Below are 118519 nucleotides of genomic sequence, written 5' to 3'. Positions count from 1 at the left end.
ATCCTTTGGCATTTTTTATCCCAGAATGTTTTCTTGCCTATTAGTCCCATGGCTGGTGACGCCTCCAGAGCTGTGGTCTCCGCCTTTTGGGTTTAAACGGGGCTTCTCCCATATGGGGCACTGGTCATGTTGTGGAGGTATGTGGGGAGCGTGGCCAGGAGTACAACAAAGTCTGGGAAACTCAGCACAGACCATCTTTCAGAGATTCACAGCACACATCATTTAAACCCCTAAAAGTCTTGAAGGGTCAGAATCGGGAGTAGAAACGAGCTCCTTCACAGCACACCTGCCCACAGCTGGCCCCTCTTTCTTGCAGACCCACTCTGTGCTAGAAGGTGGGGTGCGTTCCCGAGGCAGTGAGGGCTGAACTGACTACACCCGACTGGAGGCAACTCAGGGGGACGCATGCCACCCTGGGCCACCAGAGTGATGTCACTGTCCATCCCAGGAACTCTGCACTAAAGTCAGACTCGGGCACCCCACTCCCCCAGGCCCCCACTTCCTCCTGGAGCCACCGCATCTGCTCAGAAACACTACAGTTTCCACCCATCTGTTCCTTGTTCACCAAGACATTAGCTGATGGCAAGCCCATCAGGGCCCGTCCATATGACAGGCTGGCATGTAAATATCACAGCATTGCATCTTCTACAACATCAGGATACATTAGCGGAAAAAAGGAAGGACAACTTGCACATACACACCACTGAACCGGACGCTGTGGTACACGACAGAGTTCCACCGCTACGGACGTCTGGGAACCTCGGCACAGACTACCTCTGAGGGATTCAGAGCACAACGTCACCCTTCTGAGAGGCTCTGCAGGACTAGTGGTTAACTCTGTCTGATCCAGCGTCTCCTAGAAGGTTTCCATGGTGAAACCCTTTCTTCAAAGGGGCACTGAACAACACTTGCAGACTGTTTGGGACACACCCCAAAAATCTGAACCAGGGAACCAAGCAACACGCCCCGAGAGCAGGGCGGGAGGCGGGGAGACCAAGCCCTCAGTTGTAACTGTTGTGGGGAGCGGGACTGTGAGTTCTCCCCATGCTTGTTGTCAGTCTATTCTCTCCAAACGCTCCAAATATTAAGCCATATTTGATGAAGTTAAAACACAATGAGCAAAAGCCTCCAGCCCTCGCCCAGACCATTCTTTGAATTAACAGGGAGCGCAGGACCCAGCTGCGCCCCCCAGGTCTCTGACATCACGGTGAACCACCGAGGCCCATCGCGCATTAAGCGTCCTTCTTTCGGCAGCGGCAGTCATCTGTGCATTCAACAAGCATTTACGAAAGCCCTACTTCCGGCCACATGTTGTTGGGCTCACAGTTGTGGAAGGACCTGACCCTGTCACACTTAGAGCAGCTGATGATCACGCCCCTGAATATACAATGATGCAAACACGCCACAGAGCAGGTAGTGGCTGAAACTGGCTGTGGGACATAGACGCTAACTCAACAAAGGCGCGAGCATCATCCTACGTTTGGGGAATGGCAGGGGTTACGCTTGCACAGGCCCGGAGTCAAGGGGAACACGGCTTCCCTGGGCATCTGAAGGGCTAGCGCTGCTGGAGTGAAAGGGGACAGCAAGGGTGAAGGGGGCAGGGCAGGGGACAGACACACAGTCCGTGTCCAGGAGCTTCTGCAGGTTTATATTGAATACTGAGGGCAGCAGGAAGTTTTTGACATGCCTTCAAGCAGGCAGCACCTTTACAGACTCCCCTGGTGGCAGTGCAGAGGGGTGGAGGGGCCCACCATGGCGGCCGGGAGCCCAAGTACCGGGCTCTAGTCCAGGGGACAAGCCTGAGGGCAGGTGAGCCGTGAAGAGGCACAGGGAGATCAAAGTCAAAAGGGCCTGGTGGCAGCACAGACTTGGAGTCAGGACGAGGACAGGCGCCCAGAACGCTCCCTAGCTCTAATCTGCACCCCTCGCAGGGATGCTGTTCACCAACGGGGTAGGAGGGGGCCGGGGGGCCCAGCTCTGTGTGAGATCATGGATTTGGTCCTGGACAAAGCGTCTGAGGTGCTACTGGAGGACCCCAGGGAGGTGGGTGTTGAGAAGAGAGCTCTGGGCTGGAGATTTGAACCCAGCCTGTTTTCCTGATTTCTCCAGGAAAACAGAGGGTGGTCTGTGTGCCGAGAGGAGGAAGGGAGATGGCTTTCTGTGACCCTGAGGCCAGCACTCAAGGCTCCGGGGAGGGGTGTCAGCCAGCAGAGGAGACAGAGGAGGTGTCCCCGCACCAGCCCCTGCCACTCCCGAGACGAAGGCGAGACTAGAACCAAAGATGCCGCGTGTCTCACCACGGGACGTGTGAACAGTGTTGAAAGCTGCTGAGAGATCAAGCACAAGGCGAGCTACTGAACAGGCCCCTGAGCAGGAACTGCTCTCGGAGGAGTCCCACCGCGCCCTCTGTGTCCCCAGCTCGACTCTCAGGGGCAGGAGCTGCAGACAGCTGGCAACTCACACACCCTTGGATCAGCCAGTGGTTGTGCCGTGACCCCCGCCCCCTTCCAACCAGCATCGCGCTTTCAGATGCATCTTGACCGCAGTGGTCCTGGGCGGGACATCGCGCATAGAGAAGCTGGCCGGAGGCACCCTCTGCCCCGGGAGCCCGGCGTCCATCCTGGGGAGACAAAACCTGAAACCGTGGCGCTGGCTGAGTGGCAGGTGGCGGCAGCTCTGTGCAAGGTGACATCACAGGCTGAAGGATCTCTGTGAATTCCAGGAACCAGCTCCCCTCCCTTGGAGGGCCCCCCCAACCCAGGGCCGTCATCCAGCTGCAGAAACCTGGGGACGCCTTCCCGTGGGAACTCCCCCCTCTGTGGAGGGCAGGCCCCCACCGATCGTGGCCACTGACATGAACCTCTGGTGCTGCCCACAAATTAGATGAACCGGTTTTACCTCGTTTTGTATGTAGTGAAGCTTTAAAGGGGGTATTCTTTGGAGCTGATCTGGGTTTAAGGAAAGGAGAAACAGCACCAGCCAAGCACATTCTTGCAGAACCCCTGCTTCCGGGAGAACAGAATCCACCTTCCTGGCTTCCGGGTGATGTTACCCATCGCGTGATGGGGGCTGGGCCCTTGGGAGTCTTTCTGCCCACAAGTCAACCCCGCCCAGCCCCACGCTTCATAGGGTCCATCTCCTCTAACTCAATGAAAGCACAAAATTTTGTTCAAAGCTGCTAGAAATTATAAATACCTTGGGAATCTTCTACCAGCGCCTACGTTGCAATGAGTACCTTTATCTTAAGTTGTCTGTCAGCATCCTCAAATTCGCATCTTCCCAGAGGCTGCAGCCCACCACGGTCACACCAGGGATGGGCCACCTCGCCACCTGGGGATCTCTGTGTCCGGCCAACAGGGAAACGGCCAGTCTTCCCAGAAAAAGTGAGAACGCGAGTGTTTCGAAGGATTTATTTGCTTTCTCCACATTGATCACAGCTATGGTTTTACATCAGTAGAGTCTGTTACTTACAAACAGAACACACAGGGAAACAAAACCACTCCTGTCTCCCCAAAGTTACACGGTGGGTGCTGGGCTTCCCACTAGCCAGGGGGCCCCTGAGGTCTCAACAGCCTGCACTCAAGTCCTGGTTCTAATTGTGGGAGACAACTCAAAGGTGAGTTACAGTTCCCCAGAGGAGACGGTGCTGCCTGAGTGTGCCCTGTGACTGCAAGGGGGGTCACACGGAGATCAGGCCCCCCGCCCCCATTCCAGCCCCACGCCGACTCACTCGCAAACTGCTTCCTGGATCATCATTGCCGTGTTTAAGATACTTACGGAAGGATTCGTTTTTCAGGCAGGGAGGGCGGTGTTGTTTTATAGTGGACGGTAAGGTGCATGCTTACCTGTGGCGACACGGCTTCGTGCGGTGCCGAGTCAGATCTAGGGTCACGTGTGCTACCTGCTGTCACTTCAGCTCATCTTAAAACCGAGAGGCTCCTGGGGCATGCGGTGGGGGATGGAAAAATCGCTCTACACAGGACGACTGAGGACGTTTTTAAGTAAGAGCCGCACGTCTTATTAGGATGAACTTTATTTTTACATTGTTATACAATCCATTCATAAACTTAAAAAAAAAATACAAATACATGACTTCATTGTTGTCCCAGAAAAGATGTTGGGTGATGGTACCAGCTTGCTTCCTCTAAGGGTCTCCTGCTGAGATAACCTGTGAGCAAAACGCCCCACATGCATCCTGACAGTGAGAATGGAGGACATGCGGCCTGGTGACGCCCCGCCTCTGCCTCCTGTGCGGGCAGGCGGACCTTGGGGTGGGCTGGGGTCCTGAGAGAGCAGTCCCAGGCAAGCTGCCTGGGACCACCAGCCCATCAGGAACGTCTGCTTCCCCACGAGGTCGGGGCGGCCCGGCTCCAGCCTCCTCCACGGAACAGTGTGCCTTCTGGGGACACTCATCCCGTGATACGTTTGTCCCCGAAACGCTGATGAAACCTCACTGACTGGAAAACACCAGCAGAAAGCTGGAAGCGCCCAGCCCTGTGGACCCAAGAGGTCGGAGGTGGGGGTTCCGAATGGCGCACAGAGAGAGGGTGCCCTGTGCCCCAGCTCCACCCCACTGGGCTCTGCCCCATCAGTGATGGCCCTTCGGAAAGGGCAGCCTGCTGCCAGCCAGCGCGCCTGCATCTTTTCTGGAACAACCTGGAGTTTACAGTTAGAGCCTACGATTGGTACAGACGGTGAAGAAAAGCCGACATATTTAATATGTTACCACTTTACTTCAACTATTTGTCAACAGGAACACTGAGAGTTTTGCAAGTACACGATACACAGTGTGGCCTCACGCGCCTGACGCCGGAGGACATGCAGTACATGTCGACTGAACCCAGTCACCCCGCCGCCCTTGGAACCGCAAGACAGGACGCCTTGGGGGCCAGGCTCTGCGGGCTGACCGGGAGTTCCGGGGTCCGCGGAACTGGGGAGCCTCTCCCACCCCCCAGCCCAGCCCGGACCGGAACAGACACGCGGTGCTTCCCATCTCTCTGAGCGATGCCCGAGGGAGGAGGACCACACGGATGGGAAGATAAAGGCGGGCAGGTTAAAGTCACACTTCTTTCAAAAAAGAAAAAAAAAAGGCTCAACTCTAGATTGCTGTATTTGCTCTCTGTGGAGATTAACAAAGTGCTCGGTTTGCAGAATTGCTGGTTTGGAGACCTGGATGATGCGAGAAAGGGGTGGGGTGGGGTGGGGTGGGCAGAGCCCCGGCCGCAGCCAGGGTGGGCTCCCCGGGGCTGTCCCGCCGCAGTCTAGGGCCCCGCGCCGGTGCAGTCCCGCGCCAGCTTCGCCCTTCCTGCGGGGGCTCCCGCCCGGTAGGGCCCGGGGGCGGTCCTCCGGTCCGCGGCCTAGGAGCACAGCACGGGCGGCTGCAGTGGCTCGAAGGGCTGAAACTACAAAGGACGGCCGTGGGTGACTCCGGCCCCGAGGGGGCGGACGGGGCCCCCACACACGGAAGCGACAGAGCACAGCGGGAGAGCCGGGCGCGCCCCGGCGGGAGGCGGGGGCGGGCGCTCCTCGCCGGGCTCGGGCTGGCCGCGGAGACGTAACACGGGGGGCGCGAGCACACGGCCACACGGACTCACGATGGTCACGGCCACCACTCAAAACAAAACGGGAAACACACACACCGCCCTGCGTCGCTAAACGCCAAGAGCAGCAGCCTTCGGTTCTCCGGGCGTCTGCCTGCTGCGGCTGGAGACAGGATGAGGGGCTATGGTGCTGGGGAGACGAGCATGAGTTGGTCGCTTTCATGTGGGAGATGAACACCTCCCTGCCGGGGGTGGGGCGCCCGCGGAGGGCTCTGAATGAGTGTGCAGTAAACCGGATGCGTACGAAAGAAATATGGATCATGGAAATTCACAGTTATTGCAGCCGTTTAAAGTGTCTAAGAGTCTGGGTAACCAACAGTCCGGGACGACCAGTTCTGAACTAGTGCTCCCGAGTTGCTACGGTAGAGTTTACTGCATTTTTAAAATCTATTTGCTTACCTGAAATAACAGAGCAGTTATAATACTGATTACTTATGATAGTCATCTGTTAATAAAATAAGGATTTATACAAAGCAATTATCGGACTTTGAAAACACTTAGATGCTATGTTACTTGGCACGGTTAGTAGTGATCGCATAAAGATTTCAGCCAGTCCTGGGGGTGGGGCGTCTCTTCTTACGAAAATATGGAAGTATCTGAGTTTGTCCCTAGTGTTTAAATTTTTGGTCTAATCTCTCACACGTTTGTCTAAGGTTCTGTCTTCCTATCAGGTAAGTGGGGCTCCTTGTAAAGTCTCTATTGCTAATTCTGTGGACTGAAATGCTTGCCTTTCACACACAAACACTACCTATACAGTATATATATATATATATATGTATGTATGTATTTATATATTTATATATTTATATTATATAAAGTTTACTTACGTATTTTCATCAACCATATCAGGTCTACTTAGCTTTTGCCCATTGTCAATAAAAGAGCAATAATGCAGCAAGTTTTGGGTTGTGTGTTTGGTTCTGCCTCTGGTCTTTTGTGTCATCTCTTCTTTTCCTAGGCTGGGTCATCACCCCCAGGTACAATGAGGGAGCAGAGAGCTGGGAGCTGGGTGGGGATCGGGGCCGGGACTCGGTTCAACGTCTACCCGGCCGGCGGCACCGTTTCCGGGCTGGTGGTGGCCAAGGCCCACCTCTTGGGCCGAGGGGCGCCCCTGCCAACTCAAACCGGGGGCTGTGTTCCCTGTGACTCGAGCCCCGGGGCTCGGGGGCTCCGTCCAGGCCGGGGGGCAGAGGGGAGGTACAAACAGAAGGTGCCCTGGGTCTGGTCTGGGGCTGCGGCCCCTGGGCGCGCCTGTGTGGTGTGCACGTGTTCCGGGGGGGTCCGGGACCTCCACCCAGGCTGTCTACACAATTGTGCTGATGCCGCTGGGCTTGGCTTTGCTGCTGGTGGGGGGCGGCGGGGCGGGCGGCTGCCCGTGGTGGTGCGCCGCGTGGCCCATGTGGCCTGCGGGTAGTGGCGGGTGGCCGTGCGCATGGGCCCCGTATGCGGGGTGCCCCCCGTGGGGGCCGTGGTGGTACTGGTGTGCGTGCTGAATGTGCTGTGGGGGGTGGTGGTGGTGGTGGTGGTGGTAGGGGGGCGGGTTCTGCTGCAGGTGGCAGTACTGGCCGTGGTGCCCATGCATTGGGCCCGCAAGGGGGCCCTCCACAGGCCCCTGGGGGTGGCCGGTCACAGGGTGCGGCGGGGGCGGGGCTGGGGGCAGGTGGGCCTGGGGAGGGGGCTTCCCTCTCTTACTCCCAAACAGGGAGCCCAGGAGGGAGGAGGAGTTGGGCATGGCCTGGTGTGGGCGAGATGGGCAGTCTCGTGTTGATGTAGCTCTCCGGCGCATGTGAGGACTGCTAATGATGGACCCCTAAAAAGGAAATTCATAGAAACCAAAATTAAAAGAGCTTAGCGCACTTACGGCAGAATGATTTAAAAAAAAAAAAAAATGTTAAAAAGTCTCCCCCAGTGACTGCTAAGCCTTAGTTCAACGTGCTGGCCGCAGAGGTCAGGCCGCGCGAGGCTGGACTCGGGGGCCACCTCCCGACACTGCCGTGCAGGTCAGCTGGGGAGGTGGCGGCCCAGGAGTGGGCCTTGGGGGAGAGACACGTGGGGGTAACGCAGCCCTGCTGAGCACCCTGCCTGGGGGGTGGCCCGCGCCTACAGATCAGAACCGTGTGTCTGCGGGTGTCTGTGAGCGGCGTGTGCGGGGCGGGGCGGGGCGGAGAGGGGCTCGCTTCCGCCCACACCCTGCTCTGAGCTCTCCTGGGTCCTCAGTGTCCGAGGGCGTGTGCTCTGCCTGGGGCGGGGGAGGGGTGCTGAGGGCCGCAGGAGGGGCTGGGGGAGCTTCCCCCTTCGGGTGGGCACCGCCTAGGCGTCTCACTGCGGCTACCTAACTACCTCACGCCAACCAAACACGGGAAGAGAGGAGACAGAGAGGCCTGCAAGCTGAGCGGAGATGAGAACAGGAATGTCGAGATGGCTGGAGGATGAATGGAACCTCATGAAATCCACACTGAACTCCTCTCTCTCCCGGCTCTCCGCCCCCGAGCTGGCTGAGCAATTCCGAGGCGCCCTGACTGCAGACACACAGCAATCGAACCTCCAGGAAGGAGAAGCGATGGGGATGGCCGAGCGTGGAAGTCCGAGAGGGCGGGGCCGACAGCGAGGGGGCGGGGCCGCGCCTCCCGCCCGGGGGCGGGGCCGCGGGGAGTGCGGGGAGCCGGGGTGTTAACCATGCTCAGGGCCGCGGGGCGCCGGTTAAGCGGAGACTAAACCGTGACATACAGACCCGGACCCGCCCCCACCGTTCCAGCCCCCACAAGCGGTGAGGGGCGCGGGCGCGTCTAGGCGGGCAGCATGCACGTGCCAGGCAGGCGGGGTGGATCTGGCCTCTGTGGAGGAGGGAAGGAGGAGCAAAAAAAAAAAAAAAAAAAAAGAAAAAAAAAAGACAAGAGGCAAAAACTGAGGACGGGAGGCGACACACGACAGCCAGCCGGACGGGCTCCTACTTACTTCCACATTGCTCTCTAGCGATCCCGCACTGCTGCGACGCCCTCGCTTCCCTGCCCAGAACATGCAATACCAGAGGTTAGACGCGACACGGCCTGCGCTGCCACCCACGGCCCGGAGGAGCCGGGGGCAGGGCGCTGACGACTTAAAAAGACAACGGGGTTCTTAAAAAGCAAAAAAAAAAAAGAAAAAAAAAAGGAAAGAAAAAAAAAATCTTTTCCAACCAGCCCAACTTTATCCCCATCTCGTGGACCAGAAGCCTGTGGGGTGGGTGCCGGGGAGGGTGGGGCGGGAACCCTCAGCTCCTCCAGTAGCTGAAACGAGCCAAGCGTGGTCCTGCACTGCCCTTCGGTGGATTTCACGGACGTATGTCACACATACGCACACACGCGCACGCACGCTGCTGCCTGCAGGGCGAGGGGACTCTCAGGAGATGAGCTCCAGGTCCCCTCTCCCTGGGGCCGTGTTTGCTTTGTGCAGTGTCTGGCCGGGGGCATGGACGGCCCACAGACCAGCTCTCCCCGCTGTGGGCACCAGCCCCCTGGGAGGCCACACGCCTTCCGGGCCACGAGCCCTCACTGACAATGCCTCTGAGTGCCCCGCACATTGCGCGGGGCAGGCATGCGATCTGCGTTGGCTGTGCCCGAGGAGGCTGAGTCTTCCTCTTGGTTCTGGAGGCCCAGAGCCCGACCCCCCTCCACGGCGCCCTCCAGACGACTTCTCCGGGGGTTCCGGCAGGACACCGAGGCTGTTGGGGACGATGGTGCCACAGCTTGAGGGCTCGGCCGGGTCCAGCCTCCAGCCAGCTCTTGGGAGCAGAGAAGGGACTCCAGACGTTCCGGCTTCCACAAGTCCCGCAGCACGGGACAGGTGCCCTCTGTCCACACCAGGAGGAGATGGAAGCTCTGGCCGATGGACTGAGCGACTTCGTTCCCACGGCGAGCGGTTTACACCACGTCCACCTGTCCATGTGAGGTGGGAGACCTTGGCCGTGCTGCCTCCGAGCTGGACCAGCCCAGGTGCCCGGGAGACGGAAGGGGCGGCCTTGTGCCATGGTGTGGCCCACGCCCCAACCTGCGTTGGGTGGACAGGGTGCGTCTGGACCCTTTGGGTTGAAACGGTGGCAGATGCACGTGCCCGCAACAGCAGGCTGAGGGGGGTATCCAGGGCCTGGGTCTTCACCTGCTGACCCCCAAACTTGAGTCCAGCTGGGAGCCTGGAGTCCCCTGAAGGTGGTGCCGTGTCCTGGCACCAGAGCCCACGGGACCAGGCCACACAGTGGATGCGGTGCTGAGGACCACGGACAACTGCGCAGACGCAGCCCTCGTCCCCAGCTGAAGGTGACCTGTCCCTCCTCATCTTTCAGCAGGTGTGAGACGAGGGGCGACCTCCCCTTCCTGCTTTGTCTCAACACAGCAGCACAGGGGCATGGGGCGGAAACAGAGTCCCCAGCCGCCAGAGGGGGGCCCTGCAGAGAGAGGGGTGGCCCCCCCTGGCACCCTGCTGACTCTCCACCTCGGTGTCCTGCTCTGCCCTCTGCCAGCCTGCTTCTCCCACCAGGACTGGGCCAGGCCCAGGCTTGGTGTGGGGGCGTCAAAGGCTGCCCCCTGGAGCTAAACAGAACCCCTCCTGCCCAGCGTGGGCCAAGACTCAGGAGGGCTCTTACTCAGACGTCCAGGAGGGAATCTGAGTTTCTTACAACTCATCCCTTGGACTTTGCAGGTCAACAGGAGCTGCGGGATGTCCCTGCGCGTGTCTGCACTCCAGTCCTGGGCACGCCCATGGGCACCTGCCCTCTGGGGGCCACATGCAGGTGTGTGCACATGCACACCCCGTCTACTGATGGAGGGAGACGGGCTGGGACAGCGCAGCCGTGGGGCCCCCATCTTGGAACCCTGCCCGAGCCTCAGGGAGTGCCCCATCCTAGCCGGCGCCTCTTGAAAGCCAGAGCAGGCCTGGTCAGCCTGGCCACGGCCAACTCCGAAGCCGCATCTGGATGGACAGCTGGCGTGGCTCTTCACAGCCTGCTGGCTTCTCAGGGTGGGCCAGCAGGCCAGCAGGGCCCCGCCCCAGGTTTCAAGCTGTGGTCCTCTCAATGGTGAGGGTGGCAACAGTTGGCATGCTGGGCCAGGCCCCCCACCAACACTTTGCGGGCAGTGACGCTCACAGACCCTGGGGGCAGCGCTCGTCCCCACTGCAGCTGGGGAACAGAGGCCCAGAGGGGTGACTCGGCCTAGAGTTGGAGCCAAAGTCCCCAAATCGGCCTGGTGCGTGGGCCCAGCGAGGCTCTGCCTGGAGGCCCTTGGGATCCTTGATTGTGGGCTGGCACAGCTCTGGCGCTCCTGGAATGAGCAGGGGCCCCGGCGGAGGCGGTAGGGAGACCACATGGATGGAAACTGGACGCGGCCTCGCAGCTCCGCAGGAGCTGGGTTGGGGCCGCGCCCTCCTCTGGCTCTTGGCAAGCCGGCTGCCTGGGTCCTTCTGGGCAGTCAAACCACGCCTGCCTCCCGGGCCCCCGAGGTCCACTGCAGTCTGAGGCCCCGTCCCTGGGGTCCTGGCTCTTGGACGGCTGGGTGGTCACAGGTCTGGGGCAGCCGCTCTGGGAGCAAGGACGAGCCCGTCGCTGGGCGTCACTGGCCCTCCACCTGGGCCATCCCCTGCAAGTCCCTCTTGGCCGGGCACGCAGGCGGGGACATCACTGCCTCGAAGCGATTCTCCCTGACCCCGTCCAGCAAAGGGTGCACGCCTGTGGCCTCTTCCAGGAGGTGGCTGACGCTGGCCTGTCTTTCTGTGGAGGTCGTGGGGGGGCCTGTCCCAGGCGGCGACTGAAACACCCGCCGAACCTCACCTCCCACCATCAAGAGCAGGCGTCATCTTCCTGGGGACCCTCTTCAGCGTAGGGTCCAAGGACTCTGGCCCCCTGCAGTCCTTCTTGGCTGAGAATCCCCGACAGAAACCAGCTAGAGCTCAGAGCTTGGCCCCTCACACAGTCACGTGCCGGGCACACGGCTCCGTCTACAGAGAGCGGATGCCTGACTGTCAGCAGCCGGAGTAACTGGCCAGTTGCGCTGAGGCCGCTCCTACCCAGGGGGGCTGGACGGGGCCCCTAGAGGCCCGAGGCGGCCCCACTGCACAAACCCAAACACGGGCCCCGGGCCCCAGCCTGCAGGGCCCCAGAGCAATTTGGTTACGTCTAGCTGGGTGTCACGAGCCACGGGAAAACAGTGGTTCTCAACCATGGCCACGCTGCCAGCCAGACTCTGCCCTCTCCCTGCCGAGGGCACCTGGCAATCTGGAGGGAGGTTCCCGATTGTTGTGACTGGGATGCTATTGGCATCTAGTGGGCAGAGGCGTCCTGCACAGAGCAACCCCACGGCAGGGATGGTCCGGCCCAAGAAGTCAGCAGAGCCGGGTTGAGAAGCCCTGCTTGACTCTCACGCTGGCCATGCACTTCGCATTTTCATGATGGAAAGAAAATAAAAAAATGATGAGACAGAAGCAAAGGAAAAAAATCCAACTCAAAAATAAAGAAAAAAGGGGAAAACTTCTGAGAAACGAACATGCTGAAGGGACGAAGCGCTGCTGGGTGTGGGCGGGTAGGGATGGGATGCGGCCTCGAGCAGCCCTCTCTGGGGGTCCAGAGTTGGCCACGCAGTGATGCTTGAGGCCGCTGGGCTGGGCTGGGCGAGCGCCTGGTGGGAGAGGGGCCGCTGGGCCCTGGGGAACGGGGAGGAGGCTGATCTCACCCCAGGAGGGTCTCCCCACAGCAAACCTGGGTCATATCGGGCTCCCGGGACCAGGGTGCAAGTCGAGGGTCCCAGGAGCCTACAGCATTGGGATGGCCACATGTCCACGTGCCTGGCTGCCTCCGCTCCACGCTGAGCCAGCCTCTTCCGGGGAGGAGCTGCCTGGCCAGACGCGCCTCGTGCCTATGGCCTCCCTGACAGCACTGGCAGGCAAAGCAGGCTGGGGCAGCAGGCTCCCCGCCCCCGCCACCGCCTGGCGCCCCCTGATGCTCCAGGCACAGCCCCCACCCCAGGAGACCCGGGTGGCTTGCAGGTTACGAGGCTGGCGGCAAACCACACACGCACAGAAACGAGGACACAACACTGAAAGACGCTCCTGCCAAGGCTTTCTCCCCTGTCGCCTCTGGGCTGGACGGAGGCCCGGAGTTCCTAGGAAAGGGACCTCTGCCGGGAGAGCAGGCCCCGGGACCGTGGGCAACGACGGGGCCCCGGACACGGCGCAGCGGGCATGGCCCCCCTGCCCTCGTCAGTGTGAGGCACGGGCACAGGCAGCGCAGAGCGACGGGGCCTGGCTCTCCCTGTGCGAGAGCCAGGCTCAGGAAACAGAAGGGCAAATAAAAAGCAGGGGAGACAGGGTACCCGCCCAGCTGTCCTGCCTGTGACCGTTCCCTGGGGCCTCCGGGGGACACCCTCCCTGCCTGCTCAGATGCTGTGGTGGCTTGGGGGCGGCCACCCAGACCAGCTCAGTCCGAGCCCCTCTGCCACGGTGCCCCCCACCCCCCTGGCCGATGTGCTGCGCACGGCGGAGCCCCCCATGTGTGCTGGGCAGGGGGTGGTGCGGCCCGGCTCTTACCCGCTTCCGAGAGGTCGCGCAGGGAGCTGCTGAGGGCGCTGCGCTTGAGCCCCTCGCCTCCGGCGTAGCTGTCGTCCAGGCAGGCCCGGCTCAGCGTCCCGCCGCCCGGCTCCTTCTTGAGGCTGGGGCACTGGGACATGCTGGGCCGCACGACGCCCTTCTGCTTCTCCAGCTCCGCTGCGACAGAGCACCGGCAGTGAGCAGCAGGGCCCTGGCCCAGGGCAGGTGGGGGGTGGCGGCGGGGCCGGGCAACCCCCAGGAGGGCGACGCTGAGCAACGGGGGTCTGGGGGGAGGGGTGTGCTCTGGGCGGCACAGGCCGAGCCGCCACCTCCAGGCTTGCGGGGAGATGGAGGGGCGAGGTCATCTGCGGAGGAACTGGAGTGATGTCCCCCCACCCCTCGCGACCGAGGGAGACCCCGCAGGGAGGCTGCAGAGGCCAGAGCACCGAGGCCTGCAGGGAGCTCAGCGACTTGGGGGGAGACTGAATTCCCAGGTCTAGAGTGGAGCCAGGGTAGCCCGGCCTGGCCGTGGATGGAGGCTGGGGAGCGGGGGCCGTTCCTGCGTCCCCTGGAACGTGAACACTGCAGGAACGAGGCTCAGAGCCGAGCGGTGGCGGGGGTGGGCATCGCCAGCTTTCAGGGGAGCCGGGGATGGCCTCAGCCCTGAGTCCACCCAGTGCTCGGGCCCAGAGGACACCAATGCCGGCCACGCTCCGGTGCAGAGAGCTCAGCTCCAGGGCTCCGGACATGGAGGGGCGGGGGGACCAGAAACGCCGCGGCCTCCTCGGGGCCCATGATGTGGTTCCCCGGGCAGGACAGGTTCTCACCTGGAGACCCCTGCCCACCCCCGCAACCCCCCCACTCCCATGCTCCTCCTGTGGTCTGGGTGGCGGGGGGAGGAGTGGTCGGTGGGCGCTGTCTGGGCACGTGGCTGTGGGAAGCCAGAGGGGCTGAGGCTCCCGAGTCACGGTGGCACCCTGGCGTCTGCCCACAGTCTCGGCCGCAGATGGGAGGCAGTGCCCGCGCCACCCACCGCCCGCCCCACCCGGCAGCCACGACCTTGACCTACTCTCTATCCTGTGCTTCTCCATCTCCTGCACCGCCGCAGACGGGAGGCAGTGCCCACCCCCACGGTGGCCACGACCTTGACCTACCCTCTATCCTGTGCTTCTCCATCTCCTGCACCTCCGCGATGGACTCCCGCAGGTCGTCGGTGAACTTCTTGCGGTCTTGAGGGTTTGGAGCATTGAAATTGATCAGCACTTTGATGTCGGCCCCTGGGACGGCGGACGTGAGCCGGATGCCGTTGGGGTAGTCTGCAGGGGAAGCGAGAGCACGGGCCTGTGTGCAGGCTCCCTGCCTCCCCTCGGGCCTGGCGTTTCATGGGGCTCCCCAGACGCGCCCCCCCCACGGGGAGGACAGGCCCCACGGTGCAGGCTGCGGGGACCACCAGATAGCCCCCGGGCTCCCAACCGGGATCCACACTGCTCCGTGTTCAAGCCGGGCTCAGATCTGGCTGAGTGGAGGCAGGGCCCAGCCCTGGTCCTCCCCACTGGACGGGCCTGCAGCCTGGACCCTGAACGTCAGGGTCCTCGGTCACTCTGCTTGGGGCATGAGGCTGGCCGGGTGCTGAGTCTGGGAGGAGACGGAGGCCATGTTCCCACTCACCAGTCTGGTCACCTCGAGGGACCCTGCTCTCTCCTGCCTGGCCTCTGTGCCTACCCCGCCCAGCTCCCTCAGGGGACACTGTGGGTGCCCCACGGCCAACAGCATCGCCCACTCCTTCCTGCCCGGGGCCGCCTCCAAGCTCTCGGGGCTGTGGGGTCCTGGCGCCCCCTCTCTCGTCAGTGGGAATCAAGCACCCATCGCCCGGCATGCGACAGTTCTCGGCCCAGAGGACAATCCCATCACAGCTCAGACCTGCTTCAGGGCCGCGAGCTCGAACGCTTAGAGGCCTGAGCAGGTTTCCTAAAATCGGGAAGTGGGCCAGGGGAGACTGAGCAGCTTGGAGAGCCTGTCCACCGCGTGAGGACACGGGCCTTATGCACCCAAACATAGCTTTCAGGAGAAGCCAAGGACAGCTGAGCCCTGCGTGACGATCTCAGAACCAGTTCAATAAAACAGAAAACAAAGTTCAAGCTGAGTCTAACATGAGTTGAGTGGGCTGGGACTGACCAGGAGCTGCCTGTGTGAGACCCGGGTGCCTGAGGTGACCCTCCACCTGAGGACCTCGTCTAGTCGGGCTGTTCCCAGGGGGTCCCTGCCATCCCCACCCCTTCCCTGGGGGGCCTGCTGGACACAACAGAGCACGGGGCACCAGGCTCTCTGGGGGAAAGCAAGGCGGGGGCAGCCTTCCAGCCTGGGGGCGTGCGATGGCCCAAGATGTCAAACAGCCGGGCCACACGGCCGCCAAGGCCAGAGCGTGTGGACCCGGGGCCCTGATGGGAACCTCGGCAGCCCCTCAGGCACGACCCTCGCCTGACTGGTAAAACCCACACATCACCAGGGCCATTTTATTGGATGTCTTTCAACCCACTCCAGTACTCTTGCCTAGAGAATCCCATGGACGGAGAAGCCTGGTGGGCTACAGTCCATGGGGTCGCAAAGAGTCGGACACGACTGAGCGACTTCACTTTCACTTTCTTTCACTTTCACTCTGCCCTAGATGTAAACATCTTATCCCCTGCAAGAAGTTAACGGCAAAAGTCAACGTGAGCAGCCCCACGTCTGATGATATGAAATGCTCCCTGGTTACTCTGAGCCTGCAACCGGCCCTCTGTTGATAAAAGAGGGAACCCAAACGCCGGGCGCTGGGACCCACTTACACTGGTTTTCGAAGAGCAGGACCTGCATGCCGTACAGGGAGAAGGACTGCCGGAAGCTGTACGTCACTGAGTTCTTCTTCTTCTGGAAGATCTTGGTGACCTGGGGGCAGGCAGACACAGAGGCTGAGCCCCAGGCCCACACTGTGGGGACACCCCGGGGAATCGGTTCTCGCAGCCCCCGGGGCTGTGTTCTCCTGTGTGAGGACCCCTACCCCTACCCCTCCGCCCCGCAGCTCTGAGGCCAGCAGGCTCCCAGGGCAGCGAAGGGCCAGTAGGAGGGACACTCATGCCCGCAGGCCCCACGCAAGCCCAGCAAAACCCGCTGACGGATGAGTCGAACAGCGGAGGACACCAGGCCCAGAGGTCTGCAGCAACTTGCTCAAGGTCAGGGGCTCTTAAAGGACTGGAAGCTGCATGTCTGGACTCCAGGCTCGGGGGCCTGAGCAGAGCGGCTGTTCCTTCATCGGGCGGGGACAGGGGCTGGGGGTCCCGGGGAAGAAGGCGGCTGCAGGACCATCTTCACCCCCAGGCTGCCTGTTTTGGGGGCAAGAGCTCAACGTCCTCTTGGGGAGCCCCTCTCTGCCGCGTCCAGCCCTCCAGTCCTGGGGCTGAGACTCAGGCCAACGGGGTGGCACCACACCCGCCTGCCCCAGCTCAGGGAGCCGCGAGGCCTCTGCTGGCAGTGTCAGGAAGAGGCTCCCCAGAGGCTGAGGGGCTGGGACAGGAGCTGCGGAGGCCGAGCGCTCCATCCTGGAGGAGGCGGCCCAAGGCGCCGGGGGTCTGCGCACCCTGCCCCGCGCCCATGGGCACACGTACCACCAGGAGGTCATTGAACAGGAAGATTTCGCGCTGGTGCAGCCCAAGCTTCTGGGGCTTGTTCGGGTCTGGAACCTCGAAGAGTCGGCAGTAGCAGACGAGCCGGCGGTGCGGCAGCGACAGCACCTGTGTGGAGGGGCCACGTCAGCCTGCACCCCGGCCGGGGCCGCCCGCCGCCCGCCGCCCGCCCGCGGGCCCTGCTCCAGGGAAACTGCCTTCCCGGCGCCGAGAGCAGGGTGTGGGGCCCAGGTGCCCAGGGGAGCCTCCGAAGAACCTGTCACGTGCAGCCTGAGCCCCCCAGACCCCGGGCCCTCCGTCCTGAAGGATCTCAGCCCCGGCGTCCGAGTCTGGGGAGCCGTGTGGGGGCCCAAGCCAGCGGTCGCCACCCCAAGGGGGTGATCCCTGCCCTCCGCATGCACAGCTCTCCAGGGCTGAGCTCAGCTTGCCGCAGGGACACGGGAGGTGAACGCGGGCCCAGCCTGACGCCATCAGGGGCGGGAGACAGGACGGCAGAGCGTGGGGCCGGGGGGAGGCTGGGGGGTCCGGGTCACATGAGTGACAGGGGTCCTGGGCCCTGACCTGGCGGCCAGCGGAAGGGACTGGGGAGGCAGACCCGGGCCAGGTGGGCAGGGGGAGGGCGGGAGGCCTCAATGCCACCCAAGACCATCAGTTCAGGCACAGGGTCTCGGGGCCTGGGGACAAGCTCGACCAGGCCCAGACGAGATGCACGGAGACCATCTGCTTTGGGCCTGACAGCACAGCCCTCCCCACAGGGCCGCCGAGATCCGAGGTGGGGAGAATTGTGACAAGCAAACTTCTCATCGCTACGGAGAGTGACTCATGCAGCCGGAGTGGTGGGTCTGGGGGGCCAGGGGCTGGTGGCTTGCGGGGACCATGGAAGGGGAAGTGGAGGGCACTCACACAGCCGAGCCCGTGGTGCAGGGATCCGATCTAGGGTGAAAACAGTGAACAAACGACAAGAGAGGTTAATGCCCCACACACGCTCCGGGCCTGGTGGAGACCCCGCGGACGGCCCTCCCGTGGCACCTGCCCGGCGCCCCTAGCGGGCTCGAGGGGAGCCCAGGGCACCAGGGAGCCACTGCACAGTCCCAGCCACTGGCTCAAGCAAGGCCTCAGGCTCTTTTCGGAGGGACCCAGAAGAAAGCCACTTGGACGGCCCTAAAGGTGATGTAATTCACCAGTCCTGACCAGAGGAACCAGGCTCCAGAGGCATCAGGGACTGGTCTGGGGTCGCAGGGCTGGGGGGCTCCTGGGTGCCCGGGTGGTGCTGCCCCCCGTGGCGGGCACAGAGACCACCTACCGGCTTCTTGCCCACGATGAGCTTCTCCACCTTCTGCACCTGCGACACGTGGTCCTCGTTGGTCTTCAGCTCCCGCTTCCGGATCCGCTCATAGATCCCGACGAGCATCTCGCGGGGGATGTCCTCCCCGTCATCCACGCCTGGGAGGGGACAGCGGCCGGCTCACCCCGAGGCACCGCATCTGGCCCACAGCTGCTGGACGGGTCCCGCCCATGACGGAACCCTAGCTCCAGCGCCAGGCCAGCTCTGCCCCCTCTTAGCGAGGGGGGGCCTTCCAGCCACGCTCGGGCGGCTCTGTGAACACTGCCTCGCTCGATCCCGGCCGCAGCGCTGGGGGGCGGGCCCACGTCCTCATCTGGCCCCTTGTCAGCCTGACACCGAGCCTCTCTGAGCCAGGAGCCCTCCCCCAGGACACAGGGCCCCCAGAGCGCAGACCTCACAGGGACAAGGGCAGCTCTGTCTCCTCCCTCTTGGACAGCTCAGTGGGTCTGAGCGGCTGCTGTCCCATTTCTGGGACTCGAACCCTGGTCGCTCTGATGACACTCTCATGCCTTTTCTGCTACACGGCCCTGGAAGCGGTGCCAGAAAAACCCAGCCCAGCTCAGGAGAGACGCGAGCCCCAGGCCTCGGTCCGTAGGCTCCTGGGGTGGCGTGCGGCAGTGGGATGGCTCGGCCCTCTGGGGGGCTGCTCGGACCCGCCTGTCCCCTGCCTGATGCCACGCGCCTCAGGTGCACGGAGTGCCTTCGAGGGTCTGGCCCCTGGGGTGCGACACACATCTCGGTTCTGCCTCCAGATTGCAGGAGAAGGGAATGAACCCGTGTGCCTGGTGGGGGACTGTCCGAGCAGTCCTTGTGGGGACGCCAGGGCAGTGAGGACTGTGTGTCCGCAGAATCAAGGTGAGCAGACGCAGCAAAGGCCCTTAGGTTTATGGCTGGGCCTCAACCCAAGAGCGAGGTGCCAAGTGGAAGGGGGGAAGCCAACTGCGCATGTCCGTCTCTTGGGGAAGCTCTGGAGGCACAGCGGGACTCAGTGCCAACACACGACCTCTGGGGCTGGGAGGGGCCCCGCGGCGGACCTTCTGCCCTTCCTGGGTCTTTTCGGACAGTTTCTAGTTCATAGCAAAATTAAGCGGAAAGCACATCCCAGCTCCCCCACAGTCAGCAGCCCCACCAGAGCGGTGTGTTTGGTACAACTGGAGAAACCTACTCGGACGTGCCCCAGTCGCCAGAGGCCACAGGTCACGCGCGCGTTCCCGCGTGGCGGTGTCCATCCTGTGGGTCTGGACAAGCGTGCAGTGACTCGTGTTCACTGTGACACCACCACACAGAGACTTTCCCCCGCCCTGAACACCCTCTGCACCCCTGCCGCCCCCCGCCCACCACCGGAGCCCTGTCTCCGCAGCCTTGCCCCCGCAGGACGTGGCGCGGCTGGAGCCGGACCGCGTGCAGGCTTTGCAGAAGCACCGCTTTCTCTTGGCAGTGTTCACTTAAGGGTCCTCTGCATCTTTTCCAGACTCGGCAGTTCATTTTTTGCAGCTCTGAGTAACAGTCCACGGTCTGGACAGACCAGGGCTCGTGCACCTACTGAAGGGCAGCTTGGGGCTTCCTGGTTTGGGCAACTGTGAATCGTGGGTTTCTGTGCAGAGGGGAGTTTCCGACTCATTCAGGTAAATTCCAAGCAGGGTGACTGCTGGGTCACATGACTCTCTGGCTTCTAAACCATGTGACGATAGGACCCACGCAAAATATAAACATAAGGAACTTTCCTGGTGGTGCAGTGGATAAGAATCCGTCTGCTCATGTAGGAGACACAGGTTCGATCCCTAGCCCTGGAAGATGCCATGTGCTGCTGAGCAGTGAAGCCCGTGCACCCCAACTACTGAGTCCACGCTCTAGAGCCCGTGAGCCGCAGCTATGGAGGCCCATGTGCCTACAGCCCGTGAGCGGCCACAAGCGAGGCCACCACGATGAGGAGCCCGTGCACTGCAGCCAGAGCACGCCCACGCAGAGCAGCAAAGACCCAGCACAGCCAGAACTGAAACGCGTGAAAAAGTACACCCGTGTACACACACACACACTTACAAAAAGAAATTCAAAGACAAATATCAGTAAAAGCAAAACACCGCTTGCCAGGTGTCCAGGCTCCCCTCCTGCCTCTCCCTGGACTCCCAGAGCCACTGGCTGCTGGTCCTGCTGGGCAGCTGAGTGATTCCAGAGAAAAGGCATGTCCAGTGTGTGTGCTGGGGTGGGGGCACCCTCCCCTAAGACGAATAAGCTGGGCGTGCACTTCATGCAGAAGCGCTGGCCTGGCCTTGGAACTCCTGCCTCCTCCGACTCTCACTTGCTGCGTGACCTTGGGTGGGCCCCCCCTCCTCTGAACCTTTGAAGCTCAAGGAAGGTGGGGCAGAAACACTGGGGTCCCTGGCTTGAAGACAAGAGGTCATCAGTGGGAACGGCCCAGGCTCCCGAGACAGAGCCAAGCAGCTTGCTCTCCTGGTTCTGGGGTGCTCGGCTCCCACCCTGGGAACTAGGGAGACACAGCCACTCCTTGCCGTCGTCCTGGGATGGTGGAGCAAACAGGTGCACGAAGCGCGAGGTCACGGATGTGAGGGTGGCAGGCTGGCAGGTGTGTGTCCCGGCAGCCCTGTCTTCCTCGAGCCTCCGCCCTCTGGGCTCATCTCACACACAGCAGAGGCCCCAGTCCCATGGCTGAGGCGCTAAACCAGAGGAGGAACCGGAGCCCCTGAAGCTCCTGGGTCACCAGCAGCACGCAGCTCACAGCCAGCTTTCCCATGGGCAACAGGGCCACAGGGCCGCCGTGGAGGCCAGACCGGAGGCTGGGGAGGGGCATGCTCAGAGGCCCTGGGAGCACCTGGCCTGCGGTCCCTCCGCCCTCTGGCCCTGCAATGGGCCTGGGCCCAAACCCTGCGGTCGTTCTGAGACCAGGCCTCACATCGCCCTCGGGATGGGCCACCCCCACCCTGCGCTGGCGAGGCCGGGGCGGCTCACCGCGGAGGTTCTTGACGAAGTCCTCCAGCTTCATCTTGCGCTCGGGCTTGACGTTGGGGCTGTACATGTCGGTGTTGAGCAGGATGATGGCGAAGGCCAGGATGAAGATGGTGTCGGGGTTCCGGAACTGCCGCACCACCCCGGGGTTGCAGATACAGTACCGCTGGCTGGGGCGGGGCGGGGCGGGGGGGACTTCAGCCAGGGCAGGAGGCCAGCCCACCCCTCGCCCCCCAGCGGTCCCAAACACCCGAGGCTGGTCACTCGTCTCAGAGCCTCTGTGTCTGCATCGGGTACATGGCGAGGACTCCCACCTAGCAGAGCTGGCCCTGACCATCTGCCCGTCTGCTTGCCATGGGAGTCAAGTCCCCCCTGCCCCCCAGCTGGATGGCAGCTGCTCGGGTCCCCTCGGAGTGCTGGCTGCTGGGAGGCTGTGCCCTAAAGGCATGGTGTGCCCTCTGCCCTGCCAGAGTGGGGATGGACCCGCCCCAGGGCCCGCAGGTGACAGAAGCCTAGGGCCGCAGTTTAGAGGGCGGCCCTCCTGGTGTGCCCAATGCCCCGCCGGAGTCGGGATGGACCCGCCCCAGGGCCCGCAGGTGACAGGAGCCTAGGGCTGCAGTTCAGCGGGCGGCCCACCTCTGGCTGGTTTCAGCCCCCTGCTTCTGCGGCACCTTTGTTGTGGCAGCTGAACTAACAGCCTCACTACACACGACCTCCAATACGCCCCCACCTTCCCAAAGCCCCCTCCACTGGCGCCCTTGTGGAGGGCTGGGTGGTTGGGGCAGGGATGGAGAAGAGGAACCATGGGGAGTACGGCAACTTGAGCTCGCAGGCTGCAGCCATCAGAGCTTAGACAACGTGGGCTTCAATTTTCTCTTCCCTGTCAAGAGCTGCCCCTTCCAGGGAGCCCTCCTGGATGGAAGTGTCTGAATGCTCCCCTCCCAGGGCCTGGGGTCTCTTCTTCTGCGCCCCACCGCCCATGCAGAGACCAGGGGGCTGGGCCTCCCACACCCAGCAGGGGCCCGGAACCCCTACACGGCAGTGTGCACCGTCCCAGCATGCAGGAGGGCTGCAGGGACAGCTAGCCTCGATCACAGGCTCTCTGGGGTGCCAGGCGCTGGGCTAAACGCGCCCACACATCCCGAGTGGTTTGCCTGCCCAACACCCCAGGTAGGCACCGTCATCGTCCCCCTCTGCTGGAGAGGACTGAAGCACAGAGAGGTTAAGTAACCAGCACAAGGTCACACAGCCGGTGTGGGGCGTGTGTGTCAGAACCAGGCTCTCTGTGTCTCTGAGAGTCTGCCCTGCAACGATGCTGACGGATTCGGGAGCCAGCATCCGAGGCCCCGGCTCCAGCACTGGGCCGCATGGTGCCTGGCACCCAGAAGGGGCCCCCTGCCCCTGAAGGGGGATTCTGCCCTCGGGGCCCCGGCCTCTGAGTGGGGCCCCTTCCCCGCCGGCCCGGCCCGCACCTGAAGGCCTCGATCAGCCGCTCCACCTTCTGCGCCTCTCCCTGCACCCGGATGTGTGCCTGGAACTTCCTTAGGGCCTCGTCCAGCTCCATGGCGGAGAAGTCCATCTCATCCACCACGCAGCTGGAATGAGAGCCCGAGGCCGGTCAGCGACCCTGCCCCCTCCCGCCGGGGGCCAAGGGCTCGGAGCAGGGAGGCCCGGAGGGAGGCTCTCCTAGGCATTTCCGAGGGGTGTCCAGAGGGGCGGTGCCGTTTCCACCCGCTGACCCGCAAGGAGGGCAGAGCTGGGGAGGCCGCGGAGGGCAGGGGACTCTGGCCACGGCCCTGCCCCAGCCTGACTGGGACCTGAGTAGAGAAGCTGGGTCTGCACCAGGGACCTTCGAGCGACCACCCAGGGGGGCTGCAGAGGTCCCGGTGTCCACTCCCAGGGACCCCGTCCACTGGGGTGATGCTCCGAGCACTCTCAGCCATCAGGGCAAGGGGCAGGTGGGGCCCCACGGGGAAGTCTGCTGACCAGTATTCGAGGAGGATGCCCCGGGGGGCAGGGGAGGGGGTCTCGCTACTTCCTGAGGCCGCCGCTATTTTCTGATCTAAGGAGAACAATGCCCGGATTTCCTACGGACCAGCAGCGGCTTGGAGGAGTGGGGGTGGGGGGTGGGCTAAGGGCCGGCTGCAGGCCAAGAGCTGGGCTGGACGGTTGTCTTGGGCCCCGCTCACGGGGTAGCTAATCAGCTCTCTTTGGACAGGCCCTCCCTGGTTTCAAAGGGGAGGGGCAACAACCACACTATGGTGGGGGGCAGTGGAGCAGAGGGGCTGTGGGGGGAGCAGCCGGGGGCACAGGCTGCCTCTCCAGGGTGTCGGCGTGTCACCGAGTGCAAAGCTGTGTGTGTGCTTTGACCCTGTGCCTGGCCCACCAGCTGGGTCATCCACCCTGTGCAGAGCCTGGGTGGGCACTGTGCCCACGGCAGGCCTGGAGCCATGCCCCAGGTCCCGGCCAAGGACACCCGCTCTGAGCCATCTACTGCTGGCTCTGGCTTCTCGTGTGTGGAGGGGGCTATGGACCCCCAACACCCCCTGAGGGTGAAGTGGGGACAGGGCCTGTAACAGCGCCCACCCAGCAACCACGGGCCCCAGACACGGAGCCGTTTCTCTTAGGACAGTAGGGGAGGGCGGCGGGGGGCGATGCAGGCACGTGTAGGCAAGCCTTCTCAAAGCTGCCAGCAGTTCCCAGGGGCCAGAAACCCCTTATTCTGCAGGGTCTGGGGCCGCCAGCCTGGTGGACCATCAGTCCATCTCCCAGCAGGAGAGGGAGGAAGACAGGGCCCGAGCTTGGCCGGCTGCCGGCGCTGCACCCAGGACGGCAGCACGGAGGCCGCGGGACCAGGGCTAGGGCCGGCCCTGCTGGACGGGGTTGGAGGTGCCAGGGGTCTGCGTGCGTCTGGGGAGACGTGGTGGGACCCCCGCCCCACTGGAGGTGCGCGGGGCCGCGTGCGTCAGGGGAGAGGCAGGCCACTCACTCGAGCACGTCGCGGTTGAACTGCTTCTGCCGGTTGCCCAGGAACTCTCCGATCATCTGCCGGCTCAGGCCTTTGCGCTGCAGCAGGAAGTGGGCCACCCCCACCGGTGTGTCAGGCACGAAGCCGCGCTCAATGAGGTACTGGACGCCCTTCTCGGGCTTCCTGCCGGACGAGAGACAGGCACAGCTGGGCGCGTCCGCCCCTGCCCCCCTCCGCCTCCATGGCACTTGGTCCTGTCCCAGCCTGAGACCACAACCTGGGGCACCAGGACTGTCCAGACCCCGCGCCCAGCCTGGGCCAGCGAGGGGCTCACACAGCAGCCCCACCCAGCACGCGTTGGCCACCCGAGGACAGGCTGGATGGCTGGCACCCCGAGGACCCCACGCCAGCTCAGCCCCCACACCGCCCCCGCTGCCCAGGCGCCTGACCTGAGCCACGTGGCCTCCCAGGGCCAAGACCACCCTTGTGGGACGGGTGTGTTAACACGGGCGGCGCCTGGAATGCGGTGCACAGCAGGTGAGCACCTGAGGGATTACGACAAACCTCCACGACACCAGAGGACACAGAGGCCCAGAGCCGGCACACCCGCTGCGGCCGGGGACCCAGGCAGTGAACCAGCAGGCCGCTCCCTCGGACCAGACCTCGGGGCCTGGTGCCAGCTTGACTGACCTCACGGGAAGGTGCCCGTGATCAGAAGAAATAGGGAGGGAGAGCAGGAGCCTTGGACGGGCCTGGGGCCCGAGGGGCGCTCTGGGGCGTGGCGGTCAGAGCCGGGGCTCCCTGCGGCCGCGGGCTGACAGCAGGCCCTGCTCACTCCGTGTTTCTACGTGTGGACCGGCCTCCGGCTGCGAGGGGACCCCGCTATCTGTACCCCGGGTGGCCACACACCCCAGCCTCGCGCCCGAGCTTGGCAGGGAGCGACCCACTGGGTCCTGGCGCAGAAGGGGTGGCCCAGGGTCCCCGTTTCCGCCCGGCCACGGGTGCTGATGTGCGGACAGGTGACACCGTCTCCCTGTGGGCGAGGCCGCACCCTCGACAGCGTGCTCTGCAGCTGCGGGCCCGTCCTGGGACCGGCCGCTGAGCCCCTGCACTGGGCCCAGCGGGCAGCTGCACGGACTGTGGTCACCGGCAATCTGAACTAAAACAGCCCCTGAGGCCCGGCCTCACCTCTGCCCCTCGACTTGTAAAGGGCTGAGGCCCCCCAATCACAAGGCCTGCAGTGAAAAGTCCTCCAGGGGTTTCCACAGTCTTAACGAGCTGATTCCACAATCCGTGTGGAAGAGTAACTGCCAACAAGAGCCAAGACCGCTGTTTAAAAGGACAAAAGAGGGGTTTCTGCCCTAAGAAAGCATGTAAAACCCAAAGCCTGATGTGGGCACAGGAAAAAACAGAGCCCCCGACCACGAGCATGGAGGGAGCTCCACGAGGATCTTTGATCCTGTTTACAGACGCGGCCAGGCCCCCAGCACAGGGCCGGCCTGCACAAGGTGTTCCGTGAGCGTCTGCCAAGGAAGCGGCAGGATCCCAGCACAGACCCCGCTCACGGAGGAGTCACACGGGACTTCAGGTCAACAGAGAAAGGACAGACGACTCAATAAACTGTCTGCGAATGACCAGCTAACTTCCGCCGAATAATAAGAGCTCCACCCCTTACTGGGTACCCCTCTCCAAACCAAACATCAGCCAAACACACCAAAGGATAGAAAGCAAAACCACGACAGTCCTGAGAACATATTTTGAACCAACGTGATGACCTGGGGTGGAGTCTCTTAAAACATAAAAAAACAAAGCAGCACCCAAAGGGAACGCTGATAAACCAACCGTGTATACAGACGGACGGGGATCATCCTGTGCATGCCTGAAGCTAGGTTATGCATCAACCACGTCTCAATAAGAAAAATGTAAAAAAGAACTGCTAACTTCTGTTAAACGAGCAAAGTATAAACAAAGTTAAAAGATGTGTACTTAAAAACCACTGAACTAGACACTTGACAAGGACAGATCTTATAGTGCGTTGATTCCACTTCAAAAGTTTAACAAACGGGCAGCCAGTGAAAGGAAGACATTTCTGTAATTCCAAAGAGTCAGCATCCACCACATATAAAGAGCCACTAGGAAATCAAACCAACCTGGACAGTATATCAAAAAGCAGAGACGTTACTTTGCCAATAAAGGTCCATCTAGTCAAAGCTATGGTTTTTCCAGTGGTCATGTATGGATGTGAGATTTGGACTGTGAAGAAAGCTGAGCGCCAAAGAATTGATGCTTCTGAACTGTGGTGTTGGAGAAGACTCTGGAGAGTCCCTTGGACTGCAAGGAGATCCAACCAGTCCATTCTAAAGGAGATCAGTCCTGGGTTTTCATTGGAAGGACTGATGCTGAAACTGAAATTCCAATTCTTTGGATACCTGATGCAAAGAGCTGACTCATTTGAAAAGACTCTGATGCTGGGAAAGATTGAAGGGGAGAGAAGGGGACAACAGAGGATGAGACGGTTGGATGACATCATGGACTCAATGGACATGAGTTTGAGTAAACTTTGGGAGTTGGTGATGGACAGGGAGGCCTGGCGTGCTGCAGTCCGTGGGGTTGCAAAGAGTCGGACACGACTGAGCAACTGAACTAAACTGAAATGAATTAAGGAAATCAAAAAGAGAAATAACAGAAAAATAGGCAAAAAATAAGAACAGGCATTCTGTAGAAGGAAAAACCAAAACGGCCAAAAGACACAAATACAGATGCTCCACCTAAGCAGCAGGCAGGCAAATCCAAAGTGAAACAAGAGACACTATCTCTACGTTTGGACTAGGGTGGGAGACAAGGCTGAGTGCCGTCCAGGATGTGGGGAAACGGGTCCCCATGTCCAGCTGCAGGCTCTACTTCAACGAACAGCCACTGGACGTCCCTGGGTCTGGCCACCAGCAGCAAACCACGTGGCAGCGTCAGAACAGGACAGTGTGCGTGGCCCACGTCCAGGGGATGTCTGCAGGGGCCAGGGGGACGGCAGGGAGGAACGGGCCGGACTCTGTGTGCCCGGCACTCTCTGAGCTCCTTCCACACGGGCTCATCTCCAGCTCACACCCCGTGAGTCACACGGACGAGGCCGCTGTGGGGGTCGCACCCACGGGGCACACACAGAGAGGAAGTGTGAGGACCAGAGTCACGCACGCAGACATGCGAAGGGAGGCTGGTGCGTGGCCCACGGTAGAGGGCCGGCAGCGCCAGGAAGAGTCCAGAGACCAAGGTGCTTGGTCCAGGCAGGCAGCTCTTCTGGCCCCCACCTATCCGCCCGGCTGGGACTTCTGGGTCAGGACGCGACGCTTGCCGGGGATGAGGGGAGCTCGGGGGCCCCCAGGTCCCCCCAGCTTCCCCCAGGAGGGTCCGAGACGCCTCGGGACTGGCGGGGCCCAGAGCAGGCAGGCGGGCTCCCGGGACAGAGTGCAGGACGGCCTCCCTGCTCACGCAGTGTTCCGGCCGCAGCCTGGGGGCAGACAGAGTCTCGAGGGCTCCCTGGGTGCCCATGATGGCTCTGGGATGCGTGGTCCTCAGCCGATCGAGGGCCAGGGATGCCCCCCTCAGGGGCCCGGGTGTGACCCCATGGTTCCCCACAGCCACCCTTCAGGACAGGCCTCTCCGCGTGCCCCAGCTGGGCAGGGGGTAACCCCCAAGTACCCCCACTGCCGTCTGGAAGAGGAAGCCGGGGGCTCACAGTGGACGTGGGTCAGCAGCCACCGGGCAGGCTGGCCACATCTCCTCCACGTCCTCCCCGCCTCCCCAGAGGAGCCAGCAGAAGGCCGGCGTCTAGCGACACGAAATGCAGAGAGAGGACCGAGGTTTCGCAGCCAGAGCCACCAGCGTCCCCTCCGAGGGAGGGCTATTTTCAGCCGCGCTAAGAATAGTCTGTGTTAAACACCAGTCTCCCGCCCTCGCCCTGCTCTGCCCGGAGCCCCGCACAGTGGCCACGCCGCAGACCCAGTGAACACGCCCTGCAGGGCGTCGGGCCTGCCTGGGTCCTCCTCCCTGACCAGCCCACGTGGACGCAGACCCGGCCCTGCTCAGAGAGCCCCGCGGCCCACCACCCGGGGCCCGACGACCCCGGCCCCGCCGCGCCAGGCACGCACTTGTTGAAGAGGTTGAGGCCGATGCGGTAGTGCCGCTTGCGGATGACGTCGTTGCTGAAGGCGGGCGAGTCCCAGCTGTTGCGGGTCTCCTTGTGGTAGGTCTGCTTGCTGAGCGCCTGCTCGCGCAGGCTGTCTCGGGACGAGGACTCGGAGCTGCAGTTGATGGTGTCGTTGGAGTTGGACGTGCTGTTGAGACTGTCATTGTCGCCGTCCGAGTAGTCCGACTCGGACTTGCTCTGCCGGTTGGCCGAGCCGTTGATGGCCAGGTGGGCGTCCAGGGGCCGCGGCGGCCGGGCCCGCGGCTCCGGCTCCTCCCGGGGGAGGCCCCTGGGGGGCCCGTGGGGGCCGTGCTTGGGGCTGCCCTGTGGCCCGCCCAGGCCGCGCGCGTAGGCGCTCTGCCTGCTGAGCGAGCTGCGGTCAGAGCTGTCGCTGGGCGGCTCGATGGTGAGCAGCGGCAGGTGCTCCATGCGCGCCCGCGGCTCCAGCGACGGCGTGCTCCGGCAGCTGGTGTCCGTGTCCCCCTTGTCGTCCTTGTGGGCCAGCGCCCAGTAGTCCTGGGCGGCGGCTCCGGCCCGCAGCCGCAGGTCCGACTCGCCACTGGACGGCCGGCACCCGGCCTGCGCCGCGGGCAGCGGCGGCGACAGCTCGTCCTCGTCGATGTACAGGGTGACGTCGCTGTACGAGGCGGTCATCTCGTCCAGCCGGCGCTGCTCAGCCGTGCCGTGCAGGCCCGACGAGGGCTCGGCGGCGGGTGCGGGCGCCCCCTCCACGGCATGCAGGCTGCGGCAGTTCAGCGCGTCGTCGATGGACTCGGCCAGCGACTTCACCTGCCGCGAGAAGGCGTCCTCCAGCTCCGTGATGGCGTCGGCAAAGTCGCCGGCGGGCGCAGGGGCCTGCAGGGCGGGCGGGGGCGGCGGGCCCAGGTCCCCGCACTCGGCCGGCCCCAGGGAGCCCAGCGGGGAGTCCCCGTCGGTCACCGAGACCTGCTTGCCCTCAAAGAAGGAGCTGTGCGCCTTCTCGGGCCCCTCGAAGGACAGCTGCACCCGCATGTTGGACAGCACGATGCGGCGGGACAGGCGCTTCTCAGACATGGAGCTGCGCAGCCGCTCGAAGTTCTTGTTCATCTGGTACTGGCGGAAGGCTGTCTGGATGGTGCGGGCCGCATGACGGGTCACAAGGCGGCCCCCATACTTCCGTTCTAGCATCTCCACCTGCGGGGGACGGAGAGGAGCGTGAGGATGGCCCGGCCTGGCCCGGAGGGCAGACCGTGCCCACAGGGCTCCCAGACCCAGGAACCGGCCGGGCGCCATGCCCACACACTCCTAGACCCAGGAACCCGCTGGGGTCCATGCCCACAGGGCTCCTAGACACAGAACCGGCCGGGGGCCGTGCCCACAGGCTCCTAGACCCAGGAACCCACCGGGCGCTGTGCCCACAGGCTCCTAGACCCAGGGACCCGCCGGGGGCCGTGCCCACAGGCTCCTAGACCCAGGGACCCGCCGGGGGCCGTGCCCACAGGCTCCTAGACCCAGGGACCCGCCGGGGGCCGTGCCCACAGGCTCCTAGACCCAGGGACCCGCCGGGGGCCGTGCCCACAGGCTCCTAGACCCAGGGACCCGCCGGGGGCCGTGCCCACAGGCTCCTAGACCCGGGACCCGCCGGGGGCCGTGCCCACAGGCTCCTAGACCCGGGGCCCGCCGGGGGCCGTGCCCACAGGGCTCCTAGACCCAGGGACCCGCCGGGGGCCGTGCCCACAGGCTCCTAGACCCAGGGACCCGCCGGGGGCCGTGCCCACAGGCTCCTAGACCCAGGGACCCGCCGGGGGCCGTGCCCACAGGCTCCTAGACCCGGGACCCGCCGGGGGCCGTGCCCACAGGCTCCTAGACCCAGGGACCCGCCGGGGGCCGTGCCCACAGGCTCCTAGACCCAGGGACCCGCCGGGGGCCGTGCCCACAGGCTCCTAGACCCAGGGACCCGCCGGGGGCCGTGCCCACAGGCTCCTAGACCCAGGGACCCGCCGGGGGCCGTGCCCACAGGCTCCTAGACCCAGGGACCCGCCGGGGGCCGTGCCCACAGGCTCCTAGACCCGGGACCCGCCGGGGGCCGTGCCCACAGGCTCCTAGACCCGGGGCCCGCCGGGGGCCGTGCCCACAGGGCTCCTAGACCCAGGGACCCGCCGGGGGCCGTGCCCACAGGCTCCTAGACCCAGGGACCCGCCGGGGGCCGTGCCCACAGGCTCCTAGACCCGGGACCCGCCGGGGGCCATGCCCACAGGCTCCTAGACCCGGGGCCCGCCGGGGGCCGTGCCCACAGGGCTCCTAGACCCAGGGACCCGCCGGGGGCCGTGCCCACAGGCTCCTAGACCCAGGGACCCGCCGGGGGCCGTGCCCACAGGCTCCTAGACCCGGGACCCGCCGGGGGCCGTGCCCACAGGCTCCTAGACCCGGGGCCCGCCGGGGGCCGTGCCCACAGGCTCCTAGACCCGGGACCCGCCGGGGGCCGTGCCCACAGGCTCCTAGACCCGGGACCCGCCGGGGGCCGTGCCCACAGGCTCCTAGACCCAGGGACCCGCCGGGGGCCGTGCCCACAGGGCTCCTAGACCCAGGGACCCGCCGGGGGCCGTGCCCACAGGCTCCTAGACCCAGGACCCGCCGGGGGCCGTGCCCACAGGCTCCTAGACCCAGGGACCCGCCGGGGGCCGTGCCCACAGGCTCCTAGACCCAGGACCCGCCGGGGGCCGTGCCCACAGGCTCCTAGACCCAGGACCCGCCGGGGGCCGTGCCCACAGGCTCCTAGACCCAGGGACCCGCCGGGGGCCGTGCCCACAGGGCTCCTAGACCCAGGGACCCGCCGGGGGCCGTGCCCACAGGCTCCTAGACCCAGGACCCGCCGGGGGCCGTGCCCACAGGCTCCTAGACCCAGGGACCCGCCGGGGGCCGTGCCCACAGGCTCCTAGACCCAGGGACCCGCCGGGGGCCGTGCCCACAGGCTCCTAGACCCAGGGACCCGCCGGGGGCCGTGCCCACAGGCTCCTAGACCCGGGACCCGCCGGGGGCCGTGCCCACAGGCTCCTAGACCCGGGACCCGCCGGGGGCTGTGCCCACAGGCTCCTAGACCCAGGGAGGCAGAAGAGCAGTGAGCTGTGGTTACAGCAGGCGCTCCCTGCAGGACTCCTCAGAGCCTTTCAAGGGCGGTGGTTTCCCAGACTTCTCTGTCCGCAACAGCCTTTGCCCTGGGCACCGGGGCCGTGCAGTCTAATGAAACCTGGAGCTGCTGCAGGAGGTTGCAGGCCGCCCCTCGGGAAACAAGAAGACTGTGGCGGGGCAGGCTAGGAGACCAGCGCAAGACCCACGTCGGCCCTGAGCATTGAGCACCAGCCGCAGGCCTGGGCCCTCGTCTGCAGACTGACCCTGAGAAGCCTGGACCCGTGGCCCCTCGGGCCTGTCAGATCGGCCTCACGGGCCAGCGGCGGGCATAGGCGAGACAGACCCTCAGCACAGGGTGGAGGAGGCGTGGGACACTCCACTACACTCCTGGAAGAGTGGACAGCTTGTGGGGACCCCACACCCACTCCTGTACAGACGGGGAAACTGAGCCTCAGAGAAGAGACCCAACACACCCCTGCAGGCCTCCAGACCCCAGGGCGCCCTCCAGGAGGCTGACGGCAGGCCCACGCCATAGGTGGGCAGGGTGGTGGGACTCTACCACGAGGTGTGTGCGCCTCCGGAGCCTGCCAGCCCCAGGCCTGAGGACGGTCCCGAGGGCCGCTCCCCATGCCTCACTCTGGGGTGAGGCTGGAGCCCACTTTCCAAAAGCAAACAAGACCCGGGATGAGGAGTGGGCTGGCCCACCAAGCCCCTGACTTGGCGGGGGGAAGGCCCCTGGTCCTCGGCAGGAGGTGTTCACGCTTCAGGGTCAGAGCCCCGGTCCCCTCCGTGTGGACGGCATGGCTGCACCCTCGAGAGGCGGGGTCTGTGCAGAACAGACGGGGCACCAGCTCAGGGAACAAAGCCAGGCAGATGCCAAGGGAACCAGGCTTCAGCCAAGGGGAGGTGATGGCTGTCCGGAGCCCCGGGGGAGGGGGGTGCAGGCAGGGCAGGAGGGCTCAGAGCCTTGCTGGGGGTGCATGTGGGTCCCAATCGCCGTGAGGGACACCAGCTCCCCCAGACGTGGAGGTGCCAGCCCTCCAGAAAGGGGGGGGTGGCAGAGGGGCCCCCTCAGGAGAGGAGTCGGGAGTGGAGGGGCGGGGCGAGCCTGGCCGGGCCTGGAGGCAGTGTCTGTTTTCTCTTGCCCTGGAGCCACTGAACCTCGTCCAAAGGGATGACCTCACTTCCACATCTGCCAGTGGCGTCTGTTTCCTGGGTTTGGAGCGCAGCTCCGAGAGCGCTCGGGGCCGACGGAGGCCCACGCCTGGGCTCCAGGGAGCCCTCTCTCCTCCGCCCCCCGAGACCTGGGTTCTGGGTCCCTCGGGTCTGCTCGGTTGGGGGTGGGGGCCCCGCACAGGCCAGAGCATGATCCACAGCCCCTCCTGTCCCGCTGACTCTAGATCTCGCGAACCCAGCAGCGACGCTCTTGGCCTGAGCCAGCCCCCCAGGTCGGGGCAGGGGCAGAAGTGGCGATAGGGGGCAGGCGTGGGCTCTACGCTGCTCCTCAAAGCCCCCTGGCCCTCCTACCGGCCTCCCCTGGGGACACACCAACCCGGGCCGAGCTTACGCAGCCCTCCGGGCCCGTGCTTACGCAGCCCTCCGGGCCCGTGCTTACGCAGCCCTCCGGGCCCGAGCTTACGCAGCCCTCCGGGGCCGAGCTTACGCAGCCCTCCGGGGTCGCTCCCCTTCTGGGCCAGAGCTGCCCCGGGCCCTGTCTGAGTGCTGACTGGGGCACAGGGGGGACCCCAAGCCGTCTGCACTCACCTAACGGGTGGCACCTTCACCCGACCCCGTGTCCAGCCTGCAGACGGGCCCCAGAAGCTGCCCGCTGTGCAGGGGGACAGAGGCTCTGAGACGAGACAGGACAAGGAGCCCCAAGGCTGGGCCTCCCATGAAGGGGAACCACAGGAGACATGGAGGCCGGGGGCCAGTGGCCACGGCAAGGCCTTGCGCTGGGCTCCTGCCACTGAAACGTGGCTCTGTGCTGCCCACGCTCCAAGCCCCCACGGAACCAGGCACCTTGCTTCCGCCTGGAAATTCCCGTGTAATCCCCGCCGCCCCGTTACTATTTTCGCCTCGACTGCCAGGAGGCTCAGCAGGGAGCGAATGCTCAGTGGCCCTCAGTGTTGCCCCACCCGGCCCCCCCTCACCCTGGCAACCCTTTCCGGCAAGCTTGCCCGCCTAGGGCCTCTGCACCTGCTGCCAGCTTCTCCTGGAAGGCCCTGGCCTCGGTTACTTGGCTCCAAGGGGCCTTGGCGAGGCTCCCCCCAGCCCACCCGAGCCGCCTCCTCCCACAGGCACCCGGCCAGCCTCCCATTCCTTCGTCCTGGGGTTCGCATCATCCTTGCTCTGCAGTCAGTCCGTGTGTCCACAGCTACCCTGCCTCCTGGACCACAGCGTCCAGCTGAGAGCTGTGGCCACACCGGTTCCCCGGGGACTCCCCAGCCACCAGCACGGGGTGGCATACAGCGGGCACTGGGCTAACGTGCGAGGGAGAAAACGAGCAGCTGTGGCCATGCTAAGGCCACGCGAGGCTTGTTATTACCTCCACTGCCTCTGCTTAACCTTTCTCCCTTCTAACGGTCCTGCTATAGACGTCTGTTGCTATAAACTGTTCTGATCCACTTTAGATCTGCGTGCAGCTGAGAAATGGAACAGAGACCCCCTGCTGTGGACCTGACCCCAGGGCCAAATGCCACGAGGCGAGGGGGCCAGGAGGCCACGCAGGCAGGCCGGGCACGCTCTCGTTGTGCACACGGGTGCCGACCCCGTGGGGGGTCTGGGCCAAGTCCCTGGGGAGGAGGCGCAGCCTGGAAGGAGACAGTGTTCCTCCAGAACATGGAACTGCAAACCGAGGGGTGCGATGAGCGGCCTGGCCTTCCTGCTGTCCAGAGGACGTGCTGTTTCTGTTGTGGACTGACCTCCCCCTCCCTCTCCTGCAGACCCCGGAAGGTCCAGGCCTCTCCTGGACCCCGGGACCTCAGTGGCCCCCACTGTGCAAGCTGTGCACTGGCGGAGTCAGGCCCTGACACCCAGCACCGCCTGGAGCCCAGCCGCAGGGGGAGCAGGAAGTGGGCAGAGGCTGAGGTCTGACAGAGCACCCCACGCCCACCCACTCCCTCCGCTTCCTCTGGGAGTCGGGAGGAGACCGCGAGGGCCTGGGGCTGAGGCTGAGGCTTCCATCGTGGGGAACGACCCCTGCCTGGCACCCAGCCTTGAGTGCTTGGGGGCCCCCGCCCCGCCCCACCCTGCCCCCGCGTGGCCAGCCACCCACCTGCTTGTCCTGCAGGTCGGAGGAGAGCTCATAGCTCTCGGAGAGGGACCGCGAGCGCTTGATGGCCTCCTCCTCGGCCTGCTTGCGCAGAATGGACGTTGAGTGCTGCAGCCGGGGCCTGCGTGCGCGCTGCTGCTGCCCGGGCGGCCCCGCGTACAGCCCATAGGCGCCACCCGGCGCGTGCTCGTAGGGCTCCGGGCTCAGGCCCGAGCCGGGTGCCAAGGGCCCCTGGTGGTAGGCAGAGGGGCTGTCCAGCGACGTGCCGGGCTCGCTGCTGGGGGCCTCTCCCTCAACGCTGAGGAGAAAGCACAGACGGAGGTGAGGGGGAGACCGCATCCCTGGGCCCCGCAGGCCGGCGTCCAGCCCACACCCCGCCCTCCCCTGGGTGGACCCCCGGGGCTCACGGCCACCCCTGCTTCATGCCTCCCTAAGGCTCCCCTCCTCTCGCGGAGGCCCTGCTTTGGGTGTACAGCATGCCCCCCACCCCCTACAACCGACACCCTGCCCTGACGGACCTGCTCCCCTTCCACCGACCCCCATGACGGGCCCCCATGGAGCAGGCTGTGCCTGGGATGCCCACTGACAGCCCGCGGGTCCCACCTCCTCGCTCCTGTACTCCCACTGCCAGGATTAAGTCCTTTTTTTCCTTTTTGACCAACAATGAACAGAGTGACTCCTTGCCGCATGCCCGCAGGGGCAGGCATTGTGTGGGCATCTGTTTTGGGCTGAGCTTGTCCCTCCCCACCAACACCCGCAAGCTGCGAGCCCTAACCGCTCAGAGCGTGTATCTAAAGACAGGCTTTCAGGACGCGATGGAGGCAAAACGAGGTCACGGGGCCTGATCCAAGGTCAGGACACACACATGACCACCCTGCGCCCAGCTCTCAGCATCGTGCTCGTGAGCCACAGGCAAGAACGTGCTGAAGCCGTCCACCCCGTCTGTGCTGCTGGTGACCACCAGCCTGGAGGCGGACACAGAGCATCTTCTAGAACTCTTAAAGCCAGCCTGCGAGGACTGATTGCTCACTCCATCTCTGGGAGAGCAGACTGACACCCGCGTGGCGCCGGCTCTGCCCGAGGTCGCGCAGGTAGAGCATGGGTGCATCGGGATTAGAGCCCAGGATGGGGGGCTCCTGCCACCCCACAGCCCTGGTCCCCGGGCCTGTGCGCACCCCTCAACTTTCCAAGTGTCCGGTGAGGGCATGGGGTGGGGTGGTTACTCACCCCACACTCGAGACCCCAGAAGATGTGAGCCCAGAGGCGGTGATGAATATGCAACCAAGGTTCTGGGACCTTCAGGCAGCCTCTCCAGCCGTGCCAGCCACTCCCGCCCCTCAGGACATCCTAGCATCCCTTGGGCTGGCGTGGCGGTCCCTCCGGAAGTGGCCCGGGGGAGGGAAGGGCGCAGAGCCCCATGGGCTGCAAGTGGTCCTTTCTCTAGGGTCCCATCGTCACAGCAATGCAATCAGCAGCTTGTGCCCGGCCCACCCGCCCAGCTCTGCCCGCCACGGAACGTGAGACCATCGGCTGCCTCCCGGGGGAGGGTCCAGTGGGGCCCAGCCACAGGCACCCATGCCCGGGGCGCCTCTCCCGCCCGCTGCCAAGCCGGCACATGCTGTCAGGCCGGCCGTCTAAGAATAGCGCCAGCCTTCCGCTCTGGCCCGCGGGACGCTCGGTGGGTCCCCTACAGCAGAGCCTGCAGCCCAGCAGTGGAGGGTGATGAGGGTCCTCTCCCGGGGAAGGGCCCCGGGTGCCAGCCCCGGATGTGGCCGTGAGTCCGGGGCTCCCGCCCGCCCAAGGCCTGGCCCCAGGCCCAGCACCCCTGCTGTCTGGGGCAGTCACCGGCAGAAGCTTCCACGGGGCCTCGTGGGCCCGTGTGGGGCGGGGCCGGGTGCGCCCCGAGACAGCCCTGGACGGACAGCGGGAGGGGCGGGGGCAGAAGGTCGGGGGGGCCCCAGGCAACGGGCCCCCCTAAGTGCACGTGGCTGATGGGAGACTCCGCCTGCCCTCCTCCCCGAGACCCCAGGACCCGCTCCACACGCGCCCCCACTGGACAGCCTTCCAATAGGGCCGCTCTGTCTCCAGAGAACAGGGAGACAGCAAATGCAATCGTGTCCTCGCAGCGAAGCAGCCAGGGCTCAGCTCGCCAGGATTTTAAATAGTCCCTGAGCCCAGAGGCTGCAGAAGCCACGGCAGTGACAGGCAGGTGCTGCACAGGGCCAGGCAGGGGCTGGGACCTGCCCCCAGCACCGACACCCCCCAGGCAAAGAAGGGTGTCCACCCTCACGGGGCAAGGGACTCAGCCCCTTCCCCAGCCTGCACTCACTTGGTCTCGAGTGATCTGCATGGGTGGAAGGGCGTTCCTCCCAAGGGTGTTCCTCAAACACCTGTTTGAGGCAGAGGGTGCTGAGGAGGGAGGGGCAGGCGGCTGCCCCTGGACCCTGTGCAGGGCACGGGCCTCCTGTCCGGCTGGGCTCACGGGCGCAACATGCATGCCCGTGGCGCCCTGGCTGGATGAGGCTGGAGCACCCGTGGGAGGGGCGCTCCCATCTGCTGCGGATGCAGGGGGCCTTTGCGGGGCTGGGCCAGCCCAGGGTTCCTGCTCGGTCCGTGACTCAGCTCCTGACCGTCTCAGGCCAGCAGGTTCCAGAAGGTGCTCTGGGGAGAGGGCCAGGCCTCTGTCACGGCCAAACGGATGTGTGGCAGGCACCTGTGAGCCCAACCTCCCAGACACACCCACCTGCCCGCCTCTCAGCACATCCAGGCCGCCAGGGCGGGTCCCTGGACTCTCACCCAGCCCCCTGCCTCTCCTCCCACAGCAGCCAGACCAATCCCAACAAAGGAGGGGGCACACCAAGGGCTCCCTGCCCGTCACACCAAGTGTGGAGACGCCGCCCTCCAGGCCTGACCTCGCCATGGCCCCCTCCCCTCGCTCACGCTGTTCCAGCCTCACTGGGGTCTGGCCCGCAGGGACATTACGGTCTTCTCAAAGGCGTCAGGCACGCCCCTGCCTCGGGGCCTTTGCACTGGCTGTTCCCCTGCCTGGACCGCTGTTCCCGTCTTACGTCTCAGCCCCCTCCAGGCCTTCACCACCCCGGGGTCTTTGCTCAATGCCACCTTCCAAGGAGGCCCCCACCGCTGGACCGAATTAAAACCACGGCCCCCTCCCCACAGCATTCCTAACCCCTTACTCCGCGCTTTCGCAGCGCCGACCTGCCGTGTAACGTTACGCGTTCCCGGGCTTTCCCTGTGCCACTTTCCTCCCACGTCGGTGCCCAGGCTCTGTGAGCACACAGGGCACTTGGCTGCTTTGCTGGCTACGCTCCCCGAGTGCCGACGTGCGCGCCAGACCAACAGGGTCGGTGAGGCCCGCCGGCCCCGGAATGGGGCTTCTGACGTGCGCCACCCCCAACGCACACTCCGCCTGCCCCACACCTAACTTGCGATGGCCCCCGTCCCCTCGCGGAGGCCGAGCCAGAGTCCTGAGCTGAGTCACCGGCCAGTCCCTCCCCTACGTCCGCTCTGTGGCACCCATGCCCTCTATTTGTCCCCAGGTCCTGCCGACTGCACATGAATGGTGTCCACTTGAGTTGTGTGACGTGGCAGCCTCTGCATACCCCAAAAATCAAACCCTCAAAGTGTCCTGATAAGAAGTGGCCAGACCACACCATTGCGACCAGCACGATACACCGTCCTCCAGTGAACGACTGGACAGAAGCAAGCAGAGCACGCACTGTCTTGAGCCAGAGAACATCACTCCTTCCTGGTCCTGAAGAGAAGTGACACACGCCAGACCCCAAGGGGGTCTTCCTAATCTGAGCCAGAGCCCTGGTGAGCACAAAGGCACGTTTACGGGGGAACCCTGGGCACTGACAGGCACACTGGCCTCAGGTTTTCAGGGCACCAGCTAGACCTGGTCATCGAATTGCAACCCTGCAGATGCTAGAGCTCTGTTCTGGCCAGCCCTCAGCTCTGGATGCCCAGGGCAGCCTGCCCCAGGGACACAGGGCAGTGGCCCAGCCCCCAGCAGCCCCGAGCACCTCTCCTCACCACAGTGCTCGCCCAGTGGGAGCTCCATGTCCCACCACCCAGGAACCCCCTCTCTCGGGGAAGCTTCTGTCCATCGGTCAGGATCGGACACTCCAGAGTCAGCCCTCGGCTGCACATGGGGATTCGAGAACACGCGCAGACCCTGGGCCATGTGCAGATTGAGGGTCGGGCGGGCCCCATGCACACCGCTGCTGTTCCCCGACCGTTCAGAGTCCCCGGGACGTTCCGTGAGAGTCAGGAGTGTGGCCAGTGCTCTGGGCAGACGCTCCTGATCCGGCCTCCCTCTCCCAGAGATTCTCACGAAGGAAGCAAGGCCAATACGCAGAGGTGCGTGCAAAGAATTCCACGGCTGTGCTGTATCTGATTGTAGAAACTTGGAAATAATCTAAATGCCTGTCAGCAAGGGACTGATTTACATAAATTACACATCAATATAATGGAAACTAATGGAGACAATGTTAAGTTGGGGGAAGTTCTGGCCCGATGGAAGTTCTTGTGATAAACAGTGGGGGGACCTTTCCGGCTGACGGGAGTTTAATACAGGCTGCGAAGCCAGTCAGTGACGCAGAGTGAGAAGCCGGAACAGCCCCAGCCCTGCCGTCCACTGCAGGTATCGGCTCACAGGGGAAGACTGTCCGGAGCTCCAGGTGGATTCCGAAGGCTGGGGCGCTCGCCCCCACCTTCTCCTGTGAGCCTGGGCAGACAGCACCCACCCGTCCCTGACTCGCTCCTGCAGGCCCGCGAGCACCCTCCCACAGGACCACGTGGCTGGGGGCGCGTGCCAACACCCACGACAGCACGGGGCCGCCTCCCACCGAGGGCTGGAGCGCGCGGCCACGGACGACCTGAGGCCGGTGGCCAAGCCTCTGTCAGGCTCACAGCCCGCATCGCCCGGCTCGAGAAAGGATGCTCTCGCGTGGCTGAACTGCCCGTCCCTGGAGGTGTACAAGCCGCAGCAGGGCAGACACCTGTTGGAGGCGGGGCAGAAGGACCCCTGCCACTGACGGACTGACGTCTGTACAGTCAGTACACGGAGACAGCCTTCAAAAAGCCATCGGCTCGTGAAAAGCGCTTTCTAAGTGCGGTCTCCAGTTCTCTGACCGAGAGGGCCCCGCCTGCAGGTCCCAGCAGTGAGAGGTGGGAGGGGCAGGTGGGTCAGGGTCACCCGCCCTGCCTGCTGGAGGGGCCTCCTGCGGACACCACCCATACCTGGAGCTGTAAATGCTCCTGAAGGGGCTGCTGGGCCGGGGGGAAGGGGCCCGGCTCCAAGGCTGAGATGCCACATCCCCACTCCAGCTGGTGGGTGAGTCAGGCAGGGGGCCTGCGGCCACACGGACGTCTCTAATTATGGCCTGTGAGGTCATGAATGACTTTTCTTAAGAAAAACGCTAGTCTGAGGCAGCTGTGGGCAGAAGCAGAGACCCGCTGCTCACCCCCAGCACTGATGACGCCGATAACAGAAATAATGTTTTCAGAGTCAGGGCTGCTTACTCCCCGTGACCGCTGACACACCTCCCAGGCACAGAGAGGCTAGCCTGCCCCGAGACACGCAGCTCACAAGTGAGGTCAGAGCCCACACTCACACCCGCTGTGCCTGAACAGCTCGCTCACTCACACACACACACACACACACGCAGCAACGCTCCCTGTAAAGCCTCGGGGGATGCGGCTGCTGTATTGGGTGATTAACCTACATGGCCTGTAACCCAACCGCCACCCCTGGAACCAGGGCACACTGGGCCACTGTCCCTTCCGCAGACGAGGAGCGTGGGGTGGTGAAGCTGAGTCGCTGGGTCACGGGTGCAGGGGACTGGATCCCCGTTGGATGCACCTGCCACCTGGCAGCAGAGAGGAAGCGTGTGCCCCTGGGGGCGGGGCTGGGGTCCAGGGCCTGGCATCCTGGGGTCGTGTGTGGTCATGACATAAACCAGCCTGGGGTACATGGCGCCAGCGGTGGTCACATCGTCTGGAAAAGCCACTGTCTTCTGAGTGGGCCAGCCCCACGCGGAGGGAGAGCCATCTGCAGGCCTGTCTGTGGTCAGATGTCCACGCCAGAGCCGCCTCCACACTCCCAGCAGAGTACCCAGGCCCGAGCAACACAGCCTCCCAGACACACGCGCTCCCTCACACCTCCGCCACACTCTGTTCAGGGTTTCTGATTCCCAGAAAGGGAGGTTCAAGCCAGAGTCAACAGGAGCCTTCACAAGCCTTCCCTCCCAACCCCCCGCTGGGGCTCCTGCAGCTCTGTGGTCACATTAGCAGAGGTTTATCGCCCAGGATGGGGAGGGGACGGGTCCTGCTCTGCACTAGGTTCTGGGTGACAGACGCAGACAGACCAGGGCAGGGTCTGAAGGGGAGGGGAGGGTGGGAAGGGACTGGTGGCCGTGTCCCCCATCAAGGGGCCACAGGAGCAGAGATGGAGTGACGGTAGCGTGGCTTCAGGAGGCAGAGCGTCAGCCGCTCAGTGCCTGGCGGTGGTGGGGGGCTGCCTCGGGGAGTGCGGGCATTCCCACAGGGTCTGGAAAACCAGTCTTCAGGGACCGAGCTGGCTTGTGGTGGGTCACGCCCCACGTACAGTCACCCAGCGTGCCACAACCCAAGCTAAGTTCACGTTTATAATCCCTGACATGACCCCATTGAGAAGGCCTGGCTCCCCCGCCCTCTGCTGATGGGAGAACGGAGACTTGGGTTTGGGGTGTGCCCAAGGTCGCAGAGCTCAGACCACAGCCAGGTTTCAAGGGCAGGTCACCTTCCCAGGCTTTCGACTCTGTGAGACGTGCCCGGGCCTGGAGGCAGCCCCCTCCCCGAGGGCTGGCCTGGCCCTGAGCACCAGTGGACAAGGACACAGAGGGCTGATCTGAAGGGAGAGGTGAGTGTGTAAAGGGACACAGAGCTGGTGTGCCAGCAAGGAGGGGGCGGAGCGGGCTTCCCCGGGGACCCGGAGGATGCTCCTGCACCAGTCACCCACACCCGCCTCCAGGGAGGCCTAAGACATCACAGCCGGGACTGCAGCTGCTAAGTGGTCCTTAGGATGGACGCCTGGCTGGCCACCGAAGGGACTGATGGGCCCCAGGGGACACTGAGCCCTGGCCATCCTGGGGGGAGGAACTGCGGACCTCCTGTTCTCAGGGAGATGCTGGGCACCTTCGTTGGTGGGCAGGTCGGGTAGAAGGACCTCAGGATGGGTGGACGCAGAGGCAACAAGGGCCTCTGGTGAGGGCTCAGGTCCTCCAGGCCCTGCTGAGGGACTGGGGGAGGCTGGAGCCGCAGCCGTCCAAACAGCCACCTGAACACCAGCGTGATTTCTGCTCAGCCAGCGAGGAGCACTGTCTCAAAGCTGAGGGAGCAGACGAGCCTTCTGGACAGTCGAGGCCGCCCTAAGGGCTTGGTGGGGGTCGGGAGGGTCTGGCTTTCACCCAGGTTCCCAGATGGCTTTAATGGGGATACACAGCGATCAGAGAGGAGCCGAAAGAACCCGTGTCCGGCCCGGGCACGCTGTCTCTGCTGCCTGGTGGGCCCCTGGAATGCAAGCCCCCACCCCTGCCCGCCGCCCCCTCTTGGCCGACAGCGGCTGCATCCTTCCAGCCGCTCCAGTCCCTCTCGGGCCACTCTTGGCAACGGTCTTGCTCACACTCTGCATATCATCCGTCAGCAAAGCAGGCTCTGCCACCCTCGAGAGAGCCAGCATCGGACCACTCGGTGACCCCCTCACCATGTTGGGGCCAGCTTGGCCCGTGCGGCCCCTGCCTCATCGCCGGGTTCCGGCCCCACCCACCACACCCCTGCCTCCCCCATTCAGCAGCTGGGACCTGTTGAGACACAACTTGGACCGGGTCCCTCACCCGCTTGCTGCCCTCCCGGGGCTCAGGGCCAAGTCCTCCCGTGAGCCGGAAGCTCTGCAGGACGGCCCCCACGCCCTGACATGCTCCCACCAAGTCCTCCCGTGAGCCAGAAGCTCTGCAGGACAGCCCCCACGCCCTGGCGTGCTCCCCCCACAAGGCCTTTGCACATGCTTCCGCTCTGCTGGGCTCTTCCCAGACGGCTGCCCAGCTCGCCCCTCGCCTCCTCCAGCTCTCTGCTCAAAGGCCACCTGAGTCTCAGGGAGCCCCAGCCCCCGCCTCCCTCCCGGCTGCACCTCTGCAGTGCCAGCCACTGTCTGGTCTGGCACCCGGAGGCACGCACACTCCCAGCCGCTCCGAACCGTGTTAGAAGGGCCCAGACTCCCGGGGACTGTGCTGTCTGCCACACGGACCCCAGGTCTGTGCAGCGGGACCCGGGCCGGGCGGGCACGGGCTTACAGGAGATGGTCTCGGCCCTGGGCCAGGGGATGGTGGGGTTTCGGAGCCACAGAGACTGGAACCCGCCCGAACTTACCACCTCTATGCAGAAAACCCACGAAAACACGACTCAGAATTGTCTAGAAACAGGGTTTCCAAAGGCAACCGGAAGCTCTTCTACTCCCCAGCATAACCTTCAGCGTCTAGAAGGACGAGGACCCTCTGGCCGGGCACTGCCACCCCTCCCTCAGGGTGCCCAGCGGGCAGAATCAAGGTACCTGGAGAGTGGCCCCCAACCCGGGCTGTTCCCCAGACTCTTCCGGGAGATTCGGCAGCCGATTCCTGCCTGACTCAGGAGCTCCCCGGAATTCAAAGGGTCAGCCAGCACTATGGCCCCAGAAACTGGACTTCTAAAAGAGTCCTGGCCAGTCGTGACCTGTGGGCCATCTGGAATTCCAATGACCTGGCCAGGCACCTCCCGTTGGACGCAGAGGAAACTGAGGCCCGGGACGAGAGGCCAGCCAGCCCCCTCCCCGCCCGCCGCCCCCAAGTTCCACCTCTGGATGCCCACCCCGCTGAGTCCTGCCCACGTGGCTCTGTTGGGTCTACACAGAGCGGTGGTCACTGTCTTCCTCTTCTTCCTTACATTAGAACTAGGTACCAGGAATGCGCGTTCATCCTGATTTCTGGCTTTTCTTTGATAAAATGAGTAGAGAACATATTTCCAGGTGGCATCCATCGCTGAGCTGAGAGGTGGCCGCCAGCCCTGGGCGGACACCCGCCTGCCTGTCCCGTGGGCACTGGGGCCGGGCCTGCTTCACCGATGCTAAGGGTGCAGAGCCTCAGCCACGGTCCAAGTCCCCAGGGGTGCTGCCCCCCGGGCTGAGCCCGGTTTCATACCAGCGAATGGTCCTCACTGCCCCAGGGCTGTGTGCACAGCGAGTGCTCGGCCTGTAAACCCAGGCCCGGCCAGGGTCCTGCCGCAACGGCCCGTGATTTGCAAAAAACACCACCATTATGGAAGCCGGGCTCCACAGCCAAGACCTGGGACGGCTGAAAGTAACAAACAAAGCGTTTAAAGAGGAGAGTGACTGAAGAGGCCCACCAGTTTTATCGTCGCTCGAGGTTTTCTCAGGACCTGCACAGTCTAATTCACCAAACCACAGACGCAGGCAGCGGGCTGCACAGGGACCACCGTGGAGACACGAAACCCGGGAGCCCACTGGGAGACCTGACCTCCCCAGGAGCCCCCCGACAACCCCTCTCCCCCAGGCTGGCCACTCGGGTCCGTGAATGTTCACTGAAGCCAGCTCTGTGCCACAGCCAGGTCAGGGCCGGAGACGCGGGGGACGCTACGTCGACGGCTGGCGTCGGGAACAGTGACAGAGACGCGGGGGACGCTACGTCGACGGCTGGCGTCGGGAACAGTGACAGAGACGCGGGGGACGCTACGTCGACGGCTGGCGTCGGGAACAGTGACAGAGACGCGGGGGACGCTACGTCGACGGCTGGCGTCGGGAACAGTGACAGAGACGCGGGGGACGCTACGTCGACGGCTGGCGTCGGGAACAGTGACAGAGACGCGGGGGACGCTACGTCGACGGCTGGCGTCGGGAACAGTGACAGAGACGCGGGGGACGCTACGTCGACGGCTGGCGTCGGGAACAGTGACAGAGACGCGGGGGACGCTACGTCGACGGCTGGCGTCAGCAACAGAGATGGAGACGCGCCAGGCACTGCAGGCTGGCGTGCAGAGCCCAGGCCCCAGCGCCTGAGGCGGGAAGCTCCCTGGAAGGCAGGCGCCCGCTGTCTGGGCCCTGGGAGGGACCCTGGGTGGTGATGGAGGGCTCTTCTCTGCTCAGGAGCCCCATTTCTTGAGGCTGAGCAGCGGAGGTGGGGTCCACCGTGGGCACAAGGCCGGTGGGCCATGCCTGGGGCTGCAGGAACCCTAGAGTTTGGGACCCCAAAAGGCTCGATGAGGAAGGGGTGCTGGACCCCAGCACCGGGTCAAGGCCAGGGAAGGGTCCCGGGTTCAGCTGGGGCGGTGGTCAGGGGGGACAGCAGTGGTGTTCTGGAAAGGCACCTCCATCCTTCCTTGCAGCGACCCTCAGCAACTCTCGGTGACAAGAGGCCTGTGCCGGCTGTGATGGGGGAGGGGAAAGCAGCTGGGCCGCAGGCCAGTGACAGGCCGGAGCAGGGAGAAGCCGAGGCCTGTGCCCGGGTCCTGGAAGACACCCTGGGTCTGGGAGGGGCAGAGGCCACTGAGTAGCTGGGAAGGCCAAGAATGGGGGTGCTGGTGGGAGGGGAACGCTGGCTGGTGGGGTCGGGGGAGGAGGGCGGGGCTGAGGGTGGGGCAGCGGGAAGCGGAGGGGCTCCCCCGCAGCCGTCTAGCCACTGCCCTCCAGCCACTGCCCTCCATGCCACGTGGGCACAGCTCGCTGGCCTGACTGCCCCATCCGCTCTGGGGCAAGGACTGCGGCCGCTGCCCCGAGGTCTGTCCTGCTGGGGACGAGGTCCAGCCCTGCTCCGCCTCCTGGGCTTCAGCACCAGCACTAATTACGGGCACAGAGGCCTCCAGGAGTGGCTTTTGTACACGTATAAAAATACAGGACTTAGAACAATGGACTCTGCTGAGTGGGAGGCTATTTTTAGAGCCCCCTCCCTGCAGTAGCAGCCAGCATCTCCCCGTTTGTCAGCTGCTGCTGGCGAGACGGGCCGCAAGCCTACCGCGAGAAGTGCAATGTTGGGATGCCCGCACCATGGGGCGTGGGGTGCTGCCCCGGGTCCCAGGGGCCCGTAGGGCAGTCACCACCCCACAGAGTCCCAACGTGAGCCGGTGAGAGACTGCGTGGGGGGTCTGGCCCCCTGCCTGAGCCTCAGCTTTGCCACCGCGGGGCATGGATCAGGGGACAGGGCGCCAGGGCGAGGAGTCCTGCAGACGGCCGGGAACCCTTCCAGGGGGCCGGGGCCGCGCCCTTCCTCAGACAGGCCTGTTCTCTCCAGTGCACGGCCAGAGGGGAGGGACACGCGTCCGCTGGGCCTCCAGGCCCTTGTCCCGGCCTGCCAGCCTGCTTCCAAGTCACCCTTCCGGCCCCCGGGAGGGGGCGGCTCCAGCGTCTCTGGCAGAGGCCTCGCTCAGAACATAAAGAAGGTCTGTCTGCCCGCCTGCTAGAGCCAGGCCGGACCTCCCTGTGGCTCGCGTTGAGTCACTCCCATCAAAATAGCCCGGACAGCCGGAGGGTCAGAGGTCAGCCCCGAGAGGCCACAGTCAGGACACGCAAGGCGGGGCCCGGGGCCCGGAGCGTGGCCAACATGGGGCGTGAGGGTCACTCTGGCAGGAGGGACAGGGAAGGGGGTCCTGCGGCTACCGCGCCGTCTCCCCGCGCCTCCACCGCCGCCCCCTGCTCTGCACTGTGGGCTGGGAGCCTGAAGGCCTGCTCTGCCGCATCTCCGCCTCCAGTGGCGGGGGAAGGGTGCACGCCCCCTGCTCAGGACCCCGGGGCTGGGGACAGGGCTCAGCGAGCTCAGAGAGCCCTCGCTGCACGAGTGAACGGCGATGCTACACGAGCGATGCTGCCCGTGACCAGGGGCTCGATGGACCCGTCTGTCCACTCAGTGCATGCTGAAACGCTAAGGATGAGGCCCACAGGCGAGTGGGGTCCGGAGCTGGCCCGGGACACTCCCACCCTCCCTCTCAGGGCAGGGCCTGGGACCCCGAACACCCGACCTCTAGGATCCTTGGGCGGCACCCCCACCCCTGGCGCGGCACCCGGGTCACCTCACTGCCCTTGCCCACAGCCAGGCTCCCTCCCTGCCTGTTCACAGCAAGCAGGGGCACAGGGCCCTGCGGGCAGACAGGCTCCCTGGGTCCCAGCCGGCAGGCAGGGCCTCGACGGTCTGCTGCTCTGGCCCGCGTCTGCGCTCGCCACCCCAAACAGCTGAGGGCCTGGCATGTTTCTCGGAGGGACAGATGCATGTTCTGCACCCAGAACACTGCTCTCCAGGCCTCGAGTCACAAAGCCTCTGCGGGGACACCCTGGCGCGGCTCCCTGGGGCCCACCCTGCCCAGCCCTGGGAGGCCCGGGGGCGGGCACCAACTGGGGCCCGGCCAGGAGGTGGGAGCCGACTCCCTCCAAGGCAGCAAACGTGCGCGTTCAGGCGGGCCAGATGCCAGCTGGCGGGGGAGCCCCAGGGCTCTGGGGGGGAGCTGGTGCACACGGCCTGCCGTCGAGCCTGGCCAGGGCCTCCGCTGGCGCGGCGCTGTGCACACGGCGTCACCATTGGTCCCGGGGGCCCCGATCGGCCTGGCGCTCTCACCCCACACGCCGGGGGGCTGAGCAGCAGGCCAGGGGCCAGGCCTGCATCCCGGGAGAACCGGGCCTCTGACGCCAGCCCCGTGGCCAAGTGCGGAGACAGGCTCTGAGAAAGCCCTTTATCCTCCCCAGTGCCATCTGGGCCGGGACCGAAGCAAGGGTGGGGCCCAGCCATCTGGGACCCTGGCGTCGGCCCCAGAGGCCTGGCGCCCACCCGGCGTCTCCTCATGGGCTGATGAGAAGGCAGAGCTCTCGGGGGGACGGGGCTCCCCATGAGGGGGCTCACAGGGTCTCAGCACAGAGCTCCAGATGGGCCCCCGAGGATCAGGCCCTGTGGGTGCACATTCCCTCATGGGGATGGCCACGCCCACAGGGGCTCCCTCTCTGCTGGTCACAGTCCCACCGCTCCCTGAGGCCCGACCACACCCACGGGCTCCGGGCCTTACGCCACCTTCCTGCCGGTCGCATCCGTTTCACGGGCTTGCCGAGGACCAGCACTCGCGACCGACTCAGAGCAGAAGTCAGGTCTGCAGCCAGGGGCCGGCCACCCTCAGGGAGCCTGACTTAGGACACCAAGTCCCCGGGGCAGGGCCCCGGAACTCCCACGGCTCTGTGTGGCCCTGCCTTCCACCCTGCCGCGCCCTCCAACAGCTGGAATTTGAGGGTCCCCCTGACGTGGTACCATCACACGGATGATGACCACAATGCCGTGGTCGTCGTGGCCACTGAGCTTCGACTCACCAGACGTGCTCCCTCCTCCGTTTCATGGGGACAGTGGTGGTTTAGTCACTCACTCGTGTCCTACTCTTGCGACCCTATGGACTGTAGCCCGCCAGGCTCCTCTGTCTGTGGGATTCTCCAGGCAAGGATCCTGAGTGGGTTGCCATTCCCTTCTCCAGGGGATCTTCCAGATCCAGGAATCGAACCCAGGTCTCTTGCCTTGCAGGCAGATTCTTTACCGACTGAGCTATGAGGGAAGTCCTAAAAGCATCCATCTGACCCCGGACGCCCAGGCGACACCCTGGGGTGTGCCCACCCAGGACAGCCCCCTGCACCCCTCCATGTGGGGAATGCTGCTCTGAAGCTCAGGAAGTGCCGCATGGAGCGTGGGGCCCGGGCTCGGGGGAAGGCCGGACGGGGTCAAGCTCCAGCCGCCCCACTGCTGGGCTGAGCGACCCCGGGCAGGTGGCCTCCCTGCTCTGGGCCTCCACGGCCTCCTTGAAGCAACGGACATCAGTCCTGCCACCAATGACCTAGCAGGCACGTGGGGACCGCATGAGGACCCGCTGTGCTGACTGCAAGCGCCCAGGTGAGCGCGGCGCTGTTTCGGCTCTGCACACGGGAGATGAGGGCTCGGCGGACGGCCTGTAAGGGTCTGTCGAGGCCAGAAAGAGACGTGGGACACATGATGTCCAGGCCAGGACCAGCCTTGGTACGTGTGGGGAGCCAGGACCCCCGGGGTCACGCACAGAGCCCCGTCCTTTCAGCCTGCCCTCGGCTCACCTGAGCGCTGGGACCTCCGCTCCCCTCGCTGCGTCTCGGGTGCAGATGGCATCACCCCTCCCTGTCCATGTGTCTCACCGGCCACTGCTTCCCGCCCGCTCTCTGCCAAGACCCTTGCCCCCTGGCGAAGCCAGGGCAGCCCTTGTTGGTTCTGACTCTTTGCATCAGGAGGACTCGAGCTTCCGACGCCAGGGCACACTTGGAAAGATTTTTCCAAATACACACACACATACACGCACGGCCAAAAATCCTCCCGGCTGAGCCAAATTAAATACAGAGGCCTCTAGTTATTTCCATACGCGCAAAAGGGACTTAAATAAAGCAGCTCTCTGTGGCAGGCTCCGGCAGACAGGGCCGGGCCGGGCCCCAGGGACGCCCAACAGGGCAGGGAGGAGGCACCGGCTGGGGAGATGGGCTTCGGGAGAGCGGGCGGGTGGAAAGCAGCCCCGTCACACAGGCGGCCCACCCTGTCGGCCGGAACCAGGCGCGGGGCCCGCTCGGGGCCCGGGACACTGTCGGCCCAGCCAGACGGGGCCCCCAAGCTGCCTTACCAGCCCCCCACCACCACAAAGTCCTGTAAACCCACAAATCCTCCAGGTCCTTGCCAACTTAAAATCTTTGTCACGGTCGCGACTCCTGGGGGCTGGCACCCACACCCGCCCCCACAGGGCCCTGTCCCCCACGTGTCGTGGCCTCTGGAGGTGTCCACGGCCCTCCTGGGAGGCTGGGTGCCCACAGTGGAGGGGGCATTGCCAGCAAGAGGCCTCAGGACCCCACTGACCCTGGGAGGCACATGTCTGTCACCCTGGAGGGCAGGCTTGGAAACTCGGCACAGGGGAGCACGACACTCAGGGTTCCCGTACACCTGCCTCCCCTCCGACACTCCCCGGGGCGGGACTGCGCGGACACCCTGTCATCATCCCCTGGGGGCCGGCAGTCAGCAAGAGCGCGCACTCAGAGCTGGAGGTGACACCCGCCCGAGGCAGGGGCCCTCTCGCCTGCCCGTTTACTTGATGGAGAAACTGAGGCACTGAGGGGATGTAACTTAGCGGGGGAGAGGGGAGCTGACCGAACACGCCCCCCGGTCATGGCGCTTGACGCCCCGCCTCCACTGTCTCTTCCTGGGGCGACGGGGGAGGGGCCCGCCTGCCTTGTCTGACCCTGACTGCCTCCCCCCTGCCTCCCAGGGCTCCCCATATGCAGCCCCCCCCCCAGCGAGGGCCTGGGGGGTCAGGACGCTGCCCCTCGACCTCCCACAGCAGCACAGAGCCCCGCCCGTCTGGCGCCCGGCAGGCAGGAGCTCCGTGCCCTGAGGCAGGCAGGTAGGCCCCTCTGTGCCTCAGCTCCTCAGCCATGAGATGGGGGTGTCGTGCAGTTCACAAGGCCGCCCTGAGGGCCACACGGCAACACCCAGAGGCCCTCGCAAGCCTCTGCTCAGAGACAGGCGTCGGAGCATGGGACCCACGACCTGCGGAGGGGAGGGGGGCGCTGACCGGGCAGCTCTCTGGCTGGATCGTGTGTGTGGTGGGGTCCGGGCTGACCGCTGCCTCTGGGGTGGGAGTGTGGGGAGAGGGATGGACTCAGGGAAGGGGGTCGTGTGTATGTGTGTAGGGGGGTCCGGGCTGACCCCCACCTCTGGGGTGAGCAGGTGGGGAGGGGGACGGACTCAGGTGCTAGGGCAGGAGCTGCAAGACAGATGGACAGAACGCACAAAGGCCGCCCAGGCAGCACCCGGGGGAGCCTGGTCTCCCACGCCAGACAGAAGGTGCTTGGAGGCCATGGGTCAGGCCGCCCAGGGGCCGGGCGAGAGGAGGGGTCCATGTATCTGGGGGGAGACAGGGGCGCAGGGGGCCTCGGGTCAGCAGGCAGGGCCCCGCAGGGATGGGGAGCAGAGAGCCCCGGTCCTGTCTGAGGCCTGACCGGAGGGCCAGCTCTGCCCTGCGGGGTGGGCGTCACTCGGGCCCCAAGGCGGGGATGCCAGCCGGGCTCTGGGTCCCCAGGCTGGGCCACTGGAGGGACCCGCCCGGGGAACATAGCTCCGCCTCCAGAGACGAGGCCGACCACACGACAGCCCCTCGAGTTAACATCCTCACATCCGCACAGCGTCTGGGATCTGCCTAATCCTGGGGCAAGGAAGCAAAAGCGCCCCTGGGGGCCATGACGCCCTTTGCATACGCTTGGGGGGTTTCCATGGTGAAGAGTTTAAAACAGTGCTAGGAATCTGCTGTCCACATTGAGGCCTAACTTCCTGGGCCATTTGGCCATTTTTACTGAGGGAGAAAAAAAAAGTAACAAACCCAGCACATTTAATTTATGACTCTGAGAAAGTTGAGGGCCAGAGGGAACACAGAGCCTGGGTCTGCACGGCTGAGCCTGCCCCGGGCGGGCACACAGCACAGGGGGAAAGCACTTCCCAGTCACTTCCTCCCTGTGCCTGGCCCTGTCTCTGGCTGGGAGGCGTGGTGGTGTGAGAACTGGACGCATTTCCCCCTGGGCCTGACCAGGGCCTACATGGGGAAGTCAGACCAGGTAATAAGAACCCGGAAGTGGGTGGCCTTTCCTGATCACAGGCTACCGGCCCAGCACCCCCAGCACCCCCACTCCTACGGCCCCGGGGATCCAGAGGACACGTCTCACCCCCAGGTGACCTCATGGCGCGGCAAACACGCTTTTGAGACACAAGGCCACTCTGGCCAGAGCTTCGAGGGCGCCGTGTCCACAGAGTGGGCTCTCTGCGCGTCCCCGTGCAGTGGCTGGGCCGGTGTCCGAGCCCTGGGTGGCGGGTCCTGCTCCTCGCCCACACCCCCTTCCTGTGTCTCCCCTCTCCCCACTGTAAAGAGCTCAAGCCCTGTCTCCCCCAACCACATCACAGAGAGAGGAAGATACACTCTAACCAGAAGACCAGACCTATACAGTGCAAAGCCTGACTACGTGATTTTCATTTTCCTCACCTCAGTCACCTCGTCTGTGAAATGGGACCAATACCAGCCACTTCACAAGGCTCTTAGAGGGTCAGAGAGGCCAGGGGTGTGCAAGGTTCAAAGACCCGAATGTCAGACACTGTCCTTTGTATCCTGTAGCTGGTTTAAAGCGTGGCTCAAACCTCTGTTAATTCCAGACCCACCAGAGCCAGGTGAGGGTGCCCTTCCTGACTGCAAGTCCTGGGCACCGGTGGGGCTTTGCCCAGCCTCAAGGGGCCGCTTCCCCGTCCCATGGCCGACGTCACCTAGCTCTGCTGAGGCCCTGGACACAACACGGTCTAGCCTGTGTGGGAGGGGCAGCCCTCAGCTGCGAGCCGGAGGGCGAACGCACACGCCACAGCCCACAACCGGGCCCTCCTCACCCAGGCTGCCCTCAGGGCCCCCAGTCAATGCCGCTGCACAGCAGGAGCAGCCCCGGGTCGGCCCGCAGCCAAAAGGAGGGGCCACCCATTCCCAGCTGGGAACAGCATCCTGGAGCCCCGGGCTCTGCAGAGACCCAGAGGCGACTGTCCACCACTCTGTGCAGACTAACTCATCTAAGGAGCGCCTCCCGGCACCCACCTTTTACAAATGGGGGAACTGAGGCACAGCAAGGCTAAGGAACGTGCCCCCGATCACACAGAGTCTACAGTATCCGCCTCCTAGCTGCTGGCCCCAGCCCCCTCCCTCAACAAATGACCCTGTGTCCCACGGCTCTTCACCCACAGAGGGGGACGCCCAGGCCCAGAAAGGGGATGTGACGCGACACCCGGGCTCCCGGGGAGGCCCCCTTCTCTGAAATAGTCAGGGTCAAGAAAGGCCCTGACCGCGGCCGTAGCTCACACGACTGAGCTCTTACTATGATACGATAAGGCACTATTTTCAAGGTTTCCCTCGGAGAAATGCATCCAGTTCTCACACCACCAGGCCTCCCAGCCAGAGACAGGGCCAGGCACAGGGAGGAAGTGCTCACTTTGGCATGCAGACAGACACCCACGCTGCCTGGACCACGGGCCGTTCCGGGGAACCCGAACCAGGAGGCTCCCCGCTGAGGCTTTTTTCAAAGTTTCCGGTTTTCTTACTGGCCCTTGTCTCCTCCCACGGGATGGAACTCAGCAGCCCACACACACGTGTGTCCCCCAGTGACGTCGAAGGCTGTGGCCCTGGGCTTCCTCACCACCCGGAGGCCGGCTGTGTTTACACTGATCCCTCGGCACGTCGGGGGACAGGCAGCTTTTGTCCCCGAGACCCCACGCCACACCGAGACTGGCCTGGGGCAAGCGTGCTACCCGCAGAGAGCGGCAAGTCATAGGGAGCAAGGGCCTTGTCTGGCTGGCATCCAGCCGGAGTGTCTGGGGTCTGCGGTGTCCGGCAAGACACCAGGAGGACAGACAGAGTTTGTTATCTGCCTGCCAGCCAGCTGGCACGTTCGGGAATGCCTTGGGAATCCCCATAGCAGAGGCTACTAGACTCCTGTTCTGTGCTGCCGGGAACACACGAAAGGTTCCATTTGCGATGTGACTTGTTTTGCTGAAGATTACTGAGTCCCAGAGAAAGCACAGCCTGGCTGTGAAGAGCGCAGACCTCGGGGTCAGGCAGGCAGAGACCACATCTCAGCTGCTGGACTTGCTGGTGACCTGGGCAAGTCACGTAACCCTCCCCCAACTGAAAAAGAGGCACAGAAGACGCTCTTTGTCAAAAACTGCTTTGAGAACTAAGTCCTTCTCTGAGTTCGCCAAACAGCAACTGTTGCTGTTGTTTTTATTATTATTACAACAACCTTGGAACAAAGAGGAAAAAACAAGGCCGTCATAGCTTCCCCATCTATACACGGAGGGAGGGGACCCCGGCTGTGGCTCCACACCTGGGCCTGAAGTTCACAATGAACTATCTCCATGTCAGGAAGCTGCAAACCAAGGAAATAAAATGGAAAGAACAGTCCTTTCCATCAAGGAGCAGAGAGGCTCCAGCCAAGTGCGAAGAAGGCGTTAAAAGCTATTAGAGCCCTCACTTCACGGCAAACAGAAGGGCAGAAGTGGGAGCAGCGACACAGTTTATTTCCTTGGGCTCCAAAATCACTGCAGATGGTGACTGCAGCCATGAAATTAAAAGACGCTTGCTCCTTGGAAGAAAAGCTATGACCAACCTAGACAGTGTATTAAAAAGCAGAGACATCACTTTGCCCACAAAGGTCCATCTAGTCAGAGCTGTGGTTTTCTCCAGTTGTCATGTACGGATGTGAGAGCTGGACCATTAGGATGAGCACCAAAGAACTGACACTTTCAAACTGTGGTGCTGGAAAAGACTCTCAAGAGTCCCTTGGATTGCAACAAGATCAAACCAGTCAATCCTAAAGGAAATCAACCCTGAATATTCATTGGAAAGACTGATGCTGAAGCTCCAATACTTCAGCCACCTGATGAGAAGAGCCGACTCACTGGAAAAGACCCTGATGCTAGGAAAGATGGAAAGCAGGAGGAGAAGCGGGCGACAGGGGATGAGATAGTTAGATAGCATCACTGACTCAAAGGACGTGAATTTGAGCAAACTCCGGGAGGCAGTGAAGGACAGGGAAGCCTGGCGTGCTGCAGTCCATGGGATGGCAAAGAGTCAGATGCGCCTGAGCGACAACAAAGAGAGCAACTAAGTGGTTCAGCCCCCATTGCAGACTCCAGAAACCAGCCTTCAGCCCAGACACCAGCAAGATAGCGAGCAGAGGGGAGCATGCGGTGATGGGGCGGAAGGCTGCCAGCAGGCCGAGCAGCACAAGCCCCACGAGGCATCCGGGCCCACGTCACAGGTGAGAAGGCAAGGCTCAGACAGGGGAGATGACACGCTGAAAGCCACGCGGCTGGGAAGAGTCAGGTTCTGTGAAACCTGGAGGCCTGGGCGCTGGGCCGCACGGCTTCACACCAGTCATCTGTTCCCCTACGCCGAGCCCGGGGCCTGGCAGAGGCAGCTCTCGGTAACAGTTTGGTGAGTGAATAAAGGGACACAGGAAGTGTGACGTGGCCGCCCCGAGGCTGCACACGTCTCTCCAGAGAACAAGCCCCCGGGGGCCTGGGAGCGTGTGTGTCCACCGGCACGTGGTCGGTGCCGTGCACGAGCTTTGGCCCCGGGCTTGGGGGGCACATGCTCAACGCAGGTGCAGCCACAGCAGACGGAAGGCACCAGGCCACATCCTCCCCCACGATCACCGCCAGCTTCCCCTCAGGCAGTGTGAACAGCCAGATACTCTAAGGCCAGACCAATTAATTCTTCAAGAGCCGTAACGACCTTTAAACTCGTTACCGTTTGCTTTTGAGGACCAGTGACCAACCCCACTCAACAGCCCCTGGACAGACACACAAACACAGTCCAGGGGACCCGGGCCACCTCCAAGTCCGTGACCCCTGTGTTGCCTCTGGGCTTATTACCAGGTGGATTTTCCACATGTCATCACAATGCAGAGGAAATTTACAAAAGAGGAAGGAAGAAAATCCCGCAGGTCCTGGGTGGTGGGAAGAGCTGGGTGCTGAGCCGGTGACAGAGGCCAGGGTGGCCAGCCGGGCGAGGGCTCCCAGACCCGCTGGGAGGGCCTCGGGCCCCTCCGTGAAGCAGCGGCACCATCTCCTGTCACAGCCGGGGAAACTGAGGCTCACGGGGTATGGAAACTTGCATGACTTCACAGAGCTGAGCTGGGGTTTGCAATCAAGTCTGTTTGCCTCTCTGAGCCCCTCTTTCCTAATGCCCTGAGCTGCCCTGGACTCACGGATTCGCCCGGCAAACCGCAATCCCACGTTCCACAGAGCCCAGCCAGGTAACACCGCACACACATGCACCCGGAGCTCTCGGGGCCCAGTCCAAACTCCTCGAGAAAGACCTATTTGTCCAGCCTCACACTGTCTGACTGTGCAGCCGGCAGCCTGTCCATGTTTCTGAACCAAAGCTGTGTAAATATTAGCACAACCAGCTCACAGTCCGACTTCCCTGAGTAAAGGCCTGAGAACAGTGGCAGGGCGGGCAGGGACGCTGCGCAGGCCGCCATCAGAACACGTGGGTTTACTCTGGGCTCGCCCTGGAAGACTCTGGTCAGGACCCTGGCCCCCTGCCTCACTGTGTCCATGTAGAAAGGGAGGGCAGGAGAGGCTTAGAGCACAGAGTGCCCAGGACAGGTTCCCAGCGTGCTGCTGGCCGGAGGTGGTCACGGCCATTCCAGGATGGGTGGTCTTGGACCTGTTACACACTGGGGGTGTCCCGAGGCCTCTGGAGCCTGCTGGGTCCCCTCTGGGCCACCGGAAAGGACTCTGGGTCGGGGGCAAGCTGGCTAAGCCTCCCCAGGCCAGGGCAGAGCTGACCCTCTCCCGCCCTCCTCCCAGGCATTCAGCAGCAAATGGGCCCCACCTGCTCAGAGGCCCAAGGAGGCGCTGTGCTCTGGGCCTGAGCAGAGGCCTACGAGCAGCTGCTTGTCACCAGCTCTGACCGCAAATGGGCCCCAGCGGGCCTCCCTGCAGCTGGAAGATTCAGACTGGCTGCGCGGAGGGCCTGCCAGTAAGAAGGGACGGGACCAGGAGACATGCAGGAGAGGTGGCGTTGCATCCCAGCAGGAAGGGAGAGGCTGGACAAGTCCTTGTGGACAGGCAGACCCCTCAGGACAATGACTCTGAGCTGTGCTCATGGCTGTGTCCCCTGGCCTGTGCTCCCACAAGGACAGTGGCTCCGGGCTGTGCTCAATGACCCAGAGCAGGGCCTGTACGCGGCCGGCACTCAGCAAACCGCGGAACTGTGATGCTGACCACAGGAGGCACACCCCCAGCGCGCTGCCCGGCGATACGGGGACATGGGACAGGCAAGGAGAGCGATGCATACGAGTGCGGGGCAGACAGCTGTGTGCGGCAGCGGCACGTGTAGGATGTGAATATCATGGACCTCCCCCCGCTTCTCAGACTGCTGCCACCGACTCCAGACAGCTGGCCCTGCAGCTGCAGCCGGCCCGGCCTCCGCCCCAGACGCAAGGAGCGATGGGTCCTTGGGAACCGCACCCCCACAACCCCACGTACAGCCTCCAGCCCAGGGACTGGTGGGGGGGCGCAGGGGGCGGAGAGGGACATATGTGCATTCTCAGTGCAACTGCCAGACACGAGCTGCAGAATTTCTGAACTCAGAGATCAGACGGCTGCAGGTGGGTCCCCCCTCCCAGGAGGCCTGACACAAGCCAGGTCCGTTTGTCAACAAATCCCCTCTGCCCCCCAGCCCTGCTCCTCGAGGGGCCTGCAGACAGCTCGGGGGCAGCTGTGCTGGCGGGCAGAGCGAAGAAATCAATATTCCCAGCACACACACACACTCTCCCCCTCTCTCCGTAAACACAGGCCCGCAGATGCTCAGCCAGCCACCCACCCACAGGCCCCCGGAGCAGATCAGGGATGGTCTCTGGGACACACACTCATCCCCTCTGACTCCATCGCTGACCACACCAGACACACGTCGACAGAAACCCCCAACCCCGTGGCTCAGTCACGGCCACGCAGAACCCCACCTCCGGGCTCCAGCCGCCCCGGCGCACGCCCAGGTGCCCGGCCAGAGCGCCCCAGCGCACCTGCGCAGCCCCGCGCGCTCTCCCCCCGGGTCCTCCCGACACAGGCCCCGGTCCGGCAGCAACAGGCCTGCAGCCAGGCGCGGCACAGACCCCCGCTGGCCGCGCTTCCCCGGGCAGCGCCGGACACCCACTCCCAGCGGTCCCTCACGGCACTCGCCCGCGCGGGCTCCCGTCCGATAGTCACGGGGGCGCGCGAGCTCACACCGCCCCGCGGTCCCGGGCCCCGCACGCCCGCTCGCACCCTCCCGGCCCGGTCCTCACCCGCTGTCAAGCTCCAGCTCCAGCAGGGACTGCGTCCGCTCCGAGTTGCAGTGCAGGCACCACATGGCGGCCGCGGCGGGAGCTGGCGGGGCCGGGCGCGCGGGACCCGGGCCGACACCCGACCGCCCGCGCCCGGCCTGCCCGCCACGCGACCAGCTTGGGTCGCCCGGCCCAGCGCCCGCAGGTCCCCGCCGCTCCCGGCCCCAGGTCCGAGCCCCAGGCCGGCAGAGCCCGCCCCGCCGCCGCCCGCCAGGCGCAGCGCTAGGCCGGGCCGGAGGAATGTGGCCGGGGCGCGGGAGGGGCCGCGGGGGGCGGGGCTGTGGGGGAGGGGTGAGGGTGAGGGGCGGGGCCGCGGGGGGGCGAGGCTGTGGGGGAGGGGTGAGGGGCGGGGCCGCGGGGGGGGGGCGAGGCGGCGCGCCGGGGGCGGGGCGAAGCAGCAGGGGGCGTGGAGGTGGGCGGGACCCGCGCGCCGGGGGCGGGGCCTGAGCAGGGGCGGGATTCGCCCGCGGCAGCATTCCCCGCCCTAGCCATGGGCCCTCCCCTGGGAGGACTATTCACTGGCTCCAAGACGCGGCCCACTAGCAGACATATGTCCCTTCCGAGCGTGTGAGCACAACAGATACAAAATCCCCAAACCAGCCAACTGTAGCCTACTCTGCCAACGGCGCCAAGCCCTGCCAATCCTGACTCTGGCCTCGGTTTATAAAACGGGGCTCGCGCTTTCCCGGATGCTGCGGCTCTGGGCTCTAACTCCCCTGCCCCAGAGACAAGGGAGTGGGTGCACCCCCCCCCCCGGGTCTGAGGACACACTTTGGGGGGCTTTCTGATGAGGATCTGATGGAAGCAGCTTCTTTCTCCTTAAGCCCTCCAGACCCTCTGCCCTCCCCCCACCCACAGAACAATGTCCAGACCCCCAGGCAAGCTTAAAGTGATCCTAACTAGCATTTTAGAGGTTTTTACTGATATTTGGTCCTCAGTTACAACACTGTGATGCAGTTACTACTGGTCCCGCTTGTCAAAAGGGGAAACTGAGGCTGAGTTTAACTGGATTAAAGAAGAGGCTCTCCCTCCCCCTCATGGCTTTCTCTTGGATGAGCCATAGTGGCATGTCGTTCTCAGTTGGCACATCTCTATTCTCTGTCCTTGGGCGCCTTAAGGCAGGCACAGTGCATGGCCCCGGCACTTGTGGAATGCTCAGATGTGGTTGGGAGACTCCTCAAGCAGACAGGAGCAGAGCCCCGCCTCCCCAGGGCCGCCCCATCCTCAGGTGCCTCTCCTGGAGGGCCAGGCAGCTGGCAGGCCTGCAGGGGCGGAAGCCGTGGGAAGCCACGCTTGCAGGGGCTTCTTTACGTGCCCTTTTGAATCTTGCATTTGCAGGGGGGCCAACGAGAAGCATTATTCCCAGATGGGGACCTGGGGCCGGTGAGGAACAGTGGAGGAGGAGGGCTGGGCTGGCTCAGCCTGCAGCTCGGCAAGAGGCAGGCCCCAGGGCTCCCGGGCAAGAGGCTGGGCAGCAATGCACAGCCCATCTCCACACCCCTCCTCTTCACTTCTGATGTTTTCTTTGATACATTAAAAATAAATGAAGACAGAATGGGAGAAACTGTTTTCAAATTATGCATCTGATAAGGTCTAGTATGTGAAAAAGCTGGCTTGAAACTCAACATTCCAAAAACTCACATCATGGCATCCAATCCTATCACTTCATGGCAAATAAAAAGGGGAAATGTGGAAGCAGTGGCAGATTTTATTTTCTTGGGCTTCAAAATCACTGCAGACAGTGACTGCAGCCATGAAGTTAAAAGACGCTTGCTCCCTGGAAGAAAAGCTATGACAAACCTAGAGAGCATATTACAAAGCAGAGACATCACTTTGCTGACAAAGGTCCATACAGTCAGAGCTATGGTTTTTCCAGTAGTCATGTATAAATGTGAGAGTTGGACCATAAAGAAGGCTAGGTGCTGAAGAATTATGCTTTCCAACTATAGTGCTGGAGAAGACTCTTGAGAGTCCCTTGGACTGTAAGGAGATCAAATCAGTCAATCCTAAAGGAAATCAACCCTGAATATTCATTGGAGGGACTGATGCTGAAGCTGAAGCTTCAATAATTTGGCCACCTAATGGGAAGAGTCGACTCACTGGAAAAGACCCTGATTCTGGGAAAGATTGAAGATAGAAGGAAAAGAGGGCGGCAGAGGATGAGATGGTTAGATAGCATCACCAACTCAATGAACAATGAATTCATTTGTTCAATAAATTTGAGCAAACTCAGGGAGATAGTGGAGGGCAGAGGAGCCTGGCGGGCTGCAGTCCACGGGGTCACAAAGAGTTGGACATGACTTAGTGACTGAACAACAGCAACAACAATCCATGTTAGATAAAGGATGCTTACAACTCAACAATAAAATGGCAAATAACCCAATTTAAAAAATGGGCAAAGGGGATTTCCCTGGTGGTGCAGTGGATAAGAATCCACCTGCCAAAACAGGAGACACAGGTTCAATCCCTGGTCCAGGAAGATTTCGCATGCCTCATGGCAACCAAGCCCGTGCAGCATAGCTACTGAGCCTGTGCTCTAAGCCCACAAGCTGCAGCCACTGAGCCTGTGTGTAGAGAGCCTGTGCTCTGCAACAGGAGACGCCACCTCAGTGAGAAGTGTGCACACCACAGCGGAGAGGAGCCCCTGCGCGCCGCAGCTAGAGAAAGCCCACACATCAGCTGTGAGGACCCAGGGCAGCCAAATAAATAAATAAGAATTGTTAACAATGGGCAAAGGATCCAAGCAGGTATTTCTCCAGAGAAGATATATGAACGGCCAATAAGCACATGAAAAGAGGCTCAGCATCACTGATCATTAGGGGAATGTGAATCAAAGCCACAGTGAGGTGCATCAGTCGACCACCACTAGGAGGGCTGAGTCCAGCCACCCAGGGCTCTGGAAGCAGCCTGGCTGGGGGTGGGGAGATGGGCGGGGACACAGTTGGCAGGGTTGAAATAGTCCAGTTAGGGAGGGGGGTGGAGAACTCCCACCCCAGCCTGGCCTGCCCTCTAAAAATAGGCTGTAATAAATGGGGCCAAGAGAGTTCCCCTCAGCTGTGGAGTGCTCCACACACAGCTCACAACCCGGATTCTCCAAGGATTCCAGGCGCTTCTCCAGGCCCAGGGCCTCCCCGCTCGCCAGGACAGTCTTGGCCACAGAGTTCCGGCTGGGATTTGGGGAAGGGCATTGAATTTCCCTGTTAGCGTTTGGACTACAGAGGATGGAGTCCCGGGAAACCAGCCACCTCTTCGTTCTCTTGTTTTCTCTTCCTGCAGAGTGTGCCTTTTGCTTCTGCTGTCAACTGCCTCACAGATGAATAATTCAAGGAATCTTGAGGCGAGTGAGAGAAGTTCCAGCCTGGAGAGGTGGAGAAAGCCAGTTTTTCTGCGGAGTGGAAATGACCAGACCGGGCAAGAAATCTTACACGTGCCGTCTGGGCAAAGTGTTTAGGCTTCTGAGCCTCTGTTTCCTCAACTGTAAAGGGAGGCTCATCACCCACCTCTCCCCTGGCTAATTCACCTTGCCCATTCGTTTAATTTAGCAAACACACGTTAGTGCTCACTCCATGCCTGCGCTTTGAGGCGCAGTTGGGGAGACACTGCCCTGTGTATGATGTTATGATAGTCTGGAGAAAGTAGCTTGTCACTCTGCCCGACAAGAGGCTCCAAAGATGAAGGGACAGTTAGGCTGGGGCCTTGAGGGGTGAGTAGGAGCCCGCCTACAAGGCAAGAAAGGAATGAAAATGTTTCATTTCACTGTATCGTCCTAGGCTTCAGTCCTGATCTACTTGCCTTGGCCCATGTCACACGCCCACCCACAACTTGACCTCACCCCCTCCCTGGACTTGTGACAGTACCCCCCTCCCCATCTTCCACAGCCTTCCTGCTCTCCAGACCTGTGGCACCTACGCCCCCAAAGGCTGACTACGCAGTCCCTCTCCCACAGACCTCCTCCTGCATCGTCTTGTCTGGCTCCAATCTCCAGCCCTTGTCAGCCCTCCAGCAACACCCTCCATGGTGCTGGCCCCCAGCTAGGATTTGGGTTTCAACTTTTGATGCGACGCCCCCCAGAAACTCACCCAGACTTGCCCGCCATCAAAGTCAGAAACTCCCCTTTCACGCTGTCCCATTCCCCTGTCCTTGCTCTCCCATCACAGCCAAGAGCTGTGCTGTCCTTGCCGGGCAGAGCTGGGCCTGCGTCCTTCTCTATAGCATTCCCTGTGCCTACTATGGGCCTGGAACACTGAGGTGCTCAGCTGAATAAGTCAGAGGCAAATTTAGGCCTGGGAGGCGAGTCTTGCCCCCTGTCTGCTGTTTTAAATAAAGTTTTATTGGAACGCAGTCACACTCACTCAATTCTGCACTATCTATGGATACTTTTGCGTCACAATAAAGTTGAAAGAGACTTATTATGGCTAGCAAGCCTCAAGCGGCTCTCCGTCATTTTCCCAGCAATGGGGCTCAGATGTGGCCATTGCTGCACATAACTGGCCTGGTCTCAGACACCTGTCGCCACGCCAGAGGAATTTTAAGTCCAACCACAAAAATCTCACTGGGACTTGGGTTGGCCAAGACCAGACCACGACGGTGAGATGAGAGGGGCCTTAATGTGAGCACACCCTAGAACCTGAGAGCCAGAAGGGGCCTTGGTGACCTGGTGCTGCTGCCCACTGTTCAGATGAGGAACCTGAGTCCCCAGGTCAGTGCGGGGTGCAGCCATGAACTGGGCATCTTTTCCTTAGCGCCTCCCTCCCAGTGCTCAGGCAAAGTACGCCCCAGACGGAGGGAACCGTCATGGCTGGAGGTATAAGGAGCGCTTAAATGAACAGTAAACGTTGGATGCAGTTGTTATGATGCCAACAGGTGACAAATGGATGGATGGCCCCGTAAGGGCCTGGGAGAGCTCCTCCAGGAGGGCTGCGGACATCAGAACCACATGGTGGGGCCCAGGGGCAAGGAAGAGGAAACCCTGCTCCACGGAGCGACCGCATGACGCCCAGTGGTGCTCAGTGAGTGATGAAGTGGACCAAACAGCCAGCAACGGTCACTTCCTCCAAGAAGCCCTCCGAGCCTGGGTCCCCAGAGCACTTGCCTCCCCCACCACCCCCCGGCACAGCAGATGTTGGTTTGTTGCAGAAGTAAAGGAAGATGGGAGTGGTGGCCACAGATGAGAACACGCTCACTGCATCCCTCCCCAGGCTGGCTGCTCCTGGGGGCACACACTCTCCCTGTCCCTCTGCTGAGTCCAGCCAGGTGATACGGACTGCTTGTCCTGAAGCCCTGGAGACAGGGTCCATGGGCAAAAGGCCTATGGCTACCAAGTGCTGCAGCCATTTGAGTTAGGAGTCTGTACAAGTGGATGGGAAATGGCCATTTGCCGGATTTCTTGCAGATTCAAGGGGCCTGACAATATCAAGAAGAAAATTAGAAGCAAGAAGTTGAACTGCTTTCACCAGTGACAGGCTCTTCCCTGACCCCCGTCAGCGCCAGAATGACACTGCTCACCACCCTCTCCCCGCCAGGTGCCCCGCCAGCCCCAGGACATGATCACCGGCACCCCCACCGCAGCCCGTCACGCTCAGCCCTCTCCTCCTGGCTGGTGGCGCAAGGATGCCAGATCCTTGGGAGCCGGGGGTGTGACCCATGACATTTGCACCAAGTCCCTCCCCTGGGGACAAGCTCTAGGAAACGCTCCGGTCTGTCCAGGGCTGGCCTGAGCCCACTCTGCCTGAGAACAGCCCAGGCCACCCCCAGATAAAGCACAGCCTCATTCTCCCCATCCTGTCTGCGTGCGTGCGTGCTAAGTCACTTCAGTCGTGTCCAACTCTTTATAACACTCTAGACTGTAGCTCACCAGGCTCCTCTGTCTGTGGGATTCTCCAGGCAAGACTATTGGAGTGGGTTGCCATGCCCTCCTCCAGGGGATCTTCCCGATCCAGGGATCGAACCCCCAGCACCTGTGAGTCCTTCGTTGCAGGAGGATTTTTATCTGAGCCACTGGGGAAGCCCCTCCATCTGGTCTAATCCCCCTTAAAGTTCACCTCCGCCTGGTTATCTGGCTCAGTTACTTGCTCCCTGGTTTACTGTCCCTCCTCCATCACCAGGGTGTCCCCAGCATCTGGAAGGTGCCTGGTGGACAGTAGGTGCTCAGGAAATCTGTGATGAGCTGAAGGATCGTGTTGAACCGGGTTCACTCTGGTTCAGGGCCAGCACGAGGCCAGTCTGGTCCCATTTGATCTGAGCCAATGCCCCTTTTCACGTGAAACTGATCTTCAGAAAAACTGATTCTCATAACCAGGGTGATTCTCATAACTTAAGGAACCTGTGAGCTAAAGCATCTTTAAAAAGAGGAACCCCTGGGGGCAAAGCGAACGACCGTCCCTGACGTATGTGGGTTTCTTTCCCAGTAGCTGCGCTTCACTGGGGGCCACCTGCACCAGGCAGGTAGAGGGGGTGGCGAGGCCTTGCCCTGCGTGGCCAACCCTGCTGGCAGCACAAATTCCTATCCGTTGCATCCACTCGGCCACCAAGGGCCAGCCAAGCGAGCCCCAGCGGCCCTCTGCTTTAATGAATAGATGCGTTCATTTATTACAGCAGCAAGCGCTCCGCTGCCTGGTTTGCAAACGGACGCCACTAAGTGCTCCTAAAACAACAGCTTCTCTTAAGTGGGTTAAACATTCCCCGCTGCGATCTGCTTTATGTTATTGATTTACCCAACCCCTTCCGTGGTCCTTGGGCTTCCCCTGCGGCTCAGCTAGTAAAGAATCTGCCTGCAATGCGGAAGACCTGGGTTCGATCCCTGGGTTGGGAAGATCCCCTGGAAAAGGGAACGGCTACCCACTGCAGTATTCTGGCCTGGAGAATCCCATGGACTCTATAGTCCGTGGGGTCACAAACAGCTGGACACGACTGAGCGACTTGCACTTTCACTGGTCCCAGCGGGAGGAAGACTTCATCCAGCTTGACCCGGCTCCTCGGACTCGGAGTCAGCGGGCATAGGGCAGGTGCGATGTCTCACTCACTAGTTGAATAAACGGATAACTGGGCACAGGTACTTTCCTGAATGTGGTCAGTGAGTGCCCACCAGGCACAGGCCGGGCGCCGCAGAGGGTCCAAGACACAGCAGACGCGGAGTGGTCAGTGAGTGCCTGCCAGGCACAGGCTGGGCGCCGCAGAGGGTCCAAGACACAGCAGACGTGGAGTGGTCAGTAAGTACCCGCCAGGCACAGGCCGGGCGCTGCAGAGGGTCCAAGACACAGCAGACGCGGAGTGGTCAGTAAGTACCCGCCAGGCACAGGCCGGGTGCTGCAGAGGGTCCAAGACACAGCAGACGCGGGCCCTGCCCTCGGGAAGTTGGGTGGCTGGGGCTGGAAGGAAGCAACCCATACTGGTTGGAGCCAGCCCAGTCTCCACACACATGTTCACACGATCTCGATACTCGCCCGACAAGGCGGGCTCACATCTCAGTTTCTCACGGAGGCCCCAAAGCCCAGAGAAGGTAAGTAATTTGTGCAAAGACACACAGCCTGCTAATGACGGCACTGAGCTGAGAAGCAGGGACGCCGACACTCAGCCCGCGACTTGCCCTCCACCAGTGAGAGACTCAAGAGTGTGGCCCCAGCAGCAGCTGCAGGCCTGCGGGGAATTCCGAGCGATGCTCATTCTCACCCTGCAGTGATTCTGATGTCTGCAGGAGTCTGAGGATCCCTGCGCTGCTCCAGGGAACTAAGGTGGGTGATCAGTGCAATCATGCGATTGACCTGGCACAGGGGCAGGAACAACTGTGGGCTGAGGGATGGCCATCAGGGAGGGCTTCCTGGAGCAGGTGAAGCCTGGACTGGGATCTGCGGCACAAATGGGAACTCACTGCAGGGCACTCCGGGTACAGGAACAGCCTATATGGGGGTGTGAAGTGTGGGGATGGGTGAGCTGTGAGGAATGAGGCCGGAGGACAGGGCAGGGGCTTCATTTTATAGGAGGGTGTTGGAGGGGTGGGGGAGCCGGCAGAAGTGGCCTGGATTTATCCCCAGGTTAGTTTTCCAAGCAACCACACAACACCTGTGTGCCAATTGCTTAATAGTATTCTGTATATCAGCACACAGTATATCTGCTCCATCAGTGAAAAGTCATTCGTGCCCAGCATATATTGAATTTTGTCATAAAAGTAAATCACCCCAACCGAACACTGTTATAGAACCCCGCTCAAAGTTTGTTATCAGCAGAAGGCCCGTGCTTGAGGCTCGCTCTTTGTTTAAAACAGAGATTAAAAGTATAGAAAATCCATGTTACAGACGGCAGCTATAAAACAGAAGGATGCTTGCTGTATTCTGATACGGAAGGAGATACAAGATATATCACAAGGAAGGGGTAAACACACACACAGACACACACACACAGAGACACACACGCACTCTGACAGACATATCTCTGGGTGATGACTACCTCTGGGGGCTGGGGCGGGGGGCGCTCACTGTCTGTCTTGCAGCCTCTTTTATATACTAGTTTCATTAAAATATATTGCTTCCTACAAAATAAGGACCTATAGTTAAGCGTTTTTGGAGTGATAAAGAGCCGTGAAAGAGACCGTCGGTGTAATGTGTAATCTGTAATCTAATCGGAGGGGCTGAAAGAGCCTGGAGGGGAACAGCTTTCTCCTGGGGCAGGGTACATCTGACAGTTCCACGTCACTGAATGTAGCATCCGTGGCTCACCTGGAATCATCCCATGCCCACCTGTGGCCTGCATCTCACACTAACAGAAACCCAGGGATCTGAGAATATACTCTGCAGCAAGACGTAACACCGAGATGAGGTCAGGGCCCCGCAGGCGGGGGAGGGCTGCCTGGTTGCCAGGGGGACGGGAGGCGGGGTTCCAGGGCTGGGGTCCCCTCCTCCCGGGATGTGGGCCTCCCTGCATCCTGAACAGAGGACGACAGCCCCAGGGAGCGCTTTGGGCACCGAGGCCGAGGGCCTGCCGCCGGATGCCGCGGTCTCTGAGCCAGTTATCGAGTCCCAGTTACTTAGTCCAGGTAAGGAAACCGGGACACGGAGGGCTTCGTGGCTGGTGGCCCCTGAGCTGGTCGGCGCAGAGCCGGGATTCCAGCCCGGGGGTCCACGTGTGAAAAGTCTCGGGCTGCAGAGAGAACCTGTGCCCATGACAGAGGAGTAGAGCTCGAGGCTCAGCCTGGGTCCCCCGGGGACTCTCAGAGCACAGCCACCCTGAGCATCTCTTAGGAAGCACGACCCACAGACAGCTCTGGCCTCGCTGGTAATTTCCATAAACGACTGTAATGTATGTGTAAACAACACAGATATCAAGGTTTGGAACCCCCTGGAGTGTCAGAAACGCAGTTTGTAATTACAAGCGCACAGCAATTTGTTCCCTTTCAGGCACGTCTGCAGTAATTATCACCCTGGTGAAAGGTGACCACACGGAGCGCAGCGCGGGGACCTCTCCCAGGACTCCTCCTTCCCCTCCCGCGGTGCCCGGTCCCGGGGGCTCCCGGGGGGCCTGTCCCGGGGCTCGGCCCTGCTCGTGGGCACCCAAGCACGGACAGTGATGGCCCAGGTGTTAGCGATCCCGCTCTGGAACGCATGCCCCGGTCGGAAGGACACGTCTTCACTGAACGCACATCGGCTCCCCTGTGCTTCCAGCCCACTGCCAGGTGCGGGGACCCCGGGGTAGGGGGGGGCAGGGGAAGCACTGCCAGGCCCTGCAGGCCTCCTGGGGGCCCCGGCCTGGCTGGACCAACCGTCCCTGGGCACTCACAGTGTGCCCGTGCCCGCCTGCGAGGGGGCGTCTCGTCATCCGCACCACACTGGCCGAGGCGGCGGAGTGGAGGTCTGGACCCCAGCACTCCCCTGCAGGGGCTGGTTTCGCCCAGCTGTCCCCTGGTCGGGCTGGGTGGCAAATTTAGATCGGCTTAAAACGTCAGCTCAGGTCACAGCTGATGGATGGTCCCGGAGGGATGAAAGACGGAGAGCCGGCAACTGCGGGCAGGAGCCCCTGAACCGGCGGTCCGGGCGCCACTTGGGGTGCTCGGGAGGGCGGAGTGGGGCGCGGCCCCACCCTGGCCTGACCAGTGCCGCCCCGACCCCACCAGTCCCGCGCGGGGCCCGCGCCCTCTGCCGTCCCGCTGGAGAACTGCAGTCTGCCCTCCAGCCCTAAGCGGACCGGGCAGCCCACCCGCCACCGCCGAGGGGCCAGCGCCCCCTGCCGTCCTGCTGGAGAACTGCAGTCTGGCCCTCCAGCCCCAAGCGGACTGCACAGCGTGGTGCCCACAGGGGCAGCTGTGCCAACCTCTGGACACCCCGTTAAGCTTCCCCTTCAGATCTCCTCCTTCCTGCACCACCGAACACAACCTCCCCCACCGTCACACAGCAGGGGGGCGGCTGGGTCAGGAAGCAGAGCCAGGACTCAAACCTAATGTCACTGACGTTTCAATCTGAGTCACTGATCTAAGGAGGCTGAAACCCTGGCTCCTCGCTGCTTAAGAAATAAGCACCAGGGACTTGCCTGGTGGCCCGGTGGTTAGGACTCCGTGTTCCCAATGCAGAGGCCGGGGTTCAATCCCCTGGTCAGGGAGCTAGACCCCACACGCCACAACTAAGGACCCCACATGCCACAGTGAAGATCGAAGGTCCTGCCCGCCGCGACTAAGACCCAATGCAGCTACACGAATAAATAAACATCTTTAACGAGAGAGAGAGATTGACACCGGACTCTTCACCATGCCCCTAAACCCTTGCGGTTTCCGCCTCCGCCGGCCTGGCCCCTCCCACTCACCCACCCCGGGTGGCGCTTGTGGTAACGAACCCGCCTGCGAATGCAGGAGGCGTGAGAGACAAGGGTTCGATCCCTGGGTCGGGAAGATCCCCTGGAGGGGGGCACGGCAGCCCACCTGAGTATTCTTGCCTGGAGAATCCCATGGGCCGAGGAGCCTGGAGCGGTGTAGTTCATGGGGTTGCAAAGAGTCAGACACAACTGAAGTGACTTAGCACACACACCCTCCCACTTGGCTCCAGCCTCACACCGAGTGAGCTGGCTCCTGCCCCTGGGCCTTTGCACATCCCGTCCCCTCTGCCTGGTGCTCTCTTTCAGCTACGTATTCCCGACTCCACCTTCATGACTCAGCTCCAAAAGGATAAAAGTCATGTCTGTGGGTCTCACTGTGTATTTCCAGCCTGGCAGGTACTGGGTGCTGGAGAAAACCTTGTGGATGAGATAGTACGTCCAGTTCACGTGAGTCTGTGTCCTCGAGTCAACGTGCCTTCATAGATAAAGAGGTCCTGCTCAGGGGCCGGGCCCAGACGTGAGGGTCCTCCATACTTGAGCTATGGGGGGACATTGTTGCTGCTGTTAGTGGCTTGGTTGTGTCCGACTCTTTGCGACCCCGTGGACTGTAGCCCGCCAGGCTCCTCTGTCCATGGGGATTTCCCAGACAAGAACACTGAAGTGGGTTGCCATTTCCTCCTCCAGGGGATCTTCCCGGACCAGGGATTGCACCCATGTTTCCTGCTTGGCAGGTGGATTCTTTGCCGCTGCATCGCCGGGTGGTAGTAACAGGTGCTCAAGTGGCGGGCTTGGCTGAGGAGCTCCGCCCAGGAGCGGCCAGAGCTGAGGCGAGGACCCAGGTCTACCCTGAGCCAGGGCCGCGCTCCCCCTGAAGATTCTCTGGGCTGGGTCTACTCAAGCTGCTCCCACCGATGCAGGAGGGTGTTTGGAGGTGCCTCTCCCCCGGGTACCAGCAGAGTCCTGGAGGGAGATTCTAGAGAACTGAGCAGAGGAAGCCCGTCTCAGAGGAGAGGAAACACCTCACCAGGCAGCTGTCCGCCAGTGAGCGGCCGGGTCTGTGCGTGAATCCAGAAACGGCGCCCTCTTCTGGCGGACACCGCGTCTCACCAGCTTGCAGCTTGGCAGCAGCGCTTTGCCAGCTGTTCTTGCACAGGGCACAACCTGAGCAACTGCACACTGGCAGCGCCTGGAGCTCGGCCCCGCTGGGCGACGGCGACCCTGGGCCCCGCCACCCCCGGCATCGGCCCCGCTGGGCGACGGCGACCCTGGGCCCCGCCACCCCCCACAGCAACGGTGGGTCCCGCCCTTCCTTCGAGGGCGCAGGGAGCCCTCTTGCCGAGGGCATGCAGTCACACATGGGGTATGCTGCCATGTGGTGCTGCCCGCTGCCTTCCTTTCTGAGGCTGGGAGAGATAAAGCCCTGCCCACCGCCCTCTGGGAGATTTCCACAGCAGAGATAAGACGCCGGCAGGTCCAGGAGGCAGAAGGCCCACAGGGAACACGGCAGTGGGGCTTGGGCTGCCTCCGGAGCACCGTCAAAGTATAAGAGGCAGAGTGGAAACTCCGGCCCACATCATGGATTTCTGCCCGGCCGGGACGGGTGAGGGGTGGCGTGTTGGGGTTCCCGAGGAGACAGCCCCTTGGTCCTCTCACTGGGGCCACCCCGCGCCCTGGGCTTCTGCACGGAGTCAGGAGGCCAGAGGAGGCTCAAGGTCACCCGGTGGACAGCTGGCAGCCGGCGGGGCCTCAGCCAGCTCCCCAGGCTCCAACCGGGCTCCAGACCCAGCACCGCCGGGGTGGGCCGGAGGGGGAGCTGGGCCCCGACCAGAGCCTTCTCAGGGCACAGAGGGACCGTTCTTTGCGGCTCAACAGTCCCCGTTTGCCCTGTGCCAGGCTGCAGCCTCCCTCAAGGCCTGCTGACGAGGAGGAACTGGTGCCAGCACCCACAAATACACGCCGCTTCTGTGGGGAGGCTGTCCCGGGCTCTCTAACTGAGTGGGTGGACTTAAAGGCCCAGAGCGCAGTCACAGGATGGGGCAGAGCCCGGCCGGTGTTCCCTTTAAAACACGGTGGCGGACAAGCACACACAGGACCCCGCTGACCATCACGCCTCCAACACCCGGGTTTGCTCTGGGGCGGGGCGGGGGCGCATGTCGTCCGCATCGTACACTCTCAGAAGGCCGAGCGATTAGACTGCGTGCTTGTGTTTCCTAAGCAAACAGGAAACGCAGAGGAATAAACGCGTAGATAAAGCCCAGGACGAAAAGGGGACAGAAGCCCAGGACTTCAGAGGACGCAGTGAACTCAGGTACTGACCTTCCCTGTGTGAACGAACGCTAAGTCCGCAGGGCCTGCTGGGAGCAGCCGCGTGTGGAAGCCCTTTCATGCACAGCGCACTTCAGAGCGACCTGGCGGGGTGGGGCCTCGTACTGCCACCCCCGCCAGGCACCAGCGAGGGACAGCCCAGGCCAGCGCTGCCCCCAGGCCAGCGCCCCGCCCCCAGGCACCCAGAGCAGCCAGAGGCCCTGGGGCTGTGTCTTCCAGCAGGCCGTGGGCAGAGCCTGCTCTGGGCTGACGTAGGCAGGCTGCCGAGGTGCAGGGAGCCGCCTCCCAGCCCGGCCCCAGCTGGACCACAGCCCCTCGCTGAGCCTCGGTCTCCTCATCTGTTAAATGGGCGAATCCCCCAACCTTGAGGGACAGGAGTAAAGGTCACCCAAGGGGAGGGTCCTGGCCATCGCCAGGGGAAAGGCACTGGGATCTGGAGGGCAGACTGAGGGGCAGCAGTGACCTCCCTGTCTAGAGGGCAGCCCTCATCCCTGCAGAGGATGCAGAGCTCCTCGGGAGCCAGCGGGCAGGCGTGTGTGTGTGTCTGTGTGTCTCTGTGTGTGTTTATGGGAGCCAGTGGGCAGGTGTGTGTGTCTCTGTGTGTCTCTGTGTGTGCGTGGGTCTGTGTATGTGTGTGGTGGGTCTGTGTGTGTGTGTGGGTCTGTGTGTGTGTGGGTCTGTGTGTGTGTGTGTCTCTGTGTGTGTGTGTGGGTCTGTGTGTGTGTGTGTGGGTCTGTGTGTGTGTATGTCTGTGTGTGTGTGTGGGTCTGTGTGTGTGTGTGTCTGTGTGTGTGTGGGTCTGTGTGTGTCTGTGTGTGTGTGGGTCTGTGTGTGTGTGTGTGTGTGGGTCTGTGTGTGTGTATGTGTGTGTGTGTGTGGGTCTGTGTGTGTGTCTGTGTCTCTGTGTGTGTGTGTGTCTCTGTGTATGTGTGTGGGTCCGTGTGTGTGTGTGTCTGTGTGTGTGTGTGTCTCTGTGTGTGTGTGTCTCTGTGTGTGTTCAGGTGAGCCTGAACAGCAGCCTGAACCCTGGCAGGTCTTTCTGTGGGCTCCCGCCCCCACCTCTGGCTCTGGGTCCCCCCAGATGGAAAGGTCTGGCGGGGGTAGGGGCTGCGGTGGGGGGACGTTTAGTTCTCCAGACCGAGGTTCCGGGAGCGGGAGGTAGAGACACAGCCGGGCCGCCCCACCCGCTCTCACCTTGCTCCAGTGCCAGGGCTGGGGACCTCCTGCCTCCTCAGCGCAGCCTCGCTGGCCCCCGGGAGTCTCCTCTGCGGCCCCCAGAGCTGAGCTCCGTCTGCTCTCCACAGGGCCCGTGCAGCAGCCGGTGTGGGTCATAAGTCCTGAGCCCCTGCCTAATCCGCCAGAGCCCGACTCAGCGCCAGTGGACACGTGACGGCCCGCAGACCTGTTCGGCAGGAGCGGGCAGGCAGCGGGGGAGGGCCGTCCTCCCGGCCTGGGGGCTGTCCCTGCCGCGGTGCCGGCACGCAGCCTGCGGTCCTGGCTCCTGCCCGCCAGGAAAGGTATGCAAGCAGGAGGAGGGGACGGGCGGAGCAGGGAGGTGAAGGGACCCGTGTCACCAAACTGCTGGGCAGGCTGGGAAATGGGGTGTGCACGCATGTGTGCCTGTGTGTGCACACGTGTGCATGTGTGTGAAATGGAACCCTGATCTCACGCCATTTACCAACACCAATTACAGATCTAACATAAAACATGAATTCATGACTGCAGCGTAGGAAAATTCTTAAAACACACAAATGAAGTGAAATCACTCAAATTAAGACCTCTGAAAGTGAAACGTTCTTTCCAAGACTCCAGGAAGACTGAAAAATGCAAGATATTTACAACATGTATAACTGACGAAGGACTGGAATCTGGAATACCTAAAGAATTCTCAAAATCCACAACAACAACAGAAAAACCAAGAAGACAGCCCAAGGTAGGCAGGAGGCTTCAACAGTCCCATCAACGAGAACCAAACAGCTGATAAACGTACGAATACGGCTCAGCCCCACCATCAACCAGAAGACGCAGAGTAGAGCCATTCCACAGTGGCCAGGCGAGCAAAAGTGGCCAAGACTGACAACAGGGGTTGCGGGTGGGGTCGGGGGGCGACGGGAGGGAAGGACCATGGGGTCGGTCGGCTCTGGGATGACGCTGAACAGCGCGTACCACCTGGCCCGGTTCAAGATAAACGGCAGAGAGGAGGCCGAACACGCACTGGGAGGTGGGCATGCTCAAGAACATGGCTCCAAACTGAAGACACAGACGGAAAATTAAGCGTGGCTGGCGGTGCAGAGGAGTACTACCCGGCCGTGACGAGGCCGAGTGACAGCTCCCCCTGACTCTGAGAATAAGCCAGGCCCCAGCAAACATCTCCCGCCCAAATCCACGTCGGTGCTGCGGGCTGCGTCTCTTTAGTCCCGTCCCCCTCTTTGCGACCCCGTGGACGGTAGCCCACCAGCTCCTCTGTCTGTGGGATTCTCAAAAAGAATACTGGAGCGGGTGGCGAGCCCTCCTCCAGGGGATCTTCTTGACCCAGGGATTGAACCCGGGTCTCTTACATCTCCTGCGTTGGCAGGTGGGTTCTTGACCTCTAGCGCCACCTGGGGCGCCGTATGCACAGACAGCTCAGAACAGAAACAAGGCCACGTTGTACAGTGGAGAAGGCAATGGCACCCTACTCCAGTACTCTTGCCTGGAAAATCCCATGGATGGAGGAGCCTGGTAGGCTGCAGTCCGTGGGGTCGCAGAGTCGGACACGACTGAGCGACTTCACTTTCACTTTTCACTTTCATGCATTGCAGAAGGAAATGGCAACCCACTCCAGTGTTCTTGCCTGGAGAACTCCAGGGACGGGTGAGCCTGGTGGGCTGCCGTCTATGGGGGCGCACAGAGTCGGACACGACTGAAGCGACTTAGCAGCAGCAGCAGCATGTTGTACGGAGTTGCTCAGATAGGTGGGAAGACAGTGAGAGCAAGATGGTGTTAGTACAGAAGTCAGGGTGGGGCACTCTCTGAGGGGCCACGGTTGCAGGCAGAGCCCTCAGGAGTGGGGCGGGGGCTTCAGCTGCCCTGCGCCTCTGGGGTGGGGTGCTGCTCCTGGGCCTGTCTTTCCTTCCATCTTTGTGCATGACGGTTTGAGATGGAGATCCTGTGTGGTGTGGGACACGGGGGATAGGCAGGGACCCCCGCTGTGACGGCAGCGCCCCAGGCACGACAGACACCCCGACAAGACAGGCAGCCCGGCCACACAGGGCACCTGAGCTGGACAGGGGCTAATCTGCTATTTCAAACCAGGGCTGAGAATCAGAGACAGCAAGGAACCTGCCCAAGTTTGCACAGCAAGTGGGAAGCCTGCAGGGCCGGGACTGGAGTCTCAGTCTCCCAGAGCCCAAGGGAGGGTGAAGGGGGCTCCTCTCCTCTCCCTTCTGGAAGGGCTCTTCCGCGGCGAAGCCCCTTTAACACTGACCAGGGCAGACACATTCTTCTTAGCCCTTAGCAGCAGCTGAAACGCTCTTCTTGGTTTGATCCCTCATCTGTTGTGGGTCTCCTGACGCTGCAATCAAAGCTCCCAGAGGGCACGGCGTTTGGTGTGTAGGTGCTCCAGAAATATTTGTTGAATGAGAATATCAATTGAGCTGGCGTTTTGATGGGGACTTTAAGGCCTTAGAAATACTCAGCAGCTTTTCAATATCCTCAAAGGAGAAAACGGAAGCCAACCTCGTGACATTGACATACTTTCCAGAATTACTTTCATAGCCGCCTGGGGAGGGGGCCTGCCGTCACTCCCACTCTAAAGTGGAGGAGACTAAGGCTCAGAAGTCTCTGTGCACAGGCTTCCCTCGTGGCTTGGACGGTAAAGAATCTGCCCGCAACATGGGAGACCCAGGTTCAGTCCCTGGGTCGGGAAGATCCCCTGGAGAAGGGCATGGCAACCCGCTGCTAGTCCTTAGGCCCCTGATGTTGTTCACTTGCTCAGTCGTGTCCGACTCCCACGGACCGCAGCACGCCAGGCCTCCCTGTCCTTCACCAACTCCCGGAGTTTGCTCAGGCTCATGTCCATCATGTTGGTGATGCCATCCAACCATCGCATCCTCTGTCATCCCCCTTCTCCTGCCTTCAGTCTTTCCCAGCATCAGGGTCTTTTCCAATAAGTCAGCTCTTCACATCAGGTGGCCAAAGTCCTGGAGCTTCAGCTTTAGCATCTGTCCTTCCAGTGAATATTCAGGACTGATTTCCTTTAGGATTGACTTTACTGGTGGTTCAGATGGTAAAGAATCTGCCTGCAGTGTGGGAGACCTTGGTTCAACCCCTGGGTCAGGAAGATCCCCTGGAGAAGGGAATGGCTACCCACTCTAGTATTCTTGCCTGGAGAATCCCATGGACAGAGGAGCCTGGTGGGCTACAGCCCATGCGGTCGTAAAGAGTTGGACACGACTGAGCGACTAACACTTTCACTTCCACTTAGGCCCCTTGACCAAGTCCAAGACCCGATCCTAGTCCTGAATCTGGAGAAGCAGAATAATGAAGCGTCGCCATAACACCCCGGGGCGACTGTCTTTATTAGAACAGCCTGGTGCTGAGCGCTTTTCCAAATCTACATTACCATCCTGATAGCTTTCACTAAGTCCTTAGATAATTTTCTTTTTTTAAAGTCACTGGCTCTGGGAGTCCTGGAGCTAAAATGGCCCTCCAGGGCATCTCAGCCGAGACACAGGACTCTTCTGGACCACCTCAGCGTGCAGACCTCCAGCCAGAACTCACTGCTTTTTTTCTTGTTTGGCTCCAACTCAGCTGAGCACAACAAAGACTCGCATTAGCCTCTGGCACTGGGGACCAGCAGGTGCCCGGGCCACTGTCCCGCCCTCGGGGGATTCAGTCTGGGGAGGAGGAGACTGTCGTCCAGCAGGATTGCAGTGGCCCAGGCCCCAACTCGTAGCCAGAATGACAGGGTCCCACTGAGATCCTCTCTGTCTCGGTCTGCAGAGCCCGAGGGGTTTCTCAGGGTCAGGCCCCCTCTGAGCGCCTCCCCCAGGCCGTCTGAGTGTGCAACTGCCCAGCTGTCCGGGCGCGAGGGCCTGAGTCACAGAAGGGACTCCAGCCTGCAGTGGGCAAGAGGGGGCAGCATCTCCCATGGGTGCTGCTGGCCGTGGGGCTGACACCCTTGTTCTGATCTTACGATTCTAGAGCCTTCAGGCACGTTAGCAGACAGGTCTGCGGCTTCCCAGATGAAATGGGAACGAGCGAGACCCCGTGACGAGGCTGGAAAGACGTTTGCTGGATTTGAGCCGCGACTGTGCTGGGTCAGAAGGCCACACGCACCCAGCTCTGAAAAGCCACCGAGAACTTGGCTGCCCAAACCCTGCCTTTCTAAGCCGGCGCTTGCGTGGCACTCCACTGCGGAGTCCAGGCGGCAGGGGTGGGGTGGGGCGGTGGGTGTCCTGAGGTCAGGCCCATATCTGGCCCTGCACACTGACCCCTCCCCAGTTCAGGGACGATGGGACCCCAGGGGAGGAGGACACAGATTCTGCCTGAGGTGACATGGATGCATGGAGGCCAGCAAAGGTTTTTCGGTGGCATCAGTGGGGTCGGCCCAGCAGGCACCAAAATGGGTGGGCCGAAGGCTGCCTCCAGTGGGCAGGCCGTGGGCACTGGAAGATGCTGCCCCTAGATGTGAGTCTGAATTACACTTTATGGTGGCCATGAACACCGGGTCTGAGCAACGGTAGGAGGTGGGAGCCCCGGCCTCTACAGGGACCTGACCATATGCTGTTTCTTTCGTGTCAGAAACATCTCCTGACAGGGGCAAGCAAGCCCAGTCCCAACCCTCTGTTTATAGTGGACAAGGTGGGGGTGGGGGGGGGGTGGGGGGGGTGATGAGACATCTGGTCAACCTCCCCTGACCAGTAAGTGTTCCGCTGCAGCCTGCACACCCCCGTGACAGGAGCTCCCTGCAAGAACAAAGGATGGCCGTGCTCTTCCAGGGGCACTTAGGAACTCAGCACCCCGAGTCAGAACATGGGTCGAAGGACAGCTGAGGACTCGGGGGTCCCAGAGCTGCCTTGGCCTGGGCACCCCGTCTGCACAATGGGGCAGGGGCCTGACTCAGATCATGGGTGTCATTGTGGGGCCGGCAGGAGTTGGGTGGACAGAGAAGTGGCTGGAAGGGCAGGCACCACAGGGAAGGGTGGCGACTCCAGTCACGAGACTCAAGATGACTTAATGCTTGTGAATCGTGCAGAGCCAGAGTCCCTGTCCTCGTCCCTCCACTGCGGGGACCTCCGGGGGGGGGGAACGCAGAGTCCTCTGAGCCTCCCCCAGGTTGCAGCTCCCCGAGGATGGCCGGACTGCTGGAGAGCTGGCTGCCCGGGGGTGCTGTGTGACCTTGGGCACGTTCCTGCCCCTCTCTGGCCTCAGTTTCCCCAGCTCTAAGGGGAGGCGGACCCTCACGAGCTCCCTGCAGCACTGATGCTCAGGGGCTGGGCCGTGGCGACGTGGCACCCTGGACACCTCCCAGCCTGTCCTTTCTGGCCTCCGGGGGGTCCCAGGGCTGCTTCTCTTCCCTCGTTTCAAACCCCACTGCACACCGGCTCTCTGGTCACTCACGGCTGCAGAGGCTTGGCTGCCGGGCCAGCCCAAGTGACGAGCCAGGCCTAAAGCTGGGGGCAGCAGAGGGTGACCAGAGGTCATCTTGGTCGAGAGCCCGGCTCCCAGGGTTTGCACCCTGTCCGCTGGGGACTGACAGCAGAGCCAGAGCAGGGGCTCCCCGAAGTGCGAAGCAAGGGCCCCACCCCCACCCAACGGCGGCGCATGCTCAGAGCGGAGCACACAAAGCTGACCAGGCAAACAGACCGCTCGCCCAGGGGCTGAAGCTCCCGGACAGGCCCGGGGGAGGGGACACCCACTGCCATCTTTCCACTCCGTTGGCTCCGGGAACAGATCTGCTATGACAGTGGAGAGCTTAGCGATTTAAAGTGACAACTGCCTGGCAGACACTTGGCGGGGGGTGTTTCCCCGTGACTGTGGGGACAAGGGGACAGCCTGATCACATCTCTGCCAACCAGCCCTGCCTCCTCACAGGGCCAGCTAGCTGGGCAGGGGAGGGGTTTACCCGCAATCAGAGCCCCTTAATCCAAGAGGGCTCCCCCCTAGGCTGGCAGGTGAGACAGTGTCCTGATACCCACAACAGCGCATGGTCACTTCCCAGACACCCTGCTCTCTCCTGCCCTATCTGGGCTGTGGCTGTTCCAGCCCCTAGCAGTCCTTTAATCCGACTCCTTGCCTGCTGGGTGGTCTGACCCGAAGGACCCCCAAGGCTAGGGACCAGTGTCTGGCCCACGTGGTCAGGGGAGGGACTGCCCAAGGTCACAAGAGGGTCAGGGGCAGGGCTGAATGAGGGGCCAGCGCCTCCAGCCCAGCCCTGGAGCGTCCATCTGGTTCCCAACGAATTCCTGAGATACCTCAACCTCCCCGCCCGCAGGCTCCGGACCCTGGATCCGCGGCCGGGTTTCTCCGCGGAGAGGCGGCGCAGAGAGGAGGGGGGTGGGGGGGTGGGGAAGGGAGGCCGTGGAGTGGGGCCACTTCTCCCCCCTACCCCGCGACCCTGCGGGCCTGGGGTCACGTTTCCCAGCCCAGGCGAGACCCCCAGCGGTGCAGACGCGGGGACTAACGCCCTGAGCCCCCTCCCCCAGATCGCGCCTTCTGCGGGGGTTTCAGAGGAGCGATCCGCAGAGCCGGGAGGCTACGCCGCCTGCGGCCCCCCGGGAGCGACACCGCAGAACCCGGTTCTGAAAGCCCGGCGCCCCCGCCTCATCCCCGCCAGGCCGGCGGCCAGCCCGGGCCCGCTGCGGCCCCACGCTTGCGGCCTCGGTCCTCCCCCCGGGCCCGGCTCCGCACTGCCGCCCCCCGCCCCCGTCCGGCTCCCGGGCGCCGCTCGCGCGTTGCTGCAGACTCGGCCCCCGCGGACCCCCAGCCCCCGGCCCCCGGCCCCGCCCGCCGCCGCGCGCGCCCCCTCCGCCGGCCCGCCTCCTACCTCGCGGGGCCGCCCGCAGCCTCTGAGCGCGCGCCGCCGCGCCGTCCCTGCTGTCCCCGCAGTCCCCGCGGCCGCAGGAGCGCGGGCGGGAGCGCGGAGCCCCAGCCCGAGCGCCGCCGGCCGGCCGGCCTCCGCGCCGTGACCTTGGCGTGCGCGGCCTCAGTTTCCCCGGCAGCTGTTGGGGGGCGGGGGCCGGGTGCCGCCCCGGCCGCCGACGTCACCCGAGCCCGGCCAGTCGAGGCCGCTCGAGTCGGCGGGGCCGGGCGGGGAGCGGGTCTCGCACAGCCCAGGCGCGGCGGGGCGGGGGCGCTGGGTGGCCCCCGCCTTTCACTCCGACTCGCCGAGACCCCCCAGATAAGCACCCCGGAGCCGCAGCCGCAGGCCCCTCCCACGGAGGGCCGCCGTCCCCGCCGGCCATGCCCAACCCCTTCCCCGCAGCCGCCCAGTTCTCGGATGAGAAGACCGAGGCCCAGAGGGTCAGCCACGGGCGCAGGGTCGCGCAGCGTGCGGGGGGCGGGGGTGGGGGGGTGCTCTGTAACCGGCCGGCCGGTTTGGGGACGAGGGTCCGGGCCTGCCGGCGGCGCCCCCTACCCTACAGCAAACATGGCCTGGGCACCCACGACTGCTGGGGGCGGGCCTCGGGGGGCGGCCCGGCCTCGGAGACGGACAGGCCGTGGGGACGGAGTGGCGCAGGCGGCCTGCAAGGGGCAGGGGGGCGCTCCAGGAGGGCTGTAGGGCAGTTCTGAGCGCCCTGACCCCAGGTTCAGGAGGGCTTCCTTTGGTGGGCAGCGGGCAGCCCCCGACCACGTGGGAGCCCGGGCGTCCGGGTGCGCGCCCTGGTGGCCGGAATCCGCGAGGCAGGAGGCCGGGCCGGGCTTCTGTGGTCCAGAGGGCAGGAGGCCCGTGAGTGGTTGAGTCAGGAGACAGGCGCCGCGACCGCCCTGCCACCCTGGGCTGTGTGACCTTGGGCAAGGCACCTCCCTCTCTGGGCTTCTGGGGCAAGGTGGGGGAAGCCTGACTGTGCCCCCTGACAGCTCGTGGCTCTGGATACGGGGGCCAGGTGGGGAGTAGGCCGTGGATGCTGGAAGGAACAGGCAGATCAGAGGTGAGAGGTGGACACTTTGTCCATTTACTTAAGCTGGAAACTATGATCCGGGTTTCACAGCCAAGGGCGGCGCAGAGAAGGTAAGCGTACTGGCCACACACACAGCCTGCCAAGTGCAGGGCCTCAGCTAAGTGGGGTGCGGGACCACCTCAGTCTCTTGTCTCGCGCACAGATAAGCACCTGAGCTCTTCCAGGAATACACAAGGCCCTGGTGATGGCAGAGATGGGCCAGGAATGGCCCAGCTCCTGGGGGGTCCTCCTCACCCCTGATGGTCTCCCTGGGGGATGGGCTTCAGGGCATCACATGAGCCCCCACCCCAAACCCCATGTCATCGTTGAAAGTTTTGTTTTTAAAAGCTATTTGTATACTTTCAAAAACTTTTTTTTAAAAAAAGAGATCTTGAAGAAAAGATTCTTGTCATTTTAATCATTAAAAATGCTTTCACAGAGAAGCTATCTCCTTTTGTTGTCAATGCCAGGAATGAGTTACCTGGCTGGCGGGGAGTCAGGGGAGGGGCCTGGGAAGAACTAGGGTCTTAGAATCTGTTCAGCGACCACCTTTCTAAGCCTCGTTTGAATGCATCTGCAAAACAGACCCGATGATAAAACCCCTCAGCCTGCCCGCCTTCCGAGGCTGGTCTGAGGATCAACTGTGATAATGTGTCAGAGATTGTGTAAGATGTGCTGTGTAAATATTTGTATTCCCAGGAGCCACGGCAGAAAATCCGGATCAATCTAACTATATAAAAACGAGAACTTCTACATGGAATAACTCATACCGCAAAGCAAAAAAAGACAAAGGGTTCACTTAAAAGGATATCTGCAGAACAGATGACAGAAGTTCATTGAGGAGAATGAAATGAAAGTTAATTTCCCTAATACATAAAGAGCTCTTTCAAAGAGATGGGAAAAAGATGACTAACCAATTAGAAAAAAGAGGGCAGAGGATACAAACAAGCGGTTCATGGAAAGACATTCAATTTCACTTGTAATTAAATGCACATTAAAAAAATACAAACTGAAATACAACATGTTTGTCATCGTGTGTTTCTACCAGGCTGGCAAAAAAAGGAAAAAGAACAAGTTTGATGATGCTTTTGCTGTGGCAGGTGGGAGGAGATGAGTGCACCCCGGCACTGGCGGCTGAGGTGCAAGATGGCACAAGCTTTTTTGCAGGGTGGCCTGGAAAGGCATCCAGCAGGCTGGCATAAAGACACAAGGGCAGTTGCACACAGCACGCTGTTGGAGTGAGCAAACAGAGAGGAGAAACATCGCTGGTGTCCAGCCCTGGCGGAGAGGGAGCCGGCATGACAGCACCCACAGGCTGACTTCCCAGGAAGAGCTCCAGGACGCATTTCTGCTGAGAAGTGCAAGGGACAGAAGGCTGCATGTTGCAGTCCCTCTTGTGTGCACTGTGAAAGGTTAGACACGTATGTGTACTGACATTTCCTACTTCTCCTTCCTGAAAGGATACCCACACACCCAAACAACCTGTTATTGATGGCAGCCTTTTGGGAGGATGTGTGGAATGGGAGAGGGAGGAGCTTTTCCTTTTCATTTTATATCTTTATCCTGAGGGCTTCCCTGGTGGCTCATTGGTAAAAAATCTGCCTGCCAAGGCAGGAGATGCAGGTTCGATCCCTGGGTCAGGAAGATCCTCTGGAGAAGGAAATGGCAACCCACTCTAGTATTCATGCCTGGAAAATCCCATGGACAGATGAGGCTGCCGGGCTACAGCTGATGGGGTCGCAAAGAGTTGGACACGACTGAGAAACTAAACGATAGCAACAACTGAGAGTTAGTTGATTTTTAAAAAGTCACCAGGGATTATCTGCACATAGGCGCAGGCTCATGGGCTAATTAAATCTTCTTCTTTACATGCCTTTAAAAAATTAAGCAACTGCCTTTAAAGTGAATACAAATCATTGGAATCTTATTACCTACAAGTGCACCAATGAAAGACCCTGATGCTGGGAAAGATTGAAGGTAGGAGGGAAAGGGGACGACAGAGGATGACATGGTTGGATGGCCTCACCGATGCGATGGCTGTGAGTCTGAGCAAGCTCCAGGAGTTGGTGATGGACAGGGAGGCCTGGCCTGCTGCAGTCCATGGGGTCGCAAAGAGTCGGACACGACTGAGCAACCGAACTGAACTGACTGCACCAGTGAAGGGTTGCTCGACAGACGACTGTCGCGATACATCCGGGCGGCAGAAACCTGCGCATCAGTCAAAGCAGATGCCCTTCTGTACGTGACTGACAAGGAACAGTCTCCAAGTGTCAGACTTTTCTGTAAGTGGAAAAAGCAAGGAGCACTACAGGGTGTGGGGCGTGGCTGTTTCTCATAAGAAAGGGGTACAGAGTGCATGCTGCCGTGTGGACATGTTATCTCTGGCCAAGATGCTCCAGACACTGGTACACCGGTGTCCTGGGAAAGAGCAGGGACATTGGGGGCTGAGGGGGAAAGAAACTGGCTTTTCACCGAAATGTTCCTTTTAAATATCTTTTGTGCTCTCTGCACGTGTGTGCTGTGTTAGTGACTTTAGTCGTGTCCGACTCTGTGCGATCCCATAGACGGCAGCCCACCAGGCTCCCCGTCCCTGGGATTCTCCAGGCAAGAACACTGGAGTGGGCTGCCATTTCCTTCTTCTGCATGGACTACATGCAACTAAAAAAGAATGTTCTAAGAAGAATCATTTCTGAGACTGCACAGGGAGTCGAGAGGCTTGCTCTGACCCGGGCTGGGGCTGACTCCCTGGGGACGATCGTCATCCTCTGAGCCTTGAGGGCCCCTTCATGGAGCAGACAGGAAGCCCAGGGCAAGGCAAGTGCCCAGGCTCCTTGCAGCTCTGATGTCACGTCAGCCCGAGAACCTTCTGGCTGGAAGAGCCAGCCTGACGTGGAATGCTGCCAGGAGGTGGGGCCCCTGGCCGTGGGCTGTGGGAACGGGGGCGGGGGGTCTGCCGCCTCGGCCCGCAGCCCCTCCAGGTTGGCCGCTGTGCCCTTCCCTGCTCCTTCTCCCACCTGCAGTGCCCTGCCGGAAACTCAGGGTTCACATTTCCTCTCCAGATCAGCCCTGGCAACAGGCCCATGGGTCAGGGTTGGAGATCTGTTCCTAGGGGCACGGACAGAGGACCAGGCACCCGGCCCGTGTGTAGGGTGGAGATGGCGGGGGGCGGGGGGAGGTTGGTGGAGCAATGCTTCCTGCGGGGACACTGAGCCACTCACCCAGTAATCTGTGACCCTGTCACCCACCGAACCATGATGATGCTCTTCGGCTGGACAGTCACGGTTCTGCACTTTCTGGCCTCTATTCATCCTTCTAGCCCTCCCCAAGCCAAATTGGCCAAAATTTTTAATGAATGTTTTTTGCCTGTTAGCTGAAGCCCGAACCCAGCCTTTAGATCCAGCTGCAAAAATGTCACCTCCTCTAAACATCTTGGCTCACACACAGAGCAATTCAAGAACCGCTGGCTATTAACAATACAAATAACCACTGCCACGCTGTCTTCTAAGCATCAGTTAGCGAGTCTGTTTGCTGCCCACAGTTCCCGATGGTGCGGATGGCAGTGGAATCCTCTCTGTGTTGCCAGCATCGACTGGCACAGGGCCTGCGACAGAGCTGTGCCCAGTCAGTGGCTAAGCGCTGGGGACAGTGAGGCGGATTCGGTGGGGGATGGCTGGAGCTGGGAGGGGCCTTTGATGCTGCTCTGCTGGGCAGAGGGCGTGCCCCGGAGGACGGGGACCCAGGCGCGGGGCCAGATGGCGGGCACAGCCTCACACACGGTGCCCTCGCTGAGTCAGGCGGGCTCTGAGCTGGACCCTCTGCCTACTGTGTCTACTGCTTGTGCTTCTGAGAGGCGTGATGATGCTCTGTCCATCTTACAAGGGAGGCTGGGGGCTGAATGACTTCCGAAGTGGCTCTTACTTGCTCCTCACGGCCTCTGTGTGGGCTTGTAGGCCCTCCCAGATGCACGGCTTTGGATACATCACTTTCTTTCTACGGGCCTCTACTTTCCTGTCTGAGAAATGGCTCTATATTAAGGGCTTCTCAAACTTCAGAACCAGTGGAGGGACTTCCCTGGTGGTCCAGTGGCTAAGAGTCCACACGCTACAGCTAGAGATTCCACGTGCAGCAGTGCAGATGGAGGGTCCCTGTCCTGCAACCAAGACCTGGCATGACCAAATAGGTAAATATCTTTCAAAAAAAAAAAAAAAAAAACAGAACGGGTGGACACCTAAGAAGGCAGTTTGCGAGGTTCATCAGAGCACACTTGGAGGAACACCGCACCCAGAGCTGCTGCTGCTGCTAAGTTGCTTCAGTCGTGTCCGACTCTGTGTGACCCCATAGATGGCAGCCCAGCAGGCTCCCCCATCCCTGGGATTCTCCAGGCTAGAACACTGGAGTGGGTTGCCATTTCCTTCTCCAATGCATGAAAGTGAAAAGTGAAAGTGAAGACATTCAGTTGTGTCCAACCCTTAGCGACCCCATGGACTGCAGCCAGAGCTCCATGATGACAATTCAGCGTGTAAATTCACCACAGGGGCCCTTTGGCTACGAGTCCAAAAACACAGCAGGAAAAGCAGCCGCGGAACCCAGGCAGCAGAGCTCAGCGTTCAGAGTCGCCCCAGTGGTCTGCATACACTTTTGTTAAATGGGGGAAGGTCTTCACCTTCACGAAGGTAACATTTAGGGGGCTTCCCTGACAGTGGTTGAGAATCCGCCTTCCAAAGCAGGGGACACGGGTTCGATCCCTGGCTGGGGAACTAAGACCCTGCATGCCACGGAGTGACTCAGAATGTCTGTGCGCCCTGATGAGAGACCCTCATGGCGGTACAACGGTCCTGCGTGCTGCAATTAAGACCCGATGCAGCCAAATGCATTTTTACAAATAACATTTAAAACAGTATCGTATTATGGCCAAAGGGTTTTTAAAAAATTTTTCTCCCCACCGCTACTCTCTATGGTCAAAGGGTTTTTGACAAGGCAATTCATAGGACAGAACAGTTTCTGCAATAGACAGCACGGAGACAGCTGGTTATCCACCCGGAAAAAGTGCCGCATTTGGTCCCTCGCTTCCCATTATACACAAACATTACCTCAAAATGATCAAAGATCTGAATGTGAGCGTTACAGTTATAAAACTCCTAGAAGAAAACATGGGCGGAAATCTTTCTGACCTTGAATTAGGCAATGATTCTCAGATATGACCTCAAAGACCTAAGATGTAAAACAAAAACATGATCATTTGGACTTTTCCAAGATTTTTGCACTTCACTTCAAAAGGCACGACCAATATAAAACAGATAACCAACAAGGACCTACTATAAAGCACAGGAAACGATACTCAATATCTTGTAATAATCTACAATGCAAAAGAATCTTAAGAAGTATATATGTATATATATGAATCACTTTGCTGTACATCTGAAACTAACACAACAAAAGACAAGCCACAGACTGGAGGAAAATATCTGCAAATCATTAAAACCAGACAGAGACTTGTATTTAGAGTATAAAAGCATACAGTAATGTCCCCAGCAGCATACTCACAATACTCGAAAGGTGGAAGCAACCCAAATGTTCCTCAGCTGTGGTCAGCAGATAAACTACATGCGGTCTGTCTCTACAAGAGCATGGCTAAGAAGGGGTGATGTCCTGACCCCTGCTACAGCAAGGCTGAAACCTGGACAGGCTCAGCGGAAGAAGCCGGTGACAAAGGCCATTTACTGTGTGACGCCATCATATGAAACGCTCAGAAAGGCTAATTTATAGACAGAAGGGTTAGTGATTTTGGGGGACTGGAGCGGGACAAGACAGTGATGGAAAAAAGACACGAGGTTTCTTTTCAAGACAATTTGAAATTATTTAAAATGAAATTGTGCCGACAGTTACAGAGCTCTGTAAATACACTAATAATCATTACATTGTACACTTCACACGAGTGAATTTTATGGTGCATAAATTAAACCTTGGTAAAGCTTCAAAAGAGATGCAAGATCGGAGATTGGAAAAAAAGACTTGCCATCACTTGGATGACTGGTGAAACATGACTGTGAATTGTATTTTTACAAATCTTTTTGGCGGCACTGCGTGCAGTATGTGGGATCTTAGCGACCCGACCAGGGATGGAACACAGCCCCCTGCAGTGCAGTCCTACCCACTGAACCACCAGGGAAGTCCCTTTAAAGTGTATTTTAGATCCGAGAACCTTGTCTCATGAATTTGGCTACTGGATCACAGTTACATAAGAGAACGTCCTTGCTCTTAGGAAACGCAAGCTGAAGCCTTATTCAGGAGTAAAGGTCATTGGGCTGCAAGTCTGTGATGACCTCTCAAATAGTTCTGAGAGAAAAAAGTCTTTGCGAAAGAGTGAAATTTGGTGAAATGTTACTTATGATGAAGTTGGGTGAAAGGTGCATGGAAGATTTTTTTTTTTTTTTCAATTCTTCCAAGTGTCTTCAGGACTGAAATTGTTTCAAAATAACTCAATGAATCTACACGTAAAAATATTGAGTGGGACTTGAATACCACTGAGAATAAAGCCGTGGCTCCCAGAGGAGAAAAGGCATGGACAATGCTGTGAACACGCCTCCCATGGCGGTGTCCGTCTCCTTGCACTCCTGGGGAATCCCCAGAGAGAAGACACAGCCAGAGCCCAGGGGCTGTTGGGGGCATCTGCCCACCCAGTGATATGTACTGAGCACCTTCTGTGTGCCAGGTGGGGCGGGGGTCTGTAGCAGGGGAAGGCCGTGAATCTTCTCTGTCCCCCACACTGTCTGTGTCCCCACACAGCAAAGAGGCTCCCGAACACCGGGGCCCGGGGCCTGGACGGACGGGCAGACGGGCCGGGCCCCCTCCGAGCAGCAGACTGGGTGGCTTGGGGACCTGCAGGCTGCCTGTGTGCAGGGAGGCAGGGACGGGGGCCAGGACATGAAGGGGGCACCTCACTCCCCTCCCACCAAAAACCCAAACATGCTGCCGCGTGGAGACCCCATCAGGTGGTCCCCCACCCCTGCTCCCTGGGCACTGCCCAGGGAGGTCCGTTCCTGGAGGTACCATCACTTCTCAGGCAGCGGGGCGGGGCTGAGTTATTTTAGGGGATCTTGCATCCCATATACACACCCAACACCACCGGTGGACCAAACAAATATTACGCTTCACACGTTAACACCTTTCAAACCAAAACAGATGCTGCGCTGTGAATAAAACTCACAGACTTCACGCTCCTCTAAAGCGGGTTCTTGAGGCTAGCTGTGGGTTTTCAGCCATGGACACTAACCCTCCTGTGCAAAAGTGGGGGAGGATGTGGGCATTGGGGTGATGAAAAGGCATGCTCCCCGTTCTAGAAAAGCTGGGAAGTGCACATGGAGTGCCCCCTGGCTCCCACCCGTCCCCCCTTGCCTCCTCCCCGGCTGCACCTGCTCCTGCAGGGAGGACAGGGCTGGGGGGCGAGGGGGCCCTAGGGCTCGCCGCTCAGCAGTCTCCAGGGGCCATGTTCCCACTCTGGGACTGGGTGCTTCCGGCCCTTCTGCCCCCAGCAGATCAGGAGCTTCTCGAGGTGACAGGGATGGCGCTGAGTCCCGAGCGGCCAGCACGGGGCCAGGGTGACCTCGAAGGTGGGGGCTGGGCCGAGGGGACTTCCTAGCCACGAGGCCACTGGGCGCTCGGAACAGGGCTAGCTGGGGGGCTGACTTCTTTAACAATTTCATTTTCACTAGTTGAGACTTGAGTAGCCACCCATGGCCAGCGGCCACTGTGCTGGGCAGTGTGACTTCTAGAGGTTTACGGGAAACACAGAACGGAGCCAACGCAGGAGGTGAGCAGGTCAGCTGGGAACCCCTCTATCCCCAGCTGGGACAGGGGGTCCCCCGTCCGGTGTGGCCCAGGGATTCACCCCACCGTGGGCACTGAGATCCCCGCAGGGCGGGCACCGAACCAGGGGCTCTGCAAGCCACAGCAACGTAAGGGGTCTTCAGGGGGAGTTTTACCGGCTAGTTTCTGACTCTATAAACAATGACTTTAGAACTTGAAGCCGTGACCCCTACCCTTGTAAGCAAGAAACCGGCAAAATCCTAAGGACACATACTCTGCAACTGCAAGGTGTGGCCACAAATTCCCTACATCAGCATACCTGGGCTCCATCTCTGCCCTCTTGGATGCCAAATATGCCAGCTGCCCACCGGAGGCCACCGACGGGTGGGCAGCAAGGTGTCCCAGCCTAATAACCACAGACGAGTGAGTGGGGCCACCTGGGACTTTCCAGGGAGCCCAGGGGCCCCAGCGGGCCGGCCTGGGCATGGTCGCCCATGCCGTTGGGGCTACAGCCTTTGGGGTGGCCTGTCACACAGCAGTCATGAAATGAAACACGAATCAGCACACTGATCCCTAGGGCGGCTGCCCCGGGCTGTCAGAGCTTGGGGCCCAGCATGGGCCACCATGGGAGGCAGAACCCAGCCCTCAAGCATTCTCTGGAGGGGGGGCCCACCAGCAGGGTCCGGGGCCCCAGGGAACTGATCTGCCCTTTAAAAAGAGCAGAGGCCTGAGCGGGTGGGAGGGAGGCAGCCTTTGGGAAAGCCCGCGGCCTGCACGGAGCTGGGCTCTGACCCGGCTGGACCCACCCCACTGCAGCCCAAACTCTCCCTGTTGTGCTTCCAGTTCAGGGTTACAAAGCCCTCACCGTGGGTGGGCGTCTTTCTCCCCTCTTACAGGGGAGCAGGCAGACTTGGGGCGACCGAGGATGAGATGGTTGGATGGCGTCACCGATTCGACGGACGTGAACTTGGGCAGACTCCAGGAGACAGTGATGGACAGGGAGGCCTGCCATGCTTTAGTCCACGGGGTCCAAAAAGGCAGACACGACTGAGCGGCTGAACGACAACAGAACAGACTCAGGAGCAAAGACGCTTGTCCGAGTCGCCCGGCCCGACTGCCATCCTCCGGATCCAGCTTCTGGAGGTCCTCACCCTGCGGGCAGTGACACCCTGCAGACGCTCCCCGCCTGGCCTGAGGGGCAGGTGGCAGGAGACGGCCACACCATGCGGGGGGTGCTGACCCAGCGCCCACTGCAGTGAGGATGGCGGCAGGTGGACCCCCAGAAGAGGCCCAGGGCGCTTTCAGCAAAGGCTCAGCCTCCAGAGGCACCACTGGGCCCTCCTCCCATGACCGCCCATGGCCGCTTGATCACCCAGATGACAGAGCGTGGGGGCGCCCGCTGGCGGCCACTTGCCACCTGAGAGGGGGCACCAGGGACCTTGGCCTGACCGCTCAGGGCGTGAGCAGAGCCTGCATGCTGCGGGTGCTGGGCCGGCAGGAAGGGAAGCTGTGAGGGGAGGGGACGCCTCACCGCCCAGCGGGAAAGAGACATCCAGGGAAGATCCCATTTCCCAGATAAGGCAACTGAGGCCCAGAGAAGCGCGGTGACTCGCCCAAGGCCTCACATCTTGGCCCGCAGAGAGCGGGCCGCGGGGTCTCAGCTGCTCTCCCCCTGAGCTCAGCAGGCGCAGGAAGGAGTCGTCGTGGCCTGTATTCACTGGCATCTACAGGTGCCAGGCCTTCAAGCCCTTTTCTCTTGTCCTCTGTGGGAGGCCATCTTAGGCCCACTCTGTAGATGTAAAACTGAGTACTGAGGCTTGACGAGGTCACACAGCAAGGCAGCGGCATCGAGGACTGGCACTCAGGCTGCCAGACTTCTCCAGGGGCTGACCGCTGTGCCCACACCGCCTTGGTTTCCCCTCTGTGCAAGGAGGCTGTGCGTGGGTTGACCTCTGACCTGCTGTGATGTCATCAGGGAGGCGGGCCTCTCGCCTGGGAAGTCTCAGGGCTGAAAAGGGAAGTGGAGAGCGGCTGTTTCCCCATCTGGCCCGCTCCCCTCCCTGGCCCTGTGCCAGGCAGGTGGTCACCTCCCTTCAACCACTTCCTCCGGAAATTCCCCGGAAGTGCCCCTGTGCCCGCAGTGGGAGCATGAATGCAACCTCATGCCTCGCATCCTCCTGCTAAGACGCCCGGAGCAGAAAGCAGGAGGGACAGCTACTCACACAGGGCTGTGTGGTTTCCCACAGGCCAGCCCGGCTGCCAGCGTGTGGACCCCACCACAGCTGCGACCCCCAGGGCCGCCCTCCTCTCCGCCTGTGTGGCCCCGCTTCCTGCCTGCCCCCTGCACCCCGTCCTCCATACGAGGTCCCCAGGTGTCCTCTTCCACCCGAGCTCTCATCACCGTGAGGCAGTGTGCCAGACGGTTAAGGGCCTGGGCTTTGGGGTCATGGTGATTCGAGGGCCCTCTGTTCATGGTGTGAACTTGGGCAGGTGGCTGTGACTCCCCGGGCCTTGGTTTTCTCACCTGCAGAATGGGGATCTTAACGGGGCCGACAGGAAGGGGTGACGCAGGTCAGGTTGCTGAGCACAGCGCCTGGAGCGTCTTATCAGATCACGGCAGGGGTGCTGGGAGACTGCGCCTGCCCAGCCCAGCTGGGGGGCCCCCGTTTTCTCTGGGGATCCCGTCCTCCACTCTTAAGTCCATCTTGTGTCCATGGACTCCATCCCTAACTTGAGTACCCCACCCTCTCGCCAAAGCGACTGGCCCAGGCATGAGCCTGTGACCCAAGGCTCCTCTGCGACTTGTCGGAACCGTTTCTGCGGGGATCATTAACAGACTACTGGAAACCTGGAACCGGGGGCCCCCACGAGCAGAGACTGCCTGAGGGTGAAGCTGTGAAAGAAGGGAGAAAGACACCCGTGTCTCTGACACACGCTTTGAGCTCCTGAATCAAACTGTACCTGAAGCCCTGTCTGTTTTAGAAATTGAAGGCAAGAAAGCTGCCCTTCCGCTCAAGCCAGCCTGGGTTTTTCATTTGCTTTCATCACTTGCAACCAAAAGAACACTGGTTACTCCAACCTCCCCGCTCACAGACAGCACAGCCCTGGGGCCTCTGGCCCCCCACCTGCCTTTTTGGGCCCGATCCGGCTCTCATGCCGCCCAGACCCCACGCTGCCCAGCACTGACTGCGGCTGCCCGGGCACACCGACAGATCCCGCCCGCCGCCTGGCCTTCTCCACCCACCGGGCTCTACACACACTCCGGACCAGGCTCAGACGCTGCTCTGGAACCCTCTCCTAAATACTCCCCTTTCTGCAGGACAAAGCTTCTTCCCGGGTGCCTCAGATGGTGAAGAATCCTCCTGCAGTGCGGGAGACCTGGGTTCGACCCCTGGTCAGGGAACTAGCAGCCACGCGCAGCAACCAACAGTTCACCTGCTACAGCTGGGGCAGCGTTGGCCTGTCAGCCGCTCAGTCGTGTCCGACTCTGCCACCCCATGGACTGCGGCCTGCCAGGCTCCTCTGTCCATGGAATTCTCCAGGCAAGAACACTGGAGTGGGTAGCCATTCCATTTCTCCAGAGGATCTTCCCGACCCAGGGATCGAACCTGGGGTCTCCCACGTTTCAGGCAGATTCTTTACCATCTGAGCTACAGGGAAGATCTCGCAATTAAAGGTCCCGCGTGCCACAAGGAAGATGGAAGACCCTGCGTACCACAGCTGGGATCTGTCACGGCCAAAGGACTATTAAAAATTAAGAAATAACAATATTATAATCACACTGAGAACAGCCGTTTCACGCCACGCAACCACTGACATTCATGGAGTCGCTGCAGCGTCACCACACGTGGACATGCCACGTACAGCGTGATTTAACCCTCGCTTTGGAAAATGCGGTCCACAGTTTGCAGAGGAGGAAACTGAGGCTCAGAGAGGCACAGGGGCTGCCCAGGGAGTCACAGCCACCCACATGGGGGCCGGGCGCCGACCCACCACCTCCCTGCCCCTACTCTGGCTTATCTCTGCCAAGTGAACACGCTTTAGGGGCAGCTATGGAACAATAGACCAGTTCCAAATAGGAAAAGGAGTACGTCAAGGCTGTACATTGTCACCCTGCTTATTTAACTTCTATGCAGAGTACATCATGAGAAACGCTGGGCTGAAAGAAGCACAAGCTGGAATCAGGATTGCCAGGAGATATATCAATAACCTCAGATATGCAGATGACACCGCCCTTATGACAGAAAGTGAAGAGGAACTCAAAAGCCTCTTGATGAAAGTGAAAGAGGAGAGTGAAAAAGTTGGCTTAAAGCTCAACATTCAGAAAATGAAGATCATGGCATCTGGTCCCATCACTTTATGGGAAATAGATGGGTAAACAGTGGAAACAGTGTCAGACTTTATTTTTGGGGGCTCCAAAATCACTGCAGATGGTGATTGCAGCCGTGAAATTAAAAGACGCTTACTCCTTAGAAGGAAAGTTATGACCAACCTAGATAGCATATTCAAAAGCAGAGACATTACTTTGCCAACAAAGGTCCATCTAGTCAAGGCCATGGTTTTTCCAGTGGTCATGTGTGGATGTGAGAGTTGGACTGTGAAGAAGGCTGAGCGCCGAAGAATTGATGCTTTTGAACTGCGGTGTTGGAGAAGACTCTTGAGAGTCCCTTGGACTGCAAGGAGATCCAACCAGTCCATCCTAAAGGAGATCAGCCCTGGGTGTTCATTGGAAGGACTGATGCTAAAGCTGAAATTCCAGTACTTTGGCCACCTCATGCGAAGAGTTGACTCATTGGAAAAGACTCTGATGCTGAGAGGGATTGGGGGCAGGAGGAGAAGGGGATGACAGAGGATGAGATGGCTGGATGGCATCACTGACTCAGCAGATGTGAGTTTTAGTGAACTCTGGGAGTGGACTGGGAGGCCTGGCGTGCTGCGATTCATGGGGTCGCAGAGTCGGACATGACTGAGCGACTGAACTGAACTGAACTGAGAAGGGCTTTAAAAATTCGCTGTTGAAGGACTTCCCTGGTGGAACAGTGGATAAGAATCTGCCTGCGAATGCAGGGGACACTGGTCTGATCCCTGTTCCAGGAAGATTCCAGATGCTGTGGAGCAGCTAAGCCCATGAGCCACTGCGACTGAGCCTGCGCTCCAGAGCCCGCGAGCCGCACCCACTGAAGCTGGAGCACCCAGAACCCACGCTCCGCAACAAGAGAAACCTCGGCACTGAGAAGCCTGCACCCATGCTCCGCAACAAGAGAAACCGCGGCACTGAGAAGCCCGCACCCGCAGCCAAGAGTAACCCCCGCCGGCTGCAGGTAGAGAAACCTGCGCAAAGCAACGACGACTCAGCCTGGCCAAAACAAAAAAACAAAAAAACATCACTTTTAAGATTCAGAGCCAAGCTGGTGTCCTGGCTGCTCGGAGCAGGCGGCCGTCCGTAGCCACTGCGGCGTGCGGGCCTCTGGGTTCACGAGTCGCCGCCGTGCCCAGCTCTGATGCAGCCGTTTCACAGGCCCTGGGTTTCACGTTGACTGCTTGCTGCTGGTGTGATGGGAGGCCTGGTGGTCAGCCTGCTGCTGGGAAGGTGTTTCAACACACAACTGTTTTGAACGTGGTGACTTCCCCATGCGCCGCGGCCAGGGACAGCCTGCAGTCTCTTGCCGGTAGAGCAGAGGCTGCTGATCCTGGCCGACGGGCGAGGTGCACCTTCTGCCTTTGTGGGGAAAGACGGCTGACTTGGAAAAGACTTGTTTCGATCCAGCAGCCGCTCCTCCTCTGCAAAGAGGGGACGGGGAACCTCCAGGCCGTGGTGTGGCCGGGACGGGGCAACAGAAAGTTATGGGCACACAGTAGGTGCTCACTCAGTGCTCTTTTCCTCCCTGTCCTCACGGCCTGGAAGCCGGGCCACCTTTCACCCACTTGTAGGCCCTGGCACCCCGTCCTTCTCACCCTCAGGGAGCTGTTCTGACCTCTGGGCCCTGGGCAGGTGCCCCAGGAGCCGGGCACAGCCCCCTCGCCCTGCTGCGTGCAGGTTCTGAGCTGGCCTGAGCCCCAGGATGAGCCACAGGGCTCCTGCTCTCTCGCGTCTCACTCCCCAGGTCAACTCCAGGCCCTCAAAGTTTAGCTCAGCTGCCGCCTCCTCCAGGAAGCCTCGGGGGAAGCTGTCTGGATATAAACTCCATCGCTGCTCCTTGGGGCTCCCACAGGCCTTGGAGCTCACCCCCGGTCGGCTCTAACTGCCGGTGTCCTAACTTCCTCTTTCCTGTCCCCTCTGCCCCAGGGCACTGTAAACAACGTGCCAGAAGCAGCTTGAGGCCACCACCGCCTGGCCCTGCAGCTGGCCCATCACGGGGTCGGGCAGCACTCCCCATACGTGCCAGGCACCCACATGGAGAAGGCCAACGCGAAGCCAGCAGAGAGGAAAGCAAAGAGAGAGTGGAAAAGTCCAAATCCTGTCCATAAACTGAACTCCTGGGTCCAGCCATTCCTGAAGCCATTACCCCAGACTTTTCAGTTCCATTAGTTGGAAAAGCCCCTTTTGAGATAAGCCTGTTTGAGCCCAATTTTTCTGCCACCTGCAACGAGAGTGCCTCTACTGGGAAGCCTGGTGAGCTGACCCGAGACACCCACGAGCACATGCCCGAGAAAGCTGCAGAGAGGGGTTCACACGGACGTCTGGGCCCTCAGCCTGCTTCTGCTGCCTGGCCACAACCCAGCGCCCCGCGCAGCCCTCTGGGTGCAGCCCAGGCACTCTGCTCTGCCGGCCTTGGTGTCTCACCGCTGTGCTAGAGGCAGGCGAGGTTACACTGATTTCTGGGCGCTGCTATGCTCATCCATCGAAGGAGGCTGATGACCACTCCTCCACAGACTCTTGGTGAAGGTCAGAGGGCGCCTCAGGGTGGCCTGGCCCACACTCACGGGACTCAGGGAGTGAAGGCAGCGGTGTGGACCCTCCTTCCTGCCTGCACCTGGCCGACGGTCTGCAGATACGCTGCCCAGTGGACCTGGGTCCCAGCCTGGGGGCCACCTGGAGCTCCAGACACAGTGTGCCCACGCCTGGCCAGTCTTCCTGCTATGACTGTGGCCTTGTTTCTGAGCAGGGGTCTGAAGGCCCACATGCTCTGGCTCTCTGACGCTGGGGTTCTACGTAGCCCTGGCTCTTTCCAAACAAAAGGGGTTCCAAACACAATGAGGCCGGCAGGTATCCAGGGGACAGTGTGGGGTGGGGGCCTGGCAGCTCCATGGTCTCTGTGTCCCACCCAGGCCACGCTCCAGGGGAAAGTGAAGTGAAGTGAAAGTTGCTCAGTTGTGTCTGACTCTTTGCCACCCCATGGACTATACAGTCCATGGAATTCTCCAGGCCAGAATATTGGAGTGGGTAGCCTTGCCCTTCTCCAGGGGATCTTCCCAAGCCAGGGATCCAACCCAGGTCTCCCACATTGCTGGCAGATTCTTTACCAGCTGAGCCACCAGGGAAGCCCAAGAATACTGGAGTGGGTAGCCTATCCCTTTATAGCAGATCTTCCCAACCCAGGAATCGAACGGGGTCTCCTGCATTGCAGGTGGATTCTTTGCCAACTGAGCTATTGGGGAAGCCCTTAGGGGAAAGTGTCACTTGCAAATGAGTGTCCAGGCCTCCGGGGAAAAACTCCCCAAGGGTTCGGACTCTTCAGGGTGTGCAGGGAAGGTACCCTCACCAACCTGAACTTTTCTGGTGACTGCGAAGCAGAGAAAGCAGAGTAGACCAGGCCCGCGTGGGTGGGGTGCAGAGCCAGGGCTGACAGACCCAGACATCTACACAGCGGTGACCCGCTGCCTCAGAGGGTCAGCAGGAAGGAGGGCTGAGCCTGAGGCCCTGTTTTAGCAGAACTGGGCTAAGGAGGTCACATGACAGTGGGGACTCGGTCTGGGGACTTTGGGAACTTTCAGAGAGGGAACGGCGGGACGTCCCGCACGGCTCCCCACAGCCTGCGCCGCGCAGCTCAGGGCCCCGGGCCCCCACAGGCCGCTCCGCTGTGGCCCTCTGCCCGCCGCCTGCTCTTCCAATCGCCCTCGGTCTACCTACTGCATGATGCTTCAGCTCCGCTTGTCCCTGAGCTCTGACACCCATGAGGTGGTCGTGAATTGGGCCTGCCGGCGGCTTTGTGTCAAACGGGCCCCACGCAACTGTGAAAATAAGCCACATTTGCCCCAGTGGCCGCCCCCCTCCCCTGCCATTCACCCCCTCCTGTGCCTTTTAACCCGGTTTGTTCGACCCTTTCAGACAGAGACGACATAGTGCTTGGCTCACGGTAGGCGCTCAATAAGTGTTTGTGGAATGCTTGGGTTTAGGGACCCACAAGGTCCTGAGAGAGTGTGGAGTGGCAGGGGCCTCAGCTCACAACTCTAGGGCCTGCGGGGCAGGCGAGGATGGGCGGTTCGGGAGGGGAAGCAGCTTGTCCGAGGCTTCCTGAGAGCTAACCACAGCGCCCGCCCAGGGTCCTCCCCGAGAGCCAACCACAGCGCCCACCCAGGCCCTGCTGTCCCGGCCCGGATCACCCCCTCCTGCCTGCCCTCAGGACGTTGATCCTCTGCCACCCGGTGTCCATCTGCCTGGCCAGGCCCCCCCTCTGTACCTTGGCACCCGACAAAGGCAGGTTGTGCCTGACAAGCTGCGGCCGGAGCCCTGGGCCCTGAGCAGCCTGACCGCCGGGATCCCGCCGCGGCCCCTGGCCCAGGGGGTCAGTGGGCAGCCCTGTGGCTGCGTCAGGGGGAGCCTTTGTCGGCCCTGGCTCAGAGGGCAGCCCTGGATGGAGCTCACCCCTCAGCCGTGCGTCCCCCACCCCAGTGCGGGCTCCAGGGGGCCTGTGGGGTGGAGACCCCCTCCTCAGGACTGGAGTCCAACCGCCTGCAAAGGAAGAAGTGGACCCAGTGATGGGTCATCACGGGAGCACTGACCCCTGCCCCCCGCAGACGGCGGTGCCACACACTGGGGGCTGGGGTTCGCTCTGGGTCCAAACCCCAGGTCCCCCGGCCTGGGACGCTGCACACACATTCTCAGGTCACCAGGGGGGACGGCTGCACGGGGCGGGGAATCTCCCTGAGGGCCAGGTGGCCAGTCCCACCTCACCCGGGGATTTCCTGAGGGACTGCACCCGTGCCTCGCCGAGCTGCTGTTGCGCACACAGAGCAGCCCCCATCAGTGGGACTGTCCCCGGTCCCTCCAGCCTCACGGCTCCACGCTGGACCAGTTCAGAAAAAAGCCACGGTTGTGGGTGGGGCGGGCGGGGCATCCCCGGGGCAGAGCCCACTCAGGACAAAGCGGACCCCAGTGGACTTATGGGTGGATAGGAAACCCAGGTCCCGGAGCCTGGGGACGTCCTCTGCCCCCTTGCCGCAGCCTACGAGTGCCCCGAGCGTGTGTTCCCCAGGGGATGGGGGCTCCACCCACCACACACGGGGCCTCTGGGGCCTCAGTTGACTGGGTTGTGAAATGGGCATGGCCCAGAGTCTCTCTCTCTCAGGGGGGGTCGTGGGGCCCCAGGCAGAGAACCCCGGCCTGGGTGAGCTGAGGGGCTCTGGCCATCGCCCCCCTCCAGGCCATGGGGCGGGTCTCACCGCCGGGGAAGCCAGCGAACTTCCCTCCTGCAGCTGTGACCGCCCTTCCGGGCCGCTGTGGGAAACACCAGGGCCACCGACCATGCCACCTTGTCCAGGTGCGGAGAAGCGGGGGCAGAAAACAGTCCCAGGAAGCAGCCCAAAGCCCTGGTGGGGGGGCGCGAGAGGCCCTCCTCCCGGCCGCTGCCCCAGGACGGCCGGTGCCCGCGCGGGTCCCCTGGGTGCCCGAGCCCCTGTCCCTGCCCCCTGGGGCAGGTGGGGGTGTACTCACAGTCCCTGGGGAGAGGGCGGCAGTCTTCCTGCGCCCTGCCTGCGTCCGTGGCCCCGGGGCGCCAGCTGCAGGCCGCCTGCCTCCGTCTGAAGTCCCACTTCCTCCTGGCTCAGCCCGCATCCAGGAAACCACGCCCCGGGCACCCTCGGCCCGGCCGCCCTCAGCCCAGCCGGACACTGCCCTGGGGGTGCTCCGTCCAGGTCTGGGCCGTGCAGGTGGCCGGAGACCAGGCAGGCCCCAGGGGCTCCGCTCAATGAATAATACAGCTTCCTGCTGGCCAGGCTCTCGAGGCTGATCGCATTTCAGGGGCCACTCGAGTTTCCTCGAGGCCGCTTTGTTCAGAAGCGCAGGGGCCCGGCTGGGTCTCCAGCCACTCGGCACTGACCCTCTCGCTGCGGGCCAGCCTGGGCAGGCAGGACAAAGGCAGACGACAGGTGGCCTGGCGGACTCTGCCCTGCTTAGTCGTAAAGCTGCTCTGGCCCACAGGGGACCAGGGGTGGGGCGGTCAGCTGGCCTCCTTGTGGTCGGGTGGGCCCCCCAAGGCCTCCTCGCACTCAGCTCCCGGTCCCCCACCTGCAGAGCCCCTGGCTACCCCCAGTCACTGCCCGGCCCATCCCCCACTCCTGGAGGCCGTGCCCAGATCCCCTCCTCCAGGAGGTCGTCCCCCATGGGGCAGTCTGTCCCCTGGGGCAGCCCCCTGGCCATCTCTGACTGCTCTCGCCAGCCCCCCCAGCCCACACCGTGCCACCCCCCCCAATCTCGTTTCCTCGCGGCAGCCTGCTTGTTTTGACACAGAAAGCACAGTTGCAGCTTTATCCTGCTTCGTGCCCTGCCTTGTCTCAGCCGACTCTGAAGTCCTCGACCTGATCCGGGGCCCTGCAGACGGCACATCCATCCCCAACTCCGTCCCCTCCCACCGTGCTCCCGCTCAGGGCGTTGGCACTTGCTGAGTTTGCTCCTTCCTGCCACTCTCAGCTCTAGGCCACCCCCTAACCCAGGTGTTTCTTTCCTCTGTCTTGTTTTAAAAACAGTTTCGCTGAGATAGAACTCACGTTCCGTAACATTCGCCCATTTAAAGTGTGCTGTTCACAGGCCTTCCCTGGGGGCTCCAGGGCTAGGCTCAGCGCCTCGAGGCTTCAATCCCTGAGAACTAGGAGGGCACATGCCTCGCGGTGCAGCCAAAATGAAAATTCAAAAAATAAAGCAAGCAAGTCAATGCTTTCAGTGTATTTTAGAGTTGTGCAAACATCACCACCATCTGAGGCTGGAATATTTTCATCATCCCAGAAAGAAACACCCGTTAGGCAGTCCCTCTGCGTCCCACCCCAGCCTGGACAAGCGCTCGTGTATTCTTGGATCAGCGGACTCGCCTCCTGTGGACGTTTGTGTAAGTGGAACCAGACACTGTGGCCTTGCGCGACCGGCCCCTGTCCCTCCATCTGCGATTCTCAAGGTTTGTCCATGTCACAGCGTGTACCAGCGTGTCCTCCCTTTTTACGGCTGACAACATTCCGCTGCAGGGATGGGCCTGCTCTTCAGCTGAAGGGCACTTGGGGAGGCCTCTCTGGACCACCAGGTCACATGGCCCCTTCTGCCCGGCTGCTCCATCACTCCCCCCAGTCTCACCCTCTTCCCCGAGTCCCTGTCTGAAGACGTCTTCATCTGTTTATTTATTGTTCAGCTCCAGCCCCGTGAGACCCGGCCGTCTGCGTCCTCACTGCTGGGGGCCCAGCGCACAGTAGGTGCTCCGGCTTTCCGCACCTGCTGGGGAGGCCTGTGCCCCCCTCTGCCACCTCCCCACTCAGCTCCCTGAGGGTGAGAGCTGCCTCACCAAGAAGGGCCCCCAGTGACCCCACAGGAAACTAACAACGCGAGATCCTCAGGGCCCTGGCGCCTCCTCTGACCCCGGCGGTGGTTGGGGGGGCAGACAGTGTCCCTCCCAGGGTAGACACCAGGCACTGAGTAGGTCTTCAAGTCCTGCACAGAGACTCCGTGGGGGAAACGGGAAGGGGAGGGAAGATGGCAGGGCTGAGGCTCAGGGGCTCTGAAGCCTGAGGGTCTGCGTGAGCTCAGAGGGGCAGCTCAGATCTCCCGCCCCTGCTGCCCAGAGAAGGGGGGTCAGGAGGGGCTGGTGTGTAGGCTGCGAGCCCCCGCCCGTGAGGTGTCCACACAGGCCCCGCGCAGGGGCCTTGGACGGCTCACTGTCGGGGACGCTCCCGAGACGCCCCCGGGGCCCGGCTGCCAGCTGCGCCCCAGCACTCCATCCCAGATGCCGGGGGCGGGGTCTGCTCGGCCAGGCTCCTCACCGCCCCATCCTCAGCCTACGCCCCAAAGGGGCTGCCCTGTTCCCCGCCCCCTAACCGGCAGCTCCAACACCCCCCACCTCCACAGCAGCTCAAATGCCCCACTGGCTCCCCCAGGGCAGAAACCGATCTCTCGCTCCCCAAGTAATGCCAGATGCACAAGTGATTTTCCTGCCTGACCTGTGACACACACGCGCATGCACACACACACACACCCCCCTGCCCCGCCTGCAGGCCCACAGGCTCCGATCCATTTAATCTCAGAACAACCCTAAAAGTCACTTACGAGATAGAACGGGCTGAGCTGCTTCCAGACTCTGCGGTGGCTGGGAGGGTGCCCCGAGTTACGAGCCTGGACTTCCCACACCGTGTCACCAGCCTCCGGTGCTGACGGGGACCCCCTCAGGATTGCCCCAAGAAGCCTGCCCTGCTGGAACCACCCCCCATCTAACAGGCGAGGAATGGGGCCAGAGACGCTCAGCAGCCGGCCAGCGGCTGCGCATCTGACGCCCACCGCCGCGGGCCGGGGGGGCTCTGCACCCCGCTCCCCGGAGTTATGTCCGTCTCGCCCCGAGCCTGGGGGCCCCGCTCAGCAACCTCAGCCCGAGGCCCCGGGACCCTGCCTGCAGCCCCCGAAGCGCTGGCGGGGGGCCAGGCCTGGCTGGGCAGCCTGCTCCCCACACACCTCGCGCTTCTCCAGATGTGAGCTGCCCAGCCAGGGCGACAGGCGCACGAGGCGCGGAATCTGAAGACGCAAGTGGGAAAGTATGCGCGTCCATCGCAGCCCCGCAGTCTGTCCCTGTGGCCGCCGCCCACCCCGCCCGCCTGCTGATTCAGCTCTCCCCCCGCGGCCCGGGGGCTGGGATCCCCCCACCCCAGTGCGGGCTGGCCCCCTCTGTCCGTCTGTCTCTCTCAGGGCATGGTCTTGGCTCTCTTGGGGGCTCCCCAAACAAGTGGGGTGTGGGCCCAGAGACCAGAGCGCGTCTGCTGGAGCCTGAAGCCCCCCGTGGCCCCCCAGCCTCCAGGCCTATCCTCCCAAGTAACCACACAGCGCCCTGTACGTACAGGCACTCAGTGGGGCTTTGGAGCAAAGCCAGTGCCAACTGTCGTGCCCACACCCCGCTAGAGCTGGTCCTCTGTCACTGCCGGCCAGCAGTGCCCACAAACACCAGGGGCACTGACCGAGTCCCCCAAGCCCTGGGTGGCTGTGCGATGACCCCCACCTGGAAGACGAGGGACTGAGGGGGGGCCGCTCCTCTCCAGGGGTGAGGCCCTGGCATGAGGCCCTGGCAGGCAGTACCCACCGCAAGGCCTGGGCCCACCGCATCCTGTAAACAAGCCCTGAGTTTTCCCAAGTGCCAGTCCCCGGAAACCACGGGAGAGAACAGGACATAGGAAAACCCCGCTGCGGCCACAGGGAAGGGCGCGCAGGGACTCGCCCTCTGCCTGGCCCGGCCTCCAAGGTGCCCGCCCGGGGAGGTCTGTCCCAGGGGCTGAGGAGGGACAGGCAGCTGCTGACTCACACTGGGGGGAGCTTTCCTCGCTCTGCTCCCACAGCCAGCCAGCCTCCCCACCCAAGAGAAGTCTCAGCCCTCACTGTCTGCCCTCAGCCTGGCCCTGCAATGGCTCTCACCCTCCCGTCCACTCAGGGTGGGGCCCAGGGCTCCCACACACTCTCCCCTAGCAGCACAGACAACCAAGGTCCTTGACACGCTGGCTTCTCACAGTGAGAGAGACCGGGGAGGCTGGCTTTCCCTTTTCCCCTTGGCTGCTGGGAAGGTCAACCATTTTCATCTCCACAAAAGGACCCCAGGATCCTGCACATCTCTCTCCTGCTCTGCTTTTTTTTCCCCTGCCAAGTCATAATATCCTAAACCGTGCTTTTCTTGATCCTGACATTTTATTGTTTATTTTATTGTAGGCATTTCATCTAAGTGGTCACAAGTATTTGGGGAAGGAAAGAAGGCAGGAAGGGAGGGAAGAAGCAAGGGAGAGTTTATATAGTTTACATGCCAGGTAATGAGGGTGGGAAGAAAGATGGGGGATCTTCCCACCCCTTATTCTTCCTAAAACCTCCCCTTACAGTAAAAAATATGCCCCAAGGTGTTATCCAAATAGGCGGGGTCTCAAAGTCTTGCCCAACCCCTATAGCCCCAGAGCCCAGCCTTGTCTGAGGTCACACGAGCCCCCTGGCTGCTCCAGCTCTGAGCCCCTTCAGCAGCTGTGGAGGCTGGAACCAAGCCCCGGGGGCGGGGTGGGGCCGGGACAGGCTGGGGAGGGGGGGGAAGCGCCCACGCTCCGCAGTCTCCACCCCCATCACACCTGGTTCCGGGCACCCTGCAGCTGGCGGAGGGGGGGAGTCAGCTTACCCTGTGCTGGCTGGGAGCCAAGCCCCGCCACTGCTCCCTCCCTCAGCCCTCCCGCTAAGTCTCTAGGATCTGCAGGTGGGAACCTTTGGCTGGAGAGGTGAGGCCGCGTCACCCACCAAGACCAGTGAAACGGGGGCCTGGGGCCCGAGTGCAGGCTCAGCACGGGGGGCCGCACGTGGCCCACGGGGGCAAGCAGTCCTCCGCTGAGTGCTGAGCGCATCTCACCCGGGGAGACAGTCAAGGGGGCTGGGGACAGGGCCTGGGGCCCCCACTGCATCCAGCGTGCTGTGGCAAGTGCCCGCTGGGGAGGCTGCCAGCCACACCGAGCCTGCCTGGCGTCCTGCAGGGCACCCGGGCACCCCAGAGCCCTGGAGGAGGGCGCCGGGGGACCCGTCCTGCCTCCAGCCCTCGGGCTGGGCTGCCCTGGACCTCCCAGAGCCAACAGAAGCGGGCCAGCCAGTGCCCGCTCGCCCCCGCCCGCTGACCACGGCCGGGCTCTGCTGCGTCGACTCGCCCGTCCCCCGGTACCTGAGGGTCCTCACGGAGATGCAGTATTTCCACATGAGGCCCCACACGCCACTGCCGCCCTTCATGCCTGGCGAGTGGGGAGCGGGCAGCCGGGGGCCCACGGTGCTGCCCTCCAGCCCCGGGCGGCTCCGGCCGGGGGGCTGGCTCTCAGGTCACTTCCTTCTCCATGGTGGGAGGGAGACAGAAAAGGCCCGGAGCACGGGGAAGGGACGGCCGTCTCGGACCCCCGCAGGTCCCAGCCTCCCGCCTCGCACGGCTCCAGCCCCTCCCTGCCGAGCGGGGCTCACACACCCGCACACCGACCCCGCGGCGGCTCCTCCGGCACAACCTCGCTCTCCTCGCCTCCTGCCAGGAGCCGGCGGTGGCCCTGGGCCAGGGGAGCAGTGAGTCACTGGGCGGGCCGGGTGAGGGGCGTCCACCCAGAGCCCTGGGCTGGCCCTCGGTCCAGAGGCCGGCCTGGGACGGGGAGGGAGGTGGGCGGGAGGCGAGGGCGGTTCGCATCCTTCGTCAGCTCCCCAGAGGCCTCAACCCAACACCCGCCCGCCACGGCCCTGCCCACCGCGGCCAGGACGAGGGGGCTGTCTGCCCCGGCTACCAGAGGAAGCCTGGGTGGATGGGGAACAAAGACGCGGCTGGCCACTTCCCTGGGCGCACGGCCACCCGCTTTGGGGGTCTCCGTCTGGCCGGGGTCCACCCCTCGCTGTGAGATGACCCGGGGGTGCCTGGCCCCTCCTTGGCCTCAGTCCCCCAGCCACCCCACCCCAGCCTCACGGAGCCCTGAGCACGGGTCCAGGACTCACTCACTCATTCTCCCGTCTGCCTGACGGAGGCGATTTTATCACCAGCTCTCCTGGCCCCCGTGGGCCAGAGAAGGGACGCAGGGCGGGCTCCCCTCAGCCCCTGTGGGGTCTGGTCGGGTCCCAGCTGTTTCCGGAAGGGACCCCCGCTGGATGGAGTGCCCCGCCCTCGCCCCCTGCCAGCTGCTCCCAGGTCCAGCCCACAGCGGTCAGTGGGGGCTTCCCAGGCGAAGCCCCCAGGGACAGTGACTCACGACTTCTTCCCACCCACAGCCCCCAGGGAGCCCCCAAGAGCAGGTGGGCCCAGATCCCATACACAGCTGCTGCCCAGCGGCCGCCGGGGCTCCCATCTCCTCCTCGAGGGACCCGAGGCTCAGGGAGGGCCTGCCCACAGAAGGTCAGGGAGGCTGGAGCCAGGCCTGCCCGGGTCTCCGGGTCAAAGCCTTGTTCTGGGCCTGGCCCTGGCCTGTGCAGGATGGGGAATTTTGCTGCGGATTCCAGCCCGATTCCCACAGTGGGGATAGCAGCTGCATGCTCGTCTGGCCCCTACACCAGCAAAGAACTTTCTCTCCGAAAGGAAGCTGGGCTTCGACAGAGGCCACGGCCTCCTGCGGGCCTCAGAACCCAAATTCTCTCTCCTTGGTATCAGACACCACCGCAGCAGGCCCCGACCTGCCGCAGGAGTCTTCCACGGCACTCTGAGGAAGTGGCGGCCCATTCTCTGCTTGAATGCCCTTGGATGCCCCCGGCGACAGGAACCTCACTACCTCTCAAAGTTGGGCATTCCAGCGCCCTAAGGAAACTCTGCCTTGGGGCGAGCCCCCATGCTGCTCCCCACACGGGCTGCGCTTCCTGTGCCACAGCAAGCAAGCTCTCCATTCAGGGGCTTATCTGGTCCATCCTACGGGTGGGAGTTTTCTCAACACCTGTTGTGGGCGCGGCAGAGCCTGTTTACACATCTCGACCCAGCCTTGTGCTCACAGATCCACCCATGAACCATCCACAGACCCAGCCATGCATCCACACGGCCACACACATCCCCCCACCTCTGTGCCAACCATCCATCCATCCATCACTGATCCCCTCAGTCACCACCGCCTCAGTTACCACCGCACCCCCAGCCTGGGCGTCCTGCGTCCCCGCAGGGCCAAGAGCTGTGAGAGGCGGCAGCAACGAGCTCCCCTCGTCCTGAACCCTCCGCCCACCCTCCCGGTCAGCCCCTCGCCTCTCACTAGGTCCCCAGGTCTCCATGCTCGATGTGTCGCATCCTTGGCAACTTGGAGCCTCGTCTAGTCCTGCCCTGCACTGCTTGGGTGGCCCAGCAGGTCTGGGTCCCTGCGGCTCCCGGGTCCCATGGCCCCAGGCTCTGGGTTCTTATGTCTCCTGGGTTCCCATGTCCCCCAGGTCCTGCCGCCCCAGCTCTGGTGCAGACCTCCAGACCCCCAGCTAGAGGAGCATCTGTCTCGTGCACCTCACACACACGCCCTGTGCCCAGGACCCCTGGGGGGGCCCTCCCCAGCTCCTCTTGTCCTGGAGGACACCCTGTCCCGAGGCGGGGCTTCCCTCCCTCGGCCTTACCGATGAGGAAACTGAGGCCAGGCGACGCCCATGGCTTTCTCAGCGCCCAGGGCATCACATGCTTGGAGGTCTGCTCCTTGGTAAGGATGGGCTGGGGTGGCTGTCTGAGGGTGTGGGGAGCCCCTGGGGTGACCACACCCAGTGGGCCAAGCCAGGAGCCGTCTCCCATGAGCCTCTTGACGACCTGCCTTTTGAAGCCCCGCAGCCCCAGTTCACGGCCACCACTGGGGTCCAGCCTTGCACTCACCCGACCCTGGCCTTGGGCTGGCAGGGGTAGAAGTTGTCACACAGCAGAGTGCCCGGGGAGGGGGGCGCCTGGGGGGTGCGGGGGCCTCCCCACCATTCCCACACTGCCTCATCCTGTCCTCTCTCACGCCGCCCCCATCCCCAAGGGGCGGGTGTCACTGCCCCCATTTTATGGATGAGGAAACTGAGGCTCCAAGTGCCCTGAGGTCTCCTGAATGCTTTCGGTGGCTTGTCCTCGAGTACAGGGGCAGAGGCCTGGTCCACCCCTGACTCCCCTGTCCCCACACTCATCGTCTCTGAGCCTGTTTGCTCCTCTGCAAAACGGATCAGGCCTCCCTCCCCTCTGCGCTGTGATGGGGGATGAGCTGTGTGACCCTGGGCGCGGGACTCAGGCTCTCGGGGCCATCTCCTCTAGGACGGGGCGCGCATGTCTTATCGAGAGCCCCTGGCACGCTGGGCAGTGTGGGTGCCCAGTGACCGCTGTCCCCCTCCCACCCCGTGGACCCGGGGCCACGGGAGGTTGAGGGAAGGGCATGGAAGCCTTCACGCCCTCCGTGGTCTCTCTTACCAGTGGCCTGGCCAAAGCCAGGCTCTGCGGAGAGCTGGCCGGCCGGCCGCCCTCAGTCTGTGACTCAGCTGGCCCCCTGGGGGTGAGGTCACTGCCGCTCCGGTGGAGGGAAGGACGCATCTGTTCCCTGGGAGATGCCGACGCCACGGGGAACTGGGCCTGCGGGGGTGTGTGCCCGCTTGCGGGAGGCAGCAGCTGGGTGGGGAGGGCAGTGTGGGAGGAGCAGGTCAGGAACAGGATGGGTGGGGGGCCTTACCTCTGGGGCCCGAGGGAGGGTCTAGGAACCCCAGGCCAGCCTCAGGCCCAGTGAGCTTTGACCCCTCTACGGGCCTGGTGAGGAGCACCTGTGCTCCTCAGGCTTCGAACACCCCAACTCCCACCTCTGTCTCATTCAGCAAACGGGTGCCCCACCTGCTCCCTGGCGGTGAGCTGGGGTGATCAGCCCCCCGCCCCGGCCGGGCCCCTGCATGGCCTCTACAGCGCTCACTTGGCCAGCCTTCCCCAGCCCACCCAGCATCTTTCCCAACACCCGGCTCCTGCCCCGCGGCTGACCTCGGCCAGGCGGGCAAGGCCTTCTCCCCTGCCACCTTCACGGAGCTTCCTGGTGCCTGCGAGTGGCCCCCACTCCAGCCATACCCCAAGGCCCACCCACCCTGGGCCGGGAACTCTGCACCCTTGGGCTGCAGGCAGAGCCTCCACTCTGATCAGGGCCAGGGGCTGATTCCCCAGGGCCCTGTTTCCCGTGAGTGAGGACAGGGGGAGACCCCGGTAGGGGTTCAATGCCCCGTCTCTGCAGGCACGGGGCGTGGTGGGCACCTCTGCCCACAGCTCTCTCTTTCTGGATTCATGTAACGGCTCCGCCCACCACCTCAGGCCCAAGTAAGCGCCCCCACCCGCCAACCACTGCCAGCACGGGGGCCAGGCTTCCCCCTGCAACCTCCCTGAACCTGGCCCCCCACTGCTCACGGCCTAGCACACTGCAGCAACCCCAGCGAACCCCTTGTTTCTGCCAGGACTTGATACGCTGCCCTTCCAGGCGCAACTCACAGGCCACCGCCTCCAGGAAGCCAGTTATTTGTGTGTTTGCTCCATCCACGTGACACGCTTTGATCACCAGATGCCATGTGGGGACTTGGGGAGCCTCGCAGAGTGGCAGGCTCTCTGGTGGGAGTGCCGACCAGCACCAAGGAAGAAGTAAATTCAGATGCCTTCCGGCAGTGGCGGGGGCTGGCCGAAGAGGAATGACCGGCCCTGGCCCACCTCTCCCACTTCCTTCCCCCGTCCCCTGAGCCAACTGCGGCCTCTCTCACCCTGCGGTCCGGTGTCTGTGGTCCCGAGTCCGCGGTCTCTGCTCGGAGAGCCCGCGGGGGCAGGGAGGATGTCCACGCAGCTCTGCGCTTCGCACATCACCGAGTCGGCCCCACGTCAACCACCCAAGTCGCGTCCTCACCCCGCCCGTTTCCTACAGACGCACGAGGGTTCTGACACCTGGGCCGGACGACACCCAAGCCCCGCGCCACCGGCCTGACCCATGGCTGGGCGCGCACAGGCTGAGAGTGAGGTGAGCACAGCCCCGCCTTCTGTCTCTGCAGCCTCTCCCAGCGAGGCCTGGAGCAGTGCCCCGCATGCAGCGGGCTGAAAATCAAGCCACCTCCAGTCCCCTGACCGTCCTGCACCCCCCCAGCAGCGGGTGCCCTGCAGGGAGGGCGCCCTGGATGCGTCTATTTCCCAGATGGGAAAGTGGAGGTCCAAGGCTGCTCCGTGGGCCGGGGCAACTGGGAACCTGAGTTCCGCCTTCTCCTCCTGGGCCCTAGGGGGTCGCTTGGGGGCAGCCAGAGAAGAACTTCACCAAGACCATGGTTTTGGGTGGGGAGGCGCACAGAGGCCAGCATGCAAGCCCCGCCTGTGTGTGCAGGGCCTTGCCCTGTGTACCATGCACACAGCAGGCTGGAGGGGATGAGCGCAGAGCCAGGAGCCACTGTGGGGCTCAGGGGGCGGCTCCGGTTGCAGGAACGTGTGATGGATTCTACAGCCATTCACCCCCCAGAGCGGCAGGGATGGCTGCTGGTCAGATGGAGGGGGAGGTGGCACAGGCCTGACGGGGGCTGAACCACGGGCAGATTGACGTCCCGTCCACAGACAGTGGACATGGGACAGCGCGGGGGAGCAGGCAGGGGCGATTGGTGGGACAGGGTGGGGAGGACCACACTCCGTCCAAAGGGAAAACTGTTGCTCTGTAGGAACGAGGGTTCTGGATTTTCACTAGTCAGAAATCCAGATTTTTTTCATAAAGACTTTTGGATTTTAGATGTTGCCAATAAATTCAAATCTAAAAGGCCATGTGGGCTATTTCAGTGAAGTGAAGTGAAAGTCGCTCAGTTGTGTCCAACTCTTTGCGACCCCATGGACCATACAGTCCATGGATTCTCCAGGCCAGAATACTGGAGTAGGTAGCCTCTCCCTTCTCCAGGGGATCTTCCCAACCGGGGATTGAACCCAGGTCTCCCGCATTGCAGGCAGATTCTTTACCAGCTGAGCCGCCAGGGAAGCCCGGGCTCTTTCTGGGCACAGCAAATAAAGCAGAGCCGTGGCTGTCCGGCCCCCGGGGCCTCTTGTAGCCTTTGCTGCTTCTCCCCCGTCAAGATTCACTGAGCCGCCCCCTCCTGCAGGAAGCCGCCGCAATTGGTCCAGCTCCAGCGATGCGTGCGCCTCCTCACGGCATCAACACCACCAGACTAGCAGTGACCTGAGCGTGGGTGTGGGTTTGTTCGTCAACATCTCGTGCCCCCGGCAGACACTCAGGCCAACAGGGAGCGTTAACGACTGGACACCTACTGAATGAACGAACATCTCTCTCCCTTGGTCCTCCAGCCTTTCGTTTTGCAAATAAGGACAGTAAGGCCCAGAGAAAGGAGGTGACCTGTCCACGGTGGGCTCTGGGGCTGCTGACGGTCCAGCCTGTGTGTCAGCTGCCCCCAGGCCGGGCGAGCAGGAAGCATGGAGATGACTGTGCGATCTTACCAAGTTCCGCCACCTGAGAGAAAAAACGGGGTCCCAGGCCGCTCCAGAGTGTCCGGGGGAGCCCATTCCAGGGCGACGGGAGCCACCAGCTGGGGTCAGGACAGCGCCAGACCCCGAAGCACTCTGGCCGTGGGCAGGGAGAGCCCTGAGGACAGGGCCTGATGCCGGCGGTCACTCGGACGACAGCCAGCCCCCTAGGGCTCTCTCCTGAGAGTCTTGACCCCGTTCCCCGGGGTGCTGGGAGGGCAGAAAACGCCAGGGACCCTCAGGGTGTGTGCCCAGCTCTGCCACACAGGGAACTCAGACGGGCCGGAGGCCCGGGCCCCACTTCTGGGAGATGGAGAAGCCGAGTCTCGGGGTGTGCAGCAGCCGGCTCAGGTCACGCGCGGGGGCGGTGGGTCTGGGCGCCTGGCTCTGAGTCCGGTGTTCTGTCCAGGCGGCTGAGCTATACTAGCCTTGGGGTCTCCACAGGCCACCCCGCACGCCCGCCCCATGCCTCAGGGAGGGAAGCAGAAGGCAGCCCGGGGCAGGTGCTGGCCGATGAGCCCCACAGGCGGGCGAGCGAGGCTGCGTGAACTCGCCCGCGGGTGGGTAAGGCTGTGTGCAGACTTGTGATGACATGGCCATGCTCCGCGGAGCTTCTAGTCTCGGCATGTCCCAGTCTCCAGGAAGACCCGCCTCGCCCTCGTCCAGTATAACAACGCCGAGTGGTTACTGGATGCTCACTGGGGCCAGTGCCCCTACCCGTCATGAACTCATTTAACTCTTAGGTTCACCCTATGCCTGGGTGCATGCTTAGTCAGTCATGTCCAACTCTTTTGCAACCCCATGGACTGTAGCCCGCCGGCCTCCTCTGTCCATGGGATTTCCCAGGCAAGAATACTGCAGTGGGTTGCTATTTCCTTCTCCAGGGGATCTTCCCAACCCAGGGATCAAACTCGGGTCTCCCGCATTGCAGGAAGATTCTCCGGCAGAGTCACCAGGGAAACTCATTCTATGAGGCAGATTCTACTATGATCTCATCTGCAGGGAGGGGAAACCAAGGCACAGACAGCCTTGCAGACAGACAGGGTGACACAGATGGGAAACGGGAGCGCCCGGATTTGAACCGGCTCTGCCCGCAAGCACCCGTTACAACCACCGCGCGACACTGGGCTGGCACGGAAGTCCTTCCCAAGGTCTATCCTGAACCCTTTTCCCTGCAGGCTGTGCCCTTCCCTAGCTCTTTCTTAAGCAAAGGAGAAAAGCTGCACATTCAACCCCCTTTCGGTGCTGAAAAGGCCTTATTTATCTGGCTTCCAGCTCCCCGGGTCCCGGCATGCAGGTCAAGTCAGGAACCCTCCCCTTAACTGTGTGTGTGTGTGTGTGTGTGTGTGTGCACGCACGCACATGTGTGCAGAGGCCTGGTGAGGACCGCTTCACCCCGGGCCAGGCCCTCACCTCCTCACCTGCTTCCCAACACTCAGACCTGCCTGGGCAGTGCCTGAACCTTCTCCGTCACCCGCCTCTAGTCACAGACAGTTCCCAAGGCCCTTACAGCGTTTCATTGAATACTAGCTAATGTTTGCTTTTAAGATCAACTGGATTAAAAAGCTGGACACTATATTGGAAGGACGGTTGCTGAAGTTGAAGTTACAATGCTTTGGCCACCTGATGCAAAGAGCTGACTTATTGGAAAAGACTTTGATGCTGGGAAAGATTGAAGGCGGGAGGAGAAGGGGACGACAGAGGATGCGATGGCTGGATGGCATCACCGACTCGATGGATTTGAGTCTGAGTGAACTCCGGGAGTTGGTGATGGACAGGGAGGCCTGGCGTGTTGCAGTCCACAGGGTCACGACTGAAGAACAACAACAGTCTGAAGAAGCTTCCGGGTCTAACTCCCAGTTAGTACAGCAGACAGAGGAACAGGTGAAAGGGGACGTGGGGCAGTGACCACAGGGCTCTGAGTGGGGGCGGGCGAGAGGCAAGCAGGCTGCCGTCTCTAACAAGCAACCTGCAGGCTGACCGAGGCTGGACGCTTCCGGAGGGAGAGAGACTCGAGCGGCCCCTGCGGTGCGTGGGTCTCGACAGGCTCCCGATCTGAGCCAAGTGACGATAAAAAGACACTGCTGGAGATCACTTGGGAAAGCTGGACACAGCAACCCGCATGCGGCGGGTGGAAGGGAGCTGGCGGGATGGCGAGGCAGCAGCGTTTGGCGCAGGCCCGTGGCTCACGGGGGGCGGGCTTTGAACCTGCTTCCAACTAGGTTTAAGTCTGCAAGCATGAAAAGTCTGCGACGAGGCACACAACACCAAGTGAAGAAGCTGGCTTTCGCCTTGAATACGAGTATTTTGAAAGGAAACTTTAGATCACCTCCCTACATGGAAAACTAGTATCACTCGCCGTGAGTAGAAGGTTGCCATGAAAACAAGACAGTGGGATCCAGTTTCAGGGAGATCCTGTGTCCTGCCAAGGGTGTCCGCTCATCCGCCCGGCCCTGTTCCAAGGAGCCTGGGAGAGAGCTGAATGCCCGTATGCTGGTCCCGGGCCCTCCTGCAGGTGGACGCTGGGCCACGGTGGGTGCGAGAGCCACGCTTCCTCACCTTCCCCTTTTTCTCCACCAGGGGGGAGTGGCAGCAGGCATGGGGGCCGGCACAGAGGGGCTCGGCCGGGACACGGCCGCGGGGGCAGTGAGGGCCGCCCTGCATCACGCGATCCGCAGCCTCAGCGCCCGGCAGAGATGAGGAAGCCAAGGCCCAGGTGGGGCGGCCGCCGCCCAAGGTCATGTGGAAAGTCTTGAGCGGGGGAACCAGGAGTGACAAGACTCCAGGGTTTCTGACCTGCAGCCCATGATCGTCAAATCTTCCCTTGTTTACAGGTGTTTATTGAGCACCGACTGTATGCAAGGCACTGGGGACGTGGGGCAGGGGTGAACAAGACAAAGTCCCTCAGAGCTGACCCTTGGAGGCAGGGTCCAGAGGGCAAACGCTCTGCAAGTGAAGGGGGTCATTTCCAGCACCGGTGAGGACGCTGAGGAAACCAAGCGGCAGGCCCCCCGGGAGGCGGGGCTGCGCTGGGTCAGGAGCCGGAGGACCCCCCGGGGAGGCGTCCCTCGGGCTGAGATCTGGAGCACCAGGAGGAGGCCTGGGCGCGGGAGAGGCGAGGGCCTCAGCGGACCCTGACGCTGTTTTCTTTCTTTCCCCCCACTTTGTATTCTGAGTTAATTTCAGACTTGAAGTTGCAAGACAAGTGTCCTGCACACCCTTCACGCAGATTCCCCACGTTAAGAGTGTGTCCTGTTTACTATCATACTCCTCGCGGTACCTGTGCGCGCGCACACACACGCACACACACGCTTACAATCAGAGCTGAGAGGAAGCTGCCCCCTCGAGTCCTTGCTACGTCGCGTCTTCCCTGAAAACAAGGGTGCTCTCCGACATAACCAAAGTCTAGTCCAGCGTCAGTTCACCTAATCCTTAGATCTCACTCCGAGTCGTCAGCGGGCCTAGCGACAGCCTCCGTGGAGAAATGGTCCCTGATCTTAAGCTCCTCTCAGACACACAGAGGGCACCGTGTTCCCCAGACGACCTTCGAGGGGAGACCTGTCTGGTCCTTTGCGGCCAGACCATGCAGCCCTTGGACTGGCCCGCTCAGGGCGTGCGCGTTGGACCCTGAATGAAGCCAATAGGAAACGAGCACCATATATACACCAAAACAGCCTCCCTATTTTAGACCCAAGGGGAGAAGTGAATAACACTTTAAACGGAAAAGATGATTATAAGACAGCTCATGTTGCCATCAGCCCCCGTAACTCACCCTGCAGGGCACACGGCACGGCCCCTTGGAAGAGACTGCATAGCAACGCAGGGTTGTGAAGCGAACGCCAGCCCGTCTTGACGTGCAATTCTGACGTTTTGTTTACCTGTTTGCTGCCCATTTACATTTCACACCCGAGCCAACGCCTCACTGGCCTCGCCCAGGTCCCAGCCCTGCCCACCACACGCCACACACATGGGCTCTGCTGCTGGGCACGCGTCCTGTGCCCAACAAGACACGGTAAACCTGAGACTGGGCCCTTGTACCCGCTGCACGGATAAAGAAGACCCCTAGAGAAGTCGGCTAGGGCTGCAATCACAGACGCCCCAGGCCGGGGGCTCACACGGCAGAACTCATCGCCTCCCGGTCCCGGTGGCCAGGGCTCTGCGGCCAACGTGCCGGCAAGGCTGGCTTCTCCCGAGGCCGCCGTCCTCGGCCTGCACGCGGCCCCCTTCTCACCGCGTCCCAGGTGCACTAGTCAGGTTCTCGAGAGGAGAGCCATCACGGTGTATGTGCATACGCAACGTGTATATTTATTATCCACACACACATACGTAAACACGTAATTCATTTGTCTATTACAGGGAGAACTGGCCTGCACTGCTGTGGAGGCTGACCAGCCAGAAGATCCGCAGTTGGAGAGCTAGAGACCTGGAACTTCAGAACTGCCAGGAAAGCTGATAGAATGCATTCCGTCCCGATGCCGGGAGGCTTGACATCCAGGAAGAGCCCAAGCTTCCATGTGCGTCCCCAACGCAGGAAAACACGGTGTCCCAGCTCGAGGGCCACCAGGCAGGCATCATAGTTCACGCTCACGCAGCTCTTCCGTCTTGTTCAGGCCTTCAGCGGATTGGATGGGGCCCACCACATCGGGGAGGGCAGTCTGTTTTGCTCTACTGAATTCAGTGTTAATCTGATCCAGAAACACCCTCACAGACACACCCAGAATAACGCTGAGCCAAATATCTGGGCACCCCACGGCCGGGAAAGCTGACGCATGAAATTAACTATCAGACCCGGGCGTCTTTGTGCGTCTGTGTGAGTCCTGATCTCCGCCTCCCACAGGGACGGCCATCCCACTGGAGAAGGGTCACCCTAGTGACCTCATGTCACCTGAATCGCCTCTTTAGAGGCCCCATCTAAAAACACAGGCACACTCAGAGACACGGGGTTAGAGCTTCACTACTGACCTTGCCCGTAGCAGGCCCTGACAGGACAAGGGTCTCAGCTCAGAAGCACATGGGCCCAGTTCTCCCCTCCTCTGAGTCGCCTGGGCTCCTGGAGCCCCTCGGGCAGGCTGACCCATCCATCAGTGGCCGCCAAGGCCTGGCTGAGGTGCAGACCGCGGCTCACTACAGATTAATCTCACGTGCTAAGTCCAGAAGCTACACTGGAGGCAGGCGGTGTCTGTCAGGAGAGCCCAGTGGGTCTTGTCCCAGCAGCAACACTCCCCTGAGTAAAATCTGTGTGACTCTAACACCCATCTCCCCCAGCCTCCGGCCACCAGCGGGGCCTCACTAAGGCCACCAGCGGGCAGAAGCGGTCATTCGAAGGCCAGGAGCCCTGGAGCCCACCGACCCTGCAGCGTCTGCCCTTTTTCTGAGTCTGTTTCTTTGTTTTTGGTTGCACTGGCTGTTTGCCGCTGCACGCGGGCTTTCTTGAGTTGCGAGGGGGGCTACTCTCTGGCTGCGGTGGGTGGTTTCTCGTTGGTGTGGCTTCTCTTGTTACGGGGCACAGCTCCAGGGTTTGCCGGCCTCAGCAGCTGTGGTGTGCAGGCTTAGCTGCTCTGCGGCAAGGGGGATCTTCCTGGACCAGGGATTGAACCTGTGTCCCCTGCACTGGCAGGTGGATCCTTAACCACTGGACCACCAGGGAGCCCTGCAGTGAGGGTCTGCTTAAATGTCCTCTGGATGTGCCCAGCAAGCACACGCTGGCGTCCCATCCAACAACACTCATTCTTCTCTCGAGCCTTGGGCCGGGTTCAGCTCTGGCTGCTGGATTCTTGAATCTGTGCCTATTATTCAGCCAGAGACAAGCTTCTCAAGGCCTCCGGTGATGGGGACAAAGTGAGCATTTGGCGTTTCTCGCTCCCGCCTCTTGCTGGTCCGGCAGAAGCACCTAGGTGGGGTGTGGTGGGGTGCAGGGGGGTGGGGGGTGGGCACATTTGCACCCGCCTGGCACACACACCCGCTCCTGCTGCCTGTCTGTGTCCCCGGGGGACTGCCTCCCCACATAGGGTGCGCTGCACCTCTGGCCTCAGGGGACCTCTGCGGCTCACCAGCAAAGCCTCCACGGGATCAACGCTCATGCTCCACCATCCTCACTTCTGCTCCGTGCCTGTTCTGCTGAGAGCCTCGCCTCCCCTGCGGAGGTGGGAAAACCCTCTTCAGCCCTCAAGGCCCGTGTCTGCTCTTACAGGTTTTCCCAGATGAAATAACCGCTCCCTCTCCTGAGTCACGTCCACGCTTTCTCTGAACTTACTTCATGAATAAAAAAATAAATACATAAAAAGAAAACCCACTATTTGCTGAGAGCCAACTGTGTCCTGGGCGCCCTCACGCCCATTAGGTCCTCTTCCTAAGTCCATTTCAGCTCAGAGAGCAGAGGTGATGATTGGGAATCATCGTGTCCCAAGATGCTCACAATTGTGAACAGAATGCAGGTAAGCCAAGGGACTTCTGAGGCATGATCATAAAAGTCAGCACCTTCTACTTGGCTCTGTCTGCCCCACTCCCTTTTCCCTGGGGCACTTGCTCTGGGGCGCCCAAGAACTGATGCTTTCAAACTATGTGGTGCTGAAGGAGACTCGTGAGAGTCCCTTGAACTGTAAGGAGATCACGTCCATCCTAAAGGAAATCAGTCCTGAATATTCACTGGAAGAACTGATGCTGAAGCTGAAGCTCCAGTACTTTGGTCACCTGATGGGAAGAACCAACTCATTTGAAAAGACCCCGATGCTGGGAAAGATTGAAGGCAGGAGAAGGGGACAACAGAGAATGAGATGGTTGGATGGCATCATCGACTCGATGGATATGAGTTTGAGCAAACTCAGGGAGCTAGTGAAGGACAGAGAGGCCTGGCGTGCTGCAGTCCACAGGGCCACAAATAGTCGGACACGACTGAGCAACTGAACAATGACTCCCCTATTCTCCTGACACTTGGCCTGGGAACCCTGCCACCGAGCTGTGGGGAAGCCCAGGCCACACGGGGAGGCCCTGTCTAAGTGCCCAGCTCTCAGTCTGCAGCAGCCACTAGGTGAGCGGGTGAGGACCCTGAGGATCCAGCCCCTCGTCTTCAAGGAGCCCTGTCTGACGTCAAGCAGGAGACCAGATGGGAAAATGCACACTGGCCCTGAGGGAAGGAAGCCGTGGCGAGTGGGGGTGGTGTGTGACAGCCACGGTAGGCAGAGCGGCCGCACAGGGTCAAGATGGGCTGCCCGGGGTGACCGCGGTGTGGCTGCCGCTGCGCGGAGCTGGTCACGTGGACTGCAACAACCACGCCCCATCTCCGTCACCTTAAGATGGTCACTTGCCCTCTCGGGGCCGCCGTTTCCTGGACTGAAACATGACGAAAACCAGGTTCTGTTCCACGAGGTTGCCGCGAAGATTCCTGGAGGCACCACGCAGGCGGCATCCAGCCCCTAAACAAGCAGCCAAGGAAGTGACAGTAATGATGACCGAAGGCCTGGCCGGATCGGACCCCCAGCCCGCCAGACGGCAGAGCCCACACTGCGCCCTCCAGTTGCAAAGGCTCGGGCGCCGAACCTGCAGACGCCCGGGCTCAGGGCTGTGTGCGGGGCCGGCAGCCTCTGACCAGCCCCGAGTCTCTGTGTTCAGCTTCCCGGGCTGGGAGCTTGGAGCCGCCAGGTTGCGGCATTCACGGCCTGCGGCCGCGGGTGGGGACCTCTCTCCAAAATTAGCGTCTTCGCAGTGCTTTCCATACACCTGGCCTCCATCACGTCTGGCACAAGGGGATGGTCAAGCCTGCCCATCGGGCAGCAGATCTAACTTGAGTTAGTCCTACATCGGACAGCCGCTGATGGCGTCAGCATGCGCCCGGAGGGAAGGCTCCAAAGTCGGGTTGTGGGGACAGGAAACCCACAGGCGTCGCCGCCCTTGAAAGTCCCTAACCTCGGAGGGCCTGGGACTACAGAGACCGAGGGAACAGCCGTGCATGTCTCAGCTTCTGCTCCCGGATACCTGATGCTGCGCAGAGCTGGGGTGGAGGCCCACACCACTCACAGTCTCCTTCTCTCCTTTAATTATGAAAAACATCACCCGGCTTTCGATATCAAGGGTAGATCAGGATGTAGAGGCTCGGGCCTTCACCGCCCGCTGTTGAGGATGAGCCCGGCGACACCGCCTTGGGAGAGCAACTCTGCAAAGCCCGGCAGAGCTGAAGGGACTCACGCACCGCCCTGGGACAAACCCTACACACTCACACACGTGTGCAAGGAGGGTGTGCAGGAACACGTACTGCAGCCCTGCCTGGAGCATCAGCAGTGAGAAACCACCAAACTCCATATCAACCGCAGGACAATGGACCACGTGCTCCACACCAACGAACATAAACGTGAGGGCTGTACACGGCCCCACGGTGACTCTCACCAGTGACGAGTGGAGCAAAAAGAGCAAGTTGCGCCTGAACAAATCTGCACAATGACATTCACAGCGGCATCACTCACAGCAGCCATAGGGTGGAAGCAATATAAGCCCATCAACAGATGAAGAGACAAACCAAACGTGATGTATGCAGAGAGTGGAATATTACACAGCCTTGAAAAGGAAGAAAATTCTGACACAAGCTACGGTAGGGATGAACCTTGAGGACATTGAGCCACGTGAAACAAGCCAGCCACGAAAGGCCAGATCCTGAATGACTCCACTCAGATGAGGTCCTGCTGCTGAGGAGTGCCCAGTCGTGTCCAACTCTTTGCAACCACATGGTTGCATGGCAGCCGGCCAGGCTCCTCTGTCCATGGAAGTCTTCCAGGCAAGAATACTGCAGTGGGTTGCCATTTCCTACTTCAAGGGCTCTTCCCGGCCCAGGGATCAAGCCCTGTCTCTTATCTCTCCTGCGCTGGCAGGCGGGTTCTTTACCACTAGCATCATCTGGGAAGCCCGTGAGGCCCTGAAAGGAGTCAAAGCCATAGCAAGAGGAGGATCAGGGGCGCGCAGGGTTTGGGGAGGGGGCGGGGAGTTAGCGTTTCCTGGGGGCCACATTTCAGTTTGGGAAGAAGTCCTGGCGATGGCGTGGTGATGGTTACAATAACTGTGAATGGGCTTAATGCCACTGAACAGGACACGGCAAAATGTGGAAGACGGTGAATTTTACGTTATGCATGTTTTGCTACAGTTAAAAAGCTAGAAACAATAAGTTGCAGATTACGACATCATGCGTGTAAAGTTGCAGAGCTTGTAGAACGATGCTCTGTGTTAGCAAAAGTATAAAAATGTGAGTGTGCCTGGCGTGCTGCAGTCCACGCGGTTGCAAAGAGTCGGACACGACTGAGCGACTGAAATTAACTGAAATAAACACACCAAACGGGCGAGGGAGGGGCTGCTGCTGAGGCTTAGCTCTGGGGAATCGGCGCGGGATTTGAGGGGGGTGCACAGGGCCTCCCACCACATCCGAACAGGTAATTTCTAAAGCCAGGTGGTGGGTACACCACTCTACGCGTCTCGTTTTTCTGCCCACCCGAACTGTCCCACTGCCGAGAGCCCCTGAGGTCCGCCAGGCCC

The 118519-nt window shown here is 61.8% G+C and overlaps 1 protein-coding gene across 8 annotated transcripts; it reads right to left on the bottom strand.

Annotated features, from left to right (window-relative positions):
- Window positions 1–4015: 4015 nt before the first annotated feature.
- On the bottom strand, window positions 4016–103078 carry IQSEC1 (IQ motif and Sec7 domain ArfGEF 1). 8 transcript variants are annotated; one of them, XM_055557243.1, is made up of 14 exons: window positions 57589–57863; window positions 34650–34944; window positions 28230–29440; window positions 24109–24270; window positions 22592–22714; window positions 21123–21289; window positions 18114–18253; window positions 17714–17743; window positions 16793–16918; window positions 15977–16076; window positions 14306–14467; window positions 13152–13328; window positions 8556–8605; window positions 5210–5402 (listed from the first exon to the last, which is right to left on the bottom strand). In XM_055557243.1, the coding sequence occupies exons 1-14, from the start codon at window positions 57651–57653 to the stop codon at window positions 5358–5360; spliced, it is 2853 nt and encodes a 950-aa protein (XP_055413218.1). In that variant the 5' UTR covers window positions 57654–57863; the 3' UTR covers window positions 5210–5357. The 8 variants fall into 8 exon arrangements, with proteins under 8 accessions (XP_055413217.1, XP_055413218.1, XP_055413216.1 ...); XM_055557241.1 differs by lacking the exons at window positions 5210–5402; window positions 57589–57863 and adding exons at window positions 5597–7410; window positions 102770–103078; XM_055557247.1 differs by lacking the exons at window positions 5210–5402; window positions 57589–57863 and adding exons at window positions 5597–7410; window positions 97570–97634.
- Between the last annotated feature and the right edge of the window lie 15441 nt (window positions 103079–118519).

Source organism: Bubalus kerabau, chromosome 20, assembly GCF_029407905.1.
Source record: "Bubalus kerabau isolate K-KA32 ecotype Philippines breed swamp buffalo chromosome 20, PCC_UOA_SB_1v2, whole genome shotgun sequence".
Classification (NCBI taxonomy): Eukaryota; Metazoa; Chordata; class Mammalia; order Artiodactyla; family Bovidae; genus Bubalus; species Bubalus kerabau.
This window is presented reverse-complemented; position numbering and strand designations above follow the sequence as displayed.

What these genes read in the sequence shown, in the direction of transcription:
- IQSEC1 (XM_055557241.1), bottom strand. Translation starts at nt 102,834, where the DNA reads ATGAAGGGCGGCAGTGGCGTGTGGGGCCTCATGTGGAAATACTGCATC. An exon ending in CTTCGTCAAGAACCTCCGCG is followed by an intron (nt 18,254 to 21,122) that starts GTGAGCCGCCCC and finishes GTCCCCTCCCAG; the next exon opens with GCGTGGATGACGGGGAGGAC. An exon ending in GGAGAAGCACAGGATAGAGG is followed by an intron (nt 13,329 to 14,305) that starts GTAGGTCAAGGT and finishes GCTCTGTCGCAG; the next exon opens with CGGAGCTGGAGAAGCAGAAG.